Consider the following 125,770-nt stretch of genomic DNA (forward strand, 5'->3'; position numbering starts at 1 on the left):
TATTTTGCACTTTCCAGTTTTAGTAAATCAACCCCAGTGTGGCATCTGACAGAGTAATGGTAATTTGCAGAGAGGATTTCTATCCCCCTTGTTTTCCCCTCTCTCTCAAGCCTCGCCTCCTTTATCGCTTAGCAGTTATATCATTTATCATAGACAGCTCACTTTGTTGGAGAAATTATGGACAGGCTGCAGATGTCTGGACAAGAGTGCAATTATTTGAGGGAAACCACAAGAATATGTATGTGATAGACTGCACACCAATATTACCACTAGACTTACCAGTATTGTTTCTACACTTAAGCATACTATATTTACACTGGTGTCCTCAGAGCTCACTTGAACATGTACATTATTTTCTTTTGACTCCCTTTTCACCTCCCTCGCCCCTCTCTTTCTTCTCTCCCTCACCTTTTTTTTCCCTTTCTTTTATTCATCTGTGCTTTTTCGTTTCAAAAACAATTTTTTTTTTTTGTTTCAATAAGTTTTTATTGGAAGTAACAAGTTACACTTACATGTTCGTGGAATATTCAGCATTAACAATACAGGTGTGTAGTAATAATGAACCAACAAAGCGTTATGCAGCAAAAAAATTTGAAAGTAAGGAAAACAAAAGAAGATAAGAAAAAGAAGAAAAAAGAAGAAAAGGGTTGTCTACCCGTACATCAGCGATATACACAATATGTAATCATGAATTGAGATCAGAAGTATCGTATTGTTTATGAACAAATACAAATAAAGCATGAGTATCCTAGATTATTAATAAATGTTGATATCAGTGAGAATTATATTTGACCCAGTTTTCCCATTGCTTGTCAAATGTTGGACCCCTCATATCGTTAAACGCAATGAGGCGTTCAAATGTATAATTCCTATGCACCATCTTAGTCACATCAGATAGATTTATCACCGTTTCAGTCTTCCAGTAGCGCAGAATCAAGGCTCTGGTTTCCAATAAAATATGGCTGACCATTGGTCTATATTTAGTAGGGAAGTTTTCCATACCAACATGTAATAATTCCAGTTGTGGGGATGGTGAGTATTGATTCTCTGTGAGAGAGGAGATAAGTTTGAACACCTGGTTCCAGAGGCTTCTTCAAAAACAATTTATTGAATGAAATTTTTTTTTCCAGGTACAGCATATGCAATCAGAAATAGGTACAGCATAGAACAATATAATTTCCATGGACAAAGCAGGAGAGAATGTATAGGACACAAATGCGTAACCTACATTAGTCAAAGAAGCAAAAGCTTAAAAACATGTACCTGGATATTGAAGAACATTTTATTTATATTCATATTTATTTTTTAGTGTTTGTCTTTATTTTATAATGTCACATTCTGTATGGCCTGCTTACCATCCCCTCACCCTTAATATTTAGATGCAGTCTGTCCCTACAGTAGAGCCTGTAATCGACCAAAACGTCAGCTCAGTTCTCACAGAACTCAAAACCCTCCTTCTTACAACTAATTTCTTTTTTAGCCTTTTATTCAACTCCCTAAGCTCACATTACCTATGTAGTCTGACCTAATTTACAGAAATATTACCTTGGGGGTCCTTTTTCTTAACTTGGTGCCTGGTCTCTAAAAAACTTTCTTAATGACACTCCCCCTACCTCTAATTTTGTCATCTGTAGCAATGTGTACCATGACAGCTGGGTCTTCCCTCTTACATCTATCTCTGCTATTATATTATAAAAGGTTCAATTGTAAGATTTATCTTGCTCTGCTACTCCATGTATTGTATTGAACTGTTTCCTTATGTTAAACTATACACTTAAAACCACCAATGCACTTTAAAGAGCAAATCTCGCACAGCTCAGAACCTTGCATCCACGTGCTTGTTCCCAGTGAGAGAATCAAAAAAGTACTCCTGAAAATACAACTGGTATTTTTAGAAGGAGGTCAACATTGGCAGCCTATAGTACATATTGTTTCTGACAACATGTATTTTTGAAGCTATTCCAAAGGGGTTATACAGTATCTCACAAAAGTGAGTACACCCCTAACATTTTTGTAAATATTTAATTATATTTTTTCATGTGACAACACTGAAGAAATTACACTTTGCTACAATGTAGTGTACAAAGTAGTGAGTGTACAGCTTGTATAATAGTGTAAGTTTGCTGTCCCCTCAAAATAACTCAACACACAGCCATTAATGTCTAAACCGCTGGCAACAAAAGTGAGTCCACGCCTAAGTGAAAATGTCCAAATTAGGCTCAATTAGCCCTTCCCCCTCCCTGGTGTCATGTGACTCGTTAGTGTTACAAGGTCTCAGTTGTGAATGGGGAGCAGGTGTATTCAATTTTGGTGTTATTGCTTTCACTCTCTCATACTGGTTACTGGAAGTTCAACATGGCACCTCATGGCAAAGAACTCTCTGAGGATCTGAAAAAAAAGAATTGTTGCTCTACATAAAGATCTCCTAGACCCCCTTGGCACCCCAGATGTTTTGGAACTACATTTCCCATGAGGCTCAACTACATTGCAGAGTGCATGACCATCATGGGGAATGTAGTTCCAAAACATCTGGGGTGCCAAGGTTCGCCATCACTAGACTAGGCTATAAGAAGATTTCCAAGACCTTGAAACTGAGCTGCAACACAGTGGCCAAGACCATACAGCGGTTGAACAGGACAGATTCCACTCACAACAGACCTCACCATGGTTGCCTAAAGAACTTGAGTGCACGTGCTCAGCATCATATCCAGAGGTTGTCTTTGGGAAATAGATGTATAAGTGTTGCCAGTATTGCTGCAGAGGTTGAAGGGGTCAAATTGGTCTGCATGTCGACCCAGAAGGAAGCCTTTTCTAAAGATGATGCACAAGAAAGCCCGCAAAACAGTTTGCTGAACACAAGCAGACTAAGGACATGGATTACAGGAACCATGTCCTGTGGTCTAATGAGACCAAGATAAGCTTATTTGGTTCAGATGGTGTCAAGGATGTGTGGCGGCAACCAGGTGAGGAGTATAAAGACAAGTGTGTCTTGCCTACAGTCAAGCATGGTGGTGGGAGTGTCATGGTATGGGGCTGCATGGGTGCTGTTGGAACTGGGGAGCTACAGTTCATTGCGGGAACAATGAATGCCAACATGTACTGTGACATACTGAGGCAGAGCATGATCCCTTCCCTTCGGAGACTGGGCCGCAGGACAGTATTCCAACATGATAATGACCCCAAACAACTCCAAGACGACCACTGCCTTGCTAAAGAAGCTGAGGGTAAAGGTGATGGACTGGCCAAACATGTATCCAGACCTAAACCCTATTGAGCATCTGTGGGGCATCCTCAAATGGAAGGTGGAGAAGCGCAAGGTCTCTAACATCCACCAGCTCTGTGATGTCATCATGGAGGAGTGGAAAAGGACTACAGTGGCAACCTGTGAAGCTCTGGTGAACTCCATGCCCAAGAGGGATAAGGCAGTGCTAGAAAATAATGGGGGCCACCTAAAATATTGACACTTTGGTCCCTATTTGGACATTTTTACTTAGGAGTGTACTCACTTTTGTTGCCAGTAGTTTAGACATTAATGGCTGTGTGCTGAGTTATTTTGAAGGAACAGCAAATGGACACTGTTATACAAGCTGTCCACTCATTACTTTACATTGTAGCAAAGTGTCATTTCTTTAGTGTTGTCACATGAAAAGTTAGAATAAAATATTTACAAAAATGTGAGGGGTGTTCACTTTTTTGAGATTCTGTAGATAAGGGAACTTTAAAAAAAAAAAAAATTTCAAATGGTAATACAAAAAACACTGGATAAAATTCCATCACCAGCACTAATAATTACTGCAGGTGAGGCTCTCTTTTCACCTTTTCCTTTTGTATGCTTGGCTGATTACCAGGATCACACCTTATTGAGGTGAGTCAGCTATTGAGGGACGCTGTGTTTGCTCTCATACGGCGCCTTCCCAGCCCATACACCCCAGTGAGCTACTGGCTATTCCCTGGTTTTCTTTCCCTATAAATGAGCCCAGCTGACTTTAGTGAAATAATTTTTACCTGTAATTCAAATGTGTGTGTTGTACAGATTAGCTGCATTGGTAGGTGTAATGTCAATTCTCTAAAACAAAATAAGTGTCAATAAAGGTGTCCTACTTATCATTATATTTAGTAAGTAAATTTACAGGGAAACAGTAAATTTTGTTATACAAGCTGTACACTCACTACTTTACATTGTAGCAAAGTGTTATTTCTTCAGTGTTGTCACATGAAAAGATATAATAAAATATTTACAAAAATGTGAGGGGTGTACTCACTTTTGTGAGATATTGTAAGTACACCCAACTCCAAAAATACCAGAGCTTGCTGAAATGTTGCTCAGGCACTGGAAATTGCACTGCAGGACAGGGACAAAAGGTGTGCCTAGCCTACACTAAAATGAGGCACTTCAATCAGTGTAAGAGGGACAGTGTTAGGCTCGGTTCACACAGGGGGCGATGCGAGGCGACACGACTTGCCTCGCCGCGACCTGCCGCGACCTCAGCGGCGACTTGCAAATGACTTCTGTATAGAAGTCAATGCAAGTCGCCCGAGGTCGCCCCAAAAGTAGTACAGGAACCTTTTTTCTAAGTCGGAGCGACTCGAGTCGCTCCTCTTAGAACGGTTCCGTAGTACAGAACGGGGGCGACTTGTCAGGTCGCGGCACGGCAAGTCGTGTCGCCTCGCGTCGCCCCCTGTGTGAACGGAGCCTTAGGCTCGATTCACACTAGCGCGTTTTTTGATGCATTTTGCATTTTGCAGAAATGCAAGGACATTTTTTAACATGGGTTCCTATGGAACATGTTCACATCAATACATTTTTGTGCCTCTGCGTTTTTGGAAAGGGTCGGGGACTTTTTTTCATGCAAAATGCAGCGTTTTGCATGTAATAGAAGTCAATGGACCTGCATCAAAAACGCAAGTACCGCGATTTTGCCACGATTTGCGTTTTGCGTTGTTTTTTTTCCATTTTTTTCACTGTATATATATGGTTGCTAAGCAACCACAGTGTAAAAAAAAGAAAATAAAGAAACGCAAAACGCGGCAATATCGCGGTAAAAACGCGTGTCCAAAAACGCGGCAAGCACCGCAAAAAGCACTGCAAAAACGCTCAAAAGCAACATGCATAGATGTGAATCGAGCCCTAGAGGGACACAACCTGAAGCAAATGATGTGTGCTGAAATCTTAAACTGCCAACCACCTTTTAGACCTTAAGGGGCTGTGTCAAGCGGGTTTTTAATTTGTGTCAGGTGGGTTTTTCATCCCCTTACAAGACTATGAAAATGCAAAAAACATTTGAAGAAGGACAGAAGGGGGGCAGGTCAAATGCTCCTGTTAATGAAAACTAAATGATCCCTGAATTATACTAAAGTGATGTCACACCGACCATTGACGTAAGTCCAAAACACACTTTAAGGCATTTAGCTTAATAGTTCTGCTGTAATGCCCCGTACACACGAGCGGACTTTTCGACATCCAAACTCCGACGGACTGAGTCCGTCAGACTATCCGATCGTGTGTGGGCTGCAACGGACTTTAGCTTCGCAAAAGTCTGACGGACTTTAGAAATGAAGCATGCTTCAAATTTTCCCGACGGAACTCCGCCGGACCCGGTCCCCTTCGAAAAATTCGCTCGTGTGTGTGCTACTCCGACGGACTAAAACCGACGCTAGGGCAGCTATTGGCTACTGTCTATGAACTTCCTACGTCGAATCCAGTCGTACGTCATCACGTTCGACTCCGTCGGAGTTTGGTGTGATGGTGTGTGGTCAAGTCCGTTCGGTCGAAAAGTCCGCCAGAACTCCGGCGGAACTCCGCTAGAACTCCGTCGGAAGTCTGTCAGACTTAATCCCTCTCGTGTGTACGGGGCATAAGAGTAATTCCCCTTTTCACAAAAAATTGAAAAGGTGAACTGAGTGACAACACAAATGGGGATTATATAATGCATAGGCAGCAGGGGCAAGAGGGATAGAGAGGATGTTATAAGTTAGTTCACCTTACAGGAAACCTGTGGGAACAACAAACTATGAGGAACTCTCAATGGCCAGTGTGGGCTGGCAGTGACTTACCAAAACAAATCCCTTTGAGGCTCCTTTCTGCCAGTCCAATTTCCCAGAACATAGCAGAGCCAGCGCAGACCAGTAAGCCCTCGCCATTGTGAGCAATAGAGCTATACAGGCTCCAGTGCTGTTATACTGGTTGGAGAGGGTGTCAGAAAATAAGGATCATATAAAGTACATGCAACAGGAACTGGAGGGGTGGGGTGGTTGTTGTGAGTTATATCACCTTTTCATTTTTTGTGAAAAGGTGAACCCTTTAAGACATTGCATGTTAAAAAGCTATGTGTAAGGACGAATAACCCATAGCAATACAGTATGTCAGAATTTTTTCCAGAATAAAATTCAAATCAGAGTCTGATCAACTGACTCTTATGTAACCTTTTTGATTACGTGAATGGTACTCTGCTGTGCTGTTCACAAAATGAGCCATTCCACCAGATCAATAATAGATGCACCTATGTAATTAACATTGCAACTGAAGTAATGAATACATTTTCTTATGTGACATTTATGTTTTTATGCTTAAAAAAAATGGTTTTGCTGGCCAGATTGCAATTAAACAGCGTCTGGCACAGTTCACTTTAAAAGCAAATTCCTTCGTCTGGCATGCCTAGACAATGAGCAAGAGACTGGCAGCTGTCTCCACTGTTCAGGAATCGTGTGTTGTTTTATTGAGGAATATTAAGTCATTAAAGACTGGAAACTGGTTTGGAAGAGTACCTTTCCTCTGACACAGTAAAAAAAAAAAAAAAAAAAAAATACAAAAAGTCAAGTCACTAGTGAGATGAAAATTTTAATTAAGGTAAAGTCTGCTTATGTCAGTCATCACTGTGTTTGTTACTTATTTATGTTCTTTATTAAATATGTTAAAAATGGTGCTCAAATACTTGGTTTGTTTTGGGCCAAAGGTGACCAAACAATCCCTTTGTTCTGTTTCCTTTAGTAATATCTCATAATTATGTATTGCACAGAGACCCCAAGTCGTGGTTAGTCAATGTTGCCTGTTACAGCTTCATCATGTCTATAGATAAAAAAAAAAAAAAACAATGGGGCAATGGTTATTTTAAAGAAGGCCATATGCAATCTGATTGTATATTATGGATTAGGTTTACCAGCAGTGTGTAGTGTGATATCTACCATAAATCGATATATACACTGTAAAATGATAGCAATTGATGTTTTTATTTGTCACTAAAGGACAAAGGAATGGGTAAATTGGAGAAACGCAAATATAAGCCTGATAAGCTAATGCTAGAATGATTGAGGATTATTTGTTTTATCAGTTTGTTACACATTTTTAAACTGACATTTTATGTTTTTTTTTCTATTTATATTAAAATTTAGTTTCACAAGTAAACATTTAACAAAGCCTTTATAATGACCCTGGTGTTACGTTATCATGTTTCAGAGAAGCTGTATACTTTCCAAACCTTTCCTTAAGTATAACTCTATAGAGACCCCGTGTGTACTGGCAATGGGGTAGGATAGAGGAATCGGTCCTCTTAATAAGTGTTTTTTTTTTTATAAATTTTATTGAAAGAACAATAAATGAGAAACAGCACAGTTTGCAAGATCATATACATATTAGGCATAAGTCTTCAACCTTTGGTACGTAGCACTAAATCACATACACTCATTACAACCGTGTACTATTTAGATCAAACACAAAACAAATCAAACAGTAGATTTCTGTGACGTAGGGAGATCCCAGGTGGAACACACATTCCAGTGACTACCATATCCCTTCTACAATAGAAGATGATCCATAATTAGATCAGCCGGAGCTAGACCAGGAACCTCCAGCCAAGGCCCCCAAATTTTTTTTAATTTTTTCACACTACTCCTGTGCTGATAAATGTATTTTTCCAGCCTGATGGTATCTCCCATTGATTCAGCCATTCTTTCACTGTGGGGGGGGGGGGGGGGGGGGGTTGTTGACTTTCAATGTCTCAAAATGTATTTCCTAGCCTGGAAAAAAGCCCTAGCTATCTCTATTCTAATGGCTTATGCCTCAGGGACATCATCAATAATTCCCAACAAGCATAGTTTACGGTTTTCCATGAGACGGACCTGAAATACTCGGTTAATAGTTCCCATCACATCCTTCCAATAGATATGCAATTTTGGGCACAACCATAGCATATGGATCAGATCCCCATGGTCTCTCATGCATCTTGTACAGCAAGGATTGTCTCACACACCAATTCTCGCCAGTCTAGCTGGCATATAATGGACACGCAGGAGTAAATATAGCTGGGACAGCCTTTGAGCCACATTTAGGGAGCACCGGGGAGCTGCAGCAAGTGCTTCCTCCCATTGGTCCTCCTCAAAAAACTCAATATAATTTTCCCACTTGGATATGACCCCCAGCAGTACTGTCAAGGAGGAACTTATTAAGCAGCATGGAGTAGCTGCACAATATAAAGCCTTTATATGAGGTAACTTCCCTCATGTAATTGAAAATGGGTGTTGGGTGTGTGAGTCCACACATCGATTTCCAGTTGGGCCTTGACAGCATGTTGGAGTTGGAAATAATAAAACGGCATGGAGGCAGGGAGTTTAAATTGCATCTGTAAAACATGGAATGAATGTAGTTTACCCCTAAATACTTTATCCCTAAATATTTGGGTCATATGGGTAATCTAGTATTGTTGCCATCTCGTGCCATATTGCAATTTCTTCAAGTACCTCTTGTTATCCCATATGGGGCTAAACCTGGTGAATCCCTCAACTTGTTGTAGTGCTCTAACTTTGTTCCACACTTTCTGCATCAAGTTGTACAGTATGTTGGAAATTGCTTGTTTGATTTAGAGAACCGTAATGCTTCCTGGCCTTCTGCTACCTCCCCCCCAGTTGTAACCCGGAGAAGATGTGATGTAGGGTCCACCAAGTTCAACACCAGAATACCAGCAGGGTAGAGCCCTGGCTTTGTGCTGTAGCTGGGAGGCCAGATAGTACAACCAAGAGTTTGGTAGCACTAACCCGCCTACTAGCTTAGGGCGCTGTAACTGTTACAATTTTACCTGGCTGTTGAGTTAAGCCAAATAAGAGACCTAAAAATGGAAATAATAACTTGAAATTGCTTCAATGGAACTATCATAGGGGAGTTGGGAGTTGTGGAGTATGTATAAAATCTGTGGCATCAAGATCATTTTGATCAGATTTATCCAGTCTACCACTGACATTTTCAATCCAAACAACACCTTCACCCGATCCCTGCAGCAATTTAGCAAAGGGGTCAGATTCAAGGTGATATACTCTGGTGGGTTAGATGTAACCTGTATGCCCAAATATCTAAATTCCGTGGACACAGGGATATCTAGTAGAGCTGGAAACTGTGGGTCAGGCTTCTAATAACATGAGAGATGACTTAGTCCAGTTAATCACCAATCCTGAATAGTGGCTAAACTTTCAGACAACCTCCATAGCCTCCCCTAGGGATGACGATGTGTCTCCCAAAAGGAGCATGGTGTCATCAACATAAAACATAAATTTTTCATGATGCTCTCCGTATTGAAAGCTGATGTTAGAATTAGAATGGACACGTGCTGCCAATGGCTCTATGGCCAGCATAAACACTGGAGGGGACAAGGGGCATCCCTGTCTAGTGCCCCTAAATAGACTAAAGTACTGAGATACCTTCCCTGCCTCTCTAATGGCTGCCTCCGGGGAGCTATACAGTAATTGGACCCAAGCTATAAAATTCTTTCCAAACCCAAATTTATGCAAGTTGGCCCATAGATAAGACCATTCAATACTGTCAAAGGCCTTGTGGGCGTCAAGAGAAAGCAAAGCCCTGTCCCCCGTATTAACGGACTTAGATTGTAAATGAACAAATATCCTGTGTAAATTTATAGCCGTAGTTTTCTGAGGCATGAACCCCACTTGGTCTGAATGAACTATGGAACATATTACCTTGTTCAATCTTAGGGCCAGCACCTTGGCCAGTATTTTCACGTCTGATTGCAGAATAGATATTGGCCTATACGAGCCTGGGTCTAAGGGATCCTTTCCAGGTTTCAACAGCAAAACTATTATGGCTTTGGACATAAAGGGAGGGAGGCACACGTTTTTTTTTTTTTTTGCCATCATTAAATACCCTTAACAGTTTAAGTAGTAACTGTTCACCATACTGCTTATACACCTCGGCAGGACTTCCATCCTCCTTCAGCGCTTTGGAGTTGGGAAACATATATATAAACATCCGGTCACCACCAACAGGTCCTCCAGTGTCAGAGGAGCATCCAATAGTTGCCTGTCAGCATTTGACAAAGTAGGTAACTCTACCCCTTCTAGATATGTTTGTAGAGAACTTTCCGTATAATTCGCTGGGATTGGTATAGGTCAGAGTAGTACGAGCTAAGAGCCGCCATTATAGCATCCAGAGAATTGGCTACTTTACCGGCAGATACCCTTAAGGCACCAGTGGACAGAGATGTCTGCTGTGGGTGGGCAATTTTGTCAAACAAGCGAGTTCACCCTCCTCATAAAATGCAAGTTTGCGGAAGAAGCGATTCCACTCTGCCGTGCATCTTGAGCAGATAGCCACGCGTCCGTTCGATCCCCTGTGGGGTCAGTGACAAACTCGACCTCCAAATCATGTACCAGTCGTTCTACCCCCTCACTTTGTGCTTTGGAAACCCTTTTAAATACATTTATTTCTCTGATAAATAGTCCCCTTAGAAAGGCCTTGCAGTTTCTGCTGTAATGTTTCTACTATACTTCAAGCAGACAGTTGATTCAGTTAGCTGCAGTGTATTTTATATATATATATATATATATATATATATATATATATATATATATATATATATATATAGTCAGACTGGTATACATATATATATATACGCTGTATCCAGTTTAGCCAAATCCCACTGCAGACCGTTCCTGGTGTACATATTCAAATACACTTTCAGGCAGGCGGGCAAGTGATTCAGTGATCCACAGTGAATTAAATATATATACAGTCTCCAGCATATATATATTCACTGCATTCAAGTCTAGCCAAGCCTATATCTGACTGCAGGCCATTGCTGGTGTACGTTTTCAAATACACATGCAGGCAGACAGGCAAGTGATTCAGTGATCCGCAGTACATAAAATATATATACTGTCTCCTACATATATATATCCACTGCATTCTAGTCTAGCCAAGCCTATATCTGAGTGCAGGCCATTGCTTATGTATGTTTTCAAATACACTTTCATGCAGACAAGCAGGCAAGCAAGTGATTCAGTGATCCAATATATATATATATATATATATATATATATAGTCTCCAACATATATATATCCACTGTATTCTAGTCTAGCCAAGCCTATATCTGACTGCAGGCCATTCACACTGAGATTTCGGAACAGAGCACAGGACTAAAACTTCAAGGGACAAGGAAATTTAAACTGGGATATTTGGCAAGTATGAGGCAGCTGCTTTGGGTCCAACAACAATGATGAAGCCCAGAGCAGATGCCCATTTTGCCCTGCCTTAAAGACGGCCCTGCACCAAAGATATGGCTGTGTTGTCTAGACAGAATGTAGGTAGCACTTCATTATATTATCCCCTTGACTTGAGTAAATTCCAAAATATATTAACTTACCACAATCCTCCCATTTCCTGTGCTATAAAGGCTAGTCATCAGTGAGGGAAACAGACAACTGGGTAGTTTGCATCCCTGATTGATAAGGTTTGTACTAAAAGCTGTGAGAGCCAAGATAAATGAAAGGAAATAAAAATGTTCTTATTTCCAGTAAACTAAGTAATATTTGACATGGTTATGGGATTAATAGCTTCCACATCACACAAGTTTAATAAGGCATCTAGCACATTCTTAGTTGTCTGAGAGCACTGAAGTGTGACAAGGCATGTAACTCTATGTTAAAGTAAAGTGCCTGTGTCTGTACGCTGTGTAGCAAGCTGCATATTTTCCTCTGCTACCTCCTCCCCTCCCCACCTGTCCTTGGTTGTAAAGAATGCTGTTGGCTTCACAGCTGAAAGACTCATAGTAACCAATGACACTGATAACGGGCCAACTCTGTAGCTAATAAATGGCTGCCTATTGGCTCTGGATCCATCCACTGCTTGCTGTCAATCACAAGAGGAGTGGACCTGATTGAAAACTAGTGTCAGTCAATCCTCACCCTCGCCCACCCAGCTTTAAAAATTCTCAGCTGTAGCACTATCTTTGTGATAACCGCAGTGGCGGGAGAAAGCTCAGCTGGACTGAGGACAGAGTGTCTGTATTAGTCTCAATGTGCCTCCACATATGATGTGTGCCTAAGATGGGTGTCCCTGTTTACAACAGACACATAAATTTGTCATCTGCACTGATATTTGTCATATAGAGGCACGTTGGAATTCTTAAGAGTGTCTAAGACACCCATTATGACTTTTCCTGTCTATGTTGAAACTATCAGTAGATCTAGAGGAGTATGCTTTTGAAATAATATTTAAGACCCCTTTCACACTGGGGCGCTTTTCAGGCATTTTAGTGATAAAAATAGCGCCTTTAAAGTGCCTGAAAAGTGCCTCTCATGTCTCCCCCAGTGTGAAAGCTCGAGTGCTTTCACACTGGGGCGGTGCACTTGCAGGATGGGAAAAAAATCCTGCAAGCAGCATCTTTGGAGCGGTGCAGGAGCAAATTCTTTCAAACCAAGCTTGCCCAATTTTAAATACATTTATATTCCGATGATTGATCTTATTTTTGTGTTATTTTACATGTATAGCAGAGATCTGCAATTAGCGGACCTCCAGCTGTTGTAAAACTACAAGTCCCATCATGCCTATGCCTCTGGGTCTCATGCTTGTGGCTGTCACAGTCTTGTTATGCCTCATGGGATTTGTAGTTCTGCAACAGCTGGAGGTTCGCTAATTGCATATCACTGATGTATAGGGTATACTAGTCAGCTGTGCTGGGTGAAATACTGATATAACATATAAAGAAACTATACATTGCTTATTGTTTTTTTAAGTACTTGAATGTGACCCGGTGTCAGCCTCTTGCAATTCCTAAACAGCGGGGCTTCAGTTTAAGGGGAAGAGAGTGCAAGAAGCATGCTGAGTTAGAAAAGTGACAGAGAGATGAACTAATCACTGTGCAGTTTCTACATTCATTGTCAAGTCCCAGGCTGGAGTGGGTCCAAAACAGCCTGGACTCAAAGAAAATGGCTTGAATGATGCTGGAAATCAGACCAAGAACATCCAGTGGTTGAAAAAGTACTGCAGGGACAGCTCTAGTTTGAAGAAGAATACTGTAGCATAGGCTCATTTTCATTTTAACTTTTATTAGGCTGTTCTTTTTGTATTTTGTTATATTTGACTGTAGTTCTGCTTTAAGGAAGACAACAATGAACTTCTTTCCTTTTAATAAACCACTGTTCATAAATAAAATAGCTTCAAAAGAGAACACTTATGTTCCTCAAGACAAACAAAACACTACAAACAGATAAAAGGATAGAAAAAAAATAAGACATCAATAAATGCCACTAGAATGTATGCCCATCCTTGCACTGTGCCCTATCCAGATTCCTTTTCAGATTTACAGAACCCTACATGTGACGGGAACCTTTCTAACATCCTCTATATGAATCTCCTGTTTTCTTCCTTGTAATCAAAAGGGTCACCAGCAAATGGATAAGCTGGGGGTTGGTTATAAGCTCCTCCAAGGAAAATCCAGAGCGTGCCAATGATCATGACAGGGGTCACAATAAACAGGCACAAGCGATCAACTGTCCGAGCAACGCGGTACCAGTTATCTTTCTCCTGTAGAAAAAAGATATAAACAACAACAAAAGGACATTTAAAACACAGGAGTGATAATCCTTGAATGTAATTTTTTTATTAGAAGAACATGTGACTCAGATGTTAATTGTATGTAATATACAGTAAGTATAGCTGGAGCTAGATTTTTCATCCCCTGAAGCGAAAATAAAAAGATAACTTGCTTAGTTCTCCGAAGAGTGGAGCCTCAAAGTTTACAAACTGATAATTTTTTTCTCCATATGTTTCTGTCCTAAATCTGACACTGATTATTTCCTCCGGGTGTTGTTACCAGAAAAGTTATGAGAACCTTTACCTTATTTTGTTTACCTATTTTGGCATTTGATAAATTCAGAATGAGGACCATAGGGGGGTGCTCAGGATTTCAGGAGGAATCATTGTTTTTCAGAAGACAAGGGACCAAATCTCTTTTCTCCTGTTTGTCAGTCTTACCGTTGAAATACTTCTTGGCATATAAAGCAAGCAATGTGGTGTCTCCTATAGAACATTCTTACATTATTTTTGTGCCACAATAATCACATAACACAAAGGCTGATCTTGTAGTAATTAGGCAGGCCTAGGGTACCAGGATAGCAACGCCACCCACACCTATAGTCAATTGTATTGGCTTCAGCTCAGACATACCTCATTGTAGTCATTCTTCTCTCTCGTATGTTTAATAATGAAGTTTGCTCCATCAATAGCAGGTTTAATTTCTTCATAAAGCTGATCTTGTACATTGTCTGAACTCACTGGATTTATTCCTGTGTATAATTAACATTATATAATTTAGAAAATAAAGAAAGAAAGCTAAAGATGATCAACCCCCCAATTTTGAATCTGGCAGGTACTGTAGCATCACATTTTTCCTGCAGTAAAGTGTATGGCGAAACCTGATGGTTTTAATACCTAGAAAAAGTCATGCTAGGATTTTCAAGAAGTACTAAAACATATTTTAGAACTTTGGCCCAATTTAAAATGTTGCCATGGTTTTTAAATCACACCATCTAATCCAATTATGTATTATTAAAAGAAAAATAAATACATAAATATACACAGTGGATATAAAAAGTCCATACACCCCTGTAAAAATATCAGGTTTCTGTGATGTAAAAAAAAATTTGATAAAGATAACGAATTTCAGAACATTTTCCACTTTTAATGTGTCCTATAAACTCAATAAAAAAAAACTGATATATTTTAGAGGTGGGGGGATGGGTTAAGTAAAAATAAAAAAATAAAATAATGTGGTTGCATAACTGTGCACACCCTCTTATAACTAGGGATGTAGCTGCATTCAGAATTAAGTAATCACATTTAACCTCATGTTAATTAGGAGTCAGTACACACCTGGCATCATTTGAAGTGCCTCTGATTAACCTTAAATAAAGTTCAGCTGTTCAAGTAGGTCTTTCCTGAAATTTTCTTAGTCGCATCCTACAGCAAAAGCCATGGTCCACAGAGAGCTTCAAAAGCATCAGAGGGATCTCATAATTAAAAGGTATCAGTCAGGAGACGTGTGCAAAAGAATTTCCAAGGCATTAGATATACCATGTAACACAGTAAAACAGTCATCATCAAGCAGAAAAAACATGGCACAGCGGTGACAGTACCAAGAACTGGATGTCCCTCCAAAATTGATGAAAAGACTAGAAGAATATTGGTCAGGGAGGCTGCCAAGAGGCCTACATCAACATTAAAGGAGCTGCAGGAATATCTGGCAAGTACTGGCTGTGTGGTACATCTGACGACAATCTCCCGTATTCTTCATATGTCTGTACTATGGGGTAGAATGGCAAGATGGAAGCTTCTTCTTACAAAGAAAAACATCCAAGCCCAGCTAAATTTTGCAAAAACACATATGAAGTCTCCCAAAAGCATGTGGGAAAATGTGTTATGGTCTGATGAAACAAGGTTGAACTTTTTGGCCATAATTCCAAAAGATATGTTTTGCACAAAACCAACACTGCACATCAACAAAAGAACGCCATATCCACAGTGAAGCATAGTGGTGGCAGCATCGTGGTTTTGGGCTGTTTTTCTTCAACTGGAACAGGGGCCTTAGTCAAGGTAGAGGGAATTATGAACAGTTCCAAATACCAGTCAATATTGGCACAACACCTTCAGGCTTCTGCTAAAAAGCTGAACATGAAGAGGAACTTTATCTTTTAGCATGATAACGACTCAAAGCATACATCCAAATCAACAAAGGAATGGCTTCACCAGAAGAAGATTCAAGTTTTGGGATGGCCAAGCCAGAGCCCATACCTGAATCTGTGGGGTGATCTGAAGAGGGCTGTGCACAGGAGATGCCCTCGCAATCTGAAAGATTTGGAGTGTTTCTGCAAAGAAGAGTGGCCAAATATTGCAGAGGCAAGATGTGCCATGCTGACAGACTCATACCAAAAAAGTCTGAGTGCTGTAATAAAATCATAAGGTGCTTCAACAGAGTATTCGTTTAAGAGTATGCACACTTATGCAACCATATATTTTTTTATTTTTTTTTACTTCCCTCCACCTAAAAGATTTCAGTTTGTTGTTTAACTGAGTACAGTTTATATGTCACATTAACCATTCCAGCCCTGGAAGATTTTACCCCCTTAATGACCAGAGCATTTTTTGCAATACGGCACTGCGTTATTTTAACTGACAATTGCGTGGATGTTGCACCCAGACAAAATTGAAGGTTTTTTCTCCAAAAATAGAGCTTTCTTTTGGTGGTATTTGATCACCACTGTGGTTTTTATTCTTTGCACTTTAAGCATAAAAACACAGTCAATTTTGAAAAAAAACCTTTATTTTTTACTTACTTTTGTTAAAAAAAAAAAAATTGCAATATGCATATATTGATTTCTTTATGTTATTGCGTCTACAAAATGGAGGATAGATTTATGCCATTTTTATTATTATTTTTTTTTTTTACTAGTAATGGTGGTGATCAGTGATTTTTAACGGGACTGTGACATTGTGGCGGACACACTGGACACTTTTAACACTTTTTTGAGACAAGTGACATGATTACAATGATCAGAGATAAAAATAGCCACTGTTTGCTGAATAAATAACACTGGCGGGGAAGGGGTTAAATCTAGGGTGCCATCGAGGGGCTAAGTGTGTCCTAGGGAGGTGTTTCTTACTTTGTGGAGGGGGGTGCACTGACTGAGAATAGAGAGAGATCGCTGTTCCTGATCACTAGGAACAAACTATCTCTTTTTACTCCCCTGTCAGAATGGGGATCTGCTTTGTTTAAACTGGCAGATTCCCATTCTGGCTCTCTGTGGAGCGATCACGCTTGCCTGCTATAGCTATTACACAAAACGGTGTACTGGTTTGGTACAGCAATTCACACAATAGAGCCGCCCTGCCGCAGTATATCTGCGGTGGCTGGCCAGCAAGTGGTTAATATAATGGTTAACATCTAAATTTAGGCACAATAATAAAGTGACAAATATGATGAAGACTTTTACTAGCATTAACCCAGTAGTCTTTGTTGTTCTGACTCTCCTATAACATAGTTTTCTACTTGTTGACCCTATTTCTCTAATAACTGTAACAAACTAAGCGGTCATACTAAAGGGTCAGTTATAGTTACAGGAAGCCTCTGTCTGAGCTGCTTAAAAGAGAAGTTCAGGAAACACTGCTGATCACTCAGTTCTCCGCCTCCGTTCTGAGCAGAGAGCAGTGACTATCAGTCAGCAACTCTCTGCTCTCCCCTCCAGTGCTCACTGGAGTGATGGGCTGCGAAGGGGGGCTGTGGAGGGGTGTGGGAGGGGCTGGCTCAGGCTCTAATCAGATCACTGAAAGGCTGGACCAGCTGCTGGTCCAGGCTTCTGGGTGGATCCTAACCATATGGTCAGGATCTTTTCAGAGCCTAGACTGGCTCTGTGACATAACAAACAGATCACCGAATGAACTGGATGAAAGCAGAGGGAGACTACCTTCAGAATTGGGAGCTGGTGGTCACCTTATTAAAAAAGGCCTGAGAGAGAGCAGAATCTGGTAGGATCAACAATAATTATTGATACATTAGTATTTGGGCAAATTAATAAACAAGAAGTGGCGCCAAATAAACACAAATAAAGTGAAAATTGAGTATAAAGTGAAAATTGAGTAAAGTTGCACCTTCAACAAGTGAATACTGTATATCACCTAGCAGAGAATTAGAACATATAAAAGGTTGGCACTAACTCTCATATGTTTGTAGCTGTGACTATAGTGCATAACATATAACCACACAAATAAAATTAAATCATACAGTGAACAATCTTCATGTAGTGGAACAAACACACCAAAAACACTGTACAGTGGCAGGTACTCCTAATTTGCTAAGCCGTGCTCCACCTTCACTCGTATGAGAAGATTGCACACTCACCAGATGAAACAATGGAATACTTGATATTCTCAAGTACTTTTGGAGGGTAATCTTAAAGAGGAGGTCTGCCGACATTTTTTTTTTTTTTAAGAGTCAGCAGCTGCAGCTACAAATACTGCAGCTGCTGACTTTTAAAATATGGACACTTACCTGTACAGGGCGCCCGCAATGTCAGCACCCAAAGCTGATCTGCCGCTCTGCTTTCCGATGCTGCCGCTGCCATGTTCGGTAAGCCTTGCGGCTTAACTTCAGGGTTCCCTACTGGGCATGCACGAGTCATGCTCCGCAATCCGGATGGCCTCTGCTGTCTCTGGGACCGGTGTGTTTCCCAGCAGACAGTGGGGGGAGGGGGACGGAAAGAGGCGAAGACCGCAGGAGTCTATGTCCGGAAGTGGGTGCAAATACCTGTATTATACAGGTATCTCTGCACCCCCCTCCCCCCTGAAAGGTGCCAAATGTGACACCAGAGGGGGGGGGGCAGTTCCGAAAAGCGGAGATTCCATTATTATGTGAACCTCCGCTTTAATATTCACAAGGCTATATGACTCGGGGTAAGCAAAAATAATCACATAGCTCAATATATTTTAATAGTAGATCAAAAACCAGTAAGGGAATAGAAATGCTCACTCGCATATTAAGGTGCTCGTTTACTAGCACCAGCATGTACAGCGATCTTTAGCCAAAATAAAGACAACATTTCTCCACGTCTCAGCGTGCATTCCACCCCAGCGAGACCCGGAACCAACCGTACTAGAAATTACATCAGCAAAGGAGAGCGCGCAGCCTTAATGCATTTCGTGATCAACACGAGGTTGCACGCTGTCCTTTGCCGACGTAATTTATGGTATGTCTGGTTCCGGGTCTCGCTGGGGTGGAACACACACTGTGACGTGGAGAGACTTTGGCTCTATTCTGGCTAAAGATCCCTGTACATGCTGGTGCTAGCAAACAAGCACCATAAAACTTCTTTCCCACCCAAGGTACGTCATAGGACGTCCTTGACTTTGTACGGGCATATCTGAATGATGCCTTCGGCTACAGGCATCATTCAGATATTGGCTTTTTCAACCGGCGATTCCCTACACCAGGGGTTCCCAATCTTTTGAAGAGTGAGGGCCACTTGGGCGACTTTGTAAACGGTCGCGGGCCACAATGTACAGTGCAGGCGGATGACAGGTCCGTGTTCGCTCTACATATGCAGAGCGGACACGGATACAGCCTACTATACTCTATGATGGAAGGGGATTGATCCCCTTCAGTTTTTTTTTAGCGAATCAGAATGTAGGTAGGCGGGTGTAAATGGACACAAATCCATACCTCACAACTTTTTGAGGTGGGAATGATAGACACCTATCAGTGAAAGTATGCAGCCATAGAATGCACCCCTTGCCACACCCCCTTAAAGGAGAATTGTCCAAAAAAACAAGATTGGTTAAACCCACAGGTGCTTTTTTTACCACTACTATTCCTTTACGTATATTTGCGTTTGGAATTTACAAATGTAGCAATTTAGAAATCAGATGAAAGGTTTAGCACTGGAAAACACTTTTTGATAGATAAAAAGTGCATTTTATATACAACTATGTAGATCAGACCAAAATGAGGGACAAATGAGGAGGGATGAGGGACAGAGGGACATTGCTCCAAATCAGGGATAGTCCCTTGAAATCAGGGACAGTTGGGAGCTATGACAAATCTATTTACATCTCCTGTTTCATAGAGGTGAATGGAGGGTCTGATTGGGTCGGACCAATTGTGTGAAAGGGGCACTAATGCAGCGCACCTGTGTCTTACCTGTGGGTTAGCTACACTTTGCCATAGACTTCTATTATATCCTGCAGGTGTGGTGCACTTTCTGAAAGCGCACTAAACCTGCAGGTAATAACAGAAGTCTATGCCTCAGTGCAGGTAACCTGAAGGTGCACTGCACCCGCGGATCATTTGAAAGCAGCCCAGTAACCACTAGGCAGATATGCCCATATATACACTGCAATTTTAGTAATAAACTGACCTTTAAAGCAGTGTTCTGCCCAAAAAATAAATAAATAAATAAAAGCCAGCAGCTACACATACTGCAGCTGCTGGCTTTTAACAATAGGACACTTACCTATCCTGGAGTCCAACAATGTTGGCACCGCAGCTGATGTTTCATATGATGTAACATATATATATATATATATATATATATATATATATATATATATATATATATATATATATATATATATATAATATGTTAATAAAAGTTATTTTTGATACAGTTCTAATTCGGGTTTAATAAAGGGGCCTTTGTTGGCCATTTATTACAGAAGGTGTCATGTGTTTAATTAGATTTAGTATGTTAAGTTATTATTTAATTGGGGTGTTTTTTTTTGGTATGGTTATTTAGCTGGGCACCGAACACCTCAGCACTACACCAGTCATGCTTCCTTATGTAATATTGGATTTGGATTATAATGTAATCCTATGTTTTAAAATATCTTATTTATTTATTTTTATTTTATTTTTTTACTTAATCTAGTGTTCTTTTTTTTGATTAGCTAATTAATCCTTTGGATAACTTTACAAAAAATGAAGTACATTTAAAAAAAAAAAAAGGTAAGATAAAAGAATATAACTAGTACATACATATATATTATATATAAGTATGTAGTTATATTCTTTTATCTTACCTTTTTTTTTATGTACTTATTTTTTGTAAAGTTAAGATAAAAGAATATAACTACATACTTGTGTATATATAGTTAAGATAAAAGAATATAACTATATATATATATATATATATATATATATATATATATATATATATATATATATATATATATATATATATATAGTTATATTCTTTTATCTTAGCTTTTTTTATTTTCTGTTCAGAAGTTCATGAATGTTTATAATTTATTTTTTACAATGCTTTCTTTTTTTAAGGGGGGAAGGTGTGTGGGGACAGTGCCAGTGCATTTTTTGTTTATTATTTAAAAAAAAAAAATAGTTTTTTATTATTTATTGCAATTTTTTTTATCAGCCCTGTTGGGGGGCTATGGTGAGATATCAGGGGTCTTAATAGACCTCTGACATCTCCCATTTTTTGAGACAGGAAAAGGGACTAGGGACACATATTCCCCAGTCCCTTTCTCTGTAGCCTCTGCTGCACTGATAATGAATGGAGAGAAGACAGTGGCTTCTCTCTATTCATTAACTGAGACATTGTAATCACAGGAGGTTCCAATGTTTCAGTTATGTGAATAGACAGAGTCAGTGGTCACTGACTCTGTCCATTCAGAAAACAAAGGAGCCGGGTTTACCGGCTTCTACCTCCGCTCTCCATCCTGAGATACCGAGGGGGCGGCAGCATGGAGGGGGAGAAGAGAGAGGGACAGATGCACGGAGGGGGACACGGAGAAGAGAGAGGGGGACAGATGCACGGAGGGAGAGAAGAGAGGGGGGTGGCAGCACGGAGGGGGAGAAGAGAGGGGGACGGCAGCATGGAGGGGGAGAAGAGAGGGGGACGGCAGCATGGAGGGGGACAGATGCATGGAGGGGGAGAAGAGAGGGGGACGGCAGCACGGAGGAGAGCGGGAGACACGGAGGAGGATGGGGACTGGAGGAGGATAGGGGACAGTCAGCGGTGATCATGTGGGAGAGAAGCACCGTGCTTAAAGCCACGGTGGGGTTGTGGACCTGCAGCTCTCATCGTGTGACGCTTCAACGCCTTTCACGCATGTCGACGCATTTTCGTAGTCAACGTAATCGATTACATCGACTCGTCGTGGCAGCTCTAATATAAACTACAGGTAAGATTAGTAGATAGTAAAAACAAACTCTTCTTCAAAGCAATTTCACTGTACAAATTCTTTAAAGCAATTTCACTGTGCAATTGACCAAAACCAGTCATTTTTCTAAAGTAAAACATTTCCAGGGGCAAATCATAAAAGCCGGGACTATTCATAAAAATAAAGGGAACAATAGACTATAAAAATATTCCCTTACGTGCAGGTGTAGCTCGAGTAGTAAGACCATGGCGCTCAGATTGCTTCTCAAACATAAGTTCACTTCGTGATTTCACACTGAAGTACTCTTCTGCCTTTGCAATGTATCCTACGGAACTGCTGCGTCGTTGTAGCACCCCATTCCATGGCTCGGGATCACTTTCAGCTGGCCGTGACATGTGCAGTAGACGAGGCAGTCTATTCAAAAAGATCTAAAAGACATCATTCTCATTACTGTATTAGAATAATAGAATTCAGACCTTCATTGAGACAAATTTGCACATGACCGATTTTTCTATCAGAATAAATTCTGACGGTCTTTCCGATGGAGTTCCGATGGAGTTCTGCTGAAACTTGCCTACATATGATCACAACAAAGTCTGTTCATTTAGAATGCGATGAGGTAAGATGGGACTAGGAAAAGGAAGTTCAATAGCCAGTAGCCAATAGCTGCCCTTGCGTCGTTTTTTGGTCCGTCAGAATAGCATTCAGACGAATGGTTTTCCAGATAGGAATTGACTCCGTCGGAAAAATTTAAAACATGTTCTATTTCTAGGTCCGTCAGAATTTTTGAAAAAAAAAAAAAAAGTCAGATGAAGCCCACATACGATCGGAATATCCGATGAAATAATTCCATCGGACCTTTTCGACCAAGAAAATCCGGTCGTGTGTACGTGGCATAACTCTTGGATTATTTGCCTGTGTTTTTAAAAATTTGCTGCACATTTGACTCTTACTTACATTTGTACTTCTCCATCCTTTGATAGAAGATCCAGGCCTCATTCATAAATAAATACATAAATTCTTACATAAATAGGGCAGTGTTACATTCACTGACAAAGGCCCCTCTTTAATCGTTTCCATTCTAAACAGGGATGCTGTTTATTTTATTACTAATGCCTTATAGAGACCCACATTGCTCAGTTATCTAACGCAGCATGCTTGAAGTGAAGTGGAAGATCCCAATGTTATAAGGCTCTTAACCTTTTACTTCTGAGCGTTTCTATTTACATAGCTTGCATTTCATTCACCTATTGCTGCACTTAGTCTGCTGCCCCTGGTGGTGTCTTCTTTGCACTACAATCACAGGTACTTCAATCCCTCCCTAGGAAGCTCATCCTGGTCTGCAAATGTTCATCCCCAGAAGCTGAGCCCTGAATGATGTTTCTACATGTATAGTATATGCCTGATATCACTACATTGTTTTGTAAGTTGCTAATTGTGTAAATAAATCAGTTATTAGTAGTACTACTACTATATATACCTTTTTAGAATAAGTGCGAGAGAGAATTAGAAGTTCCACTTAATAATAAGTAAAAATTCTTCACCTTCAATCATTCTTCATCTTTCAGTACAAAAATGCAAGAATTAAGTTACAAATTTATTTGGCCAGTTAACCAGTTGACCTCTGGAAGATTTTCCCCTCTTCATGACCGGGTTATTTTTGTGATATGGCACTGCATTATGGCACTGCTTAAGTTCTGCATTAAGTGCTGCATTAGTGAGTAACCTTTTAATGTTTTAATGAGGAAATAAACCGTTTTGATATACAGAGAGCACTAGATTTTGCCTTTTCTATTCCTATGTGCACCGGACCCCATTGAGGGAATCTGTACTGGCTGGTATCCATCTAATCACCCAGAGGCAGCACAGACGGAGTAGGAACTCCATGACCAGCTGATCCGTTTGTATCACTGAGAGGGAACCTGATTTTTCTGACCTTCTGGTAAGACAGGGGTCAGAACGTGAGGTGAGCGACTAGGATACTGAGGTGGAAGAGAGCACTTGCATTTTTCAACGTTTATGCACTAAGGATTATATTTTTGCATTTGGACTCTTATTTTCATTCAATTCATTTTTGTAGTGTGGACTTTATCTTTATTGTTCACTATTCCCATTTAGGGAACATGTATATTTCATTATTGTGTATTGTTCACTATTCCCAGTCAGGGAACACGAATATTTGATTGTGCACTCAGTATCTTGCTACATTGCAAGTTAATAATTTATTCTCATTGAAGAATTTATTGGTTGTTATTTAGGAAGCGCAACACTGTTTTGTTATGTATATTCTATATGTGAAGTGGACGCATTTTCTGTGTGTGCAGCAGCCAGGTGTGTGGGGGGGGGGTATTTTTCAATATTTTGGTGGGATTTTGTTATATCACCTATTACACATATCACTACATAGTGATTAAGGTTATTATTATTTGTGCTGATAGAAATTAGTTTTAATGGCGATGATCCCGAATTTTTAGCAGGACTGCGACATTGGGGCAGACAAATCTGAACCCAAATTCAATTTTTTGGGGACCAGTGACATTATTACATTGATCAGTGTTATAAAAATGCACTGATCAATGTAAAAATTACACTGGCAAAAAAGGGGTTAACACTAGGGGGCAGTTAAGTGTGTTCCCTCAGTGGGTTCTAACTGTAGGGGGGGTAGGCTTACTGAAACATGATAGAGATCACTGCTCCCAATCACTGGGAGCAGAATATCCTCGTTATGTCACTAGGCAGAACGGGGAATCGCCTTGTTTACATAGACAGTTCCAGTTCCAGTTACATATCCCCATTCTGCCTCTCCTCGCCGTGATCGCAGGCCGCCGGCAGACATACTAAAAAAACTCAAGCGCTGGTGCGGTGAAAAAACTCCTACTAATAGTGTGAATCCAAAAAAATATATAATAATAGCTGCACCAATACCGGTGATCTCTCACCTAAATAGATTGCAATAAAATAAATATACGTGTAATCAGTGCGCTAATATAAAACTAAATATCACACATAACCCCACTATTCCTATGTGCTTATTCCATGTATATCCAGATAATAAATAATAAATATATATTAATAACCGTGTAAATAAATATAAATTCAAATAAATTAATCATAAATAGATAAATTCCGTGTGTAAAAATTAAATCAATTCCACGTGTATACCTTATAATATTATCTGCACCTGATGTCCATAATAACAAATCAAAATTCAATGAATCGCACCTCTCTTTAACTAAGCCATGATTAAATGACTCACATATATGGAAAACCACAAAAATCAAGATAAATGATGTCCGGTGTTTAACACTCTGTACCATATACATTGTCCGCAAACACCAGGCTGGGAAAAACTATCCAAAACTGTCCCGCTATTGCACGTGTGCTGCAATCTTGATCCACAATCCTTTGACTCTCATCCACCATAAGAAAGGAAGAAACAGAAACAATAGTGTACTACAGCGATATTTAAGATCAGCTATGTATGCACATAACTATGTACTCACAGACTCATTACAATATAGACATAAGATAGCATAAGGCAAAACGTCAGGTTGCACTCCTCCTCACAGCCTCTCCGTGTCTCCAAACACTGCCGGCTTGACGTCACTGGCTCCTCCTCCCGACACGTTGCGTCACAGGTCATGTGACATTCTCAAGGGAAATCATTTCATTTTTACACACGGATTTACACAGTTATTAATATATATTTATTTATTATCCGGATATACATGGAATAAGCACATATAGTGGGGTTATGTGTGATATTTTGTTTTATATTAGAGCACTGATTACACGTATATTTATATAAGAATTGTGCATTACTTTTCCTTTTAGATGTTGGAGGAGTGACAAATGCCCTACATTACTTGACTGGAGGTTCATGTTCACTGGAGGACTGTTGGGTTTATAAGTGTTAGGGGAGTTATTGAAAATTCCATAAGACGTGGGCTACATGGATATTAATACTCCTCACAGATGTAATTTAGAGAGAAGGTATAGGATTGGTGAATGTTGTCAAAGTATTAATTTACTCCCTTACTGAAGGGGTTCTTTTACACTTATTTTGATTTCTCTTTTTTTTATTTACAATTTGATAATATGTGTATTTGTAAATGTACATTGGAAAATAATATTGGAAAATCGTAAAATATAAAAAAAATAAAGGAAAGAGTTTTTATACTGCTACACTCAGATGTGCTGTTTCTGTTTCTTTTTTACTACTGACTTACAGCATGTAGGTTTGTAGCCTGGAGAGTAGTAGGCTTTCTGGGTATAGGCCCAGATGAAAGCTCAATATGTGGACCCACTGCTGGGTACTCACAAAAGAGCTGGGAAGATTGCTGGACTTCAGGAGATTGTGATGATGGCATGGAAGTGTTGTGCATTGTAAATGAAGAAAGGTGAAGATGTGAAGCTGGTGTGCCAGGTTGTTGATGTCATTCTTCAGTAAATTATTGAAAAGTGCATTGGGCCTGGAACATGAAGAGAGAACATGGAGACACAAGATGGTGGAATTTCTCCCTAAAGAAAGGTATGTGTGCACCCTATCTCATGATAATGCAGGGCGGAGTCCCTGGCCAAGTGGGAAGAGGCGGTAAATTCAGCTTGTCTACAAGTGGATAAGTGGATAATTCAGCAAGGAACAAGCAAAGGTGAGTTGAGAGATCTAGTGGTTAAAGTAGACAAGACAAATGAGAAGTTAGAGACTGACACAGCTCTACTGGCTCCACCTGTACCTAAAATAACAGTGGGTACATCAGAATTCAAGTGTGCAAAATATCATAATGAAAATATGCCAAGATTTGTTCTCATATTGTTAGTGTTACGCATACATCTTATTACTATTACTCATACAACTTCACTGTCTAAACCTCAGACCTAAAGTGTTACTAAACCCAGGACCTTGCATTCACTATATCTGGTCTTCCACATTACACAGAACACAAGTGCACATGGGCTGTCAGTACCTGTGTAATGTTGAGTACCTGTGTATTGTTGAGTGTTGAGTATAATGCCCTGTATACAAGGTCTGACTTTCCGAAGGAAAATGTGTGATCGGATCGTGTTGGCGGAAAATCCGATCGTGTGTGGGCTCCATCTGACTTTTTCTGTCGGAATTTCCGACGCACAAAGTTTGAGAGCTGGATCTAAAATTTTCCCACAACAAAATCCGATCATTTAAATTCCGATCCTGTGTAGACAACTCCGACTGCTCTCTTTATAGTCCTGTTGTACGTGTTGTACACCACCTTGTTCTGAACGATCAGATTTTCCATCAACTTTGTGCGACCGTGTGTATGCAAGTCAAGTTTAGGCCAAAATCCGTCGGAAAAAAACAGACGGATTTTGTCGTCGGAATGTCCGACCGTGTGTACAGGGCATTAGTGTCAGGAAGCTAATTGTTAGTTAATTTTGGCAGGGTATAATTCTCAATCCTCATTAAATTAGTAGGTACGATGCCCAGCAGGTGTGGAGATGTGACTTGGTGTACATCTTGCTGCATGTATGCGTTCCTTGATCATCTTATCGACGGTGAATACTGCTGTGCAAAATATAAGCACATTGTTTCCCTGGAAGCCCAGGTTCTGGATCTAGGGAAATAACTGTCAGCACTGAGAAATCCCTCCATACTAAAGGAGAGCTGTAACGTACCCAGCAGGGGCCAGCACAGAGGCGGGTGGAGACAAAGAGGTGCAGGCACTAGAAAAGAGTAGATGGGTGACAGCCAGGAAGGATAGAGGGGAAAAGGGGAGGGAGGCCGATCCTGGGCTAGAATATGCCAATAAGTACGTTCCATTGAGTGACATTGGTGAGGCCAGTCAGGGACCAGCATTGCTGGAGCTGAGGGACTCCCCTAGCTGCCAGGGGAAGAACTTCTCCAGTGAGAGTGGGGGGGGGGGGGAAGTGAAGGGAAAGGAAAGACAGATTCTGGTGGTAGGGAACTCAATTCTTAGAAGGACAGAGAGGGCAATCTGTCACAAAGACCTGAACCGCCAAACTGAATGCTGTCCACCGGGTGCTAGGGTTCGGCACATCATGGATCTGGTGGACAGATTACTGGGAGGGGCTGGGGAAGAGCTGGGTGTCATTGTGTACGTTGGCACCAATGACAAAGTCAGTGGCAGATGGAGTGTCCTAGAAGAATTTTAGAGACTTAGGAGCTAAATTGAGGAAAATTACCTCCAAGGTAGTATTCTCAGGAATACTACCGGTACATCGAGCCACACCAGAAAGGTAGAGGGAGATTAGGGAAGTAAACAAGTGGCTAAGGAGCTGGTGAAGTAAGGGAGGGTTTGGGTTCCTGGAGAACTGGACCAACTTCTCAGTCGGTCACCAGTTTTATAGAAGCGACGGACTGCACCTAAATGAGGAGGGTGGGAGTGAAGATGGCCAAAAAGTTAGAGGGAATTTTAAACTAGGCAACGGGGGGATCAGAGGTAGAGATAGGCAGCATGGAACATATTAGTGGTAGGTTGACTAAAGCACACAACCCAAGGTAAGTATAGTAACAAGTCCTATTTGAATTCTCGGAACACCCAATAAGAGGGCAGTATGTGACTGGTCTAAACTACGTGGTGTGTTCACCAATGCCAGGAGCCTGGCGGACAAGATGGGAGAACTAGAGATACTGATGTACAAGGAGGATTTCGATTTTGTGGGAATTTCAGAGACTTGGTTCAACAGCTCTCATGATTGGCTGGAAACCATTCAAGGGTATTTCCTTTATTGCAGGGATAGAGAGGGTAAAAAGGCGGAGGGGTATGCCTGTATATAAAGAATAATGTACAAGTGAATGTGAGATGACATCACTAAGGGAGCTAGGGAGGAGGTGGAATCATTATGGGTAGAGCACCAAAGGGATCAAACTAAGGGGAAAATAATACTGGGGGTATGCTATAGGCCCCCTAACCTGAGGGAGGAGGGGGAGACAGACCTCCTATCACAATTTGGATTAGCAGCAAGGATGGAAAATGTCATCATAATGGGAGATTTTAATTATTCAGACATAGACTGGGTGGAAAAAACCGTGCATTCGTCTAAGGCTCGCCAGTTCCTAAATGTCTTGTAGGACAATTTCATGGGTGAGATGGTAGACGCACCAACTAGAAACAAATCTTTACTAGACCTACTAATTACCAACAATATAGACCTGGGCACTGATGTGGAAATAAGGGGCAATTTAGAAAACAGCGATCACAGGTCAATTAGCTTCCGTATAAATCACACAAATAGGAAACATAAGGGGATACAAAGACACTGAATTTCAAAAGAGCCAACTTCCCCAAACTACAAACCTTGCTAAAAGATATAAATTGGGATAGAATCTTAGGAACAAAGAGCACAGAGGAGAGATGGGTTTGCTTTAAGAGCATAATAAATAAGGGCATGAGCCAGTGCATCCAATTGGGAAATAAATTTTAAAGAGCGAACAAAAATCCTGGATGGCTTAACTCCAATGTAAAAATGTATATAAAAGCAAAGTAGAAGGCTGTCAGGAATCCGCCCTTTCCGTGCGATCGGCTCTCCGTGTGCGCACGCGTGCTCGTACCGCGGGTCGTCGTGGGCACGAGCGTCTTCCGCCGCGTGCGGGTGCACGTCGTTCGTATGTGCGTGTGGTACACGCACGCACGGGCGAGCGTTAGCACGATTGGCGCCAGTGGCCCTTTTTAAAGGCACAGCTGCAGGGGTTCTGTGCTGTCTCGTCTGCAGCTTGTACCCGAAGTTACCTGCTATTCTGTTTGAACCTTATCTGATACCTGACCCGGCTCCGTCTGACCTTGCTGATCTCTCCTGCTCCGACCCCGGCTTGTTTGACCCTTCTTGGACTGATTCTTGTTGCCGAACCTCTGCTTGTACCTGATTCCTCTGCTGGCTCCTGCTTGCTCCTGTGTCTGTTACTTCCTCATCCTGAGATCCAGCCATCCTGATCCCACAGTCTGTGGTCTTCTCCCAGCTGCCTTCTTGCTACAGAGAGCTCCGCTCCAAGAGGATCCTCATCTACCTGGCATCTGCTGCTGCACCTGGCTGGACTCTCCTACCCCGCTGCGCTCCAGTCTCCCTGTTCCCATTCCAGTGAGACCAGAACCAGAGCCGTAAGAGAGGTCCCCTTCCACTAAGTCAGACTCTCTATCTGAAGATCATAACAAAGGCCTTCAAAAAATACAAGGCTGAGGAATCATCATCAGCGTTCAGACTTTACTTTAGACTTTAAGAATGCAACAAGAAATGTAAGGGTGCAATTATGGCGGCTAAGATAGAACACGAAAGACACATAGCGGAGGAGAGCAAAAAAATCACAAGAGATTCTTTCAGTATATAAACAGTAAAAAGGGAGGACAAACCATATTGGCCCCCTAAAGAATGAGGAAGGAAATCTGGTTACAAAGGATGGGGAGATGGCAAAGGTTTTGAATTTATTCTTCTCCTCAGTCTTCACAAAGGAATTGGGGGGCTTCAGTAACCAAAACTGTAGTGTTTATCCTCATGACACCTCACAGGAAGCACCCCATGGCTAACAGAGGACTTGGAAAACTTAACATTAATAAGTCACCTGGACCAGATGGCTTGCACCCGAGGGTCCTAATTAGGGTCCAAGGGTCCTGATCGGAGAAAAGCCAATGTAGCACCAATATTTAAACAAGGGCCAAAATACATCCCTGGGAATTACAGAGCAGTTAGCCTAACATCAATACTATGCAAGCTCCTGGAGGGGATGATAAGGGAATATATACAAGATTTTAGTAAAGAAAACTATCATTAGCAGTAATCAGCATGGATTCATGAAGAATCATTCTTGCCAAACCAATCTATTAACCTTCTATGAGGAGGTGAGCTACCATCTAGATAAAAGAAGGCCCGTAGACGTGGTGTATCTGGATTTTGCAAAAGCATTTGACACAGTTCATAAACGTTTACTGTACAAAGCAAGGTCCATTGGCATGGACCATAGGGTGAGTACATGGATTGAAAACTGGCTACAAGGGTGAGTTCAGAGGGTAGTGATAAATGGGGGGTACTCGGAAAGGTCAGGGGTCCCCCAAGGTTCTGTGTTGGGACCAGTCCTATTTAATTTGTTCATAAACGACCTGGAGGATGGGATAAACAGTTCAATCTCTGTATTTGCGGATGATACTAAGCTAAGCAGGGCAATAACTTCTCCGCAAGATGTGGAAACAAACTTGCAAAAAGATCTGAACAAATTAATGGGGTGGACAACTTCATGGCAAATGAGGTTTAATGTGGAAAAATTTAAAATAATGCATCTGGGTGGCGAAAATATGCATGCAATCTACTCACTAGGGGGAGAACCTCTGGGGGAATCAGGGATGGAAAAGGACCTGGGGGTCCTAGTAGAAGATAGGCTCAGCAATGGCATGCAATTCCAAGCTGCTGCTAACAAAACAAACAGAATATTAGCATGCATTAAAAAGGGGATTAACTCAAGAGATAAAACAATAATTATCCCACTCTACAAGACTCTGGTCCGGCCACACCTGGAGTATCCTGTCCAGTTCTGGGCACCAGTCCTCAGGAAGGATGTACTGGAAATGGAGCGAGTACAGAGAAGGGCAACAAAGCTAATAGAAGGGACTGGAGGATATTAGTTATGAAGAAAGGTTTTGAGCACTGAAATAATTCTCTCTGGAGAAGAGACACTTGAGAGGGGATATGATTTCAATTTATAAATACCACACTGTTGACCCCACAATAGGGATAAAGCGTATCCGCGGAAGGGAGTTTAATAAGACACGTGGCCACTCATTAAAATTTGAAGAAATTAGATTTAACCTTAAACTAGAGGGTTCTTTACCTTAATGCCCTGTACACACGATAGGATTTTCCGACAACAAAACTGTGAATTTTTTTTTCCGAAGGATGTTGGCTCAAACTTGTCTTGCATACACACAGTCACATAAATGTAGTCGGAAATTCTGAACGTCAAGAATGCAGTGATGTACAACAGGTACGACGAGCCGAGAAAAATGAAGTTCAATAGCCAGTGCGGCTCTTCTGCTTGATTCTGAGCATGCATGGACTTTTGTGCGTCAGACTTATGTACACACAATCGGAATTTTGTTGTGGGAAAATATGAGAACCTGCTCTCAAACATTTGTTTGCCGGAAATTCAGACAACAAATGTTCGATGGCGCATACACACGGTCTGACTTTCTGACAATAAGCTCACATCCATCATTTGTTGTCGGAAAATCCTATCGTGTGTACAGGGCATAAGAGCGGCAAGGATGTGGAATTCCCTTCCACAGGCAGTGGTTTCAGCGGGGAGCATCGATAGTTTCAAAAAACTATTAGATAAGCACCTAAACTACCGCAACATACAGGGATATACAATGTAATACTTCCATATAATCACACACATAGGTTGAACTTGATGGACTTGTGTCTTTTTTCAACCTCACCTACTATGTAACTATGTATGTAACATGAAAATGCAATTATTTTAATAAATATAAACTGCTAAATACCTTTTCTCATCAGCAGTATATAGCAGTCTTGTGACTTCTATCAGTGTCCGGCTGAGAACTGGTTAAAGCTTGTAGGAGGAGTTTTTATTATCCTCTGACTGTCCTATGAGGCTGCATGACTCCTGACTGACCCCCTGTCTGGACAGTGCAGATTGGCCCAGTGCTGATCACATGCAGCCTCCCCAGAAAAAAAAATCCTCTCTAGCAATATCCACCAAACTGTGCATGTGCAGATGGATTGAGGGCAGTTGAAGAAGGGGAGGATCAGAGAAGACAGGATCAAACAGTCTTTTTACACAATGCAGAGGAATAACCCCTTAGCAGTGAGTATAACAAGCATGCTTTACTGCATATACAGACTGGTTTTACTGTTGTGTGTTTAGACATACTTTAAGCTATTTATATAGGATTTGGTGTATATATATACAGTGAGGCAAAAAAGTATTTGATCCCCTGCTGATTTTGTACTAGCCCAATAACAAAGAGATGATCAGTCTATCATTTTAATGGTCTTTAGTGAGAGACAAAATAACAACAAACAAAAAAACAGAAAAACGCATTTCAAAAAAGTTCTAAATTGATTTGCATTTTAATGAGTGAAATAACTATTTAACCTCCCCGGTCGGTACGATTATATCGGATTTTAGGTGCTAAAAGCGGTACAATTATTTTGCATGAAAATTTGGTGTTTTATATCGTAGTTCTGTAATTCTTAGGAATAACTCACTTAAATCTGCCCAAACCAGAGTCTAGTAGACATCCCGGGTATGATAAAGTTTGAAAAACAAAATCATAAATTATAATATAATAAATAACTATAAATAATTATACCAAATAATAATATAACAATAATAAAAATTATTCAATAATGTAATCAAATCAAAAACACTGAAATTTGCTCAGTTGCAGAATTGTTGCTGTCATTACTTTTCAGTATTTTATGACGGATCTCCCCACAAATCGCTATCGCTCAATTCTGCGAGTGATTCCAATTTATTATGGCTGTTTTCGAGCTGGTCTAAAATCATTTTTGATGTAAAAGGACAGTTTTAGTTGCTATGGACAATCTCCAGTTTCCAGGCAAAAAGAACAGTTTTTATATTATAAAACTGCATGCAGGACACTGGACAGAACTAGGGACAAAGGGGATGTGAAATTATTACATACAGCAATGTAATCTGTAAGATTACATTATACTGTATGTATACTGTGTGTTTCACTTTTTAAATTTGGAGTCGATCTCCGTCCCCCTGCGTCGCAACGCTCGCAGGGAACAGAGATAGGCTCCGTGATGAATCGAGCGGAAGACGAGACGCTCATACAGCACGGGGACATTTCTGGATCCAGGGGACAAGGTAAGTAAGCGTCCTCCTGCATACAGCGATGTGGTCCCGAGTCTGGCTTGGGGTTACTGCTTTTGGTATAAAAATTCCACCCCCAGCCAGACTCGGGAACACCGCCAGGGTGGTTAACCCCTTCGCAAAACATGACTTAGTACTTGGTGTGAAAACCCTTGTTGACAATCACAGAAGCCAGGCGTTTCTTGTAGTTGGCCACCAGGTTTGCACACATCTCAGGAGGGATTTTGACCCACTCCTCTTTGCAGATCCTCTCCAAGTCATTAAGGTTATAAGACTGACGTTTGGTAACTCGAACCTTCAGTTCCCTCCACATATTTTCTATGGGATTAAGGTCTGGAGACTGGCTAGGCTACTCCAGGACCTTAATGTGCATCTCCTTGAGCAACTCCTTTGTTGCCTTGGCCATGTGTTTTTGAGTCATTGGCATGCTGGAATACCCATCCATGACCCATTTTCAATGCCCTGGCTGAGGGAAGGAGGTTCTCACCCAAGATTTGACTGTACATGGCCCCATCCATCTTTGATGCAGTAAAGTTGTCCTGTCCCTATAACAGAAAAACACCCCCCGAAACATAATGCCCATGTTTGACGGTGGGGATTGTGTTCTTGGGGTCATAGCCAAAATTCCTCCTCCTCCAAACACCGCGAGTTGAGTTGATGCCAAAGTTCTTGATTTTGGTCCCATCTGACCACAACACTTTCACTCAGTTCTCCTTTGAGTCATTCAGATGTTCATTAGCAAACTTCAGACCGGCCTGTACATGTGCTTTCTTGAGCAGGGGAACCTTGCAGGCGCTGCAGGATCTCAGTCCTTCACAGCGTAGTGTGTTATCAATTGTTTTCTTGGTGACTATGGTCCCAGCTGCCTTCAGATCATTAACACGATTCTTCCGTGTCGTTCTGGGCTGATTCCTCACAATTCTCATGGTCATTGAAACTCCACAAGGTGAGATCTTGCATGAAGCCCCAAGCTGAGGGAGATTGACATTTATTTTGTGTTTCTTCCATTTGCGAATAATCACACCCTCTCATCAAGCTGCTTGGCGATGGTCTTGTAGCCCATTCCAGCCTTGTGTAGGTCTAAAATATTTTCCGTGACATCCTTGGACAGCTCTTTGGGCTTGACCATCGTGAAGAGATTAGAATCTGATTGATGGATTGCTTCTGTGGATAGGTGTCTTTTATACAGGTAACAAGCTGAGATTAGGAGCACTTCCTCTAAGAGAGTTCTCCTAATCTCAGCGCATTACCTGTATTGAAGACACCTAGAAGCCAGAAATCTTGATGATTGATAGGGGATCAAATAATTATTTCACTCATTAAAATGCAAATTAACTTATAACTTTTTAAAAGTGAATTTTTCTGGATATTTTTGTGGTTATTCTGTCTCTCACTGTTAAAATAAACCTACCATTAAAATTATAATTTCTTTGTCAGTGGACAAATGTACAAAATCAGCAGGGGGTCACTGCGTGTATATATATATATATATATATATATATATATATATATATATATATATATATATTAAAATCATGCTATTCTGGTCATACCTCTTTCATCCGTTCTGACATGATGTGCGTGCTGGGAGTTCTAAAATGAATGTTCAATACAACAACGCAACTCACAACTACAATTGTCACCAGAATCATGATAAATGTCAGGTACCTGGGAAACAAAAGAAAGTTTTAATGTTTTCATCTGTTTGAGTGACCATATATTTTGTTGTGTAAGACAGTAACATGTTTAGCAATTTAAAATAATACACCCTATGAATTGCAAAAATATAAAAGTACCACTGAAAATGAGAGCACATACAAACAGACACACAACATTTTTTCATGTTTACAGCATAGCCATGCAAATGTATTTTCATTTTTGGCATAGCCATGCAAATGTATTTGCACTTTTGGCTAAGTCTGGAGACCCTTTTTAATCCTCTTTTGGTTTGAGACTGTTAGGCAATTTAAAAAGTCTTTTAAATGAAGCTGGTCTATTCAGCAAAGATTCATGTACATAAAGATCCACAGCCCCTTCACTGTACTATAAACGCCTCTGGATTAAAGAGACCATCATGCTTTAAATATCTCATACATTTAACACTTCAGGGCGTGTTGGATCCTGGCACTCCCTGCTGTGCCCTGTGGTTTCTTTGACTAACCCATTTATCACAGGGGCCAGTGGAAGTAACCACAGTGAGCAGCGGGGGGCCAGGAATCCGACACATCCAGGAGTATGCCATATGCCTAAAAACTTGCAGTAACATTGCCACCATAACAGCATTTACAGTTATGTTATATAGAACACTCGAGAAACTCACTTGCTGATGAGTGGTATAGCCAAGGAGGTCTCTGGGAGGCGCTGTGAGATTAGCAGCAAGAAGACAGACTGAGCCAGCAGGACAGATATGGCCAAGGTCATCTTTTCACCACCTGCCAGAAATATGATGTTACATACAGTCTACAATAGTGCTGCTTTATTAAGCAGGGGGTATCACACTAAATTACACATTGCACAATTATTATGGTGCTAGAAATAAAATGATTAAGGCCACATACCCCAGTAAGGTACTGTATGTTTTAAGCACCTGTTTTTATACGTAGAAACAAGCCTTTTACAAGTTATTAAAAGTTTATTCCTTTAGAGTAAACTTTTAGGGGGTGTTATCCAAGCCCCACACTTCCAGTGCTCATGTAAATGGGTTTTATATTCCTCAGGCTTTAGGGCTGCAGGCCTGATGTTGAGAATCACACATTAACGTTCTAGAGAGGCCTCACAAACACCCATGGTCCAGGTTTAGTCCATCTGGGTCTTGCCAATTAGGGCCAGTGACTGGGTGCACAGGAGGTGGGGGTTAAGAAACCTTTCCAGATCACCACCGCTGACAGACCTTCGTTTGCGAAACCACCACACTTTCCCAACTGATCTGTCTAAATGACATCTCATGCTACTTTCCCCAGGTATTGGCTGTACAATACATTCTTATAAAGAACCACCAACCTGCCTAGCATATGAGGTACTCTCCTACATCTCCTGACTGCCTGCAGCCATACAGTAAACTAAGCACAATTTTGATTCTCAACAAAAAGTTCTTGAGGCTTTCTGCTGTGCCCTTACTGAGGTAAAAGTGCCTCCTATGGGATAAAGTCTCTCCACTCACCCCTCATATCGCCAATGCCTCTAGCTCTGCTTCCCAGAGGCAGAATGGCAGAAGAGGAGAACCAATTTGAACTGTGACATCTGATCCTAGCAGATGTATCTTTAGATTGTAAGCTCTATTCATTCTGTATTGAACTGTATTGTAATTGTACTATCCCATTTATATTGTAAAGCGCGGTGCAAACTGTTGGTGCTATATAAATCCTGTATAACAATAATAATAATGATAACTATAGTATCCAAACACCCTGTTACATGCTTACTTTTAATGTCTTAGATTCTAGTAGTTATCATGACCTAGTGAGTCACTGAAATAGTACAGTGGCAGCCTCCCCCAATGTTCATAGCCTCATGACTGAAACCTGCTCTGCACCTGCACAGTGACTCCCCAGAGACCTGAATAGGGCCATACTCCTATACCGGATACACTAGGAATACAACCCTATTCAAGTCAATGTGTAGTTACTACATAGGTGTGGGCAGTGCTGGAGTAGATTTTGGACCTGAGGCTTTAAGCTCCAGGGAAGTCAGGTGCTGGCATAGTTTAAGCGAGCACCCAGGGCTGGTGGTGGGGGTAGCTTTTAGGTTAGAGTACATTAATGGGCTAGGAAGGGTGGGCTGGGTTTTCTAAAGCAAAGCTTATCTTTCAGGCACATCACAGTATTCCACCATCTATTTCACATACATTGCTGACATAAGGATGGTAAATCTTGGTAATTCTGCAAATCTAACAACCTTTGTAGGTAGGAAAATCACCACTGACCAACTAGGCATGGGGCACTTCAGTAGTGTTCACAAATACAAGGAGTCACCTCCCTGCTGGCCACCAATTTAATTGGGAACTTCACCACTGAGTAGCAGTGTAATGCCCCATACACACGATCGGACTATGTGGCGGACTTGGTCCGGCGGACCAGAGTCTGCCGGACAATCTGCCTGTGTGTAGTCTCCAACGGACTTTTTTTTCCCAAAAGTCCGGCGGACTTAGAAAGAAGTTTTGACTCAAAATTGTCCGCCGGACTCAGTAGTCTGGCCGACAATCCGCCTGTCTGTGTGCTAGTCCGCTGGACTTTTGAAATGAACGGGCTTGCCCACACACGGAGTAAAGTCCATTCATTTTGAACCCGGCTCCAGGTAGATGGGACTAGCAAAGGAAGTCAATGTCGCCGCCTCCATCAGCGAGATTGACACGTCGCTAGTCCCGTCACCTGGTATAGACTTAAAGGGGTTGTAAAGGTAAATGTTTATTCACCTTAATGCATTCTATGCATTAAGGTGAAAAAACATCTGACAGTGCCTGCGCCCCCAGCCCCCCGTTTTACTTACCTCACCCCTCGAAAGTCCTGTGTTCGTCCCCCCACGTCCTTTCCACCATTCAGCCTGGCCGCTGATTGGCAGGATGGACAGCCATTGGCTCGCGCTGCTGTCAATCACATCCACTGACGCGGAGCGCCGGGGGGCGGGGCGGGGCCGTGTGATACAGCGAGCGGCTATGGCCGCCGGCTGTATCACGGGAGCGCGCCCGTAGATGCTTCTCACCATGCGAGGGAGCTCGCATGAACGTGAGAAGCACCTGCGAGAGGAAGCCAAGACAGCCGCCGAGGGACCCTAGAAGAGCAGGTTCGGGGTCACTCTGTGCAAAACGGGCTGCACAGTGGAGGTAAGTATAACATGTTTGTTATTTAAAAAAAAAAAAATTCACTTTACAATCCCTTTAAAGGGGAAGCCCTACGCTGAAAAAACGGCATGGGGGTCCACCCAGAAGCCATATCAGACCCTTATCCGAGCACGCAGCCCGGCCGGTCAGGAAAGGGGGTGGGGACGAGCGAGCGCCCCCCCTCCTGAGCCATACCAGGCCGTGTGTCCTCAACATGGGGGGGGTGCTTTGGGGAAGGGGGGCCCTGCGGCCCCCCACCTCAAAGCACCTTGTCCCCATGTTGATAAGGACAAGGGCCTCTTCCCCACAACCCTGGCCGTTGGTTGTCAGGGTCTGCGGGCGGGGGGCTTACCGGAATCCGCAAGCCCCCTTTAATAAGATGTACCCCTACCCATTCACCTGGTGAAAAAAAGTGTAAATAAAAAAAAACACAACACAAGTTTTTAAAATAATTTATTAGACAGATCCGGTGGTCTTCTTCTGTCTTGGGGGGTCTTCTTGCCAGACTACTCCGCTGTCTTCTGCTAGCTCTTTTACTAGCAAAGGAGCCCAGTTTTCTTCTTCGTCGCTGCCGCCGGGGGTGTCTTCTTCCAACTTCGGGGTCTTGTCCCGCTCTTCGGGGGTCTTGTCCCCCTCTTCAGTTCTTCTGCCGGGCCTCCGCTATCTTCTGCTAGCTCTTTTACTAGCGTTGGCCCGGTCTTCTGTTGCTGTCGCCGCTGCCTTCTTCTCTTCTCTTCTTCTTCCTTGCAATGTTGACACGACGCTCTCTCTGGCCGAAATGGCAGGGACGCGTTGTGTGGTGACTTATATAGGGACAAGGGGCGGGGTCACCGGATGATGTCCGGGACTGTGACATTATAAGGGGCGGGCCACCATGTGACATCACCCAGTGACCCCGTCCCTTGTCCCTATATAAGTCAGGGGTCTGCACTAAATAGGGGTTATGCAGTGAAGGGGAGTTCTGCACTGAAGGGGGGGGTCTGCACTGAATAGGGGTTATGCACTGAAGGGGGGTCTGCACTGAAGGAAGGTTATGCACTGAAGGGGGTCTGCACTGAAGGGGTCTGCACTTAATAGGGGATCTGCACTGAAGGGGGGTTTTGCACTGAAGGGGGGTTTTGCACTGAAGGGGGGTTTTGCACTGAAGGGGGGGTCTGAATGAAGGAGGGGGCTTAATAAAGGGGGATTCTGCACTGAAGGGTTCTGTACTGAAGGGGGATCTGGACTGAATGGGATCTGTACTGAAGGGGGGTCTGCACTGAAGGGGTGGGTTTGTACTGAATAGGGGATCTGCATTGAATAGGGGTTATGCACTGAAGGGGGGGTTGCACTGGATAGGAGGTCTGCACTGAAGCTGGGGTCTGCACTGAAGGGGGTCTTTACTGAAGGGGGGGTCTGCAGCGAAAGGGTTAATGCATAGCATAGATCTAGGGAAGAACTCTGCTAGAGCTAGGATTACAGTAACATACCTAGCAACTTTTTGAGATGGGAGCGAGGGACACCTATTAGCAAAAGTATGTAGGCATAGGACACACCCCCTGCCACGTCTCCTTAAAGGAGAATTATACAAAAAAATATTAGTTAAACCCACAAGTGCTTTTTTTTACCACTAATATAGATCAGACCAAAATGAGGGACAAATAAGGAAATGACAGAGGGACTTTGTTACAAATCAGGGACAGTTGGGAGCTACAGTATGTAGTAGGGGTATTTACATGTAATATGATTAATATGTTCACAAATATCCTACATAAAAGATTTCTGGTTATTTCTATAATGCCCCTCCCTTCTATCACTGTCCGATACTGGCTGTGCACTCTGAGGAGTGCATCAAGGACTGGAGGCTTCTCATCACAAAACATACAGGTTTAGGCTGATAAAGAAGTTTGTAGGCACCACTTTTAGGACTCCTTGTAATTATACAATTACAGTTCACATATTATAGATAGTCAACCAATATAATTGTCACCCACCCAAAAAACCTTGGGGTTGATTTTCTAAAACTGTAGAGTGTAAAATCTGCTGCAGCTGTGCATGGTAGCCAATCAGCTTCTAACTTCAGTTTGTTTAATTAAGCTTTGACAGAAACCCTGGAAGTTGATTGGCTTCTATGCAGAGCTGCACCAGATTTTGCACTCTCCAGTTTTAGTAAATCAACCCAATCTTTATATACACCATATTGGGACGCCTGCTTTTAGACGCACATGTACTTTAATGGCATAGCAGTCTTAGTCTGTAAGGTTCATTATTGAGTTGACCCACCCTTTGCAGCTATAAAAGCTTCAACTCTTCTGGGAACGCTGTCCACAAGGTTTAGAGGTGTGTCTATGGGAATGTTTGACTATTCTTCCAAAAGCACATTTGTGAGGTCAGGCACTGATGTTGGACAAGAAGGCCCGGCTCGCAGTCTCCACTTTAATTCGTCCCAAAGGTGTTCTATCAGGTTGAGGGCAGGCCAATCAAGTTCCTCCATCCCGAACTCAAGCATCCATGTCTTTATGGACCTTGCTTTGTGTACTGGTCTAAATCATTTGGTGGAGAGTGAATTATGGTGTGGGGTTGTGTTTCAGCAGTTGAGCTTGGCCCTTTAGTTCCAGTGAAGGGAACTTTTAAGGAGTCAGCATACCGAGATATTTTGGCCAATTTCATACTTCCAACTTTGTGGGAACAGTTTGGGGATGGCCCCTTCCTGTTCCAATATGACTACGTACCAGTGCACAAAGCAAGCTCCCTAAAGGCTTAAAGTGAATTATGGTGTGGGGGTGTTTTTCAGGGGTTGTGCTTGTCCCCTTAAAAACACTTAAAAACTCTTAAAGGGGTTGTAACCCTAAAAAAAGTAAAAAAATTTAAAAATTGATCCTGTTCCTTTAAAGAATGTTATACAGCACAGTGCTTGTGCTGTGTAATTTGGTCCCCGTATACCTGGCTGATCCTGCCTGGTTCTGCCCTCCCCTCTGTAAACTGACCACGGTTTATCATGGCTGCTGAGAACTTACACCGTGGTGAGTTTACGTGCTTCCATCATCCGCTGCCCTCCTCTATCCTTTTCCCCTTCCCTCCCTGCCTGTCAGCTCTCTGAATAGAATAAGACCCCATAAACACTATACAACTTCTGTTGTCTGATTTCCTTTAGATGTATCAAAACCATGTAGTGCAAGGGCCTGCCTGATTGCATACAAATTTAAACTTTTAAGGTTTGACCTCATATTATATGGTTATGGTAAATCTGAATGAAAAAATCTATAGAAAATTGTATAGTGTTTATCCAGCTTAACAGTGTAAAGTCTCTACAATCCCCTCTGTTAGATAATGCTATGTTCCCCAGTGTGTGTGATTTAAAAAAAATAGTCGCTTTGTACCTTATTCCATAGGGCTAATCGCTGCTCACGTGACCACCCAGCTCTCTCCTCCTCTCCTCTTCTGCTCCCGGCTGACGTCAGTGGGAGTTCTTGGCCCCTCCCACTTAAAAAAAAAACTCACACAATGGGGAACAGCATTATCTAACAGAGAGGATTGGCAAAACTTTACAAGTGGCTTTACAACCACTTTAAAAGAGAAGTAAAGGATTTTGTTTTTCCAGTACCATACTTATCTCGGTGGATGCAGCATCAGTCTGAATATGTATCTGTCCCCTGGCATCTCTACACTGAGAACCAAGTGATTGAACACCACCAATAACTCTGTTTTCAAAGCTCCGTGAGCATAAAGCTGCAGACTGTCAGTCACAGCTCTCTGCTCTGCCCCCTACTTCCTCATTGGAGCACTGAGCTATGGAGGGGCGGGGGCAGGCAGCTCAGGCTCTCAGTGGCTCGCTGAGAGGCTGGGCCGGGTGTCAGTCCAGGCACCTGGCGGATCCAGACTTTATTGTTGCGATGACGCGGTGCCTGGACTGACATCCGTGATGTCAGCAGAGAGCAAACTTCAGCTGGCCCTCTGCTGAAAATTGGTCACAGGAGTGCAAAACGAACTGCATTCATGTGATCCACAGGAGAAATACAGCCAAACAAGCTTTGGCTGGACTTCTCCTTTAAGGCTTAGCATACCAAGACATTAAATGGACAATTTCATACTCCTAACTTTGTGGGAACAGTTTGGGCATGGCCCCTTCCCATTCCAACATAACTGCACACTAATGCACAAAGCAAGGTCCATTAAGACATGGATGAGCAAGTTTGTGGTGGAGGAACTTGACTGGTCTGGACAGAGTCCTGACCTCGACCCAATAGAACACCTTTGGGATGAATTAGAGCGCAGACTGAGAGCCAGGCCTTCTCATCCAACATCAGTACCTGACCTCACAAATGCACTTCTGAAAGAATGGTCAAACATTCACATAGACACACTCCTAAACCTTGTGGACAGCTTTCCCAGAAGAGTTGAAGCTGTTATATCCACAAAGGGCAGCACAGTCGTGTAGTGGTTAGCACTTTCATCTAGAAGCAAAAAGTGTCACGGGTTGGAATCCTGACCACGACACCATCTGCCTGGAGTTTGCATGTTCTCCCTATGCCTGCGCGGGTTTCCTCCGGGGTACTCCGGTTTCCTCCCACACTCTAAAGACATACTGGTAGGTTAATCAGATCTTGTCTAAATTGGCCCTAGTATATGTATGAATGTGTGTTAGGGACCTTAGGTTGTAAGCTCCTTTAGGGTAGGCACTGATGTAAATGTACAATGTATATGTAGAGCGCTGCGTAAATTGATGGTGCTATATAAGTACCTGAAATAAATATAAAAATAAATAAAAATAAAGGGTGGTCCAACTCGATATTGGACCCCATGGTCTAAGACTGGGATGCCATTAAAGTTCGTGTGTAAAGGCAGGCATCCCAATACTATAAATATAGTAATATAATATAGTGTAAATATATATAAATATGTAATATAATATAGTGTATATCATAAGAGACATATATCATTCTTGTTGGTGAACTTCTTCCTTTCTCTAATTATGGAGGTACTTACTGTCAGCTGGTAGGTAAAAAACAAGGTTGGCCATCAGAGCAATTAGAACACAGGGAGCCAGGATATTAATAATGTAGAAGAGGGGTTTCCTCTTAATAATGAGGTAGAATGTAATGTCCTGATACTTAGTGCTCTCATTGGACACGCTCCTGTCGATATTCTTTTTGGCTGGAATGTGAACAATCTCCCACTCTCCATTTTCTAGAAAACACAGCAAAGTTAATTAGACAAACACCTAGGGATATAAAGATTCAGTTTTTCACCCACTTTCAATGGAGATTTGCTCAGCATTCAAAAAGAGCATTAAAAAACATTTGCTTATGTTCGTTCAAATGTCCACATCTGTTCTTCAAAGGAAAAAGTGCTTTACTGTGCCCTATTTATCATTCAGTGAATATAGATTCATTCTGAAATGTGACCATTTTGTGCTCTGCATAATATTCAAACTTTCCTGGCCCACCTCACATCAGCACATAACGGGTTAACATCTTCTCTGGAGCCCCAGAGGACCACCCGTATCTAGCTAAATAAAAGAAAGTTGGTAAGTAATTTGTTTGCTGCATCTCCCCTGCCGAAGCTACCCCTCCATGTTCGGCCTCTCATTGAGTTGGAAAACCCTGAATGCTGATGGTAAATCCTCAGAAAAACTGGGTGCCCTTTGTGCCAGAACTGCGGGCAAAATTATGCTTAAACAGCATTGATATTGTACAGGTGTGGTATTATAAAAGCTCTACAATGTCATCGTTGTCTCTCCTTTTTTTAACAACCAGAGCCCAGTGTCAGTATAGTGTGCCCATGTATCGAGGAGGCAGGGAGGGTTCCCAAATTGCTCTGAAGAAGGGCATCGAGCCAAAAACATCGGTTTCATCCATTAAGCCTATTTGTGTCTGTATGCACTTTGCAAATTCAATCAAATATTGATGTATTATTTTGTCTTTGGTGACTTAAGTCTTTTATTCAATATAAGTTTTTTGTAATAAATTTCTTATTTTTGATACAATGTATTGCTCTTGGTCACTTTTAAAGTCCCATCCACCAATGGGGGTTTCATGTGTTCAGGCTAGGTTATTGAACACCTTAGTTGGAGGAGGGGCTGTCTTTTATTTAGCTAGGAACAGGTGGTCATGCGGGGCGCCAGAGACGGTGTTAGCCCGTTGTGTGCTGACGTGAGAATGGACCAAGAAAGGAAAATTACAGTAAGTATTTGATAACAATTTTCTGTCATACTTTGTAGTGTGAGAACTTGTATTTTAAAGTGTTTCTTTGCTCTGGGGTTGTGGATTTTTTTCATCTTTAGTGAGTTATGAACTTTAGCATTTTCATGATTAATTAAAAAAAACAGCCCCCTGTCCTATCTCCAGAGCAAGACTATGTTATTTCCAAAGCATGGAAAAGGTGAACCTCCCACTCTAACCCTCGGGGCTTTCACACTACACACAATGGTGCAGCTTTTTTAGGGCGGATTGCAGGCACTATTTCTAACGCTATAGCGCCTGCAAAACGCCCTGGTGTGAAAGGGGTCTAAGTATGTAACCAGTAAAAAAGGAGGACAGACAATATTGGCCCCAAAAAAAATGAGGAAGGACATCTGTTTACAAAGGATAAGAAGATTACGAAGGTATTGAATTTATTCTTCTCCTCAGTTTTTACGAGGGAATTGGGGGGCTTCAGTAACCAAAACGACAGTATTTATCCTCGTGACACATCAGAGGAAGCACCCTCATGGCTAACAGAGGACAAAATTAGAATTAGACTTGGGAAACTTAAATTTAAAAAATCACTGGGATCGGATGGCTTGCACCCAGTGGTACTTGGGGAACTCAGTCAAGTAATTGCCAGGCCATTGTTCCTAAATTTTTCTGACAGTCTACTGACCGGAGTGGTACCAGCGGATTGGAGAAAGGCCAATGTAGCACCAATATTTAAAAAGGGCTAAAAATACATCCCTGGGAATTACAGACCAGTTGACCTAACATCAATAGTATGTTAAGGGACTATATACATGATTTTAATAATGAAAACAGTATCATTAGCAGTAATCAGCATGGATTCATGAAGAATTATTCTTGCCAAACCAATCTATTAAAGCGGTAGTAAACCCGCAAATTATTTTTTTTTGTTTTTAAACCTGCAAAGCAAAAGGCATAATGAGCTAGTATGCACCGCATACTAGCTCATTATGAAATACTTACCTTAGAACGAGGCCCCGACTTCTGGCCCGATCCACGCCGAGGGAGCTGACATGCTCCCTCGGCGTTTCTTCCGGGTATCGCGGCTCCGGCACTGTGAGTGGCCGAAACCGCAATATCGTCACTCCCGCGCATGCGCGCGGGAGATTTCAGTCCGGCCGCTCGGCTGCTGCCGGATTTTGATGGCGAGAAACCCCTTGTGCGCATGCGCCGCTGCAGTCAGCGGCGCATACCGAGGGGAATATCTCCTAAACCGTACAGGTTTAGGAGATATTTTTTTTACCTACAGGTAAGCCTTATTATAGCATATTGTGAATAATATTTGAGAGATTTAGGCCTTTTTGTACATAGAAAAAGTTGTAGCTCTTTATGTTCAGCTCATGATGAATAGGGGCAAACACAAAAGAGTGTATAATTTTGCTCAGTGTATATATCTGAAAATAAATTAATCCTGATGTACTGATCTCATTTCTTGAGGCCTGAAAATGCCAAGACAGTACAAATACCCCCAAATGCCCCCTTTTGGAAAGTAGACAGTCCAAGGTATTTAGTAAGAGGCATGACAAGTTTTTGAAGTTGTAATTTTTTAGGAAATTTAGATTTTTTTTTTTTACATACTGTCACTAGTGCAGTACATAACTGGTGTGACAGTGCCCAGGGACACTGACTGGTGAAAGTATGTAACAAAAAACCCCCAACAAAACAAAAAATGTAATAATTTTTTAAAAATTCTTTCCCTTTTTATTACATTTTGTTTGTTTTTTTTACGACTTGTTAACATACCATGAACAGAGCAATACAGTGTTACCATAGTAAAGCAGTATTACTCTGAGGAAGTGATCAGATTTTTATTTATTTTTTTACACATTATGATTGCTTTTACCAGTGAATTTCACTGTTATAAGCAACCATTTTTACTGAATAAAATGGATTCATTCAGTGTTTACTATTGTGGGCAGCTGTAATTGGCCACAACCATAGATGTGCGCACAGGCCTAGGCACACCCTAATCACCCCATGCGTGGCAGCATTATCGTTCTGTGTGTCAGCAGGCAGATGGGAAAGATCTCCGTCTTACCGACTTTGCCATCAGAGAAGTGCTTACGCACTTCTCTTTCACTGTGTCAGCAGGCAGATAGATCTGCCTGTGCCATATACAGTGGTGTGAAAAAGTGTTTGCCCCCTTCCTCATTTCCTGTTCCTTTGCATGTTTGTCACACTTAAGTGTTTCGGAACATCAAACCAATTTAAACAATAGTCAAGGACAACACAAGTAAACACAAAATGCAATTTGTAAATGAAGGTGTTTATTATTAAAGGTGAAAAAAAATCCAAACCATCATGGCCCTGTGTGAAAAAGTGATTGCCCCCTTGTTAAAACATACTATAACTGTGGTTGTCCACACCTGAGTTCAATTTCTCTAGCCACACCCAGGCCTGATTATTGCCACACCTGTTCACAATCAAGGCATCACTTAAATAGGAGCTGCTTGACACAGTAAGGTCCACCAGAAGATCCTTAAAAGCTACACATCATGCCGAGACCCAAAGAAATTCAGGAACAATTGAGAAAGAAAGTAATTGAGATCTATCAGTCTGGAAAGGGTTATAAAGCCATTTCCAAAGCTTTGGGAATCCAGCGAACCACAGTGAGAGCAATTATCCACAAATGGCGAAGACATGGAACAGTGGTGAACCTTCCCAGGAGTGGCCGGCCACCCAAAATTACCCCAAGAGCGCAGCGACGACTCATCCAAGAGGTCACAAAAGACTCCACAACAACGTCCAAGGAACTGCAGGCCTCACTTGCCTCAGTTAAGGTCAGCGTTCATGCCTCCACCATCAGGAAAAGACTGGGCAAAAATGGCCTGCATGGCAGAGTTCCAAGGAGAAAACCACTGCTGAGCAAAAAGAACATCAAAGCTCGTCTCAATTTCTCCACAACACATCTTGATGATCCCCAAGACTTTTGGGACAACATTCTGTGGACCGATGAGACAAAAGTGGAACTCTTTGGAAGGTGTGTGTCCAAGTATATCTGGCGTAGAAGGAACACTGCATTTCATAAAAAGAACATTATACCAACAGTAAAATATGGTGGTGGTAGTGTGATGGTCTGGGGCTGTTTTGCTGCTTCAGGACCTGGAAGACTTGCCGTGATAAAAGGAACTATGAATTCTGCTGTCTACCAAGAGATCCTGAAGGAGAATGTCCGACCATCTGTTCGTGTACTCAGGCTGAAACGAACTTGGGTTCTGCAGCAGGACAATGATCCTAAACACACCAGCCAGTCCACCACCGAATGGCTGAAGAAAAACAAAATGAAGACTTTGGAGTGGCCTAGCCAAAGTCCTGACCTGAATCCTATTGAGATGTTGTGGTATGACCTTAAAAAGGCCGTTCATGCTCGAAAACCCTCTAATGTAACTGAATTAGGACAATTCTGCAAAGATGAGTGGGCCAAAATTCCTCCAGGACGCTGTAAAAGCCTCATTGCACGTTATCGCAAACGCTTGGTTGCAGTTGTTGCTGCTAAGGGTGGCCCAACCAGTTATTAGGTTTAGGGGGCAATCACTTTTTCACACAGGGCCATGATGGTTTGGATTTTTTTTCACCTTTGATAATAAACATCTTCATTTACAAATTGCATTTTGTGTTTACTTGTGTTGTCCTTGACTATTGTTTAAATTGGTTTGATGTTCCGAAACACTTAAGTGTGACAAACATGCAAAGGAACAGGAAATGAGGAAGGGGGCAAACACTTTTTCACACCACTGTATATGTAGACACATGTGTGTTTGAGCTTTACGGTGCACACCCTAATGCAATAGGCTGCGCAAATCTATGACCACAGCTAATAACATGGTACAGATTGGCTGTGATTGGCCTTGTCTGTACCATGTGATCACTGTAACCAATCACAGAGATCAACACTATAGTGCAGAATGAATGGCATGAATCAAAGCCATTCATTGTGTACAATTGTCATGTGATCTGCTGTGATTGGCCACAACGATCACATGGTACTAACAGTGGCTGACACACTGATTAGTTATCCACCAGACACAGTGGGTGACAGATTGCTCTGCAGTGCAGACTTCTGGGGCGGGCACAAGGCGCATTCTGGGAGGATGTTATTTGACGTCCACCCAGAATGAGGAATGTCACGCCCGGCTGTCGTTTGACTATAGTTTGGGCGGGAACTGGTTAAAGTGAGCCTGGCATCAATATATTTTTTTAATGATAAAAGTGTATTTAATGGCATTCTTTTACCTCTTCTCATGTCCTTATTGCTGCCTGGTCTCCAATGGGGGGATTCACCCCTCTCTTTATACTGATGACCATGGTCAATGAGAAAGAAAGTGAGAGAATATCCAACATTTTAGAGCTGCCCCTAGAACAAAAAGGAAGAGGAAATCTTCCAAATGGGGTTAAATGTTCCAGAGACAAGAACTGGGATATTCCCTTTGTATTTCTAGAGCATCTCAGGGACAGAAAGTAAAAGAACCTTTCCCTAATGGTACAAACACTGCAAAAAACTAACCCGGAAGGTGTTTTAACCATTTGCCGACCGCCGCATGTAAATTTACGTCGGCCGAATAGCACAGCTGGGCAAATGGGTGTAAGGCCGCGTACACACGCGCGGACTGTTCGCCCAACTTTGTCCGCTGAACAGTGTTTGGGCGGACAGTCCGCTCGTGTGTGGGCTTTCAGCGGACAGTTTCAGCGGACAGTTTGACGGACAAGGTTTTTCGTAAATTCCGTAAAACTGTCCGCTGAAACCTTGTTTCAGCGAACAGTCCGCTCGTGTGTAGGCTTGTTCGTCAAACAAAGTTGCGCGCATGCTCAGAAAGGATTTTCACGCCGAAAGCTATAATGCAGTGTATAGGACGTCGTATTTTTCGTCCCGTCGTACGTGCCGTTCACGTCATCGCGCTCGGTTTCAGCAAACTGTTCGTTCGTCGTGTGTGGCCATGTCCGTCCATGCTAAGTTTGAGCGGACTGTTTGCCGAAACTGTTGGACGGACAAAGTTGGGCGAACAGTCCGCGCGTGTGTACGCGGCCTATAGGTACGTCCCTTTAAATTTGCCGTCATGTTGTCACATGCGTGCTGCCGCCGGTGCACTCACGATCCTGCCAGGAGCAGTGTGAGTAGGATCACGGGAGCTGAAAAATGGGGAGATGCTAACGTAAACAAGCATCTCCCCATTCTGCCTAGTGGCACTGTCACTGATCATAGCTTCCTGTGATTGGGAGCTATGATCAGTGTAGTGTGACACACAGCCCCTCACCCTAACAGTTAGAATTACTCCCCAGGACACACTTAACCCCTCCCTAGCCCCCTAGTGGTTAACCCCTTCACTGCCAGTGTCATTTTTACAGTAATCATGGCAATTTTATAGCACTGATCGCTGTAAAAATGACAATGGTGCCAAAAATGTGTCAAAACTGTCCAACATGTCTGCCATAATGTCACAGTCCCGATAAAAATTGCAGATCGCCGCCATTACCAGTAAAAAAAATAATTAATAATAAAAATGCCATAAAACTAACAAATATTTTGTAGACGGTATAACTGTTGCGCAAACCAACCAATAAACGCTTATTGCGATATTTTTTTTTTTTTACCAAAAATTTGTAGAAGAATACGCATCAGTCTAAACTGAGGAAAAAAAAGTGTATTTTATATATTTTTTGGGGATATTTATTATAGCAATTATTTGTGGGGAAAAAGGACGTCAATTTTGTCTGGGAGAAACGTCGCACCACCGCGCAATTGTCAGTTAAAGCGACGCAGTGCTGAATTGCAAAATGTGCTCTGGTCTTTGGCCAGCAAAATGGTCCAGGGCTTAAGTGGTTAACCCTTACCTAACTTTTTTCAAAACATAAAAAAAATAAGAGATATACATATATTTTAACTATCTGCTTTAAGCCCACGTTAACAGTGAGGGCCGGTTTCAAACGGGTATTTCAGTCTGACTTGTGGGGGCGATTTGACAGACATCAGTGCGGGTTAATGCACAGATGTCTATTCAAATTGCTCCCGAAGTTGCCAAAAAGTAGTGCAGGACCAACTTTTGGGATAGAAGGTGCCATTACCGGCAATAGGATCCGATTTGGCATGCAATGTCAAATTGCATGTCAAATCGGCCCAATGTGAACGTGGGCTATAGGAAACTTGTCCTTTGCAGAAGCTTGGTGATTTGGCCAGAGCTATCATGGGGATCTCCGCATCCAATTCGCATGACAGGAAAGTGTGCCCAGAATGCATATGTCCCAATATACTATATCAACCAGTCATGAGAGATATCACTGAAAGTGTTTTGTTGTATCTGCAAAATATGAAAAGTGCAACAATGTTGTTTATCCCGCCAGAAACCCAGTGGGCTTCTAACTTTCTGTGCACTCTTTTTATGCTGCACTGAAATCTCAAATAGGTCTCTGCACGTGCGAACATTCCCCCATATGTTATGGAGATGAGGAGGGGTGGGTGTTTTGTAGTGCAATTAGGATGTCCCAGGGTGAAAATGCTGCTCTCCCTTAGATATAGAACAGTGAGGATAGAAGAGTTTTACTTGCAGGACCACTAGGTTAAAATAAAGGAAGAAAGCCCAAAATAAGAAAATTAATGGAACCACCATATATAAGGAATGTAATTGTTCTCATTAATGCAGTAAAGAAAGGAACCTCCTCACCTGTAAACGCTGCTCGATCTATGACAATCCACTCCACTTGGTAATTTTTCTTTTTCTCGTAATCCGTTTCTTGCTTTAGCTGCAGGTTTATCTCTTTAGCATTGTAAGTTAATGAGCTACAGCAGAGAAAAATATGTTACAGGAAAGTAAAAATGAAGTCTAGTAACACATAAGACACTGAGGGTGTTTGTTGTTTTTAAATATTTGTAATTTTTAGTATGGAAGTATACAGTATATTGGGGAGTCAGCAACCAGTAGATCATGGACAGGTGACTGTTAGATCGCTGTCTGGACTTGCTGACCTACCATTCCAGGGCATCAAACACCATGCAATGCAGAGGGACTACTCAGTGTCAAGCAATACAATGGGCATAATAGTATAAGGCTGCTTTCACACTGATGTGCTGCGGCTTACCCACACCGTGGGTGCAGTACGGTCTACCTGCAGCTTTCCTGGGTTTACTGCGTTTAGCCATAGACTTCAATTATATCCTGTGACTTTGGTGCACTTTCTGAATGCAGGAATTTTGTGCACCACACCTGCAGGATATAAAAGAAGTCAATGGCAAAGCACAGCTAACCCGCAGGAAAGTTGCAGATGCACTGCACTGCACTGCATCCATTGTGCAGGTAAACCACAGCACATCAGTGTGAATCAGCCTTATAGGGGCTCTGAACAGTATAGGTTAATTTACATTTGCAGTTTGGGGGATGGTAAAACCCCATAGTTAAGACCTGTTTTTATCACCCCAACCAAATTGCACCCCCTTGTGCAGTACAGCAAACAAGAGGTTAAAGCAGGCAGTGTTGTGTTGCTTTCTCACCACCTGCTTTACACCCATCGGGCCCCGAAGATGCATGCAGTTGCAAGGCACTTGCAGAGTGGCTCCATTTACTTGAATGGGTCACGATTGGGAGGCGGTAGCACCCACTAAAAGAAACAGGGGGCCTAATTCCTGCTACAGCATGTGCACATCTTTGGCTGCTGCCTCAGCAACTAAAGGGGGTAGGGATAGGGGGTAGTAAAACCGTGACCCAACCGTAAGGTGTTACCAGCCCCCAACTTTACGTGTGAATGAGCCCTAAGGGTGGCGCTGCCAAATGCAACTAAGGGCTTATTCACAAGTGCAGCGGGCACTGCTGCTCCTCTGAAAAGTGATCTGAGTGTGTTTGATAGGTGGTGGTGGTGACCCATGATTGCCGTATGGCAATTAGAGGTTTAAATCAGGTGTGACAAGGTGACACCTTCCCCGGTGATCTTTGACTTCTCCCATGTTGTTCAGGTAGAGCTCCACCTCTTTAATGTTGCCGTATACAGTAGGTATTTCGCATACAGGTGTGTGGTATTCTTGTCATAGATGTACAGGGGACACTCATATCTTCTCTGTGCTTCCTGTTTGAAAGGGCTGCAAAATGATTGTGCTTTACTGTATTTTTCTGTGAAATTCTTTCATTATTGCTGGTTTAAATGAAAGAAAATAATTCTGTTCATATTTAAACAGTCCATCAGCAAGGATTCTAACCACACTTTCTGATGATTGTTTGTATATCTTAACCACTTTCAGACCGGACCAATTTGCTGGTCAAAGACCAGACCACTTTTTGCGATTCGGCACTGCGTCGCTTTAACTGACAATTGCGTGGTCGTGCGACGTGGCTCCCAAACAAAATTAACGTCCTTTTTTTCCCACAAATAGAGCTTTCTTTTGGTGGTATTTGATCACCCCTGCGGTTTTTATTTTTTGCGCTATAAACAAAAATAGAGCGATAATTTTGAAAAAAACGCATTATTTTTTACTTTTTGTAATAATAAATATCCCCCAAAAATATATATAAAAAATTTTTTTTCCCTCAGTTTAGGCCGATACGTATTCTTCTACATATTTTTGGTAAAAAAAATCGCAATAAGCGATTATTGATTGGTTTGCGAAAAAGTTATAGCGTTTACAAAATAGGGATAGTTTTATAGCATTTTTATTAATAATTTTTTATTACTTTTTTTTTTACGAGTAATGGCGGCGATCTGCGATTTTTATTGTGACTGCGACATTGTGGGGGACCCATCGGACATTTTTGACACATTTTTGGGACCATTGTCATTTATACAGTAATCACTGCTATATAAATGCAGTGATTCCTGTGTAAATGACACTGGCAGTGAAAGGGTTAACCAGTGGGTGGCAGTGTAGGGGTTAAGTGTTCCTAGGGGTGTGTTACTAACTGTGGGGGGGTTGGGCTTTCATTTAGTGTACACTGATCTCTGCTCCAATCACATGGAGCAGAGATCAGCATCACTAGTTGTTATGTAGAATGGAAAAATGTTGTTTATACAGCATTTCCTCCATTCGGCCGCTCCGTGAGATGATCGCGGGGATGCCCGCGGCGATCGAGTCCGCGGGTCCCGCGACCGGACTCACGGGGGTCCCGACCACCGATGGCACGGCGGCAACGAATATTGGACGTACATGTACGCCAATATGCCTGCCCGTGCCATTCTGTCGACGTACATCGTCGTGCGCTGGTCGGGAAGTGGTTAATAAAAAGGAAACATGTAAATCTTTGAAAAAAATAAAGAAAATATTAAAGTGTAGCTAAAGCGATTTTTGGATAGAGTAGGATAGGGGTTAATTCACCCTGTCTTTTTATCCTGGTGGCCATAGTCACCCAACTGTAAATGAGGGAAAATCCAAAATTCTGAGTTGTCACCAAAAATAGTAATAGTTTTATAACAGCTGTATTAAAGAGGATTTTTCCAACTTTGGAAATATTTTCTCTAACTCCTTGGTGACGTTGACTTGCAGAAACTGGAGAGTGCAAAATCTGGCGTAGCTCTGCATACAGTCCATCCAGAAATTATTCACAGCGCTTCACTTTTTCCACATTTTGTTGTGTTACAGCTTTATTCTAAAATGGATTCAATTAATCGGTTTCCTTAAAATTCTACAAACAATAACCCATAATGACAACATGAAAGAAGTTTGTTCGAAATCTTTGCAAATTTATTAAAAATTAAAAATGAAATAATCCCATGTACATAAGTATTCACAGCCTTTGCCATGCCACTCAAAATTTAGCTCAGGTGTATCCTTGAGCTGTTTCTACAACTTGATTGGAGTCCACCTGTAGTAAATTCAGTTAATTGGACATGATTTGGAAAGGCACACACCTGTCTATATAAGGTCCCACAGTTACCAGTGTATGTCAGAGCAAAAAACCAAGCCATGTAGTCCAAGGAACTGTCTGCAGACCTCTGAGACAAGATTGTATCGGGGCAGATCTGGTGAAGGGCACAGAAACATTTCTGCAGCAAAGTCCCAATGAGCACAGTGGCCTCCATCATCCAAATATAAGAAGTTTGGAACCACCAGGACTCTTTCTAGACCAGGCTGCCCGGGCAAACTGAGCAATTGGGAGAGAAGGGCCTTAGTCAGGGAGGTGACCAAGAGCCCGATGGTCACTCTGACAGAGCTCCAGCATTTCTCTGTGGAGAGAGGAGAACCTTCCAGAAGAACAACCATCTCTGCAGCACTCCACCAATCAGGCCTGTGTGGTAGAGTGGCCAGACAGAAGCCACTCCTCATTAAAAGGCACATGACAGTCTACCTGCAGTTTGTCAAAAGGCATCTGAAGGCCATGAGAGACAAAATTCTCTAGTCTGAAACAAAGATTGAACTCTTTGGCCTGAATGGCAAGTGTCATGTCTGGAGGAAACCAGGCACAGCTCATTACCTGGCCAATGCCATCCCTACAGTGAAGCATGGTGGCGGCAGCATCATGCTCTGGGGATGTTTTTCAGTGGCAGGAACTGGGAGACTAGTCAGGATCGAGGGAAAGATGCATTCAGCAATATATAGAGACATCCTTAATGAAAACCTGCTCCAGAGCACCCTGGACCTCAGACTGGGATGAAGGTTCATCTTCCAACAGGATAACAACCCTAAGCACACAGCCACGATAACAAAAGAGTGGCTACGGGACAACTCTGTAAATGTCCTTGAGTGGCCCAGCCAGAGCCCAGACTTGAACTCGATTAAACATCTCTGGAGAGATCTGAAAATGGCTGTGCACCAACACACCCCATTCTACCTGAAGTAGCTTGAGAGGTCCTGCAAAGAAGAATGGGAGAAACTGCCCAAAAAAAGGTGTGCCAGGCTTGTAGCATCAAACCTAAAAAGACTTGAGGCTATAACTGGTGCATCACCAAAGTGTTGAGCAAAGGCTGAGAATACTTATGTACATGGGATTTTTTCCGCATTTTACTTTTAATAAATTTGCAAAGATTTCAAACAAACTTCTTTTATGTTGTCATTATGGGGTATTGTTTGTAGAATTTTAAGGGAATTTATGAATGTTTTGAAATAAGGCTGTAATATAAAAAAAAGTTAAACTATGTGAATACTTTCCGGATGCACTGTAGAAACCAATCAGTTACCATGTTTTTTTTTTTTGTCAAAGCTTACTTGAACAAGCTGAAGTTAGAAGCTGATTGGCTACTATGCACAGTTGCACCAGATTTTGCACTCTCCGTGGTAATAAATCAACCACATGAGTCTACTGAGCAGTGAAGGGAAATCTCACCAATGGAACACAGACAGAAAACAAAAATCTGACAAGGATTTTAACCATTTCATACTCTATTCAAATAAAAAAATGTGGGTACAAAGAAAGGGTGAATGTCACCCAGGAGTTGAGTAATTAAATATTCAATGGGGGTTATTTACGAAAGGCAACTCCACTTTGCACTAAAAGTGCACTTGGATTGCAGTCGCTCTAAATCTAAGGGGTAGATCTGAAATGAGGGGAAGCTCTGCTGATTTTATCATCCAATCATGTGCAAGCTAAAATACTGTTTTTTATTTTCCTTGCATGTCCCCCTCAGATCTACAGCGACTTTACTTCCAAGTGCACTTGCAGTGCAAAGTGGATTTTCCTTTAGTAAATAACCCCCAATGACTCACAAGTTAGGTATTGTATATGCCTAAAAGGAGGATAAAAAATAAAAAAGACAGCTGTATGGTACAGACTGTGCAAAGCAGGCAATAGAAATAAACCAAGCAGTGTAATATGAAAAAGTTTAAGGAGAGCTAAAAAAAGGGCAATTGACATGGGTCAAAGAACATTACTAGGAGGCGAGCATAAGAAACTAAAAAGTGATGACTCATTGAGCCATACTAGATTTATAATTTAAATATGGGAGATAATGGGGAAGCGTCCAATTGATTTTGCAAAAGCACTGGCATATTCTTACGGCCAATCCTTCCATATTACAAATAGTGTCTCCTAGCCCCTTTATGGTGGCATGCAGAGCCCCCAACTTGAATGGCCTCCTAGTGCACTCTGAACACAAGAAGAACATTTCTGGTAATTGGCTCACTGACCTGCCCAAACTAACTTGGATGTACTACTGTGGCCATTGCCAGATATGCCCTTTTGTTGAAAAAATTCGGATGTTCACCGACTCGGATAGCTTAGAAAATTTTTGAAACAAAAACATGAATCAATTGCTCTTCAAGTAAGGTAATGTACATCATTGGATTTGCTTGTAAAAAATTATTCAAAGTGATAATTAAGAACCCATATCGGTGAGCACCTGAGAGACATTAAAAAACGTCCTGGGAAAGATGAGAAAAAAAAGGACAAAGAGAATCCCCTAGCTCAACATTTTAAGGAATTCCATGCAGGGAAGGTAAATGAAAAATACTGGATATATAATCTAAATACTTAGAATAAATAATTCCAAAAGACCGAATACCGAACTAAAACGTAAGGCTGGGTTCACATCATTATGAATTGGATGCAGATTTCCTTGCATCCAATTTGCATAGTAGGAGATTATGACCAGCTCTCTATGGAGTCGGTTCACACATCTCCGCAGTGGCTTTGGTGTAAATTGCACAGGAGCCCTGTGCGTCTTTTGGTCTTTTTCAGGTCCGAATTCAGCCCAAAATTTGAGCTGAAATCGGACCTGAAACGGTGAATCGAGAAGCACTGGACTCCGTTGTGAGCTACTGCGTGTTCTAGTGTGAACCAAGCCTAAAATGTTTCTATAGGATTCATTTTTATAGGTAAAAATTCTATCTGCAAATAACCTTAAAATTACACTTAATTTTGATCAATGTACTCTATAAGGTTATAACTATCACCTAATATATATTTGAAATATCTCCCTGTTCATGTATGAGATACAAGTTTATTTTTTTTTCTGAGATGCTGACCTGATCTCTCTTGAGGTGTATATATAATAAGTATGGCAGTAAAGAATTATGGGAAAATTGGGGAAAGAATATTCCTCTAATCTATTGTTTCTAAACTAGCTATAGTTGAAGGGTAATAAGAATATATCACCACTGGAGGGAGCTATAAGCTCTGAGAACCCTCAAATAGAGTGGGCTTTTCCAAACCATATGGTCTTCTGTGTATGTGTGTATAATATATATATATATATATATAAATATATATATATATGTATACATTTTTTGTGTTTACTGAAGTGATGATAATCTAACACAAGAGGGAGCCTATAAAATAGTGAGTATGTAAGAAAAATCTGAATAATCCTTCCCTGTTCTGAAGAAGTCTGCTAATTGGCAGACGAAACGCGTCAATGGAGTGACATCATCACACCCGGATATGGAACCAGTGTGTCCCCATGCTGATCCACACACACCAACGGAACAGTACATAGCTGGCCGGCTTCATACATCTTGTGTGACAATACCTCAGCATTTTGGATTGAGGAATCAGAGAGATAAACAGCCATATCAGCTTGGCCTTCTACTGCAACAAGAAGACTGGTCAACTCTGTGAGAAGTGCTGTAAACCTGAGCTGTACAAGCATGGTGGCTCAGTAAGTAGATACACTACATAGTGGTAGAACGATTACCCACAGCTCTGCTTTTATCTGCTTTGCTCCCTTCCAGTCTGCTTATATCTATGCCTCTCACTATCTATATGCATGAATTGCTTATCACCAGCTTGCTAATTTTGACTGCTTTAAGGCTAACGAGATACAGTGCCTTGAAAAAGTATTCATACCCCTTGACATTTTCCACATTTTGTCATGTTACAACCAAAAATGTAAATGTATTTTATTGGGAATTTATGTGATAGACCAACAAAAAGTGGCACATAATTGTGAAGTGGAAGGAAAATGATAAATGGTTTTCCATTTTTTTTACAAATAAATATGTGAAAAGTGTAGTGTGTATTTGTATTCAGCCCCCTATACTCTGATACTCCTAACTAAAATCTAGTGAAACCAATTGCCTTCAGAAGTCACCTAATTTGTAAATAGAGTCCATTAGTGTGTAATTTAATCTGTAATTCAATCTCAGTATGAATACAGCTGTTATAGGAAGCCCTCTGAGGTTTGTTAGAAATCTTAGCAAACAAACAGCATCATGAAGGCCAAGGAACACACCAGACAGGTCAGGGATAAAGCTGTGGAGAAGTTTAAAGCAGGGTTAGGTTATAAAAAAAAATATCCCAAGTGTTGAACATCTCACAGAGCAAACCGCTATGTGTGACAGAAAACTAACACTGAGCACTCCATCCCCACCGTGAAACATGGTGGTGGCAGCATCATGCTGCGGAGATGCTTTTTCTCAGCAGGGACAGGGAAGCTGGTTAGAGTTGATGTGAAGATGTATGAAGCATGGATGAATCACATAAAATCCAGATAAATGCATTTACATTGTTGGTTTTCAAGGCACTGTATCACTCCTAAATACCTACTAACGCCACCTACCGGGAAATTGGCACCTGAATGGACTCTTGTAACGAAGCAGTAAGCAAAGATATGACTGAGTAGTTATGCTGTAATTACAGCCCTACACATAATTCAGTTTAAAATCTTTATTGCTAATTGTCTTCTCAGGATGTACTTGGCTGAATTGCACTTGGATTGAGACATTACCTGCTGTTTGCTTTTCACCAAAGGAGTCATTACTGGATTGAGTTGGATTGATGTATGTTTCTGATGGAACACAAGCAACCAATGCAATCATATTGCAATACACAGGTTTGCGCCTTTTAAGCAATTATTGACAGCATAGATATACGTCCAATATATGTTCTTTAATTTGGAGCGCTATATATATATTTCAGTTAAGGGAGTCCTCACTTTTCAAGCGTTTTAGAGCTAAAAATAGCGCCTGTAAGTTGCCTCTCACTATTGGCGCTTTACCGCTAACGTCGGCACTGCCCCTGTGTGTAAGTACCTTAAGCTGCTAAATTTCTCAGGTGGCCATCTGTTATCCTCTATCACACTGAGAAACAATCCAGATTGGTTTTAGATTACTGATTGTATGCTTTGTTGTTGTTTTTTAATTCTTTGGAAGGTGTTGTATTTTTCTAAGTGGATGTAATTCTATAAAGTTTTCATTAAACTTTTTTCATACTACACTGCTTGGTTGATTTCTATTGCCTGCCTTTTTTTCTTGTTTAACCACTTCAATACTGGGCACTTTCCTCCCTTCCTTCCCAGGACAATTTTCAGCTTTCAGCGCTGTCACACTTTAATTGACAATTGCGTGATCATGTAACACTGTACTCAACTAAATTTTTATCAGCTTCTTCCCAAACATATAGCTTTCTTTTGGTGGTAATTGATCACTAGTGATGGCCGAACGGTTCGCCCGGCGGTCGTTTCGCGGCGAATTTCCGACTTTCGCCGTCCGCGGGTTCGAACGCCTTTTTCCGTCGTTCGCCCCGGCGGACTTACGTGTTTAATGTATACAAGAACTTTAACCTTTCGTGACACGTTTATCATGTGTTACAGGACAACCAATTGAGACATGACAGCTCATGGACACTTGGACATTCCCCCTAACCTATAAATACACCCGATCCGGTGGCCATTTTACATTCTTTCTTCTGTCACTGTAGGGAAAGGATCCTGTGTGGAGTAGGGACAGAGAAAACGCTAGCTATTTGGTACACAAAAGTTCTTTTCAGGACTGGTATAGGTGTTAGGTCAGCAGCCTGAGTTTCTTTTGTCAGTTTAGATAAAGGGACAGAGCGCTGTATGCTGCTATTTTAGGGACAGCTCAGCCAGATTAGTCTTTCTTCATCATCATCATCATCATCATCATTAGCTGTTACTATCAGGTCCACAAAAGAGCTGTTCCAGCTAATCGTTCCAGCCTACTCTTTTTTGCCAATTTGTATAGGGACAGGCAGGAAGCAGTGTGTCAGGCAGTGAGGATAATTTTAAAGACTTGCTGTTACTATTAGTTCCACAAAGGTTCTTTTCAGGACTGGTATCAGTGGTACGGTAATAGGCTTGTACACGTATAATATTCTTTCTTCCAAATATAGAAAGAATATTATACTTGACTGCTGCCCTTCTGCTGCAGTCTGCTAATCATTCACAACTCACTTGTTCCACAAAGCTCTTTATCAGGACTGGTAACTTGGTCTGTCTAGGGTGCTACGGTACATAGGCTTGGGTGCGGTACAGTCTGCTGTTCTGTAAGGACCGCTATCGGTCCACAATACATAGGGTTGCCGTGCACTACTGCTGACCGCTGCCCTATACTGCAGCAGTCCTTCATTGGTATAGGGACTGACGTACAGTCTGCTAATCACTAACACACAACCTGCTTGGTCCACAAAAGTTCTTATAAGGACTGGTAACTTGGTATAGGGTGCTACGGTACATAGGCCTGAGTGCGTTACAGTCTGCTGTTCTGTAAGGACCGCTATCGGTCCACAATACATAGGGTTGCCGTGCACTACTGCTGACCGCTGCCCTATACTGCAGCAGTCCTTCAGCGGTATAGGGACTGACGCACAGTCTGCTAAACACTAACACACAACCTGCTTGGTCCACAAAAGTTTTTATAAGGACTGGTAACTTGGTATAGGGTGCTACGGTACATAGGCCTGAGTGCAGTACAGTCTGCTGTTCTGTAAGGACCGCTATCGGTCCACAATACATAGGGTTGCCGTGCACTACTGCTGACCGCTGCCCTATACTGCAGCAGTCCTTCATTGGTATAGGGACTGACGTACAGTCTGCTAATCACTAACACACAACCTGCTTGGTCCACAAAAGTTCTTATAAGGACTGGTAACTTGGTATAGGGTGCTACGGTACATAGGCCTGAGTGCGTTACAGTCTGCTGTTCTGTAAGGACCGCTATCGGTCCACAATACATAGGGTTGACGTGCACCACTGCTGACCGCTGCCCTATACTGCAGCAGTCCTTCAGCGGTATAGGGACTGACGTACAGTCTGCTAAACACTAATACACAACCTGCTTGGTCCACAAAAGTTCTTATAAGGACTGGTAACTTGGTATAGGGTGCTACGGTACATAGGCTTGAGTGCGGTACAGTCTGCTGTTCTGTAAGGACCGCTATCGGTCCACAATAGATAGGGTTGACGTGCACCACTGCTGACCGCTGCCCTATACTGCAGCAGTCCTTCAGCGGTATAGGGACTGACGCACAGTCTGCTAAACACTAACACACAACCTGCTTGGTCCACAAAAGTTTTTATAAGGACTGGTAACTTGGTATAGGGTGCTACGGTACATAGGCCTGAGTGCGTTACAGTCTGCTGTTCTGTAAGGACCGCTATCGGTCCACAATACATAGGGTTGCCGTGCACTACTGCTGACCGCTGCCCTATACTGCAGCAGTCCTTCATTGGTATAGGGACTGACGTACAGTCTGCTAATCACTAACACACAACCTGCTTGGTCCACAAAAGTTCTTATAAGGACTGGTAACTTGGTATAGGGTGCTACGGTACATAGGCCTGAGTGCGTTACAGTCTGCTGTTCTGTAAGGACCGCTATCGGTCCACAATACATAGGGTTGACGTGCACCACTGCTGACCGCTGCCCTATACTGCAGCAGTCCTTCAGCGGTATAGGGACTGACGTACAGTCTGCTAAACACTAATACACAACCTGCTTGGTCCACAAAAGTTCTTATAAGGACTGGTAACTTGGTATAGGGTGCTACGGTACATAGGCTTGAGTGCGGTACAGTCTGCTGTTCTGTAAGGACCGCTATCGGTCCACAATACATAGGGTTGCCGTGCACTACTGCTGACCGCTGCCCTATACTGCAGCAGTCCTTCATTGGTATAGGGACTGACGTACAGTCTGCTAATCACTAACACACAACCTGCTTGGTCCACAAAAGTTCTTATAAGGACTGGTAACTTGGTATAGGGTGCTACGGTACATAGGCCTGAGTGCGTTACAGTCTGCTGTTCTGTAAGGACCGCTATCGGTCCACAATACATAGGGTTGCCGTGCACTACTGCTGACCGCTGCCCTATACTGCAGCAGTCCTTCATTGGTATAGGGACTGACGTACAGTCTGCTAATCACTAACACACAACCTGCTTGGTCCACAAAAGTTCTTATAAGGACTGGTAACTTGGTATAGGGTGCTACGGTACATAGGCCTGAGTGCGTTACAGTCTGCTGTTCTGTAAGGACCGCTATCGGTCCACAATACATAGGGTTGACGTGCACCACTGCTGACCGCTGCCCTATACTGCAGCAGTCCTTCAGCGGTATAGGGACTGACGTACAGTCTGCTAAACACTAATACACAACCTGCTTGGTCCACAAAAGTTCTTATAAGGACTGGTAACTTGGTATAGGGTGCTACGGTACATAGGCTTGAGTGCGGTACAGTCTGCTGTTCTGTAAGGACCGCTATCGGTCCACAATACATAGGGTTGCCGTGCACTACTGCTGACCGCTGCCCTATACTGCAGCAGTCCTTCATTGGTATAGGGACTGACGTACAGTCTGCTAATCACTAACACACAACCTGCTTGTTCCACAAAAGTTCTTATAAGGACTGGTAACTTGGTATAGGGTGCTACGGTACATAGGCTTGAGTGCGGTACAGTCTGCTGTTCTGTAAGGACCGCTATCGGTCCACAATAGATAGGGTTGACGTGCACCACTGCTGACCGCTGCCCTATACTGCAGCAGTCCTTCAGCGGTATAGGGACTGACGTACAGTCTGCTAAACACTAATACACAACCTGCTTGGTCCACAAAAGTTCTTATAAGGACTGGTAACTTGGTATAGGGTGCTACGGTACATAGGCTTGAGTGCGGTACAGTCTGCTGTTCTGTAAGGACCGCTATCGGTCCACAATAGATAGGGTTGACGTGCACCACTGCTGACCGCTGCCCTATACTGCAGCAGTCCTTCAGCGGTATAGGGACTGACGTACAGTCTGCTAAACACTAATACACAACCTGCTTGGTCCACAAAAGTTCTTATAAGGACTGGTAACTTGGTATAGGGTGCTACGGTACATAGGCTTGAGTGCGGTACAGTCTGCTGTTCTGTAAGGACCGCTATCGGTCCACAATACATAGGGTTGCCGTGCACTACTGCTGACCGCTGCCCTATACTGCAGCAGTCCTTCATTGGTATAGGGACTGACGTACAGTCTGCTAATCACTAACACACAACCTGCTTGTTCCACAAAAGTTCTTATAAGGACTGGTAACTTGGTATAGGGTGCTACGGTACATAGGCTTGAGTGCGGTACAGTCTGCTGTTCTGTAAGGACCGCTATCGGTCCACAATAGATAGGGTTGACGTGCACCACTGCTGACCGCTGCCCTATACTGCAGCAGTCCTTCAGCGGTATAGGGACTGACGTACAGTCTGCTAAACACTAATACACAACCTGCTTGGTCCACAAAAGTTCTTATAAGGACTGGTAACTTGGTATAGGGTGCTACGGTACATAGGCTTGAGTGCGGTACAGTCTGCTGTTCTGTAAGGACCGCTATAGGTCCACAATAGATAGGGTTGACGTGCACCACTGCTGACCGCTCACCTATACTGCAGCAGTCCTTCAGCGGTATAGGGACTAAGAGTTTTGTCACAGGGTCATTTAAAAAATGACATGCAGAGGAAGAGGCAGGCCCTTCCGCAGGGGTGGTAGGGGTAGGGCAGGAGCAACAGGCTTGAGCCAAAGTGGGAAGTTGCAGAAGGTGCGTTCAATTACTTTAAAGGATGCACCAGACTTGGTTGAGTGGCTCGCTCAGCCTTACTCTTCTGCACCCTCCTCATCCTCTCGATCTGCACCCTCTTCTTCACTCTCTGCTATGTGCACCCCCAAAGACACTACCACCAACAACACGACCACCACCACCACCACCACATACCTTCCGCTTGAGTCACTGGAATTATTTTCCGATCCATATCAAGAGGACATTTCTGATGCGCAGCCACTCTTGGTATTGGATCAGGAAGAGGAGGTAGCAACAAGCGCTACTCAGCAGTCTGACGCCAGTACCCAGATCAGCCCAAGGAGGAGGTTGGTCCCCGGTGTTGCTGCCTACTCTACTTATAGCGGTGGGGAAGGTGACGTTGATGATGACGTGTCTAGTGATGTCACGTGGGTGCCCACAAGAGAGGAAGAGGAGGGGAGTTCAGAGGGAGATATGGACCAGCAGATAGGGAGGAGAAGCAGCAATGACTTACATTGCACAGCAGGGACAAAGCAGACTGCAAATGTATCAGGAGCGAGTCATCGACCATGTACGGTCACATCTGGCGCTCCCAGGACACCGGCACATGGCTCCGCAGTGTGGGCTTTTTTTAACGTGTCCGCTGCTGACAATAGCGTTGCCATCTGCAATCTTTGCAGTCAACGCGTTAGTCGCGGTAAGCCCAATACTCACCTAGGGACGACCGCCTTAAGAAGGCACATGAGCAGCCATCACCGAGCCCAGTGGGAGCAACGGAACACACAAAGCCACACTGCAGGCTCTCACCGTCCAGCCTCGTCTTCTACTTCTCCTTCTCCTCTCTCCTCACAATTGTCCTCCACTCCACCTTCCATCACGCCAAGCTCACATTTTTCTGCAAAAAGGCAGGCTTCCGTGGGCCTAATGTTTGAGCGTAAAAAAATGATGACGCCGGATAACCCTCTTGCCCAACGGTTGGCGGCTGGCTTGTCAGAACTCATAGCCCGCCAACTACTGCCATATAAACTGGTGGACTCGGAGGCCTTTCGCAAATTTGTGGCCATTGGAACACCACAATGGAAGGTCCCAGGAAGGAAGTATTTCTCAGAGAAGGGCATCCCAGAGCTATATGGCCATGTTCAGCGGCAAGTGAATGTATCTCTGGCACACAGTGTCGGTGCCAAGATACATCTGACCACAGACACGTGGTCTAGCAAACACGGGCAGGGAAGGTATATCAGTTTTACTGCCCACTGGGTGAACCTTCTGACGGCCGTCAAGCATGTAACCCGTGGCACCCGTGTAGATTTGGTTTTACCGCCACGGATTGCATGCAGGCCTGACTCTTCTTCTCCTCCTCCTACTCCATCCTCCTCCCTCTCCTCCTCAGCTGCCTCCTCCTTTTCCGCTGCTAGCGTCTCTTCCACTGCACCGCCCAAGCTCCCCAGAACCTATTCCACATGCCAGGTGAGACGTTGCCATGCCGTGCTGCGTCTGTTGTGCCTGGAAGCAAAGAGCCACACTGGCCCGGCACTCCTTTCAGCTTTGCGTTCACAGGCAGATGAGTGGCTAACACCGCTCAATTTGACAGTTGGTAAAGTGGTGTGTGACAACGGTGCCAATCTGCTTAGCGCATTGAAACAGGGCAAAATCACGCACGTGCCGTGCATGGCACACGTCTTAAACTTGGTCGTGCAGCGATTCCTTGTCAAATACCCTGGGGTCCAGGACATCTTGCGGCAGGCAAGGAAAATCTCGGCCCATTTCAGAAGATCTTACACGGCCATGGCTCGCCTTGCTGACATTCAGCGGCGACACCATCTGCCGGTCAGACGTCTTATTTGCGATTGCCCGACGCGATGGAACTCAACCTTCTATATGCTTGATAGGCTGCTCCAGCAGAAACGTGCAGTTAACGTCTACCTGTATGAACTCTGCGAAAGAAACGGTTCTGGGGAGCTGGGTTTTTTTTCACCGCGCCAGTGGCTGCTCATGCGCGACACATGCAGACTTCTGCGGCCATTTGAGGAGATCACCAAACTGGTCAGTCGCAGCCATGGCGCCATCAGTGACATGGTACCTTATGCCTTCTTTCTGGAGCGTGCATTGCGTCGTGTCATTGATCAGGCTGTGGAGGAGCAGGAGCGGGAAGATGAGGAAGTCGCAATGCTGGATGAATTCCCAGGGGGGGCTACTCTATCTGAGACAAGTCAACAACAGGAGTCTGATGAGGAGTCAGAGGAGGATGGTGCCGGGGCGGATGAGCAGGAGCAAGAAGAGCATGCTTTAAACCTTTCTGGGATCCCTGTTGTGCGAGGATGGGGAGAGGAGAATGAAGAGGACGACATTATCCTGGATGATGAGCAGGAGCCAGGCCACCACACCGCTTCCACTTTAGTGCAAATGGGGGCCTTCATGCTCCAGTGTTTTAATAGGGACCCCCGTATAAAAAGCATGAGGGTCAAGGACCAGTACTGGGTGGCAACGTACTTAGACCCCCGGTACAAACACAAAATGGCGGAAATGTTACCGCCGTCGCAGAGGGCTGTCAGAATGCAGCACTTCCAGGCCTTGCTTCGAGAAATGCTGCATTCTGCTTTTGCGTGCGCTGGCAGAGGAGCAATTCCCACTCCCAGAGAAGGATTTGCGGGTACCAATCCAACAGCGCCTGCAAGAAGAGGCCGGTTTGAAGATGTGTTGGTGACTTCGGATATGAGGTCATTCTTTCAGCCGACCCATCGACAGGTGTCATCCGGATCCAGCATCAGGGAACGCCTAGACCGTCAGGTGTCCGACTACATTGGGTTAACGGCCGATGTGGACGCTCTGAGGAGTGATGAACCCCTAGACTACTGGGTGGGCAGGCTTGACCTCTGGCCAGAGCTTGCCCAATTTGCAATCGAACTGTTGGCTTGCCCCTCATCCAGTGTCCTGTCCGAAAGGACGTTCAGCGCAGCAGGGGGGATTGTGACCGATAAGCGTACTCGCCTAGCTCACCACAGTGTTAACTACCTCACATTTCTAAAAATGAATGAGGCATGGATCTCGGAGGAATTCAACACATGTGATCAGTAGACCATGTATATGTCTATAAACAATTTTTGGAATCAAGCACACAGACCTTCTTAATTCATTTGGCTCACTTCCCTGACCCAAAAAAGCACACCGTACTATATGCCCCTACCCTCCTCTTTGAAGAGGTTGAGCGGTGTCATATTTCTACTGGGGCTGCTTATTATGAGGGGTTCCCACCATCCCTGTGCTGTGCTGACTTCCTCCTGGGTGTTCTTATTATGAGGGGCTCCCACCATCCCTGTGCTGTGCTGACTTCCTCCTGGGGGTTCTTATTATGAGGGGATCACACCATCCCTGTGCTGTGCTGACTTCCTCCTGGGGCTGCTTACGGTGCTGCTGTCAGCGCTGTATGTCACGGAGCTGCTGTCAGCGCTGTATGTCACGGAGCTGCTGTCAGCGCTGTATGTCACGGAGCTGCTGTCAGCGCTGTATGTCACGGAGCTGCTGTCAGCGCTGTATGTCACGGAGCTGCTGTCAGCGCTGTATGTCACGGAGCTGCTGTCAGCGCTGTATGTCACGGAGCTGCTGTCAGCGCTGTATGTCACGGAGCTGCTGTCAGCGCTGTATGTCACGGAGCTGCTGTCAGCGCTGTATGTCACGGAGCTGCTGTCAGCGCTGTATGTCACGGAGCTGCTGTCAGCGCTGTATGTCACGGAGCTGCTGTCAGCGCTGTATGTCACGGTGCTGCTGTCAGCGCTGTATGTCACGGAGCTGCTGTCAGCGCTGTATGTCACGGAGCTGCTGTCAGTGCTGTATGTCACGGAGCTGCTGTCAGCGCTGTATGTCACGGAGCTGCTGTCAGCGCTGTATGTCACGGAGCTGCTGTCAGCGCTGTATGTCACGGTGCTGCTGTCAGCGCTGTATGTCACGGAGCTGCTGTCAGCGCTGTATGTCACGGAGCTGCTGTCAGCGCTGTATGTCACGGAGCTGCTGTCAGCGCTGTATGTCACGGAGCTGCTGTCAGCGCTGTATGTCACGGAGCTGCTGTCAGCGCTGTATGTCACGGTGCTGCTGTCAGCGCTGTATGTCACGGAGCTGCTGTCAGCGCTGTATGTCACGGAGCTGCTGTCAGTGCTGTATGTCACGGAGCTGCTGTCAGCGCTGTATGTCACGGAGCTGCTGTCAGCGCTGTATGTCACGGAGCTGCTGTCAGCGCTGTATGTCACGGTGCTGCTGTCAGCGCTGTATGTCACGGAGCTGCTGTCAGCGCTGTATGTCACGGAGCTGCTGTCAGCGCTGTATGTCACGGAGCTGCTGTCAGCGCTGTATGTCACGGAGCTGCTGTCAGCGCTGTATGTCACGGAGCTGCTGTCAGCGCTGTATGTCACGGTGCTGATGTCAGTGCTCTGTATTACGGTGCTGCTGTCAGTGCTCTGTATCTCCTGCACCCTCTTGTTTGCCTACCCTGGTCCCTGACCTTCCCTCTCCTCCATTGCCTTCATTAGCTCCATAGTCCTGAATTGTCAGAACAATTTCCCAAATAAAAAAAAAATGCTTGTAGTTATCGATCCCAAATTCACCTCATACATGTATTATGCTATTGTCCAGGTGGTGGGACTACGTGCTACCCCCTAATAATTACCCCGTGGCCGCAAATTCGACCTAAAGGTTTGCGAAATTCGCCTCCCATTGAAGTCAATGGAGCCCGCGGCGAACGGTCGTTTTCGCGAACGTTTGTGTCCGTTCGCGTTTCGCGTTCGCGAAACGTCCCGTCGGAAGTTCGTCCATCACTATTGATCACCACTGGGGTTTTTATTTTTTGCTAAACAAACGAAAAAAGGCTGACATTTTTGAAAACAAAAAAAAAAGTTTTTCTTTGTTTCTGTGATAAAATTTTGTTTTCTCATTCACTGATGGGCACTGATGAGGCAGTACTGATGGGCACTGATGAGTTGGCATTGATGGGCATGGATGAGGAGGCACTAATGTGTAGAATTGATGGGCACTGACAGGCGGCACTGATGGGCACTAATAGATGGCACGGATAGGCAGCACTGATGATGAGGTACTGACAGTCATTACTGATGGGCACTGATTGGCATCTGTTTAGGGCACTGACAGGTGTTACTGATGGGCACTGATTGGCACTTTAGGCACTGACTGGCATTTTTATGGGCACTGACTTGCATCTGATGGGCACTGATTTGCAGCTGTGGTGGGCACCTCTGATGGGGGCTGCGCTGATAATCAAACCAATCTATTAACCTTCTATGAGGAGGTGAGCTGCCATCTAGATAAAGGAAGGCCTGTAGACATAGTGTATCTGAATTTTGCAAAGGCATTCAATACAGTTCCTAATAAATAATTACTGTACAAACTAAGTTCTGTCAGCATGGACCAAAGGGTGAGTACATGGATTAAAAACTGGCTACCAGGTCGAGCCCAGAGGGTGATGATAAATGGGGAGTACTCAGAATAGTCTGGAGGATGGGATAAACAGCTCAATATCAGTATTTGCAGACGATACTAAGCTAAGCAGGGCAATAACTTTAATACAGGATGTGGAAATTTAGCAAGAAGATCTAAACAAATTAATGGGGTGGGCAACTACATGGCAAATGAGGTTTAATGATAAAAATGTAAAATAATGCATTTGAGTGCCAAAAATATGAATGCAATCTACTCACTAAGGGGAGAACCCCCTAGTGCAGGGATATGCAACTAGCGGACCTCCAGTTGTTGCAAAACTACAAGTCCCATCATGCCTCTGGGTGTCATGCTTGTGGCTGTCAGAGTCATGCTATGCCTCATGGGACTTGTAGTTCTAAAACAGCTGGAGGTCCACTAATTGCATATCCCTGCCCTAGTGCAATGCCAAGCTGCTGCTAACAAGGCCAAATAGCACAAATTTTGTACAAATATTGAGAATAACCTATGAATAAATGTTTAAATGTTTCTCTTATAGTACAAAGTTTCCCGCGAAATGCACAGGCCACCTGCTCTGTTCTATTTAGGGCTCTTTCAAATGGGGCGGATCCTTGCTTCTCCACACCGTGGACATCCGCTTGCTCAGCGGGGATCAGCGGGGACCCGTCAGAGCGCCGCTCTCCCCTATGGGAGATCGGATGACGACGGACCGCAGAGTCCGTCGTCACACGATCTGATCCGATGACAGATGGAAAAGTAGGTTTTTCCTCCGTCACACTTTTTCGGATCACAGTGGTTTGGATGTCAGCGGACATGGAGCAAACGTTCAGGTCCACCTAAAAAACTAACAGGCGGACCTGAATGGATCATTCATGTGAAAGTGGCCTTAGGCATGACCAGCACATCGGGACCAGCACATCCTGGACCAAATAACAGTAATTGCGATTATAACCTGATATAAATGCAATGTGTGTTTTAACCATTTGTTACATGAAAAATAAAGATAATTATATTTTTACCTCTTAATATATGTGTTTATTGAGCCCTACAAGGTACATTTAATGTCCCACTCCACCCTAACATTGCTCTTTGACTTTTTCTACAATTTGGGATGCTGCCTGTGTAGGGCTATAATTGCTTCACATCCAACCTCTACCCTCATTCAATCCCAATAGAGATAAGTCTGCTCCTCTTAAATCATTCCCTATAACAGTGTTCTCCAAACTGCAGCCCGGGTGGCCAGATGTGGCTCTTTGTGTCCATCCACTGACACAAATGATGGGGCACCATTCCTCCAACTGACACCAGTGGTGTGGCACGATTCCTCACACAGACAGCAATAATGAGCTACTATTCCTTCCCCTGATACCAACATTGATATTAACAATGGGGCACTATTATTCCCACAGAAACCAACAATAGGGCATTATTCCTCCCACTAAAACTAATGATGGGACATTGTTTACTCCCACTGACGCCTGGCCCTTTTCTACTACCACTGACTACAGTCCGGCCCCCTAATGTCTGAAGGACAGTAAATGGACCTTTTTTTTTAGAAACTTTGGAGATACCTGCCCTATAATATAAAATGAAATATCCCACAGCACAGGGAAGTCTTTACAGTATAATGACCAAAGCAGAATTGCAGATTCAGGAACTCAAGCACTTACTCACATGTATAGGTAGGTAAATAAAAAAATAAAAAAGAAGCTTTATAACCCCTGCATATTTTCTTTGAACTATAATAAATAGAACCCCCAACATAACTGGCTATAACCGAACAAATCTAACCACCTGAATTTCAGAGAGCAGTTCTGCCAATCAAATGGGAAGTAGTTGACATTGATGGAGCATGGTGTTTGGAATATGGCAGGAGGTAGCCAGTAGATGTAGCCATCACTACGAATAAGGACGTTGCTGTAATATGCCACTTCAAAGTTACCGTTGTTGCTAAAATGAAAAGAAATCTTGTTGGTGTTCAACATTTGATAACTGTGAAACTTTGCATAAACATTTCAGTAACTAAACTGATGACAGATTTAAAATATAAAATGTCAGACACTTGTTTTGCATGTAAGTGGTATCGCATTTGTCAAAATGTATTCCTTAATGTGCTCAGATGGAATGTGACATACACAAAGAAAAATGGAGCATCTTGTAACAATGCTATTCAAGCAATGAGAAAACAATGTCCTGATGATTTTACGGTGATTGTGTACCCAGAACAGGGAAATTGTCCATTCATTTCTGTTGTTTTAATTATAAAATTATATTGATAGCATCCATTGTGATTTTATAACTGTTCATCCATTTTATTTCCATTTCATACAGTAGTGCTTGTAACTCTCTGGGTGCATTACAGTTTTCCTGATCACTAAAATAATATAAACATTCTTCAGAAGAGTTGGGGGGGGGGGGGTCACATAAAGCCACCAGGTAGGGAAGATGCACCCATGGTGCCCATAATGCTTTTACATCCTACCCTGTGCCTGCTGACCTTATCTTTGCTGCATTCACACCTGACCAGAACAATTTCCATGTGTTTTTATTTTAGCCTTTTTGCAAGCGTACTACAAGCAGGGACGAGCGTGCACCCCCCCCCCCCCCATATCCTAAACCATGCCAAGCCACACGCCCTGAACATAGGAGGGGGGATGCTTTGGGGCAGGGGGCTTTGACCCCCCAAAGTACCTTGTCCTCATGTTGATGGGGAAAAGGGTCTCTTCCCCACAACCCTGACCAGTGGTTATGGGAGTCTGCGGGCGGGGGCTTATCGGAATCTGGAAGCCCCATTTAACAAGTACAGCAAAAGACAGGAGGTAGTGGATTCCTGGTGTGGATCTATTGACAATCACTATGTCCGCATCAGCCAAAGGCTCGCGCCGCCTGACAGCTCTGCCATCTGACAGTTCTTTAAAAAATAAGGAGTGGTGCCACCTGGTGACTTCACCGGTTGGCACGGGACCTTCATTGTTTAAGAACTGTGAGACGGCTGGAGCCTTCCTTTGGAAGTGGATTTGTGTCAATGGGTAAGTGCAGCTTGCTTCTAGGTTCATTCCACTTGTGTTTCAGATATTTCTGAGATCATTTTAATTTCAACTTATTGTGTAAACTGCAGCATTATGCTGTTCATTATGTAAAAAAGAGATATTCCCAAAGAGCAGTTGAGCCCCGGAAACACTTCTGTTTCTTAGTGATTATTCAATCATTTCTAGATGTCACAGATCAGCATCAAATCAGCATGGATTCATGAAGTATTGTTCTTGCCAAACCAATCTACTAACCTTCTATGAGCATCTGAGTTGCCATCTAGATAAAGGAAGGTCCATAGACCTGGCGTATCTGGATTTTGCAAAAACATTTGACACAATTCCCCATAAACGTTTACTGTACAAAATACAAAACTTTGTTTCTGCATTGGGAGCTGCGATGAGTACAAAGGGGGATTTCTTGTCCCCTGCTGCCCCCATCTGCTCTTTAGTGCAGGTGGGGCCACCTACACATCGGCGCCATGTGCATGCACCAGCCGCTCAATGTCTGCGATTTTGCGGCGTTGTTACGGCTGCACGCATTGCACCATCTGGTTGACCTATAGGAGTGCTTGTGCACTTTCCTGTCATCCACACATGACGTTGGGGGCGGACCCCCTTGAGCCCTTCCTGGATATAACTTGGAGTTTTAGCACTGCATGGATTCATTCCTTCATTTGCAGCTTTTGCTTTCACTGAACACTCATGCTTGTGGATGCCCCTTATTGGAATCTACCACTGATGCAATTATACACCTATCTCACTCAGGTACACTCATTGGTTTTCCTCAAGTGCTCACCTGTAGCTTGTCTTTGACCACTTTGACTTTCCCCCATATTTGCACTTCATTTCTTTTTCAATGCTTTTTGCTCACTTTCTTTACTTCGACTCATGCCATTCTCTGGTGTTTCTCCACCTCATTTTCCTATAGTCCTTTGTCCATGCCATTCATGGCTCTAGTCTTATATTTTATATATAGAATTGTCCATGTTATTACTCTTATATTCTACCTACTACTTCAGATTATCTGATATACCCCTTTATGTTTACAGTCAATACTTACCATGGACATAGTGAGACCAATAGGGATACACATTTCCCATCCATGAAATGCTTTCCCTCCAGTCTGCCCTGTGTGGGGGTTTCTTCTGGCTCTGCCTCCTCAGCTCCCTTGTGATACATTTGCTGCCACTGTCTGAAGGCTTCACATTTGTTGGCTCGGCTATGTGTAGTGGTGAGTATGGGGCCTCCATTTATTAGACCCCTCTTACCCTCTGCCTTTAAAATTCCAAGTATTTACCATATACCAAATTATATCCTTTCGCCTTAGATACAATTCATACATATCTACCCCTGAAGAGCGAGCTGGGACTCGCGAAACATGTCGGGTACACCTGATGTTGTATGTTATGCGACTGTTCATACACAATTGTACTACCACTACTACTACTACTATTACTACTACAACCAATTGTATTCAACACAGTTTTATGTACCTTGTACCAAGTGGCTTTTTTTGATGACAATATGCTTGTAATATTTTTACTGAATAAAAACATATACTGTACTTACTCTTGTTACTTTTATTGGCTTAGTGGTGCTCACCTCATCTAAAGTCCCAGGGCGAATTTCTCCTTTTTTGTACTGTACAAAATAAGGTGCGTTGGCATGGACCATAGGGTGAGTACATGGATTGAAAACTGGCTACAAGGGCGAGTTCAGAGGGTGGTGATAAATGGGGAGTACTCAGAATGGTCAGGGGTGGGTAGTGGTGTCCCACAGGGTTCTGTGTTGGTAACAATACTATTTATTTTGTTCATAAACGACCTGGAGGAAGGGGTAAACAGTTCAATCTCTGTATTTGCAGACGATACTAAGCTAAGCAGGGCAATAACTTCTCCGCAGGATGTGGAAACCTTGCAATAAGATCTGAACAAATTAATGGGGTGGGCAACTACATGGCAAATGAGGTTTAATGTAGAAAAATGTAAAATAATGCATTTGGGTGGCAAAAATACGAATGCAATCTATACACTGGGGGAATCTAGGATGGAAAAGGACCTGGGGGTCCTAGTAGATGATAGGCTCAGCAATAGAATGCAATACCAAGCTGCTGCTAACAAAGCATACAGAATATTGGCATGCATTAAAAAAGGGATTAACTCCAGGAATAAAGCAATAATTCTCCCACTCTACAAAACTCTAGTCCGGCTGGACCTGGAGTATGCTGTCCAGTTCTGGGCACCAGTCCTCAGGAAGGATGTAGTGGAAATAGAGCGAGTACAAAGAAGGGCAACAAAGTTAATAAAGGGTCTGGAGAATATTAGTTATAAAGAAAGGTTGTATTGGGGGGGAGAACCTCTGGGGAAAGCTAGGATGGAAAAGGACCCGGGGGGTCCTAGTAGATGATAGGCTCAGCAATGACATGCAATGCCAACTTGCTTCTAACAAAGCAAACAGAATATTGGCATGCATTAAAAAGGGGATCAACTCCAGAGGTAAAACGATAATTCTCCCGCTCTACAAGACTCTGGTCCAGCCGTACCTAGCATATGCTGTCCAGTTCTGGGCACCAGTCCTCAGGAAGGATGTACTGGAAATGGAGTGAGTACAAAGAAGGGCAACTAAGCTAATAAAGGGTCTGGAGGATATTAGTTATGAGGAAAGGTTGCAAGCACTGAACTTATTCTCTCTGGAGAAGAGACGCTTGAGAGAGGACATGATTTAAATTTCTAAATACCTTAATGGTGACCCCACAATAGGGATAAAACTTTTTTTGCGGAAGGGAGTTTAACAAGACATGTGGCCACTCATTAAAATTAGAAGAAAAGAGGTTTAACCTTAAACTATGTAGAGGGTTCTTTACTGTAAGAGCGGCAAGAATGTGGAATTCCCTTCCACAGAGGGTGGTCTCAGCGGGGGGCATCAATAGTTTAAAAAAACGATTATATAAGCACCCGAACGACCGCAACATACAGGGATATACTATGTAATACTGACATATAATCATACACATAGGTTGGACTTGATGGACTTTTTTCAACCTCACCTACTATGTAACTATATGTCACTTGCAGCTTTATCACCATATGGTCTTCCATACCTTGCTGCTGCACAGGACATGGAGGTCTAGGCATTACGACCTCACCCCCTCATTTATAAAGCAGCTATATGGCCAGTCCATGTCCAGCCTGTCAAGCAGCCTCACTATTTAGCTGTGCTCAGGGCCAGGCCAACACCCGTTGCCTGAGTAATAGAGTAATAGTAATAGTCAGCTGAGTGGCGGTTGTTGCTACCTCCTCTTCCTGATCCAATGCCAAGAGTGGCTGCGCATCTGCAATGTCTTGTGATGGATCGGAAAATAATTCCCGTGACTCAAGCGGAGGTTATATGGTGGTGGTGTTGGTGGTAGTGTCTTTGGGGGTGCACACAGCAGAGAGTGAAGAAGAACGTGCAGATCGAGAGGATGAGGAGGGTGCAGAAGATTAAGGCTGAGTGAGCCACTCAACCAAGTCTGGTGCGTCCTTTGACGTAATCGAACGCACCTTCTGCAATTTCCCACTTTGGCTCAAGCCTGTTGCTCCTGCTCTACCCCTACCACCCCTGCGGAAGGGCTGACCTCTTCCTCTGCCGGTCATTTTTTTTTAAAATTACCCTGTGACAAAAGTCTCTAGAGAAGTGCAGTATGTATGTGGAAGAAGGTATATAACACCCGCTTCAATCTGTCTTTTTGGGGGGCCACTGGTCTATCACACCAGTTATAATACTTTTTTTAAATTGCGTTTGTCACTCTTTGTAGTATCGCTGCAGAACCGCTCAGCAGTCACACAGTGGAAATGCACTATACTATGCTTTCTATATTTGCAAGTATTTTATACGTGTATTACACCCCTATATACTGCACACCAAATAGTACACCTATACCAGTCTTTAAAAGGACCTTTGTGGACCTAATAGTAGCTAGCTAGTAGCTAGTGAATTGCAGACTGTCCCTGCTCCAAACACCAAACTGTCCCTCCCTACACTGAGAAACAACAGCTGCAGAATCGGTCAGAAACAGCAGTGCAGTGCACTATAATATGCTTTCTATATTTGAAAGAAAGTATATTATACGTGTACAACCCTATATACTGTACACCTATACCAGTCCTTTAAAGGACCTTTGTGGACCTAATAGCTAGTGATTTGCAGACTGTCCCTGCTCCAAACACCAAACTGTCCCTCAGTCCCTACACTGATAAAAGACAGCTGCAGAATCGGTCAGCACTCTGCAGCACAGCAGTCAGCAGTGCACCATAATATACTTTGTATATTTGAAAGAAATTATATTATACATGTACAACCCTATATACTGTACACCTATACCAGTCCTTAAAGGGACCTTTGTGGACCTAATAGTAATAGCTAGTGATTAAACTGACTGTCCCTGCTCCACACAGCGTCCTGTCCCTACACTGACAAAAGACAAAATGGTCACCAGATCAGGTCTATTTATAAGGTAGGGGTATGTCTAATTGTCCATGTGCTGAAATGTCTCAATTGGCTGTCCTGTACCACATGATGGATGTGTCATCATGGGTCAAAGTTCTTCACAATGTAAATGCATATGTCCGTTGCGCGAACAGCGCCAGAAGTCCGCCAGTTTGGCGAATTAGGAACGAGCAAAATTTGCAGGAAACCGACCGCCGGGCGAACCGCAAGGCCATCCCTATATGGGATTGTATGATATTTTTATTTTATTTTATTTTTTAGTGGTTGAACTGGATGGGCTTGTGTCTTTTTTCAACCTGACTAACTATGTAACTATGTAACAGTTCCCAAAAAATGTATAGTAAGTGACAGTATAAATGTGTTTGTATACACAGGATCCGGCATCAGGTACAGAAAAACTGCCAAAAAAGGAAAACCTTTTTATTAGAAGGAAAATTATAAATAAAAATGAAAAATCTTATTGCTATCTTATTATCCCACTTGATGATCATATTGAACAGTTAACAGATAACCTATGAGAATGGATATTCATTGCTCCCTTTGTGAGCACGACTTTAATAGAATTGTTGATTTTTTTGTTTTTTTTTCTCCCTAGTGGGCGCACATTTGACCCTCTGAGGATCAGCTTATCCCTTTTGTTCACATAATTTACTAAGCACTTCACATATTGGTTTGTCTACTGTTCTCAGGACCATATGGGCTACTACAAGTTATATATCTGTTCAAGGTATATGTTTGATATAATTAATAAATAAAGTTTTTACTCACCAAGTCGCTTACTCTTTCACTGTTTCACATTTATTTATGTACACATATTACCTTCTATACTTACTCACTGATTTATCCACTAGCCATTACTCCTAAGCCCTATGGTGGTGGGATCAGTACCTACATAAAGTAGATCGTGCCCACTTTCTAGAATACACTGTTCAATATAATCATCAAGTGGGATAATATAGGAATATGATTTTTCATTTTCATTCATATTTTTCTTCTCATAAGAAATCTTTATTTTTATTTTTTGGTTGTTTTTCTGCGCCTGATGAATGATCTGTGTATACACACACATTTATACAGTCGCTTATTATAACTTTTTGAGGAACAGTTGGCTACAGGTGGCCCTATTGCTTCTCCTCTGAGCACTCTGAGCACGGTACCTTGAAAGTCAGTCACATTGGGCTCTGCCATGTGGATGGTCAGAACGTTCTAGGTGAGGTCTGGGACAACAGTTTTTTTTTTAAATCTCTGGTTTTGATGCTGTTTACCATCTATTGGAGGTAATTATGCCATTCAAATCCACATTGATAGTTTAAAGCTTTGGTGATACCATGTATTTATAAGGTTTGTTATGTTTTTTGCATTCAGATAACACATTCCCCCTGAAGAAGACTACGACTTGTTTGGGTGAAACACATTGGGGCGTTTATCTGGCGCAGGATCCTTTATTGTAAAAATTAGCCTTGAGTATACCTGCCTACTCATGTTATTATGATTGATAAGTTATGACGATAATTAATGTAACCCAAGTTCATTTTTTAAAACCTTGGTGAATTTTAAATGTTTGTACAATAAAATACCCTTTTACACATTTCAATTTGTTTGATAGTCTGCTTACTGCAAGAAAAAACTCTTCAATTTTCTTCTGTAATACAATATTTGGGGTGTGCAGCTTTCTTATCTCCATGTGCCTTTCCAGATTTCACAATAACACTGAGCATAGGGAAAACCTGATCAAAGCAGAACTCAATTAGAGCTCAGGCTGATTATAGCCAAACAGAACTAAATTTAGGCAAGGGACATGGCTACTTAGGGCATAGTCCCTTCAGCAGAAATTTTAAACTGATAAAAAACCTTGGATATCGAGCATGTATAGCAGCCGAAGTGCGACATATCTTTTTTCATTTTGAACTGAAGTAAAATAGTAACTTTTAGTCATTTTTAGGTATTTATATATATTTATATTCATTAGTGCTGACCACTCTTACTTGTTTTCTAGAATAAGATTTGGCTGCCACACCCGGTCCGGAGGAACTCTAAGTATATTGATGTCATAGAATTCACTCATATTCCACGTCAGTCTATTGTCAAACCATCCCTGTTGAAAGAATACAGTCATTATCCAAAATATGACATAACATAGAAAAACAAGAAAACAACATAAAATATATTAATATAAACATGGGTGAGCGTGTACAGTGGTACTCATTTACCTGGTGTCCAAGTACAATTACACAGGTTTACCTTAGGGGCTACTCATTATTTGTTCAGTATGAATTGAACTAAAATGTGTATAAATTCATCTTCTATAAGTAATTATTTCAGGACAATATAACAACCACAAACACAATTAGAAAAAACACTAGTACTAGATATAGAGTATAACTTGCCTGCTAGCAAAGTTAGCAGAATATTATCATGCATAAAAGGGAATTTACACCAATGATAAAACTATAATCCTGACACTTTAAAAAACTCTGGTTCAGCCACATCTGTAATATTCCCTCCACAGTTCTGGTCACCAATCCTCAGAAGGGAGGTGTGTGTGGGAACTAGAGAGAGTCCAGAGAAGGGCAACAAAGTTAGAGTTAGTAAGGGGACTGGAGGACCTCAGTTATGAGGATTGATTACAAGCACTAAACGTATTCTCTTTGGAGAAGAAACGCTTGAAAGGAGATATGCAAGCAATATACAAATACTGTACCTCAATGGCGATTATGGCATATGGAATAAACTATTTAGTCTCAGGGAGTGTAAGAAGACATAGGACCACTCCAATGGCGGCCCGTGCATTGAGGGCGCACAGGCGCCGCCCCCCTGTCCCTGCCACTGCCCCCCTTTCAGGATGCTGAGTGCATGAATTCATATGGCGGGGTGTTTATTTTAAGCACCTGATTAGAGCCAGAGGCTCTATTAGGCTTCAAAAAAGGGTGGGCTTGGGGCACAGAGACTGTACTTCGAGCCCCACGTGCGCGGAGGGATTGGGTGCTGTCAGTGGAGTGAGCCATGTGCCAGAACTCCCATGCAGGGGGTGGGATGCTGTCAGTACTGCAAGCCCCACACAAGGGGGGTGCTCTATATAACCTATCTGTAATACTGGGCTATATACATCTATCTGTAATGCTGAGCTATATACATCTATCTGTAATGCTGGCCAATATACCCTCTGTCTGTAATACTGGGTTATATTTACCTATCTGTAATGCTGGGCTATGCACACCTATCTGTAATGCTGGGCTATATACACCTATCTGTAATGCTGGGCTATACAGTATACCCTGATCTGTGAGGCTGAGCTATATACTCTGTCCTGTGATGCTGAGCTGTATACTCCTGACACTATGGGTGGAAGCAAGTAGAATACAGTGGATGGAATGGGTGAATTCTATAAGAGGTGGGGTTTATGAAAAGTGGGAGGGATCAAAAAGGAAAGGGCAGGGTCTGGCGCCCCCCCATCTTAAAACTTCACCAGCCATCACTGGGCCACTCAATGAAACTGGAGGAGAAGCGATTTTACCTTAACCTCCCTAGCGGTAATCCCGAGTGTAGCTCTGGGTTAATTTTAAGTACCAAAAGAGGTAACCCACACTCGGGATTACACCACAGTATCCAAATACAGGTACTTACCTTGTCCTTAGGATCCCGTGATGTCCTGCCGCTGTATCCTCCGGCTGGATCCTCTGCCCGATGTATCACTGTTCTGGGCTCCATTCACTGCGAGCGTCATGACGCACGGGGCGGAGCCCGTGGCAAACTCAAAAAAGTCCAAAAAAATAACACACACAATACATTGTAATCGGTAGATTACATTACTGTATCAAATCATTTCCCCTCAGTTTTGTCCCTAGTGTTTTATCCAGTGCCCTGCCTGCACTTTTACCATTCTTTCTGCCATTTTTTCTGCCTGGCAACATGAGAACGTCCATGGCTTCCAAAAAGTGTCCCCCTACGTCAAAAGCAGATTTAGACCAGCTAGAAAACAGCAATAGTGTATTAAAATCACTTGCAAAATTGAGCGATAGGGATTCGTGGGGAAATTCGTCATCAGACACTGAAAGTGACAACAGCGACTATTCTGTGACTGAGCTCAGTTATTTGCGAACTTGGTGCTCTATTGACTGTGGTACGGATCACGCAGCATTGAGCTCAGTTGCAGAATCATCGCGGTCGTCGCTTTCAGTGTCTGATGATGAATTTCCCCACGAATCACTATCGCTCAATTCTGTAAGTAATTCTAATTCACTATCGCTGTTTTCTGGCTGATCTAAAACCACTTTTGACGTAGAGGGACGTTTTCCCATTGTCCTGATTTTGACGTCAGACTTTGTGCAGTCCCATGTTTAAAACGTTTTCATACCCCCGATGTTTACTAAACCAATATGCAGTGTCTAGTATTACAGTGACTAGTAATATCGCACCCTTGTTTTTGATTTGATTACATTACTGAATAAAATGTATTATTATTATATTATTATTTTTTATAATTATTTTTAGTTATTTATTATATTATAATTTATGATTTAGTGTTTCAAACTTTATCATACCCGGGATGTCTACTGGACTCTTGTTTGGACAGATTTACATGAGTTATTCCTAAGAATTACAGGCTTGCAATATAAAATGCCAAATTTCCATGAAAAACAATGTACTGCTTTGATATTTAAAAAAATCAGACATTATCATACGGCCAGGGAGGTTAAACTACGTAGGGGGTTTTTCACTGTCAGGGCGGTAAGGATGTGGAATTCACTTCAACAATCGGTGGCGTCAGTAAAAAGTATTGCTAGTTTAAAAAACTCTTGGACGTGTATCTTAGCGAGCACAGTGTACAGGAATATGGTAAAAGATTACAAACACACACAGGTTGAACTGGATGGACTGGTGTCTTTATTCAACCTTACCAACTATGTAACTATATAACTTACCTGATCAACCCAGACATTTGTGGTGAGGGTTTCATCTGCTTCTTTCTGCAATAAAATTATTTTGTTATATACTTAAGTATAATGCTTGAGTAACTGATGTAAAATGCTGAGACTTTACCACAAAAATACTTTGCTTTTCCATTTAAAAGATATTTATCTATCTATCTATATATTTATCTATCTCTGCTGAATATATAAACATAGACTGGTTTGTTGATGCCCTTCCATGACAAAAGAAGAACTCAATTTTCTCTGAAATAACTTAAAACTTATCAAAGTAAGTGTCATTCATCATGGTATTTAATCACCACTGGGTTTTTATTTTTTGCTAAATAAACAAAAAATACTAAACATTTCTTTCTGTTTCTTTCTTTCTGTTTTTCAAATTTTACAAATCAGTAATTTTTCTTCTTTACTGATGTGCGCTCATGATGCTCCACTGACGGGTACTGATAGGTGGGACTGATGAGGCTGCACTGATGAGGTTGCACTGATGAGGTGGCACTGATGGGCATTGTTAGGCAGCACTGATGGCCACTGATAGCCTGCACTGATGGACACTGATATGCTGCAGTAATGGACACTGATTACCAATGGTGGTGTTGCACTGATCATCAGTGCACTGATTATAAGTGTAAATGTGCGGTGTTACAGGATAGACAGTTATCGGCTTTCCTTTCCTCACACAGTGACATCGCTGAGGAAAGGAAATGCTGATAACTGGCATGTGTATACATGGGATCAGCTGTGATTGGCCACTTACCTTGATCTGTGACCAGCTGTGTCCGAATTAACCCACCCAGGACTGGATGACCAGCTATAGGGCAGTCGGCAAGTGGTTAAAGACAATCACTGCACATAATCAAATTCTGTGGCTCTCAGTGAGACTACCGAACCTGCCAATATTAAATTTGATCCATTCTTCTTGAGCAAACGGCTAAGATATGATGGGTGTCTTCTCCAGACTGCATGTTTAGCTCTTTCCATTGATGTTCAATAAGATTCAGACTAATGCTGCGTACACACCACCGGACTTTTCGACGGACTAGGTATGACGGTCTTCCCAATGGACTTTTGACGGAGTTCCAACTGACTTTCCGAACTAATGGACTTGGCCACACAAAAGCACACCAAAGTTCGACGGATTCGAACGTGATGATGTACGACTGGACTAGAATAAGGAAGTTCATAGCCAGTAGCCAATAGCTGCCCTAGCATCGGTTTTCGTCCGTCGGACTAGCATACAGGCCAACGGATTTTTCGACCAGACTCGAGTCCGTCAGAAAGATTTGAAACGTTTTAAATCTAAAGTCTGTCTGATTTTTAGACAGCAAAGGTCCAATGAAGCCCACACACGATCGAATTGTCCGGCGTATTGATTCTGACGGACCTAGTCTGTCCAAAAGTCCAGTCGTGTGTACACAGCATAAGGCTCATAGAAGGCAACTAGATTAGTCCGATGTTTTGTTCTTAGCCATTCTTGGGTGCTTATACTTTAGCTATGTGTTTTGGGCCAATATCCTATTGGAGGACCAATGACCTTCAACAGAGTCTTCTGACACTGGGCAGTATGTTTAGCTCCAGAATTCATTGTGCCCTACAGAGATTCAAGGCACCCTGTGCCAGACACGGCAGAGCAGTGGGTGCAGGGCTTTATTTGTAAGCTTCATTTTTTGTCTTTGAACATAGAACTGATGTGATTTGCCAAAAACATCTCCAGCTGTGTTCAAAGTACATTCTCCCAGAAGCTTTGTGGCTTATCAATATGCATTAGCATTTTCAATTGCATGTTTTTCTTTCAATACTGGAGTTTTCCTGGGTCTTCTTCCTATCAACCCATTGTCCCTCAATATATAATGGATGGTGTAACCAGGCACTGATGTACCTTGACTTTGAGTTCAGCTTGCATCTTATTGAAAGTTTTCCTTGGCACTTTGTCTACCATTCATACTACCCTTCTGTGCAATCTTGAGTTGAATTTCCCCATGCCATTACATTCAGGGAGGTTGGTTACCTTCAAATGGACCTTAAAAGTTTTAATAGTATTTGCGGCTGTAGTCATGGAAACATTAAGCTGCTTGGATATGGTCTTATAGCCTTTACCTTTGACACGCTGATCAACAATTTTCCATCTGATCTCCTCAGGCAGTTCTTTCTATTGCTTTCACTGGTCTATCATTAGTGTGGTGCACACAATAATACCAAACAGCAGAGTAACTACTTTAACCCCTTCCCGCCAACAGTATGCATATATGCGGCCTCACTAAATTGGTCTTTTTTATGTGGGGTCACATATACACTATATTACCAAACGTTTCGGGACCCCTGCTTTTACACGCACATGAACTTTAATGGCACCCCAGTCTTAGTCCGTAGGGTTCAATACTGAGTTGGCCCACCCTATAACAGCTTCAACTCTTCTGGGAAGGCTGTGCACAAGGTTTAGGAGTGTGTCTATGGGAATGTTTGACTATTCTTCCAGAAGCGTTTTTGTGAGGTCAGGCACTAATGTGGGCGAGAAGGCCTGGCTCGCAGTCTCCGCTCGAATTCATCCCAAAGATGTTCTATCGGGTTGAGGTCAGGACTCTCTGCAGACCAGCCATGTTCCTCCACCCTAAACTCGCTCATCCATATCTTTATGGACCTTGTTTGTGCACTGGTGCGCAGTCATGTTGGAATAGGAAACTGTTCCCACAAAGTTGGGAGCATGAAATGAATTGTACAAAATGTCTTGGTATGCTGATGTCCCTTCGCTGGAACTAAGGGCCAAGCCCCACCCCAGAGAAACAACCTCACACCATAATCCACTCTCCACCAAATGATGTGGACCAAAAACAAAGCAAGGTCCATAAAGACATGGATGAGCAAGTTTGGGGTGGTGGAACTTGACTGGCCTGCACAGAGTCCTGATCTAAACCCTAAATAACACCTTTGTGATGAATTAGAGTGGAGGCTGCAAGCCAGGCCTTCTCGTCCACATCAGTGCCTGACCTCACAAATGTGCTTCTGGACGAATGGTCAAACATTCCCATAGACACACTCCTAAACCTTGTGTACAGCCTTCCCAGAAGAGTTGAAGTTGTTATTGCTGCAAAGGGTGGGCCAACTCAATATGAAATCCTACAAACTAAGTCTGGGATGCCACTAAAGTTCATGTGCGTGTAAATGTACTACACACATATTACTATAGTAATATAGTGTATGTGTACCTCTCTTTGTGCAGGGAGCGTGCCCGGCAGCATGGTCCCAGCACATACTGGGCTCTCACTGATCGGGATCCAGTACTCCCGGTTCTGGGTCATCTGATCTCTGTGATAGCCTCTGATTGGCTATCACAGTGATCAGTCTGGTCCCATGTTTACTTCCTCTTCTGAATGGAAAGAAAGAAACATTGAAATATACATAGATCTAGGTCAGTTCTAGGGTTAGTGTTAGGGTCAAGTGGAAAAGGTCAGGGTCAAAGATCAAGGTTGGTATATTTTTGGTAAGACCTTTTAAATTTGTGTCAGTGTGTTTTAGGTATGGTAAAAGAAAAGTAAGCACCATTGTTTCTGGGCCATACTACGGGGACAAGCAACAAATACCATACACGTATGTGGTATCGTTAAGATTAACAGGAGCAGGAAAATTTATTTTGGGTTATTTTTTGGTGGTAAATGATGGTAATTGGAAGACATATACAGCAACATTTAAAAAAAAAAAAAAGTTTTCCTTTGACACAAAAAAAAAACGAGATATCCGTTATTATTTAGCACCAAAAGAAAGCCCAATTTGTCTTGAAAAAAACTGGTATAATTCCCCATGGATACACAAAGTGATTGTGATGATATGTACAGTTTTACCAACACAAGTCAAAGTTGCAAAATTGTATCCAAGCATTAACATTTGTTTTACCCTCAGTCACTAAAAGGTTAAATAGGCTGACTGATTACAAGATTGAATACATATGTGATACTGTTTACAGAAAATAGTTTAAAATATCACTATGATCCAATCATTTATAATCTTTTCTAGTAGTACTAACAAATCTATCCAAGGCATTTAGAATATCTTTGCAGAAGACCATTTACAATATCTTATAGAATAAGCAACATTTTATTTCTTTTTACACTTTCTTTGTTTTACTATAGGATATAGTGAAGGCATGCCAGTATACATAAAACTATTGCTTTTAATTTCATGACTTTTCATGACTAGACATGTGCAGGATGAAAAAATTTGTTTAGTTTAGTTTAGTTTTGATCCGTTATTTAACTAAATGTGTTTAGTTAAATTTGTTGCATTCATCACATTTGTTTTTGGGATTCGTTTAGTTTCGTATTCGAACTCAAAAAAATTCACCCGCATTATATAATATAAAAAAAATATATATATATATATAAATAAAACATCTTCTGAAATTCGAATTTTGTATACAATGAAATTGAATTCCAATAGAAAAGAGTAGAATAGAATAGAAAATAGTATAAAAGAATAGCACAGAAAAACAATAGAACAGAATAGAAAAAATATATAATATATTCTATAGTTACATAGTTACATAATTACTAATAACTTTTCAATTCAAATTCATTCTGCACCAAATTCCAATTTTGGAAGATGTTTATATATAGTATATTTTTTTTCTATTCTGTTCTATTGTTTTTTCTATTCTAGTCTTTTCTATTAGAATTCGATTTCATTCTATTTCATTCTATTTCTATATAACTATTTTGCGAAATTCAGATAGAATGCATTTGCATTCAAATAGAAAAGATTAGAATAAAATAGAAAAGAATAGAAAAGAATAGCATAAAAAAACAATAGAACAGAATAAATTTATATATATATATACACATATATTTTATTGCTTTATTATTTTATATTCTATTTTATTTTATTGTATTTTTTAGAAAATCGATTTATATTTTTCTTCAAATTTAATTTGAATTTGTTTTCGAATTCGATTCGAAGTTGTTTTTGAATTTGTTCGCTTTTTTGGATTCTTTAAATATGTTACTTTTGTAGTTTGGAAATTTAGATGCATCCGAATTTACGGATAATGAAAAATTCATCCGAATTTCGATATGGAACAAAACAAAATGCACATGTCTATTTATGATAAATGAAGCATGGTTTTAAAGTATATGTTGCCCCAAAATTTTCCTTTTTTAAACTGACCATGCCAGGTATGGAAGCATATCCATCCCAGCATGGTCCGTTTCCCTCTTTGCATTCTACTTGGGGCTTGGGAGCACAGCCTGCCTGTACTCCAGAGGCCAGACTTGTGGAAAGAAATTTGCTCCATTATAGCTGGCTTTATGTGTGCAAGAGGTGTCATGACTCCACATAGTAAGGAGAGATTAATATTGGATAGTCATCAAATCAATGGGAACTTGAGTTCCATCCAATCGCTTTCATGGTAAAGATATCAATTTGCAGGTTGGACCAATTACAGATTTCCCAATGATGGTGGATAGAAGAATCTAGGATAAGAATGGAAAGAGGAGACCTGGCTGGAAAGACCCACCTGACAGAAATAATAATGTAATAGATTAGTAATATTGGGTAATCTTGTTGGTTAGTATCTATTAATTTTATGGTTGCTTGAATACAATATATTGTCTTTGGTTCTACAGTTATTAGTCTTCTATGGTGCAGAGGTTTTATTATTTGATAGTATTGGCAGTTGCTATTAATCTTTGTCTGTGATTTTTATGCCCCTAAAGGACTGTTTATATGTAATATTTTTTGTTGATAACTAAGCTGTTAATTTTTTGTTTTTTGTTAATTCTAGTTTTTGATATGTGTTTGATTGCTTACCTACCCCTACTGAACAGTGATAAGTGAATATTATTTATTAATACTGATATTATTTATTAATGCCCATATTATTATTTATTTTATCACCCACCATTTTCTTACAGGGTCATCTATAATTTGCATACTACTACCCACAGTAAAAAATATATTATTAATTTGTGATCTTTGCAATGGTTGGCTAATTTGCAATAGGTATCTTGAGCTAGCTATTGAAGCTATGCCACTAACATCATAGCAATGATGGCAATGCCCTAAAGCCAAGCAATACTCATTATAAATAGCAGAGAGCACCGTATCTGGCCAGGTTATAGTAATATTATTATTAAGATAAACATACCAGTGAGATGAGATTGGAAAGTGTTAATGCAATGAACACATCTACTGTTTCGTCTGGATGGTCCACTGGCCGCAGATCCTTTTTGTAACCCTTTTCTTCAAATAAATAGTTTAATAGTTGTTCCTCTTCACTTAGAGCAGAAAAACCTGAGAAGGATAAAGGCAGACAGTTAAAAAGTGGAAAAGAAGATTGTAATGTTACCAGTCAAGTTCCTTTACCCCAAACTCACTCATCCATGTCTTTATGGACCTTGTCTGTGCACTGGTATGCAGTCCTGTTGGAACAGGAAGGGGCCATCCCCAAACTGTTCTCAAAATTTGGGAGCAAGAAAATGTCCAAAATGTTTGGTATGCTAATGCCTTAAGAGTTCCCTTCACTGGAACTAAGGAGCCAAGCCCAACCTCTGAAAAAAAAACACACTTTAATCCCCCCCCCATCAAATTATTTGGACCAGTACACAAACAAGGTTCATAAAAACATGGATGAGCCAGTTTAGGTGGAGGAACTTGACTGGCCTGCACAACCTGATGTCCTTAAGTCCTGATGTCAACCCAATAGAACACCTTTGGGGTGAATTAGAGCGGAGTCTGCAAGCCAGGCATTCTTGTCCAACGGTGCCTGACCTCACAAATGCGCTTCTGGAAGAATGGTCAAACATTCCCATAGGCACACTCCTAAACCTAGTGGACAGTCTTCCCAGAAGAGTTGAAGCTGTTATAGCGGCAACGGGTGGGCCGACTCAATATTATACCCTATGGACTAAGACTGGGATGCCATTAAAGTTCATGTGTGTCAAAAGGCAGGCATCTCAACACTTTTGACAATATAGTATATGTGTAAGCTCTTTAATCACTCACATTTCTCTTTTGGTGAGATACGTATGATACATTATATTGTTGCAAGGTTGCTAGCCCACTCTCCTTCATGGTGTATTCGGTGTGGTGTGGTTCCCTTGAGCCCCTGTATCTGCACTTTGCAAAGTGAATCGTTGCCTAATTTACTAAGCTCTAGAGCAACTGCTCTTTGAAAAGTGCACAGTCTTTTTGACTTTAGTAAATCAACCCCTATATGTAATAATTTTTGTATTTTTATCATGACATAGTGTTGTAAAAAATAACCGCCCAATCCCGTAGAAGCAGCTCTCGCCACAAAATGCATTGATATTGGACCCAGAAACAGCACTTCATCATATGTTATTGAACGTCAGACTGTGATTATATGATTAATATAGTGGACACGACACATGTCAGGTCCTGGTCCTTAGGGCTGTATTTGTGTATTTTCCCTTTGGGGGGGCTTCTAAAAGTGTCTACATGCTTTTTAATGGATATAATAAAATATATTGTTTATAATTTCTGTCTGCCTTATGTTGTACTTATTAAAGCCTGACTTTTGGAGCAACAAGCATTCCTTTCACCAACCTCAGGCCTTGGGCTCCAAGCCCAAAACCCAGACCCAATTTTGTAAGAAACCATGGGCTCCAAAGCCCTGTAAGACAGGGCATATGTCCACTTCCCAATGAAGTGGAGCCCCCACTCATTCGGATAGAGGGACTTTTTCGGGCCTTCCTCCTTTGTCAGGGGGAGATTGCAAATGATTGAGTCTGGAACACTATAGCTCGTTGGTACGGGCTGGAGTTTTAGAGCATACCTCCTCTGTGATTTATTTTTTTAAATATTTCTTTATATCCACAAAAGACATCTGCGCTCTTGTAGGCCCTTGATCATCTTCTATCTCAAGGAGTAATTAATCTGGTCTCAGAAGATTACAGATTTCAGGGGTTTTAATTTAATCTCTTCATGGTTCTGAAACCAAACAGCAGTGTTTGCCCCATCTTGGATGTCAAGAAACTCAAGTTCCATATAGAATCAGTGCAGTTGGTAGTGGCTTCTCTTGAGCAGAAGGATTTTCTAGCATGAGCTGATATCAAGGATGCTTACCTACACATACCAATTTTTCCACCTGACCAAAGATTTCTGAGATTTGTGGTGGAGGAACAGCACTTCCAGTTTGTGGCTATTCCATTTGGTCTGTCTAAAGCTCTCAGAATGTTCACTGGGGTTCTAGCTCTGGTCCTGGGACTATTACTGTCTCAGGGTAAACCCGTGATAGGGTACCTGGATGACCTACTGCCTGAGGGAGTAGTCTTTCCACTTACGTCTCATTCTGGAGATGTTTGGGTGGATTCTGAGGACTCAGCTAACTTTGCTAAAAACTCTGTCAAATTTCTTGAATCGTTTTGCATGAGAGTTTTTTTAGGGAAACCTCCTTCAAGGCCATTCCATTTTACACATTTTCATTCCAGACCCCTCCAACTTTTGGCAGCAATGGGCCAGTAGGGCTCAGTCGTCGGATTACTTGAAGAAGTTGTATCCCAGCACGAGACTGTCTCTGGAATGGTGGATCTCCCTTTAGGTTTTGCCAATGTTAGGGTGGTTAATGGTTTGCTACACAAACTGTAGCCTGACCTAACAGGGAGAAGTTATTTATGGGGGGGGGGGACTTCCTGTTTTTTTGTCATTTTTGCCATTGTCCAATCACCTGGAGGTGCCAACATAATGCTATTGTTATGAATTTAAAGATGCACTTTGTCCTGTGATGTAATCAAAAACAAGGATTTTACAGGTAACTAAAAATTAAATAATTTCTGCTTGTGCCCCAATTGTAAATCAACTATTTCTGCCTGCGCCCCAACTGGAAAGACTATCTCTTATTTCCTGGGTGGCATTGGTAACTTAAAAAAGAAGCAAAGAAAAATCTTTCACTTTATCCAAGCTAATAAAATGGTTGTTGCCTAACTAAAATATCATGAGACATTTAGCATGAATGGGAAGCCTGGGTTTAGAAAAATATATGGACAAGAGAAAAAACTGCGCTTTGGAAAAAAATTATATATTAAACTGTGAGCAGCAGCTTATTGTGGGATATACACAAAAAACATATACAGGGGAGAAGCTGCGCTAAAAAAAATGAAACCTATGTGTATTATACCAAAATAGTGATCGTATAAACTAGGTAAAACATACTAAATAAATTAATTAAAACCTTAATAAATCAATACAAGTGTTATATAAATAAAACAAAAATGTGCGTTGTGCCAAGTAAACTCCACAGTGATAGTTGTTATTATAAAAAACTTCCAAACAAGAACAGCCACCAATGAATTTTCACAAGGTACACCACCACCTTAAGGGGTTATGCTTACCAAAATGTAAGCCAAATGAGCAGATGGCTTTAACCCAGCCTGGGTCTTGAAATGCAAAGGGATAAAACAACAATGAAGTCCTGGCAGGCCCAGAGTCCTGGATAAGCTTGGCTCCACAAGCGTATTAACCCAGAAATTTTTTTTAATGTTCCATAGCGTAATATTGTCAAATGGGGTGAGGTCGTCAACCTGAAGGGCAGGCAGACAAACTGAGTAAAGAAGACCCACCGTAAACCTCAGGAACCTTTGGCAGTGTTGGGCGACAGGCACATGAAAATAGGCATCCTTCAGGTCCATCGAGAGGAGCCAGTCGCCGGGTCGTACCACCTTCAGGATGGTCTGTAACAGTGCTGGGACAAGGCCATTTGGTGCCCAGGGCGAATATGGCAAACTGCGCCTCCCCCCCTTTTTTTAAGAAAGAATCAATGTAATTTCAAAACAAGAATATACTTATAACATTACAAATTCCATTAGGTTGCGCTAGAAACAGAGTTCACTCACACATTTTAATTATACAGTATGTATTTTTATTGGGGGCACTTTGAAATAATAATGCAAAAATTTTCGCTCTTTTTTTGCTTATAGCGTAAAAAATAAAAACCGCAGAGGTGATCAAATGCCACCAAAAGGAAGCTCTATTTGTGGGAAAAAAAGGACATGAATTGTATTTGGGTACAGCATCGCACAACCACGCAAATTGCCAGTTAAAGTGGCGTGGTATTGCGATAAATGGCCTGATCATTAAAGGGGTAAAACCTTCTGGAGCTGAAGTGGTTAACACATACAAAGAAAAACCCTCTCTTACTAATGACTGGAGGGAATATGGGAAACCCAGCGATTCCTAAATTGCCAGCAGTACACACTGATATCTGCAAAGTGCTGCGGGTATCAATGTGAAGTTAAGGACACCCCCAGATTGGTTTGCATATCGCAGTGTGTACTGTGAAATGGTACAGGAATTGGATGGCATGGGTGTGAACACCTATGCCACCTGATTCCATTGCGGACCAAAAAAAATGGTCCTGCACCGTTTTGGTCCAAATGTGATGCAAATTCAGCCATACAAACTGTATGGCTGAATTTGCATCACAAAGACATTGCATGTGATATCTGCAAAGCAATGCAAATCACATGTGATGTCTATCATCGCAATAGTGTGAACCCAGACTAAAACAGGCAGAGAAGAGGTGATATAATGTCTCCTAAGCACCTGCAATAAGGCATATTACACTTTACTTATAGCACCCCCACCCCTTAGAAGAGTCCTATGAATTTGTGTGTTTGGGAAAAGGTGAACTAGGTGCGGGCGTCGGCGATATTAGCAGCGCTTTACCATAGTTTTAGCGGCAGTATGCGGCCGCTAGCGGGGCGGTTCTAACCCCCACTAGTGGCCGAAAAAGGGTTAAAACCGCCGATGCAGTGGCGCTTTGCCGGCGGTATAGCCATGCTGCCCCATTGATTTCAATAGGTAGGAGCAGTTTAGAAGCAGTGAATACATCGCTCCTTCACTGCTCCAAAGATGCGGCTAGTAGGACTTTTTTCACCGTCCTGCCAGCGCACCGCTCCAGTGAAAGGGGCCTGTTTTTTCAGGCGCTACACAGGCGCTATGTTTAGCACTGTAGCGCCTGAAAAACGCCCCAGTATGAAAGGGGCCTTACTGCCAACCTCTTCCCGAGAATGCTTGTCAGTCTAGTATGTCAGGAAAGTCTGCCAAATTCACATGTCCCAATCTGTATAACTCCACTGAATCAGAACAATGCAGTCAGCATAAAAACCAAGCGACTAGCATTTTCAGATAAAAAACAGCAATGCCAACCTCCCTGTTTCACGTTAGGTTTCCTTTTAACCTGGCTATTGTTACTTTAATTAGTAATAAAAGAGCAATATTTGTTGAGATGAAGAAGCTCTCCAGGAATAGTGTATTTCCTTATCTCAGTAATACATAACTGTCAGACCCCCCTCCATGCAGTCCACCCCACCCCCCCCCCCCCCCCCTTTCCACAATACATGCTATCAGTCTTTTTGAAGCAATCTCTACTCTGCTGCAATACCATCACCCACATAATGTTCAACTGTAGGACTCTTTTCTCCCTCCTTTCAGTAACAACAACAGAGGGCAGTGGCTCAGCTCAGGTCCTCCTTGCTGCTATCAACTTCTAGGAATGCTGCCATTCGGTTCTATGCAGCTTTGTCACTCCATAGGACACACATAGGCTGACTGTAGAGGTGAGCAGGAGCACGCAGGGAGGGGATGGGGGCAGTAATTGCACACACATAAGTTTTTTTTTCCTCTTGTCATGAGCAAAAAATCTGAATCTCTCTGCTCTGTGAAAACAAACTGAAGAACGCTTTACCATTACTCCCCAGCACTCTATACACAGAAGGTGATGGTCTCTGTGGCTGTCCTCCTCTCTTCAGCCCACAGGTTTCTATTGGAGGGAAGAGAGAGCAGTCTCCTCCTTTTAGCAGCTCTGGAGATTCCTGCTCTGCATGATAGTAATGCGCAGCTCCAATGCGCCCCTCCCCCTTCATGTAATACTCCGCCCAGGGCACCCGACCCTTCTGCCCACCCCTTGTACTGGCCCTGGTCTGTAATGATTCCTTTTTGAAGTGTTCCTTCTTCACATGATTGTTTAGCAATCTGAGTTTGATTATTGGCCTCCAGTCTCTTTTTTTGTTAGAGTAGATTCCTAAGAAGCACTTCCTCTGGGGCACTGGCTCTATCGCTTTCTGCTGTAGGAATGTGTTTACTTATTGCTGAAGAATCTCCCTTTTCAGGGAACATGAGGGGAGAGTGATCCATACAAAGTTTTCCCTCAGTTTCCTGAGAAATTCCCAGGAGTGCCCTGCCTTTATGGTGGAGAGCACCCAGCGATCCTGAACGTTCCCTGTCCAGCCAACTGCACAGCCTTGCTCCCACCGGATGAGCATGGACACTGTCAAAATGATTTCCAGGGCTCTTGGCCCACAGAGGTGACTGCATCCTCTGTTTCCGGCCAGAGGGAGTATTCCAAGGACTGCGGAACTCTCTCCCTGGCCTAGAGGATCTCGCTTCTCTCCCTCTGGTTCCAGCGGGTTGACCAAAGACCAGATTCTTCTGGCGGATTAGTCTCCTGTCATGGGGAATAAAGCCAGACTTTGCCCCTGGCGATTGAAGTGTGAACTTCTGCCCAAATAGGGACCCTCCCTCGAAGGGGATCTTACACCAGCCTTGTTTATAGGTGGGGTCCGCCGTCCAAGGCTTGAGCCATAAGGCGTGCCTTGGTGTGACTGCATAAAGCATCACCTGTGCCAGGGTTCTATGTCAATAGCGGCTTCTGACATGAGCCCTGCTGTCAATCTTAGGTTGTTGATGATGACATGATCTCTGTCTTATCCCAGTCATTGGTAATGACTTCCATAGCCCTAGAAATTGCTGCTAGGGCTATCGATGGCTTGGAAGCCCCTCCTGCGACTGTGTAGATGTTTTTAAGGTCTAAGTCTACTCTCCTGTTGAGGATGTCCCTGAAAGAGACTGCATCGTCTAGTGGCAGCGTAACATGCCTGGCTAAAAGCATCAGGGCTGTGTCGACTACAGGTGGGTATTCAAGATGTTTAACATCCTTAGGGGCGTGGCGACCGAGCTCCATGGCGGACGTGTAGTAGAAGAGCTCTGTCAGCCCGCCGGAGAAATCCGACCGCATTCGGCTCCACCGTACCTCCTAACGAACGCCGCTACCGCTAACAAATAGCCCGAACGGCGGAGCATCCACCGATGATGGGCCGACGAAGAAAGGTGGTGCCGCTGCCGAGTAAACTCGACTCCTATTTCGCCTCAGGCCGGAGCGGGCCGCAACAACATGGCGGAGACGCGCGCGCACAGCCGTCACCTCATTCGTCCGGGAGAACAGCGTTCGATCGAAGGCTGCATTCCGAAACATCCGATCGCAACATCCTCCACAGCGGATCCTCTTCGGAAACACAGAGTCCTTCCACGCGCAGCCCAGCCAAAACTAGGCCGCGGAGAGACTCCCCAGCTAGGCCGCAAGCCGCAGTAGACCCGGATATGGAGGTAAGCGGATCACAAGCACACGCACAGGATTCCAGAGGAGACCCTATCTCAGATTTCCCTACCACTGATGCACCAGTATCAGAAAACACCCTAAAGGACATGTTGCTATCTCTGCGAGCTTCTTTACACTCAGATATGATGGAGAGTATAAGCAGCTGTCACAAAGCAGTGCAAGTCATGGGTGACAGAGTAGACAAAATAGAACAAAAGATGGGAGAATATACCTCTTCCTATAATGTCCTGGTGAAAGCACATACGGCCCAAGGGGATGATATACAATGGATAAAAGATAAAATCGCAGACATTGAGGACAGGTCCAGAAGGAATAACCTCAAGCTGAGGGGTATCCCCGAATCTATACCTCCTACCCAGCTCCTACAATATGCTCAAACCATGTTTTCAACTATGGTGCCAGAATTGACAGCGCAGGACCTTATAGTGGACAGAATTCACAGAACACCCAAACCTTCTTTTCTTCCGATAGAAACACCAAGAGATGTTCTCTTAAGAGTTCACTATTATCACATCAAAGAAAAAATAATGCTAGCCTCCCGCAATTGGGATAAGATACCCCCGCAATACGCAGATATAAGGATACTGCCGGACCTGTCCAGACATACCTTACAGCGCCGCAGGAACCTGGCATCTCTCACTAAAGCATTAAGAAATCATACCATCCCTCACAAGTGGAAATACCCAGCTACTCTCTGCATTACCCACAATGGAGTCACAGTTCAGATCTCCAATCTGGAGGAAGGAATCTCAACACTGCGGAAGTGGGGTATTTTAGCTGAGATACCGATTGCTGACACCCACGTTCCAAACCCACCGACCCTGCAGGGAGAATGGCAGGTGGTGTCTCGCAAACATACCCAAAAGAAAACACCTGGTGGAAATTCGGGTCATGACGCCTGAAGATAATTTACATTTCTCCGGGGACGGGAGACATGTTATCACCTCTTCCTCCTCCACCCCCAACTATCAGTAGCAGATGATTCTGCACAAGGATCGATTATTGGATCCACTTCTTAAGTTCTATTCATTATTTGTTATAGTTACTTTTGTTCATGACATTATGTGTTCCTTTTATTTTCCTATGTTAGATATACATGAAGCATCTGAAACTTGCGGAATATTCATCCAAGAAACTTCTAGAAATGTTCCCACTAGACTACAGAGAACTTCTTCCACTGCTGGACTATTCATCCGTACAGTGAGTAACTCTCTGCTCTGTGAAAACAAACTGAAGAACGCTTTACCATTACTCCCCAGCACTCTATACACAGAAGGTGATGGTCTCTGTGGCTGTCCTCCTCTCTTCAGCCCACAGGTTTCTATTGGAGGGAAGAGAGAGCAGTCTCCTCCTTTTAGCAGCTCTGGAGATTCCTGCTCTGCATGATAGTAATGCGCAGCTCCAATGCGCCCCTCCCCCTTCATGTAATACTCCGCCCAGGGCACCCGACCCTTCTGCCCACCCCTTGTACTGGCCCTGGTCTGTAATGATTCCTTTTTGAAGTGTTCCTTCTTCACATGATTGTTTAGCAATCTGAGTTTGATTATTGGCCTCCAGTCTCTTTTTTTGTTAGAGTAGATTCCTAAGAAGCACTTCCTCTGGGGCACTGGCTCTATCGCTTTCTGCTGTAGGAATGTGTTTACTTATTGCTGAAGAATCTCCCTTTTCAGGGAACATGAGGGGAGAGTGATCCATACAAAGTTTTCCCTCAGTTTATGCTAAAATCCTGGCCAGAAGATTGATGTCTATATTACCGACACTTATACAACGCGACCAGATGGGATTTGTGAAGGGGAGACAAACTTCAGACGCCACTAGGCGTATAATAAATGTGATACACTCTACAGAACTGAATAAAACGCCTTCTCTGCTGTTATCCATTGACGCAGAGAAGGCGTTTGACCGAATTCACTGGGAATACATGCAGATGGTCTTAACAAAATTTGGTTTCCAGGGTGTTATTCGAACAGCCATACTAGCCCTTTATTCCTGTCCGTCAGCCCAGGTACAATCTGCAGGGTTTCTATCTAAAACTTTTCCCATCAAAAATGGAACCAGACAAGGCTGTCCCTTATCGCCTCTCATATTCAACCTTATGATCGAACCTCTGGCCGAATCCATTAGAACTGATTCTCTCATAAAGGGGTTTTCTTGTGGTTCCAACACACACTCAATCAACCTCTTTGCGGATGACGTCATTCTGATTTTGACTGATCCAAGTCATTCATTACCACAGGCACACAAAATCCTTATGGACTTTGGAGATGTGTCCTATTACAAGGTGAATTTCAGTAAGTCTCTAATATTAAATATGGGAATATCCCCCAACATACAACAGCTACTGAGTAACCAACTGCCCTATACTTGGAGTGATCATGGTATCACATATCTAGGCATTACCCTAACCAATTCTATATCTACTCTAGTTAAAACAAACCTGGCCGTACTCATCCCTAAATTGAAATCCCAACTCAAGGAAATGTCCGAAAGAGAAATCTCCTGGATGGGGAGGGTTATGGCCTATAAAATGATGATCCTACCTCAAATCCTCTATTTATTTCGTGCCATCCCTATTTCGATCCCTTCTAAATTCCTTAACGAACTTTCAAATATGGCCTGGTCATTCATTTGGGGTGGAAAGAGAGCTAGATGTGCCCGAAATAATCTAATAGCACACAAGACAGTAGGAGGTGTAGGACTAGTAGATATTCAGGATTATTTATTTGCCACACGACTTGATAGCATTAAGTATTGGTTCACCAATTCAGATCCTCCCCTATGGGTTGATATTGAACGATCTATTGCACCTATCAATGATCTCCAACTTCTCCTTTTGAGTGATAGCTGGGATCCCTGGAAAACAACTTAAATGCCCCCACCCATGCAAACCTCCTTAAGGACGTGGCGACAATACTTAAAATCGAAAGCTCATGAAAATCACCCCCTATCTTACCACTTACCCATAACTCTACTTGAAGCCAAAATCCCAATGTTATCAGTGAAAGTATTCACTGACCATGGTATTTCCTTGATTTCAGACTTTTATGATGGTCATTGCACCAAATCAATGGCCCGACTGCTCACCCAATATAATCTGCCTAATACTTCCTGGTTCTCAGGTCTCCGCATTCTAAACTTCCTCAAAAAACACTCATTTCCAGAAGTGAGTATACCTCCCAAAACTTGGCACTTCTATACTACTAAGACCACAAGGGGTATTTCCTTTTTCTATAACCACCTACAAAACAAAAACACCTTTAGGAAAACAGCTACAATGTGTAAATGGGAAAATGACCTAAATGCTAAGTTTTCACATGACCAATGGCTATCAGCCTTCAAAGCGATCCACACTTCGACGCATTGTACTCAACATTGGGAAATGTCAATTAAAATTGTGAACAGATGGCAATACACACCGTATAGATTGTCAAAATACTTTCTGCACTCATCACCACAATGTTGGAGACAATGTGGTCATATAGGTAACTTACTGCACATGTTTTGGGAATGTCCAAATGTTCGTAGCATATGGAATCAAGTGTTCTGTTTAATTTCTTCTATCACTGGAATTCTTACTCCACCTAAACCAGCTTTGGCACTATTACATATAGGTATTGATAAATTTCCGACAGCACACATACCAGTAATCAGTCATATTCTCCTAGAGACCCGAGCGTTCATTTTACGCACATGGAAAACAAACACTACCATTAACCTCTCTGATATAACTAAAGCAGTACACAGAAACTATACGTTCGAGCGTCTTCTTGCATTCAATTCTCTACAAATAAAGAAATTTGATAGCAGATGGTCTATCTGGCCTAAAAAAGATACGAACTAGAAGTGAACTAGAGCTTAAGCAGAATTCTTGATACAACGCAATTTTTTTTTCTTTTTGTTTCGCATGATATCACCATTGATATTTCACCAACTGACTATATAGTCTAGATTGTCTATTATCTATAAGGTATGATTTATAGTACAACTCTGTCTGGTTTCTCTTGTGTATGTCACTCGACGATGCATTATGTATATCGCATTTAACCCTTTCTGAACCCAACTTAGTTTTTTTTTGTTCTGTCTTTTCCTTTTTCCCCATTTATTTCTCCCTTGTTTTTTTTTTTTTTTCCTTCTGTACCCTACATAACTTTCAATAAAAATTATTGTTAAAAAAAAAAAAAAAAAAAAAAAAGATGTTTAACATCCTGTTTCTTGAATGGATACAATTTGGCCAGGCGACTTCCGAAAAAAATGTGTTTTTCTCTGGTTGCTTCCACTCGTCCTCTATTATACTCCTCTATATTATTGATTTCATCCATGAAGGGAAAGGTGAGACACTCTCTCTTCCTGTTTTTAAAATAGCGGTGCTGTTTCTTCAGTGGCTCCTTGATTGCGTCCTTCCCATTGTAAGGCCTCCCTAACATCCTTAAGGAAGGACTGCACCAGGCTGAAGTCAAACCCTTCGTAACTTTCGTCACCTTCTTCCCCAGAAGAGTCTTCGGACACTGACCCTGCTAGCACCTGGGCCCCTTCAGCCCCAGTCCCTAAGACCCCTTTCACACCACACCGCCCATTGCGTCGGCAGTAAAACGCCGCTATTTTTAGCGGCGTTTTACCGCCGAAAATGCGGCGCATTTCGGGCGCTAGCGGGGCAATAGCGGAATTTTGCCGGCGGTATTACAGCGCTGCCCCATTGATTTCAATGGGGAGCAGCGGTGGAGGAGCGGTAAACACACCGCTCCTTCACCGCTCCAAAGAAGCTGCTGGCAGGACTTTTTTCTGACGTCCTGCCAGCGCACCGCTGTAGTGTGAAAGCCCTTGGGCTTTCACACTACATACAATGGTGCAGCTTCTTTAGGGCGGATTGCAGGCACTATTTCTAACGCTATAGCGCCTGCAAAACGCCCTGGTGTGAAAGGGGTCTAACTGAGGTATAGTCACCTGGGACCCTGAAGGGGCTAGCAGCTCAGCAAATCACATGAGCATATCTTTTGAACGCTTCCTTCATAAAGGACACCATTTCCTCTCTCCCTGCCTCCTTATTCTTGGCTATGTCCTTAAGGCAGGCTTCGCAAACCATTTTGCCAGCAAGAGCCTCTTTTGGGCAGGCCTAACACATCTGGGGCCTGGGCTGAAGATGGTGGAAGGGGCTTCGGGTTCTCACAGGGGAGCTACGACGTCTGGATCTCTATTGAGTGTGTCGATCCCTTGACCTTTCACTTTGCTGGCTACCCCTGGATCTAGAGCTGTACTCCTGTCCTCAGCGGCATCTCTCTGAGTGGGGAGATGAACGGTGTCTTGATAAACTGGCAAAGAGAGGGTTAAACAATACGTGCCAAAACTGGTAAACATAACAATCCCACGTAGTGGTGGGCGAGCCTCCTACCTTTTTGTCTCTTATGCAGCAATGAAAGATATAGACTGGTGAGGAAAGACAGGTCATCCGCTGTTCGCACAGCCAACACAGTCTCAGCAGCAGGCATCCTCGCCTACCTCACTCTCCTTGCTTGCAGATTTTGGCATCCTCCAAACTGCCCTGGTCCAGCACACTGTTTCTGGCAGGCAACATCGCACTGAGACCTCCGCCAGTTTAAGTCTTGTGGCATGCCGTCTGGCCCCGCCCCTCGATCTCCAGTTGGTTAATGACCTTGCATATGCTCTGTTCGCTTTCTGACTTCCTGTATTCAGTGTGGAATGCATCACCCTCTTGCTAGGGCTGGCTTGATCATAGCTGTATGATGAGATCCCTACATCCAGGAGGACCTTTGCTGGACAGACGGCCGGATCCTTGATCCAGCAAGGTAGGAGACTGCATCAGGTCCTGACAACACGAAGGAAATGAAAGGAACGCTGTTCAGGGCACAGGGGTCACATTTATGAGTTAGGTCCTGATAGCATGGGGGTGGGCGGGGCCTCACCTGGAGGTGGTTAACATGAAGCTGTCAGGAAAACATGTCAGTTTTTATTGCTGTCTGTGCCCCCGTTAGGGAGATTCAATCTCTCTATTTGTCCCGTTTACCATTATCATTAAAAGTGAAAGTAAAAGAAAATCACAAATTTTGGCCTGTCCCCAGAAAAGTAATAGAGGGAAAATCTTCCAAGGGGAACAATAGTTCTGGTAACCTGGGGTCCCCAACAGATTCACCTTATTTTCAGTGATTTCCTTTCACTTCCTGTTTTGGCTATGGGACAGGAAGTGAAAGGGAAATCTCTCCATTGGGACAAAGAGGGCAAAAATAAACCTTATAGGGGGTATAGCCCTCCTTTACTCTATCCCAGGGATATGCAATTAGTGGACCTCCAGCTGTTGCAGAACTACAAGTCCCATGAGGCATAGCAAGACTCTGACAGCCACAAGCATGACACCCAGAGGCATGATGGAACAACAACTGGAGGTCCGCTAATTGCATATCCCTGCTCTATCCAAAAAAAAGCTTCTTATTATTAAAAAAGAATAAACATGAAACAGTTTGCTGATTATGCTTTCAGTTGTCATTTGTACAGAGAGGGAACGCATACCTAAGAAACACAGAATTACAGAAAACCAAATTTAATATGGGCCTCCTTTCAACCATCTTAACACATGCATGTGTATTTATAGGAAATACATGTCCATATGATAAGTAGAATCAGTGCTGCCAATGTTTGAAAGAATAAACTATAGTCTTGTGTAGTTACTGTTTATTTTTTACCGTAACTGTAGCATGTGCACCATGTGGTAACTGTGCAGAGGCCATATTTTATCTTCAGTTAGTTCTAACAGGCGAAACATGCCTAGAACACTATTATATACTATTTTTGGAGCATAACGCACCAAGAAGAGGAAAAGAATTGTCCCTTTTAAGACCTGACCTGTTTGGGACCAAAATTGGCTATAGGCAATCTTTCATCAACATTAATGGGGGACAGAAGAGCTGCCCTTCCTTGAGATACCCTCACCCCGATGATAGCTGTAGTGAGAGACAGAGGCTACCATTGCTGACCTTGCTCTAGGATTTACTAGCTGTCTGGCTGGTCGAACATCAATTCATTCTAAGTCATTTGTGCATACTTGGTCATTTCCCAAGCCACTGGATTAGCATGATAGCCAGGAAACTAGTGTTTTCAAAAGAAGTGATTGGCAGTGTAGCTTCTCTCCTCTCTCACTTGTTATCTTTAGGGTGTAAATCGTTTTCATACTATGAAAGCTTTATGGTTCAATATCTGTACTCATGTCTTTCACACATATTAGTTGTCACTTATTTGGAAATCCCTATTCAGCGGTAGTAACTTTGTTCACACAGGCACATCCAACGTCATATCAGCATGCAGTATACAAATTACTGAGCAACCACAAGCTGCCACGGAGTGAAAAAGGAAAATTTAGGATCGCCACAAAGAGTGGTCAAAGTACTTGGCAGTACAACAGTGTTAAACCGTACTATGTCATTAAATAGCTCAGCTACCTACTAACATCAGATGGTAGCCACATGTACATACATGATATGATCTATTCACCAAATGGTTTTAGTATGAAGAAATATAATACATACATGCACAAAATGTTCATATCTGGCCTATGGAGGAGCAAGAAGGATGGGAGTGAGTATGCACTGGGAAAAAGTACAGCGATCATCTGGGAAAAGTTCAACATGTCTGTCTCATTGTAATGCTCACCCATGGCTTTTCTGTTAGTGCTAAAGATGGCACACTGATATACAACTAATACCCAATCTGGCCATAACAAGGTAAAGTTTTTCTTATGTCTATAGTCACCCTAAACTTTGCCTTTATATACTGTTAGTATGATAAAAAGATAAGATACAAACAATACTCATAAAAGAAAAGAGTAGGGCGCACAGATGCAATGTCTTAATTAATTAATAAACGTACCTTTAAAAAAATAAGAATAGTAGGAGTGATATGCAGGGAATGATTTAAAACAGGATTATGGAATTAAAGAAGACTAATTTGCACTAGACCAAAACTGTACAGTGAGCTTAGTAGAGACAGAAAACAATGCCATATCCTACCTGAGGAGCAGATTGCTAAACTTAACGTGACAACGAGCCAAATCCATGCCATAGTCCTCAATTCCTTTGCTGTTCCCCACTCAGTGTACAAAAAGCATAGCTTGTCCCTTGTTGCTGCCCTTCCTCCACACCAGCAAACTCACATTAAGGACCATGGAAGAGAAATGTGAGCCAGAAATGCAGACAGGCAGAGACAGGTGCAATACACTAGGAAATAAATAACGTGCCAGGAATGCATTGAACGAATCAAACAACCGGAGAGGCCTGTTGGGTAACAAGGACAAATTATTCAATGCGCGGCGGACATAGGATTTTTTTATTGACTCATCAGATTTAGGGGCCTATTTATAAATCAGTTGAATCCAGCCTGTTTTGATTTATTTTTGCAGCAATTTTTAAAGCTGTGCATTTGGTGCCAGCAAATACAATTATCACTGAAAGGGTTTAGGGAGGTTATGAATCCCTTACTCTTCAGAAATGTGTGGCATAAATATGGCAAATTATAGAATAATGTCTGTCTTTCCATTAGAAAGCATTGCATGTGTAGTAAGGGGTGTATATAGCATAACAAACAAATTAGTAAATAAATATTTAGCAATGAATCACTTCAACTCCGGAAGATTCTGTTCTAAAACATATCCAATAAAAAAAATTTAATTTCTTCATAAATTTAGGCCAAAATGTATTCTGCTGTATGTCTTTTATAAAACAAATCCCAATAAGTGTATATTATTTAGTTTGCAGGAAAGTTATAGCTTCTACACACTATGGAAATTGATAATTCCTGACGTACTGACAGCCAATCTGATTTGTTGAGGCTCTTACAATGTTAGGACTTTACAAATATCCCCCAAATTACCCCTTTCAGACAGTTTGAGGCATGGCATTTTTTTGAAGTTGTCATTTTTTGGCACAATTTTTTGGAAAATTAAGACATTAAATAAAATTTGATTTTCACGTGTCTTTTTTTTACATACCGTCACCAACGCAGTACAGCATCATGATATGGCTGGTGTGGCGATGATCAGGGACACTGACTGGTGACAACATGTTAAAAAAAAATGAAAAAAATTTAAAATAATCTTTTATTCAATATTTAAAATATTTTGTTTATTTTTTCACAATTTTTTTTACAGCTTTATTTTTAAATACTTTTATTAGAGTGGTTTGATGTTATTATAGTAACATTGTACTACTCTGGGGGGGGGGGGGGGGGTGATCAAGGATTTTTTTAACACTTTGATTGCTGGTACAATGAAGATCTGTCTGGGTTAAGTTCATGACAGCTGTGAATACTCGTGATCTGTGAGTGGCTACAGCTAATCACATGGTACATGGTGCTGCAATGGCCCAGGTACCATGTGTTAGATGAGGGCCAATCACATCTCACTACTAAAAGAAAAATAGTGGTCCTGAGGGATGCATGCTGCATCTGTGTCTGTACAGGCAAAATGATGTATGGGTAGGTCAGCAATTGGTTAAACACTGTAAATAACAAACATATATTACATTGTATCTTTTATTAAAATAGTAGCAATAAATGTTTATTTAATCAGAAACCAATTACTTCATTATTTTTCTTTGTAAGTTATTGCTTAAAAATGAAATAAACAGGGGTCGATTTAATAAAAAAATTATTTTCAAACATTTCAACATTCGTGTAAATGTAACGCATAATTCCTGTATTATTCTAATGTGTGTGTATTAGTTTCCTTGTTGCCAGGCAAATGTAACATCCCCTAATTTTCAGTGCTTAGAAAATAATGGCGACCATGAGAGGTAATAAGATAAGAAGATTTGATCAGCAGGGGACATAATGCATGAGGGAATTGTGCTGTCTATAGAGAATCTTGTGCGACCAAAGGAACCTCCAGCTGCAGAGTGAATAAAACATTTATGGGACAGCTTCTTGTCTGGTTTTTAGGGAGCTGGAACAACCAGTGGCTCATCCCTGCCCAACACTTTCAGCTGCCAACCAGGGATTCCCTACTGACCAGTGAATATAACTAAACAACATAAAATAAAAATAAAAAAATAAGTGGCATGGGGTCCTACAAAGAACCTTATTTAAGCATGCAGCTTGGCTGACTAGGAAGGATGGGAATGAGTGTGCGGCCACCCCTCCCTAAACCATACTGGGCCACATGCCTTGAACATGGGGGGATACCGTGCCAGGGATGTCCCCATGTTGTTGAGAACAAGAGCCTCTTCCCCCCCAGCCCTGGCCTGGTAGTTGTGGGGGTCTGCTCGCAGAGGGCTTAATGGAATCTGGAATTCCCCTTTAAAAATAAGGGTGGCCAGTTTTTTCCTATGTAAATGAGTAAGGTATAAGTAGTATTCTTACTCATTCATCAAAAATGGTAATGGTAATGTAGTGCACCCCCTAAGGAGCCGCAAGCAGATAGGCATCCCCACCACATACAGCAAGGCACACCACATCCTCACAGCACACTTGAGTCAGTCCAGTGCTTTTTTATGTTTATTGAGGGAAATAAACTTGGATAGGGATATTATGGGATGCCCACTTGATTAAAGCAGTAAAACTCTTCAGGGATACATCTATATACAGTCCGTACATACACTTCTCCTCTGCCTCCTGCACACAGCTTACAGAACTACAACTCCTAGGACCAGCTGGCACTGTTTGGATGATCTGACAAAGGCTCAGTCAGACAAGTAACAAATGCCCTTTACAGGCAGGGACCATGGGCCCTTTGTTTGTGTAGAAAAGTACTATTGTCCATCTATCCTCCTTTGGCTACTGATCCCAGCACCACCTCTTCCGGTACTGCCACCCCACATGGCCACAGCTGCCTCTTTCTCTAGCCCTCCTGGCTTAGACGCCACAGTTCTCCCAGACTGACTCTGCATTCCTGCTCTCTCCCATGCCTCTCAGTCCTCTCCAACCGTATCACTCACCAGCCCACCTAGCTGTCCTTCTCCCTGGAGATTTTCCCAGCAGTGTTCTCCTGCTGTCCTTCTCCTGCTCCTGTGCCTCTGGTAAGAACACCTCTTTGTGTCATAAAGAAGGTCCCTTCCGCATCCAAGCCCAGGCCTGAGGTCACCGCCGCCAAATAAGGGGGCTACCCTCAAGGGCTATCGGCAGCCTACCACTCCATCTCCAGCTTCCACCCGAACTTCACTGCCCCAGCTGAGCTGACCCTGAGTATTTGAGGGGGCCTGCCAACCCATCTGTTGGGGAGTGGTCAGGGCCCTCAGAATACTCCAGGCAGCTCCTCTTCACCTCCACGCCCATTCTTCTGGAAGTTTCCAGCAAGTTCGAAAACGTAGGGGGAGGCCTCAGAGATGCTGCCTGTGAGTCATCCATCCCTCCCTGAGCCACTCCCCCAACCCAGATTAACAAAACAACACAGGCTTGGTTGCCAGCCAAGCCTGACAATTTTCCTACACTAACAAAACCTATTCTAGCACACTAGAAGGTGCTACAGTAAATAAAAACAAACACAATTTCTGACAAGTTCTTTCAATAAAAATAAATTGTCCCAAGATACTGTATAAATCCACTGTCAATCACATCATCTGGCAGTGTAAATCCTCATCAATTACAATACATGATGCCTGTCAACACGACAAACAAAAAAAGTACCTGCTGCCAGCCACATGTTCAAACCTGTCGCTTAACTTCCACTGAATGTCATTTCCTGGTCACCTCCAGCACAATATAAGCAAAGAGTGGGGGGTCCCTGGAGGACATCATTTATCATATATGATGACGGGTTCAGATACGTGGTTCGTGGTAAGGTATTTTCCATTCATTGAGTTACCAGCTGTTGGGCATAGTGTTTGACATGGATCTGCATCACTGCACTCTGTGATTGATGGTGGATTTCCATTGTGGTGCTTTTTTTGGTCAAAAATTGTGTGTTTATTGTATGTTTTTTTATACCCTCACATCTGCCAGGCCAGGGTTGTGGGAAAGAAACCCACATCTTTATCAACATGTACTTATGGCAAAGTACTTTTTGCCGGGGATCCCACCTAGCAAAGTGCCCTTCAAGTTGCGGGCATGTGGCCTGGTATGGTTCGGGCTGGTTGAATTTTCTTTCTTATTAAGCCTATTAATTTTCATGGTCAGATGCTTTTAAGCTGTTTTTCGGTTAGGATTGAATGTTAGGGTTGTCACATTTGCCTGACAAAAGGCAACAAGGAAACTATTACTCATATATTACAAGCATTACAGGAATTATTAATTCTGCTTGCACAAATATCGCGACATTCACAAAGCAATTTTGTAATAAATTAAACATTTAGTCAATAAAGGATATAAAGCCCAATTTAAAAAAAAAAAAAAAAAAAAAAAAAAGCGAGCAAGGTAGGTAAGACCCCTGTCAGTTTTGTTTTTGCTAAATGTTTCCCAGAGACAAATCAGAAATTTTGAGAAATTATTTCCAAAGCCAGCAGAAATCTATGGTTAGACACAGGGCCGTCTTTAATATTGATTACACCCTGGGCAAACATTTCCTTGAATGGGATCAGTAACACTCATTTGCTGTCACCTGTCAGTCAGTTTACATTCGGTTCCCCCCTCTCAGCTCACTCACCAAGATGGGCATCCTCACAAAATGGAGACTTCCTTCAAGTCTCCATCTTCACTGTACCAGCCTGGGTCATCTGACTCCAGTTTCTGCTCCCCAGTAGCATGCCTCATCTACCTGCAGCCGAAAATTGAATAGGCACAGAGACTGGGTGGGAAGTCTCCTGTACAGTTACTATTGTGAGTGTGTACTATCTCCTGAGTCCTGACCCGAGCAAAACTAGTGTTTTTCTTCAGTCAGTGGGCCCCCCAACAGTGGCAGACCACCAGGACCCAGGTGAAAGTGCAAACTTTGCAACCGTGGTAGTGGCAAAGCTAGGCATTATTTCACATGGGGCAAAGGCTCAGTTTGGCACTCCTCCATCTGAGAGAAAAATTCTCCATTCAAACATCTCTAGCCCCCTGCCCAGAGAGAGAAGTTCAAGTGTAATAAATAAATAAATAAACAAATAGAATTAGGGAACGTCGGCTGTGGGGGGTTTTCATGCAGGCTTTTGGAGCTGCAGGTGCGCTCTTGTGATGGCTCTAAAAGCCTGCCTGAAAAACTCACATAGCTGGCATTTTCTAATCCTGTTGCTAGGATGTTGCTATGGCGCTCCAGCCATTGATGCTTGCCTCGACCATCACAAGACCATACTAGGATTCACGCCACACATGCACAGTGCACCATCTAACCAGGTGCCACAGCGCTGAGCTCCTCTTCATGACAGCAGGGGAGAGAATGTGCAGTGTTTGAATTTGAGGGAGCCCGCTCTAGCGATGACAGGGGGCATCAATGCAAGACCAACATCCTAGTAACAGGATGGGGGAAAACCTCTGCCATTACAAGAGCCCACTCTCTCTGATTCAAACACCATTAATGCATTCTCTCCAGTTTCTATGGTGCCCAGCTCAATGCCATGACAATAAGGTAGATAGTGCACCGTGCACCTACAATGTCTGAATCCAAAATAGATGTTGCTCCACCCACTGATGCCCACCACAAGCTGTTGGATTCAAATGCCACACAAGTGCTGTGCACCATCTACCACTTTGCCATGACGAAGAGCTCATCATCATGGAAACATTAAAGAAAGTGCCTGGGCAGTGTTTAAATCTGAGATAATGGACGTCATGTGATGACGGAGGCATGCAACAAAGGCTAGTGCTCCATAGCAGTCTTAGAAACAGGGAAGGCCATGGAATGAACTATGGGAGTTTTTTGTACAGGCTTTTGGATGGGTACATAATTTAACACTGTTCATAGGCGCACAGTTCCTTTTTATCTATAGCAGCAGACTTTTGGTAAATTGGACTGACTCCTTTAGTAAGCGCACCCCCCTCCCCCCCCACCAGTTCTGGAGTTTGCAGTGTGAGCTGAAACGATCTGACAGAACATTTCCTTCCTCTCCCCTTGACCCATCCTGCTCCCTGGCCGACATGTGCAGCACTCAACTCCACATACCAGTAATAGCATATCATCTTGCCAAGTTGTGCATCGCCTCCGGAGAGAAAGAGTATCTCAAGTAGTGGGGCATGTTCCCAGTGGGAGCGGCCAGTGTAAGCGGTGATGGCACAGGTGGGCATGGTTAGAAGGGCAGAGGGAGTGATACAGTGTGTTGTAATGCCCACCATATGCTCCGTGCTCTATCCAGAATTGTGCTGTGCGTGGCTTGGCGCCCTCCATCGGGGATGACCCTCTAAATGTCCCGCAGGTAGTTGCGCACCTGGTGTGGGCTCAACGGGCAGCAGCTTTAGGCCCTACAACAATGACTGGGTCCTGGGCAGCTGCCTCATTTGCCCCACATTAAATACGGCCCTGGTTAGACAGCAGTCATCAAAGCAGGTTTTCCCACTGGAAAATTTTCCTTCACCTCCTGTTCCTGTGAGAGTTACAGTGCTTTGAAAAAGTATTCAAACCCCTTGAAATTTTCCACATTTTGTCATGTTAAAAAAACGTAAATGTATTTTATTGGGATTTTTTGTGATAGACCAATACAAAGTGGCATATAATTGTGAAGTGGAAGGAAAAGAATAAATGATTTTCAAAATTGTTTACAAATAAATATCTGAAAAGTGTTGCATGCATTTGTATTCAGTCCCCTTTACGCTAGTACCCCTAACTAAAATATAGTGGAACCAATTGCCTATAGATGTCACCTAATTAGTAAATAAAGTCCATCTGTGTGTAATTTAATGTCAGTATAAATACAGCTGTTCTGTGAATCCCTCAGAGGTCTGTTAGAGAACCTTAGTGAACAAACCGCATCATGAAGGCCAAGGAACACAACAGACAGGTCAGGAATTAAGTTGTGGAGAAGTTTAAAGCGGGGTAAACTTATAAAAAAATCTTAAGCTTTGAACATCTGGAAAGAGTATGGCACCACTGAAAACCAACCAAGACATGGCCGTCCACCTAAACTGACAGGCCGGGCAAGTAGAGCATTAATCAGAGAAGCATTAATCTGTCCACTGGAAGAGTGGCAAGAAGAAAGCCATTAGCCATTGTTGAAAGAAAGCCATAAGAAGTTTAGTTTGCAGATTGCGAGAAACCATGTGAGGGACACAGCAAGCATGTGGAAGAAGGTACTCTGGTCAGAATTTTACTTTTTGGCCTAAAAGCAAAACGCTATGTGTGGCTGAAAACTGACATTGCACATCACCCTCCCCACCGTAAAACATGGTGGTGGCAGCATCATGTGGGGATGCTTTTCTTCTGCAGGGACAGGGAAGCTAGTCAGAGTTGATGGGAAGATGGACAGAGCCAAATACAGGGCAATCTTAGAAGAAAACCTGTTAGCCTTTGTACACACGGTCGGACATTCTGACAACAAAATCCGTCAGATTTTGTCCGATGGATTTTGTCCAAAATTTGTGTTGCATACACACGGTCGGACAAAGTTGTCAGAAAATCCGATTGTTCAGAATGTGATGACGTTATTTCGTTACGACGGGACTACGTTTAGGCTAGTAGCCAATAGCTTTGGTCTAGGAATTTGATCTGAGCATGCGTGGCATTTTGTCTGATCGGAATTCTCTACAAACGATAGGACAAAGTCCGATCGGATCATGTTTTTGGAAAATTTTATAGCCCAGCTCTAAAACTTTGTCAGTCTGATATTCTGACGGAAACAGTCCGATGGAACCCACACATGGTCGGATTAACCCGACAACACGGTCCGATCGGACATTTTCCGTCGGAATGTCGGACCGTGTGTACAAGGGCTAAGAGTCTGCAAAAGACTTTAGACTGGGGTGGAGGTTCACCTTCCAGCAGGACAACGACCCTAAACATACAGCCAGAGCTACAATGGAATGGTTTAGATCAAAGCATATTCATGTGTTAAAATGACCCAGTCAAAGTCTAGACCTAAATCCAATTGAGAATCTGTGGCAAGACTTGAAAATTGCTGTTGACTGACGCTCTCCATCCAATCTGACAGAGCTTTTATTTTGCAAAGAAGAATGTGCAAAAATATAACTCTCTAGATGTGCAAAGCTGGTAGAGACATACCCCAAAAAGACTTGCAGCTGTAATTGCAGCAAAAGGTGTTTCTACAAAGTTATTGACTAAGGGGGGCTGAATACAAATGCACGCCATACTTTTCACATATTTATTTGTAAAAAATATTTAAAAAAATTATTATTTTCCTTTCACTTCACAATAATGTGCCACTTTGTGTTGGTCTATCATAAAATCCCAATAAAAATACATTGACGTTTTTGGTTGTAAGATGACAAAATGTGGAAAATTTTAAGGGATATGAATACTTTTTCAAGGCACTGTAGCTGGGGCTAGTAATAACATTGTTAATGCCTTGTCTAGTTTACAGTTCACCTAATTCCAGGAATTTGTTCCAGATGCAGATCAAATCAGCACCCCTTGCCCAGATTCCCTCTGGAGCTTGATTTGGAACTGATTGCCATAAATCGCAGAAATTCAGTATCACTTAAAACCTCGGAGGACTTTTTAAAATTGTGGTCCAGATGGTGTTTTTTTCGGCTCAGATAGGAATATTGATCACATGTCAGCGCTTATGTAGCCTTATCTTTTGTGTCTTATCCAATTAGTCTTAATCTCAGCCCTGCTTCAGTTCATAAGGTTCTAGCCGGTGTCTCCTTCTTTACTAAATTTTCAGGTCAGTCGGCTTTGCCTTACATTTACCAGGGTAGTCAAGTCCTTAAGGGGGTTCAGGAGATCCATCCAGAAGTGGATGGCAGATGACCTATCTCTATCATACTTTTAAGTAAAGTCTAGTCAGTCCTGGAACAGGTTTGTTTCTCCCCATTTGAGCTGTTACTCTTCAGATCAGCCTTCTCAGTTGCTTTTTTTTTGGAGCCTTAAGGATTGGAGAATTCATGGCTCCCAATAAATCTTCTAGTTCCCCCTTTTGTTCTCTCACATAACAGCAGTGAATAGCTCTCTCAAAGTGTTCATCACTAAATCTAAAACTGATGTTTCAGGTCATGGGCATTTTATTACTTTATACGGATCTCCCAATTTTGATAGTTGCCCTTTGCGCTATACCCAGATTTATTTACCAATTAAACCATTGTTTTGTGGTTCCTTCTTCATTCATAGGGATCTAACTCCGCTGACAAGGTATCAGTTTTCTGCTGTTCTCTCTTTTTGCCTGAAGAAGCTTAATTTGATAGGGGCAGCAACCATGGCTAATGCTTTAGGTTTCTCTTCTGAAGATCTCAAATGGGTGGGTCGTTGGGACAGTCATAGACAAAAACTATATATTTGTCCTGATTTTTTAATCTTATGATTGTTTACTTTTAGATTCACCTACATTCAGGATTTGAATAATTGGTCATTCATATATTTTTTGAGCCATGAGGCGAGCTGAGTCCAGGACCTATGCAACAACTTTAGGTCTGGATGTTACCGTAATAAATATGTACTTTTCTGGTCAGGTGTTAGAGGTCTCAGGTGGCATAACCTTAGGGACCATTTGATTAATTTGTCAAATGTTTGGCCTCCCCTGCATGTCCAAATAATCCAATGCGGGGGCTAATGATATTGGTAAGGTTTGAACGTGGCTCTACTTTGTGAAATTAAAAGGGATCTGTATTAAATTAAGCTTCTATTTCCTAACTCTATTTTAGCCTTTTTGAAAATGGTGCCCAGACTCCTTTGGTCCCCTTTGGGTAACCTTTTTTATCTAGACAAAATCCAGAGGTGCCTCAATAGGACAATTCACATTTTTTTGCCAACCCCAGGTGGTGTATTTTATAGACATTTTGAGCTGGAGGGTTTTCTTCCAGGCCTTTTCAGAGCAGACCTAGTGCATCTTTCAGACATTGGGCTTGATGTCTTCAATGTGCTTAGAGAGCTTAATTGAATCAGCCACGGTGTTGCAGCCAGCAGGTTCCCTTTTGGCTTCGACTGGTGGGGGTTAGTCGCCCAGGATAGTCTGGATGTGTGTCTTGCTTTATTGGTATGTGGGTAATCGCCAGAATGGCTTAAAATTCAGTTAAAAGGTTTGAGAGATTTATTAAGGTTACCCCTTGAATGAACACCATGGCCAATTGTTAAATACTTACCAAATAAATATTATTGAATTTATAAATTCTGACAGATCCCCCCAGCAGCCATTGGGAGAGGAGAAGGGAAGCCAACTGCGGGAGATGAGGGTAGTGGAGGAAGAAGAATGGGCGGATGAGAACAGGAGGGGGGGCAGAGAAGAACATGGAGAGTGGCTGGAGAAGGAGGACACGGGGCTGCAGGAGCTCGCAGGAAACAGGTATATACTAACCATTATACATTACTAATGTCAGACATCTCAAGTCTCGCACGTTGTTCCGAAGTCTCTCGCTTTTTGGCTGCGTCTCTCTGACACCCGCAAGTGCTTCATGATATCCCTGCTACAGGGCCGATCCTGGATGGTCCCCTCATCTGGGAATGATTGGTGCGGCAGGAGGGACAGCTACCCAGTGTCAGTAGAGCTAAAAATATAAAAATAAATTGTAGGAATTAATTTAAGAAATAAAATTGTTAAAAAAAAAACAAAAAAAATGTAATTAAATTATGACACTCTCCATTGCTCAACTGACATTATTCACTGCCCTACTGACACATTCACTCCGCACTTTACATTTCCTATTTAACATTACTGCATTCTGCACTATGTAAGTAATCTCAGATTCTATTAAACCACACTCCCTTTAAGTCATGCTTAATATGTAGTGCAATTTAAGGCCCACATTTCGCCATGGGAGGGAGAACCACTTCCCTGAAATGAGTTAGCCACCTCCCTGAAATGAGTTTTTGCAGGTTGGGATGTCTGTAATGTGTATAGTGCTATATCCCTCCAAAACATTATGCATAACTTTTGCTTCAACAAAATTCACTTGATGCACTGAGATGGTAAATAAAAAAAAGAACACTTTATGCCTTCTCAGACAGGCTGTATTTATGAATTATCTGATGGTGGCCCTTTCCCAACTCTAACATTCCTGCTTTGTCTAATTCTTGCTTGTTGTGTAGTTCACTGATCTCTACAAACAGCCTAGATTTTCGACCCTGTCTTAGTCCATATCCTATTCTACTAAATTTAGCCCTGGTTCAGACTCTGCCTAACAGGACTGGACTTGTGTGGTGGATGTGGGTGTCACCCAGCAATGCAATGGAGAAAATAATGTTATGCTCAGAATCTTGGGCATCTGCATGCTTAATTTAAAGGACCCAGCTATTCAGTTGACCCCAAATAATGAACCTCTTATTAAAATGGGCCTTGCCTAGTGCAAGGAAACTCTTTTACATCCCCCCTTTTTGTAAAATGCTGGAAAAAAGGTAAAAAAAAAAACACTTGCAGTGGAAAAAAAAAGAAAAACAAAGAAAAGGTGCCTCTAAGTGTAGAATTAAAAGCTGTTTAATTTCCCCAAAAAGGGTTAAAAACACTTACAAGATATGTAGACTGGCAGGGCATATCATTAATATCCATGTAGGTGGTCCGGGATGAATGCAGTGGTCACTGGCATATACAAGTTCTTTAGGCTGTGTGTGTCCAGTAGCGGGGGGTCCAGAGGATGCCAACGGGAAAACCAGCAGGGAGCTCCAAGAGAACTGACAGGCCAGCCCGCAATCACAGTCTCAAAACACGAGGATCCCGGAAGTGACGTCAGCGGCAGGAGACAATAACCAGCAACCAGCGTGGACCGCAAACAGGAAGCAAAACAGGAAGCAGTCATCAAAGAGGGACGTGATTCGGAACATCTCATTTGTTCCTTTATCAACCTGATGACTGTTTGTGTATGGGACTAATTTATATGGACAGACCTTAGGGGCGGGGAATATGTAAATGGAGCGTTATCTCAATATAAAGGTATAGGACAGGAGGAGAAACAGAAACAAAATCCCTATCCAAACAAAAAACATATATGATTTCATACAGAACAACAACCAATGAGCGACATTTAAAAATAAAAATAAACATAAAATGAAAATGAGAATCAATATTTTTACAGTCTTCAATAATTCTTAAGACTATGCATATATGTAAGACTGAAAGGGAGGGAGAGGGGAAAAAAAGGGAGGGAAAAAAAAAGAAAGGGAATAAAGGGGCAAAGAGAAAATATTTTGAAAAATATCTAGGGAAAAATTATTTTAGAAAATATGTATAGATATATTGGCTAAATATATTTAAAAATATATATATATATATACCAAAATGGTTAAAATTATTTAAAAATATTTACCATATTTAAAATAATATACTAATATAAAATTATATGCTAATAAAAAATCCTGCACAAATATATTAGGAAAGGAGGAATCTAGAGAATGGCACTAGTTTCAAAGTCCTCGTTCAACCCTCCAGGGGCAAGAACATTTATAGTGTGGGCTCTATCGGACTTTTTCCATCTGAGATTCCGACAGAAAAAATTTGAGAGCAGGATCTCAAATTTTCCGACAAAAAAATCCGATCTGACTTTTTCCGATCGTTTGTAGAGAATTCCGATCGGACAAAGTGCTACGCATGCTCAGATCAAATTACGAGACCAAAGCTATTGGCTACTAGCCTGAACGTAGTCCCGTCGTAACGAACGAATGTTATCATGTTCCGAACGATCGGATTTTCCAACAACTTTGACTGACCGTGTGTATGCAACACCAGTTTCGGAGGATAAAATCCGTCAGAAAAAATCAGATGGATTTTGTGGTCGGAATGTCCGACCATGTGTACAGGGCATAAGAGTTATTATGGGAAAAGGTGTCTCCACTGATGCTTTATCTCCAAGGCTTATTTCCACAACAACCCAACATTTTCTAAATCCAATTGTCATAGGGACAGAAAGTGAATTGAAATCTTATTGAACAGGGGTACAGACAGCAAAACAACCATTACAGGGGTGTTAACCCTTCCCTATGCTATCCAAAAAGCTGAAAATTGTTTTTTTGGCTGGAGCTACACTTAAAAAATGTACCTGTTCTAACTTACAGATTCAACTTAAGAACAAGCCTACAGACCCTATCTTGGACGGCACTTAAAAGTTTAGTCTGCAGAATCAGCAGACATTGTGTAGTCATTGGTGATTCGTGACTGCCTAATTTTAACAAAAGCGAGCCAGTCCACACTGTCAGGATACAAACAGATTTGCCTCTCCATAACAAGATCCCCTGCTGTGCTGAAGACAATCTCAGAAATCACACTGGTTGCAGGGGAAACCAGAAGTTCTAGTACATACCGTGCAAGCTCTGGTCAGTGGTCCATCAATGACCATGGCCCTCACTTCTGAGAATGTCTACATAACCCTGGACATGATGTAAGCAGCAACTATGTGGTTAAGCCACTGCCTGTGAGTGCTGCCTGTAGCTAAGCCTGGCAGCTGTGGTGTAAAAAAACAAATAAAAGGGGTGCTTTGGCAACTGCCACCACCAATATTCCCCCTTTCACAGATTAGAGGATCAGGGGAATTTTGGTCAGTCAGGAGGGATCCACCCCTGTCACCATCAGGAAATGTGGAAACAAGGTTCTTATGCAGGTTCTTATTTCCACATTTTGGGCTCCATCTGGGATGGTGGCAGTAGGCTGCTCCTTTCCCCCTACTCCCTACACCAGCACTGTAGTCATCCTCTGATTCCTGCAGTCTCTGTCTCAAAGGGATGGTGGGCAATAGGCAAAGTATCATGCTGGCCTTGAGACTGCAGCAAGCCCCCCTCTTCCTTCTGCTGATGTGCCTTCAGTGCTTGGTCAATCAGGCCAAGAAGTGTGGCTTAATGGAAAAATGCCAGGGATTGTATTAATAATCTCTGCTCGTTGTGGCTCCCTATTTTGCTTTGCTCTTCAACAGGTCCCAAAATGCTGCCACCTCTTGGCATGGGCCTAGAGAGTGTGGTTTTGATCCCTCAGGCATACAAACTGCAACACAGCACAGTAGCATGTAGCCTGGAACATTACATGTGCTCTGGGGTGCTTGGGAAGGAATTCTAGTTCAAAGGAGTTGGAGAATGAGGCCAATGAGACCAATGGGGAGGAGGGGGTATAGATGACTGCATTGTCCCCACACATGTACATAACACATGGTGGCACCACCAGCTCTAGGGGTTTGCCATGTCTTTAACTCTTCCCATGCATCGGGGAATTGACATAGCCACATGTCCATTTTAATGGAATTACATTGATCTAATATGGTGCTGCATGTATATATGTGTGCAAAAATGTGAGCACAGTACCCCTAGTAAAGAGAGGTCCATCAAAAAACCCAAAACCTGTGCAGGGAGCAAAACAGCAAGCTGTAGCACTCAATATCACGTCTTCTCCTCTCTCCCGCATGATCAGGAAGTGATCAGTAGGGGAAGAAAGAAGTGCAGGCAGCAGAATAGTGCAGAGTTGCTTGCTTCTCTGGTGCAGGCGCATCCAGACACTCATCAGAAATATCTTCTGACTGACTCCTACCCTCTACACAGCTTCTCCCAGCTTATTCTTCCTCTGGTAAGCATTTGTACAGGCACTTATCAAAAGTACGTAGCTTAGTGTGCAGATCTGCTCCTGGTCAGATCATGCAGGGTTCTGCAGCTAATATGTATGCTACATGGGACAAAGGATATTCATCGATAGAGCTCAGAAACTGATCGCAATTTGTGATTTCCCGTTTCTGGTGCACATGTTGCAAATCCTGTTCAGCATAGTCGCACTATGTCATTTATTTTAGTGCATGTCAAGGGTACGGCACACACGCACAAGCAGCATTATGAAGATACATATACATGTTTAAATTCTTCTTTATTTATTCATCATGTGATTACCGCAATTGGCTGTCACAGTTATCAAGTGATCAAGGGCCTCTCCTACAAACTCCTGAACATTACTCTGTGACCAAGAGCTGCCGGTGGTAGCTCGATTACGGCACTGGGAGGACAAGCAAATGTGTGCACTCCCAGCACAAAACAGATACACATATATTTGACAGCACGGCAAAAAGCCCACTCTGTGCTGCCACATACAGTGGATATAAAAAGTCTACACACCCCTGATAAAATGTCAGATTCCAGTGATGTAAAAAAAATGAGACAAAGACAAATCATTTCAGAACCTTTTTCCACCTTTAATATGACCTATAAATTGTACAACTCAGTTGAACAAAAAACTGAAATCTTTTAGGTGGAGTAAAGTAAAAATAACTAAATATGGTTGCATAAGTGTGCACACCCTTAGACTAATACTTTGTTGAAGCACCTTTTGTTTTTATTACATTGTTCAGTCTTTTTGGGTATGAGTCTATCAGCATGGCACGTCTTGATTTGGTAAAATTTGCCTACTCTACTTTACAAAAACACTCCAAATCTGTCAGATTGCGAGGACATCTCCTGTGCACAACACTCTTCGGATCACCCCACAGATTTTCAATGGGATCCAGGTCTGGGCTCTGGCTGGGCCATTCCAAAACTTTCATCTTCTTCCGGTGAAGCCATTCCTTTGTTGATTTGGATGTATGCTTTGGGTTGTTGTCATGCTGAAAGATGAAGTTCCTCTTCATGTTCAGCTTTCTAGCAGAAGCCTGAAGGTTTTGTGCCATTATTGACTGCTATTTGGAACTGTTCATAATTCCCTCTACCTTGACTAAGGCCCCTGTTCCAGCTGAAGAAAAACAGCCCCAGAGCATGATGCTGCCACCATCACGCTTCACAGTGGGTATGGTGTTCTTTTGGTGATGTGCAGTGTTGTTTTTGTGTCAAATATATCTTTTGGAATTATGGCCAAAAGGTTCATCAGACCATAACACTTTTTCCCACATGCTTTTGGGAGACTTCAGATGTGTTTTTGCAAAATTTAGCTGGGCCTGCATGTTTTTCATTATAATAAAAGTCTTCCGTCTTGCCACTCTACCCCATAGCCCAGACATATGAAGAATACGGGAGATTGTTGTCACATGTACCACACAGCCTGTACTTGCCAGATATCCCTGCAGCTCCTTTAATGTTGCTGTAGGCCTCTGGCATCCTCCCTGATAGGGATGAGCTTCGTGTTTGAGTCGAACGTACGTTCGACTCGAACATTGGCTGTTCGTCCGTTTGGCGAAATCCGAACATTTTAGTCCGTTCGCGTCAAATTCGTGTGCGATGGCGCAGTGCATTGCTGGCTCATGATTGGCCAAGCATGCACTGTGACCCCGCATGCTTGGCCAATCGCAGCGCCAGCAGCGAGGAGAGCCATGATTGGCCACAGGCAGGATGCCTGTGGCCAATCATAGCTCAGGCTGTGTAGTGCACGCCCCACACTATATAAGGCCACCATCGCGGCGGCCTCGTGTAGTGTGTTGGCGTCTGAAGCAGTGGGTGTTCTGTGTACCTTCAACACAGTACACACCGATCGTTTTCGGCCGATTTTTCTATCTTGCTGATGTGTAGTGGTTATTGTCTGTGTGCCCTGACCGCAGTATACACCGCTATATTCACCTCACCTATATAGCTAGTGATCTATCTTTTATAATAGAGCTTGCAGTCAGTAGTGTTAGGAGATAGTGCGTGCTGAGTTAGAGTAGGATTTTGCAATATCAATCAATTGGATCGCTCTGCAAATGCTGTCTCATGTACCCCTTAAATGGACAAAGCCTACTTGATCTTTATGCGCAGCCACTGCGCCCATCAAGCGCAGCCACTGTGCCTATCAAGCGCAGCCACTGTGCCCATCAAACGCAAGTACTGTGCTCATTAAACGCAGCTACTGGTGCCACTAGCGGCTGGTGCTCAAAATTTTTGGGGAGGCGCAAACAAACTGAAAAAAGAAAATCAATTGCGGCCATTGTGCCATCAAACTAAGCCACTGTGTCCATCAAGCCCAACCACTGTGTCTATCAAACGCAGCCACTGTGCCCATCAAGCGTAGCCCCTGTGCCCAGCAAGTTCAGCCACTGTGCCCATCAAATGCAACAACTGTGCCCATCAACCACAGCCACTGTGCCCATCAATTGCCACCACCGTGCCCATCAAATGCAACCACTGTGTCTATCAAACGCAGCCACTGTGCTCATCAAGCGCAGCCACTGTGCCCATCAAATGCAACCACTGTGCCCATCAAACGCCGCCACTGTGCCCATCAAATGCAGCCACTGTGCCATCAAACGCAAGCCACTGTGCCCATCAAATGCTGCCATTATGCCCATGAAACGCAGCCCCTGTGCCCATCAAAGGCAGATACTGTGCCCATCAAGAGCAGCCATTGTGCCAACTACCATACCTATCATTTGCTGCCAGTATGCCCATCAATTTCTGCCAGTGTACCCATCAATTGCCGCTCCTGTGCCCCATCAAATGCTGCCAGTGTGCCCATCATTTGCCGCTGCAACTGTGCCCCATCAAATGCTGGCAGTGTGTATCACCCCGGCACTTGCCTGTCTCGCAGCGGCTCAGTGGCGGTGTCCTGCGTGCTCCTTGATGTCTTCTTCCGTCCTCTCTATCAGGCGTCCAATCACAGCGTCTGATGTTTCAGCCAATCAGGTGACAGATAACAGACCCGAGCACCTGATTGGCTGAGAGGTGGTTCAGTGTTAGCAAAGTGAATTCCTTCGCTTTGCTAACAAACAATTGAGTGAGCAGCAAACGCACAGCATTGCACCCGCTGTTCACCTTTTTGTGTGCCTATTAGGGTCTACGGCTCTAATCAGGTGCTTCCAAAAAAAACAAAAAACATCACTATAATTCAGGTGCCCAGCACCAGAAAAGGGGCCAGACACCTGAATAGGGGGTGTCAGCGGGGACTATAAATAGATTCATGCAAGGCATGAATCTATCTATGGTGATAGAGCGGTGACAGAAGAGAGGGGGCAGCGCTCCTGCGCCCTTTACGGACGCACTGCCACTGTATGTTATACTTTTCATTTAAAGCCCCTCTCAGAGATAAAATCCACACCCCTGCCTGTTGTAGCCACTTCCTATTGGATGGGCTATGGTAAAAAAAAAGGTGGACGTCAGCAGAGAGGATTGGAGGAGACTGGTGGTCCCCTGGGTCGGTGGTACTCCTAACAGTGGGGATGTGGGATCTAGTTTGGGGATTTACGTGGGTATATCTGGCTTCACACAGTAAGGGGGAAAAGGCCTAATAGAAAAAGATAGTGGGTATTTAAGTCAAATAATGAAGAGGTAGAGAAAACATTTTGGGAGCCCAATGGATCCAGCAAATTATGCATTCTAATTATTTTCCTATTGCATTCTTCTTTCTTTTCTCCAGTACCACTACATTAAACTCCCACTTAAATTAATATTTTATTGCTTCATAGGCAGAACAAATGTCATTTGTAATTATATGGCAGAGGTTGCAGTGTGGTGCCACCAGCACCAGTGCCTAAGGCCCAATTTTTCTGCCCCTGTTTAACAGGGGCGTTTAAGTACAATTTTTGATGCAATGCTTTGCAGCAGGGCTAATTCCTGCAATAAAACTAGAGTATATGGGAGAGGTTGCAGTGTGGTGGCACCAGCAGCAGTGCCTAAGGCCAAATTTTTCTGCCCCTGTTTAACAGGGACATGTAATTACAATTCTTGATATAATATTTCACAGGAGGGCCCCTTCCTGTGCCCACCCAGAGTAACGGTGAGGACCACAACCACCAAAGGTCAATTTTTCTACCACTGTTCAACAATGGCATGTAATTACAATTCTTGATATAATCGTTCACAGCAGGGCGCTCCAGCGCCCACCAAGAGTCACTTTGAGGGCTTACAATGTTGTGGCAAAACCAACACCTTGTTCCGCCATTTCTGCAGAGCATATAGGGCAGGCCCCTACTTTCAAACATCCAACTTACAAACATCTCCTACTTGCAAACGGAAGGAGACAACAGCAAGTGAGATGAAAAAAGATGGACGACAAAACAAATTATACAGGGGTGATAACCCTTCCCTATGTTTTCCAAAAAGCTTAAAAATAGTTTTTTGGACTGGAGCTACACTTTAAAAATGTACCAGTTGAAAATTACAAACAGATTCAACTTAACACAACAAACCTACACAGTCCCTGTCTTGTTTGCACCGCCTGTATTCTGCTGTTCTGAGTATATAGGGCCTGGGGGCCACACGCATTTCCTTTTTTTAATATGGGTACAGGGTTCCCCTTAATATGCGTACAAGACCCAAATAGGCTGGTAATGGGCAGGGAGGGCTACCCATGCCATTTTTCTCAATGATTTTCAACCATATTGCAGGAACCAGATATAACATTAAAACCGCAAGCAGTTTTAAATGGTGTTATTTCCGTTTAATGTCATTTTGTGCAGGGACTGTTCTAAACACGGGAAAGACGTGGCACTTCACAGGCATACTACAGACACCCCCCAGGCACGATATTTAAAATAATATTTCACTTTTTTTTTTCACTTTAATCGTCATTAAAATCAGTGCTCCCGCCAAAACGGCCATTTTTAAAACTTTTTTTTGCATTGACCCATGTCCCCTGAGGCAGGAGTCAGGTCCCCAAACCCTTTTTAGGACAGTATCTTGCATATTAGCCGTTAAAATTAGCACTTTTCATTTCGAACGTTCGAGTCCCATAGACTTCAATTGGGTTCTAACGTTCATTCGAACTTGGGGTCCGTTCGAAAGTTCTGGTGCGAACCGAACCGGGGGGGTGTTCGGCTCATCCCTACTCCCTGACCATTTTTCTTCTTGTATTTTCATCAATTTTATAGGGATGTCCAGTGTTTGGTAATTTCACTGTTGTGCCATATTTTCTCCACTTGATGTTGAATGTCTTCATTGTGTTCCGTGGTATATCTAATGCCTTGGAAATTCTTTTCTACCCTTCTCCTGACTAATACCTTTTAACAATGAGATGCCTCTGATTCTTTATAAGCTCTCTGCGGACCATGGCTTTTGCTGTACAATGTGACTAATGCCACGAACACACGATCAGAATTTTGGCCAGCAAAAGACCGATGAGAGCTTTTCATTGGAAAATGCGACTGTGTGTATACTCCATCGGAATTTAGCTGGCCGAATTCCCGCCAGCAAAAATTTGATAGCATGTTCTCAATTTTCCCGATGGAAAAACTTCCGATCATATGTATGCAATTCCGACGTGCAAAAACTCACGTATGCTCAGATTCAGCTACGAGATGGAAGCTATTGGCTACTAGGTATTGAACTTCCTTTTTCTAGTCCCGTCGTAGGTTTTGTTTGTCACCGCGTTCTTGGTGGTCAGAATTTGGTGTGACCGTGTGTAGGCAAGACAGTTTGAGTGGAATTCCATCGGAATTCTGACGGGAAAACCATCAGAGTTTTTTCCGACGAGAATTCCGATCGTGTGTACGTGGCATAAGAAAATGTCAGGATTTGGGATTAATTGAGATTAATCAGAGGCACTTTAAATCAGTGGTTATCAACCCAGTCCTCAGGGCCCACTAACAGGCCAGGTTTGCAAGATAACTAAAATACATCACAGGTGATATAATTTGCTGCTCAGTGATTGCAGTATTCTAGTCTGCATCTCCCCAAGGTAATACATAAATGCTGGCCCGTTAGTGGGCCCTGAGGACAGGGTTGATGACCACTGCTTTAAATGATGGCAGATGTGTACTGACTCTTATTTAACATGAGTTTGAATGTGATTGCTTAATTCTGAACACATACCCCCCCAGTTATAAGAGGGTGTGCGCAACCGCATTATTTTTTTTATTTTTTTACCCACCCAAAAAAGATTTCAGTATGTTTTTTTCAATTGAGTTGTACAGTTTATAAGTCACATTAAAAGGTGGAAAAAGTTCTGAAATGATTTATCTTTGTCTCATTTTTTTACATCACCGAAACCTGACATTTTAACAGGGGTGTTTAGACTTTTTATATCCACTGTACATGCTCTCAGCCCCCTGGAACAGGTTAATAATATATAAACATTCCCACCAGATCTGCCATTCATAGAAGCTGCAATACAGAGGAAGATTTCTACTAAAAAGAAAAAAATCAGCACAAGGGACACATCCTACTAACTGTAAGTTATGGCTAAAAATTGGCATTAGGCAGCTGCAGTATTTACATTAGTTTTGGTTGCAGTGATCTTCAAATCAAGTGCTACCAATGTCAATCTTCTGACAGACACATATTTGCTTTTGGCATTGGCTGTCACTGTATACTATTATTTTTTGCTTTGAAATTGGAAACAGACCTGCAAACCTGACTTTATGACAAATCAGCAGTGTATTTTCACACACTATAGATGCAAATGTTCTCGAATGTTCTTAACTTAAGAACTTAAGACTTGTTGTCATCACCAGAGTGCTGGAAAAAAATCTAACAGGCCAACATTGTTTCAGCAATTGGCATTGTGGACAGAGAGAAACTAGGTAGCCCGCAGTGGGGGGTTTGTATTTGTGTACAGAGTTAGAGCTTGGGGAAGAATGGTCTTGAGGTCACAAAAACTTTCATCCACTCTGTCTCTCTCACTCAGACAACAGCTGCATCAATCTGAGAAACTAGATTTTTTGAAAAGTAGTTATTCAGGTCCTACAGAGAGCCACTTCATAACTTTGGGGGACAAGCAGTCATGAGGCTGTGGGGAAGGGAGAGTGACCAAGCTGTGCAAAGTGTATGTGTCGAAAGAACTGTAGCTTTTTCAGCTAGTTTTAGCATATTACACATAAATGGATATGAAGTGTTACAGTATAACTAAAGAAAAAACTTTTTTTTAGATTTGGAGAATTGGATAAAGTCTCTGAAAAATATTGGACAGCTACTTTGTCTAATGTGAACTAATTCTGCACACCGATTTGCTATACACATTACAAGCATAAAGGCCCACAAAAAAAGCTTTTTTATATATAAAAAAAGTTTGTGAAAATACATTTGGTTATATTTTGTGCCAATTTAGACAGAAATAGTCCATTGTTGTAAATATTTTCAAACCATTTCAAGATGATCCCTGCTTATGTCCATTTACTACAGAAGGGCACCCTTGTCAGCAGTGGCCAGCTGTAATTCTAACTGATCTTACTCAGGTTAACCATTGCAGTGCTGGCAACGTGTTAACACTGATTTATTACATCTGCTGGAAGTATGTTATAGGCACAACTA

General features: G+C 42.6%; 1 protein-coding gene across 1 annotated transcript; it reads right to left on the reverse strand.

The window, feature by feature from the left end:
- Positions 1-13,393: 13,393 nt before the first annotated feature.
- On the reverse strand, positions 13,394-103,900 carry CHRND (cholinergic receptor nicotinic delta subunit). The gene is made up of 12 exons (XM_077487639.1): positions 103,731-103,900; positions 88,450-88,595; positions 82,311-82,355; positions 79,374-79,483; positions 71,663-71,818; positions 51,459-51,574; positions 43,574-43,774; positions 36,113-36,224; positions 35,346-35,460; positions 22,165-22,375; positions 14,448-14,566; positions 13,394-13,805 (listed from the first exon to the last, which is right to left on the reverse strand). The coding sequence occupies exons 1-12, from the start codon at positions 103,780-103,782 to the stop codon at positions 13,623-13,625; spliced, it is 1,566 nt and encodes a 521-aa protein (XP_077343765.1). The 5' UTR covers positions 103,783-103,900; the 3' UTR covers positions 13,394-13,622.
- Positions 103,901-125,770: the final 21,870 nt, after the last annotated feature.

The sequence above is a fragment of the Lithobates pipiens genome, unplaced genomic scaffold (genome assembly GCF_037356315.1).
Source record: "Lithobates pipiens isolate NorthernLeopardFrog02 unplaced genomic scaffold, aLitPip1_a1.2 Scaffold_18, whole genome shotgun sequence".
Lineage (NCBI taxonomy): Eukaryota > Metazoa > Chordata > Amphibia > Anura > Ranidae > Lithobates > Lithobates pipiens.

Excerpts from the sequence above, each read along its gene's own strand:
- CHRND (XM_077487639.1), bottom strand. The coding sequence starts at position 103,782 with ATGGCATGGATTTGGCTCGTTGTCACGTTAAGTTTAGCAATCTGCTCC. Across the intron at positions 79,484-82,310 it reads CAAATGTCTGGGTTGATCAG|GGATGGTTTGACAATAGACT; the intron begins GTAAGTTATATA and ends TTCTTTCAACAG. Across the intron at positions 14,567-22,164 it reads TACTCGAGCTACACCTGCAC|GAATAAATCCAGTGAGTTCA; the intron begins GTAAGGGAATAT and ends AATTATACACAG.